The following is a 144179-nucleotide window of genomic DNA, read 5'->3' on the forward strand; positions in this document are numbered from 1 at the left end:
TTTAAAGGGAAAAGAATTATTGTTTAACTTTGGAGGACCACAGACAAAAAACAAAACCAAACCAAAAAAAACCAAAAACTAACCTAATTTAAGGAATAACTCTATGAACTCAGGGTGCTCCCTATAGAACAGGGCATATAAAGAACTCCATAAAGACAGTCAAACAAAAGACAAGAGGAGCTGAATCTGATCTGAAGTCAGTGAAATGACAGCATCACTCATGAAATTTGGACATCCATGATATAATTCTGCTGCTGGTGGTTGGAAGTGGTTTAAATATAGGATAAAGATAGGCAAAAAAAGTAAGATTTTGCTTCTAGCCTATTCCTTTATTGGTTTTTATGTTATTATAATTATTGAACTAAGTGCAATGATTAATGTACAAACCAGAAAAAACAAGTTCATTCATTCAAATATAACTTTGTGGAGGTTATAATCTTCACATTTTAATGTCATTGATAACAACCCAGATGGTATCTTATTGTTTAGACAGAACTAAACTGTCATTTGTGAGTTAAACAGTGTCCCTCCAGTTTATTACTTTAAAACATTTGTTTTAATTCAATAGCACCACCTGCTGGTGAAAAATAACACTTCAACTGTGAATGACTTGAAGTACATACAAGGAAGAAATGAAATAGAAAGTAGTGTTGACATTCTTGAACGGAGCCGAGGCGCCATTACAGGGTGTTGGATGTAAAACACAGACCAGGAGGATTGAACTGTAAAACCAAAGACACAGAGGTTTGGTGAGTCTGTGTGTTAAAGGATAATTCACATATCAGAGAAAATGGCTGAGAAGAAGATTGAACTATTTGAAAGTTTCCTGAGTTGTCATGTGTGTTCAGAGACGTTCAGAGACCCTGTGTCTCTGAGCTGTAACCACAGCTTCTGTTCAAACTGCCTGAAGGAATTCTGGGAGAAAACTAAGAACAAAAACTGTCCCATTTGTAAAAGAAAATCTTCAAAGGATGAACCACTTGTGAACTTCAGTCTGAAAGAACTGGCTGATTCATTTGTTGGGAGACTGAACGTTGGATCATCTGAGACAGAAAAAGGAGAAAAGAAGGTGGAGGTGGTCTGCAGCAAACATCAAGAAGAACCTAAACTGTTCTGTAAAGATGAAAACAGAGCTGTGTGTTTGATCTGTGATTTTCCTCATCATCGTGAACACACTGTGGTTCCTGTAGAAGAAGCAGTTACTGAAATGAAGGATCAGCTGAAATCTGACTTAAAGTCTCTACAGAAAAGAAGAAGAAATATGAGAAACACAGAAATCTACGATGCAATAATCCAACACTTAAAGAAACAGGTTTTGTTCACAGAGAATCAGATCAGAGCAGAGTTCACAAACTGCACCAGTTCCTGAGAGAGGAAGAGGAGTCCAGACTGGCAGCTCTGAGGGAGGAAGAGGAGCAGAAGAGGAGGAGTGTGATCAGAGAGATGAAGAGGATTGAGGAGCAGATGTCCTCTGTGTCAGACAGTATCTGTGCTGTTGAAGAAGAGCTGCAGAAAGCCAGAGCTCCATTCCTCATCAGTTGTAAAGACACTCAGAGCAGAGCCAGAGCCCAGTGCTCAGTGTCAGAGCCACAGCTGATCTCAGGAGCACTGATCCATGTGGACAAACACCTGGGCAACCTGTCCTTCAGAGTCTGGGACAAGATGAGGGGACAGGTCCACTTCAGCCCCGTCATCCTGGACCCAAACACTGCAAACGGATGGCTTCATCTGTCTGATGATCTGACCAGTGTGAGAAATGGAGACACAGATCAGCATCTTCCTGATAATCCAGAGAGATTAATTTACTTTGCTGATGTTCATGGCTCTGAGGGCTTCAACTCAGGGAAACACAGCTGGGACGTGGAGGTGGGAGACCATCCTGACTGGATTTTAGGTTTGGTTAAAGAGTCAGGTTGACAGGAAGGGAAAGGTGTTGCTTCACCAAAATATGGAATCTGGTGTTTAAGCCATCGCAGTGGAAAATACACTAATGGTGCTGGTCAGACTGTAACAGTGCAGACGAGTCCACAGAGGATCAGAGTTGAACTGGACTATGACAGGGGGGAGGTGTCCTTCTACAACGCTGAAGACAAGACTCACATCTACACCTACACAGACACTTTCACTGAGAAACTCTACCCTTATTTCAGTATTGGAAAGGCTGGTGATGCTGAAACCACTGATGTTAAAATCTGTCAGAGGAAGATTTCTCTGTTGTTTACGTAGAAATGAAAATGTGAACAATAGATTGTGTTTCATTTTCCAAAACCAGTCATATTAATACATGTAGATGTGAAATGTATAAAACCTGTTTAACTGAGTAGAATGGAACAAACAGTGAAACACTGAGGTGATTTATAATATGTTAATTATATGAAAAATATTATGTTGTATTGATCAGATGAAATGAAAGTCACTTTGTCTTATTACCTCCGCCAAGGAACAGGAGGTCATGTTTTCATCAGGGTTTGTTTGTTTGTCTGTTAACAAGATAAGTCCAAAAGTTATGGAAGGATTTTGATGAAATTTTTAGGAAATGTTGATTCTGGCACAAGGAACAATGATTATATTTTGGTGGTGATGGGGGGGGCAAACTGATCTGCTTTGGCAGAGGTCTGCTTTTCTAGTTTTATTCATGTTATTCATATTTTCACCTGCAGGTTTTTTCAGTCATATTCAACTATAGAATGATTATTAATGTGAAAATGATGGTTTAGTTTGAATCAATATTAAATAATTGAACCTCCATATTGTCCTGATTCTTAACCCACTGACTAGAACACATATCCTGGGACAGATATTTTCCTTTTTGTTCATATGTGAGTGTTTCATCTACAGCCGTTGTTTCTGTCGCCACGTTTTTATCATAAAATGATGTGATGATGTGAACAGACGTTAAAGGACAGGTGGATTGAAGTAAATGTAGGTGAATTCATGGTTCTGGTTGTAATATGGGTTCAGATACTGATTCTTCTGCTCTTTGGACCCCACTTATCACTCTGTTCTTCTTCCTTTTAATAGAAATCATGTTCTGCTGGATTTATCTGCACTCATTTTCTATCAGGTGCTGAGATTTACATGAACAGAAACAGAGGAAACTGAGGAGTTTTTACACCTTTTACTTTCAGATTCACAGCTTTTAAAAACAGTTCAATCAGACGTTTGACTCACTGGGATTCATTTTTGGAGACAAAATCCACGTCCTGGTTCTCTGTAAAGGTTAAAGGTTGAAACTTCATGTGTTTGAATTCAAACAATCCCATGTTATTTTCCACAGTTTCATCTGTTTCCTGCTTCAGAAAATCTGCACCGGATTAGTTTCATTCACAAGTCTGAGAAGAACATCACAGAAGCATTTGATATATTTCAGTAACTGCAGACTTTGTCCCATGTACAGTTTATTTACATTTATAAGTTTAAGGTGAACGGTGATTTATTGTCATGTGTGTGTCATTGATGTAATAAAGGGATAAAAGTGGAATGTTTGTGTTGTGTTTTATCTGTTTGTCTCATTTGACACAATTTTATTTCAGGTCACGAGTTGAGTTAAAGACTAAGTCATTAAATCCTGAGTTAACAGAAAAGAATCTGCAGATGAAGGATTTGTAGAAGGTCTGAAACATGTCAGGATGGAACAGATGTTTAAAGATCAGCATCTGGGAGATTATTGGCAAAACTGGAGACAAGATTTAAAACTCAATGTTCCTATTTACAAAGTACAAACAAATAGAACATATTTAAGTTTTAGGTGAACGTTGATTTATTGTCATGTGCGTCTCATTTATGTAATAAAAGGATCAAACTGGGATTTGAATTTCCAGAACCTTCCAGTGTGTTTAGACACTCAGTGAACCTGGCGTCCATTTTTTTTTTTTTGTTCAAAATGTTTTTTTCTAAAGATTATCAACATAAAAATTATTGTATATCTTACGAACAAAGATGGAATAAAATAGTTTTTTGAGTTTAAAGTTGAAGTTCTGTTCTTTCTTTTGATATATTCAGTGTTCACACACTCCTAACACATTTTCAATTTAGTGGATTTGATCATAAAGGCTGGTGTTGGCTGGAAACAACTGTAAAACACTCTGCAGTAAAGAGTTAAGAGACATGTGAACCACAGAGAGGTCTAAGATTTAAAGGGAAAAGAATTATTGTTTAACTTCGGAGGACCACAGACAAAAAAACAAAACAAAACAAAAAAAAACAAAAACTAACCTAATTTAAGGAATAACTCTATGAACTCAGGGTGCTCCCTATAGAACAGGGCATATAAAGAACTCCATAAAGACAGTCAAACAAAAGACAAGAGGAGCTGAATCTGATCTGAAGTCAGTGAAATGACAGCATCACTCATGTCATTTGGACATCCATGATATATTCTGCTGCTGGTGGTTGGAAGTGGTTTAAATATAGGATAAAGATAGGCAAAAAAAGTAAGATTTTGCCTTCTAGCCTATTCCTTTATTGGTTTTTATGTTTATTACAATTATTGTACTAAGTGCAATGATTAATGTACAAACCAGAATAAACAATTCCTTCATTCAAATATAACTTTGTGGAGGTTATAATCTTCACATTTTAATGTCATTGATAACTAGAAGCACTCGGAGAGCGCAGACCTCTGCCAAGGCTGATCAGTGGCCCCCCCGTGGGCCCCCCCCACCCCCGATCACCACCAAAATTTAATCATTTCTTCCTTATCCCATTTCCAACAAACCCTGAAAATTTCATCCAAATCTGTCCATAACTTTTTGAGTTATGTTGCACACTAACGGACAAACAAACAACAAACAAACAAACAAACAAACAAACAAACAAACAAACAAACCCTGGCAAAAACATACCTCCTTGGCGGAGGTAACAAATCCAGATGGTATCTTATTGTTTAGACAGAACTAAACTGTCCACTTGTGAGTTAAACAATGTCCCTCCAGTTTATTACTTTCAAACATTTTGTTTAATTCAATAGCACCACCTGCTGGTAAAAAATAACACTTCAACTGTGAATGACTTGAAGTACCTACAAGGAAGGAGTGAAATCGAAAGTAGTTTTGACATTCTTGAACGGAGCCGAGGCGCCATTACAGGGTGTTGGATGTAAAAACACAGACCAGGAGGATTGAACTGTAAAACCAAAGACACAGAGGTTTGGTGAGTCTGTGTGTTAAAGGATAATTCACATATCAGAGAAAATGGCTGAGAAGAAGATTGAACTGTTTGAAAGTTCCTGAGTTGTCATGTGTGTTCAGAGACGTTCAAAGACCCTGTGTCTCTGAGCTGTAACCACAGCTTCTGTTCAAACTGCCTGAAGGAATTCTGGGAGAAAACTAAGAACAAAACTGTCCCATTTGTAAAAGAAAATCTTCGACAAGAAAATCTAGGTGTGAACTCACTCTGAAAGAACTGGCTGATTCATTTGCTGGGAGACTGAACGTTGGATCATCTGAGACAGAAAAAGGAGAAAAGAAGGTGGAGGTGGTCTGCAGCAAACATCAAGAAGAACCTAAACTGTTCTGTAAAGATGAAACAGAGCTGTGTGTTCTATCTGTGATTTTCCTCATCATCGTGAACACACTGTGGTTCCTGTAGGGAAAAGCAGTTACTGAAATGAAGGATGAGCTGAAATCTGACTTAAAATCACTATGGGACAAGAAGAAGAAATATGAGGAAACACAGAAAACATACAATGAAATAATCCAACACTTAAAGAAACAGGTTTTGTTCACAGAGAATCAGATCAGAGCAGAGTTCAACAAACTCCAGCAGTTCCTGAAAGAGGAAGAGGAGTCCAGACTGGCAGCTCTGAGGGAGGAAGAGGAGCAGAAGAGGAGGAGTGTGATCAGAGAGATGAAGAGGATTGAGGAGCAGATGTCCTCTGTGTCAGACAGTATCTGTGCTGTTGAAGAAGAGCTGCAGAAAGCCAGCGCGCCATTCTCATCAGTTGTAAGACACTCAGAGCAGAGCCAGAGCCCAGTGCTCAGTGTCAGAGCCACAGCTGATCTCAGGAGCACTGATCCATGTGGACAAACACCTGGGCAACCTGTCCTTCAGAGTCTGGGACAAGATGAGGGACAAGGTCCACTTCAGCCCCGTCATCCTGGACCCAAACACTGCAGGCGGATGGCTTCATCTGTCTGATGATCTGACCAGTGTGAGAAATGGAGACACAAAGCAGCATCTTCCTGATAATCCAGAAAGAAACACTTACAATGCCAATGTTCTTGGCTCTGAGGGCTTCAACTCAGGGAAACACAGCTGGGACGTGGAGGTGGGAGACTATCCTGCATGGAACATCGGTTTGGTTAAAGAGTCAGCTGACAGGAAGGGAAAGAGATTTGTTTCACCAGAATATGGAATCTGGTGTTTAAAGAATCGCAGTGGAGAATACACTAATGGTGCTGGTCAGACTGTGACAGTGCAGACGAGTCCACAGAGGATCAGAGTTGAACTGGACTATGACAGGGGGGAGGTGTCCTTCTACAACGCTGAAGACAAGACTCACATCTACACTCACACAGACACTTTCACTGAGAAACTCTACCCTTATTTCAGTATTGGAAAGGCTGGTGATGCTAAAACCACTGATATTAAAATCTGTCAGAGGAAGATTTCTCTGTTGTTTACGTAGAAATGAAAATGTGAACAATAGATTGTGTTTTCATTTTTCCAAAACCAGTCATATTAATACATGTAGATGTGAAATGTATAAAACCTGTTTAACTGAGTAGAATGGAACAAACAGTGAACACTGAGGTGATTTATAATATGTGAATTATATGAAAAACATTGTTTTTATTGATCAGATGAAATTAGAGTGCCTTTGTCTTATTACCTCCTAATGTTTTCATCAGGGTTTGTTTGTTTGTCTGTTAACAAGATAAGTCAAAAAGTTATGAAAGGATTTTGATGAAATTTTCAGGCAATGTTGATACTGGCACAAGGAACAAATGATTACATTTTGGTGGTGATTGGGGTGAAATGATCTGCCTTGTTGGAGGTCTGTGCTCTCCGAGTGCTTTTCTAGTTTTATTCATGTTATTCATATTTTAACCTGCAGGTTTTTTCAGTCAGATTCAACTATAGAATGATTATTAATGTGAAACTGATGGTTTAGTTTAAATCAATAGTAAATAATTGAACCTCCATATTGTCCTGATTCTTAACCCACTGACTAGAACACATATCCTGGGACAGATATTTTCCTTTTTGTTCATATGTGAGTGTTTTCATCTACAGCCGTTTGTTTCTGTCGCCACGTTTTTCTCATAAAATGATGTGATGATGTGAACAGACGTTAAAGGACAGGTGGATTGAAGTAAATGTAGGTGAATTCATGGTTCTGGTTGTAATATGGGTTCAGATACTGATTCTTCTGCTCTTTGGACCCGACTTATCACTCTGTTCTTCTTCCTTTTAATAGAAGTAATGTTCTGCTGGATTTATCTGCACTCATTTTCTATCAGGTGCTGAGATTTACATGAACAGAAACAGAGGAAACTGAGGAGTTTTTACACCTTTTACTTTCAGATTCACAGCTTTTAAAAACAGTTCAATCAGACGTTTGATTCACTGGGATTCATTTTTGGAGACAAAATCCACGTCCTGGTTCTCTGTAAAGGTTAAAGGTTGAAACTTCATGTGTTTGAATTCAAACAATCCCATGTTATTTTCCACAGTTTCGTCTGTTTCCTGCTTCAGAAAATCTGCACCGGATTAGTTTCATTCACAAGTCTGAGAAGAACATCACAGAAACATTGATATATTTCAGTAACTGCAGACTTTGTCCCATGTACAGTTTATTTACATTTATAAGTTTAAGGTGAACGGTGATTTATTGTCGTGTGTGTCAGTGATGTAATAAAGGGATAAAAGTGGAATGTTTGTGTTGTGTTTTATCTGTTTGTCTCATTTGACACAGTTTTAAGTTCAAAGTCATTAAATCCTGAGTTAACAGAAAAGAATCTGCAGATGAAGGATTTGTAGAAGGTCTGAAACATGTCAGGATGGAACAGATGTTTAAAGATCAGCATCTGGGAGATTATTGGCAAAACTGGAGACAAGATTTAAAACTCAATGTTCCTATTTACAAAGTACAAACAAATAGAACATATTTAAGTTTTAGGTGAATGCTGATTTATTGTCATGTGCGTCTCATTTATGTAATAAAAGGATCAAACTGGGATTTGAATTTCCAGAACCTTCCAGTGTGTTTAGACACTCAGTGAACCTGGCGTCTGTAAACATTTGAGCCTCTGAGAATGTGATCAAGTGAAAATAAAAACTGGAAATAAAGCATCTGTTTACACTGACTCTAAAATTCAACATAATGATAAGATTTAGATTCATATATTTGACATGGACATAACAGTAACAGTGGAACTGATATATACAATATGAATAAGAACCAGATGAACTGTTTTAAGTGTTTGCAGAGAAAAAATAATTTACTAAACCTGTCCACTGGAGGCTTTTTATTAAAGAAGTAAAAACAACACAATACAGATAATAAAACACTACAATCTACGACAAATAATCATGTGAGAACAGCATTAGTTCAGTTTGTCTCAATTCAACACCTCTATGAAAAACATGAAAATATTCTGTGTTTTTAACCAATAAAATGGCAGTTACCACTGAGTGAGTCCCATGAACTGACTCTGTTCAACTATGATAATGTGAAATAAATTCATTCAGTGAAGAACATGTAGATGTTAAAACCAAGAATTAAGTCTGAATTATTTATGACGCTTTACAAGGTGAATGTATTGTGTTTAAGCAGTGGTTTTTGTACATATGTTTTATTGTCAGATTTTTTAATGATTTAACAGGTTTTATAGTTTATTGTGAGGCTTTTGATCAGGACATGATACAGTGACAGGAATGGAAATAAAACTGTTGTAAAGACAGATGCTTTGTCATAAATATAGAGAACTTACATCTGATTTTTTGCAGATATTTTCAATTATTTATCAAACTGCAGATGTGAATCTAAGGTTATTCCTATATATTTATCACTGTCAACCTCATTGATGATATATTTTTTATTTCTACCATCAGTTTTTCATTTCTTGCAGTGTTTCCTTACAGACAAACAGACTGAAACTGTTTTTTCTTTCAGTCAGTGCCCAGTGGGAGGACTTGGTCCACTCTGATTCAGAAGCTGCTCCACCACCTCGATGGTTGTTCTATCAGATGCATAAATAATCCTATCATCAGCCTTCATTTGGCAGCTGACCCCAGGACGTGACTCAGACAGATCACTGACATAAACCTTAAATATCATAATGCAGTATTTGTTCTCTCTGAACCAAAAGAATGAACATATATTGAAATGAAAAGTTCAGATTTATAAAAAGCTGAGTTGAGGTGTGTGTAAATGTCAGACGTCAGCTGTAGAGTTGACTAAACAGAACACAACGACACTGTTTGACATCTGCACATACATATCATTCAGCTATCTAGACTCAAGACTTTACAGATACAAAAATAATTTTAAAATATGGTAAAAAATAATGCATAATTATAGTTAATTCATTAATGAGAACGTGAACACTTTCTAGATCAACACACAGTCATGTTTAAAATTGTACATGGTCCCGAATAAATAAAGTAAGTAAATGTATGGACTGTGTCAATATTTGTTATTATGTTGGAGGTTGTGAATGATTTAAATGTTGATTTTTGTGGCTTTGTCAGTGTTCACATGCTAATATTACAGATGATAAACCTGTTTTATATGTAACTGGTGCTTTAACAGGACTGAATTGTCAGTTTCACTGCAGTGATGCTTCATGTTGTTCAATTCTAAATCAAATAGCACCATCTAGTGGTAAAAAGTAAAAATCAGGATGCTGTTAAAGATTGATCTACAAAGAAGAAGTGAAATAAAAAATAGTGTTGACATGCCTAAACGGAGCCGAGGCGCCATTACAGGGTGTTGGATGTAAAAACACAGACCAGGAGGATTGAACTGTAAAACCAAAGAGACAGAGGTTTGGTGAGTCTGTGTGTTAAAGGATAATTCACATATCAGAGAAAATGGCTGAGAAGAAGATTGAAGAATTAGAAAGTTTCCTGAGTTGTCATGTGTGTTCAGAGACGTTCAGAGACCCTGTGTCTCTGAGCTGTAACCACAGATTTTGTTCAAACTGCCTGAAGGAATTCTGGGAACAAACTAAGAACGAAAACTGTCCCATTTGTAAAAGAAAATCTTCAAAGGATTTTCTTATAGTGGACTTTGCTTTGAAAGAACTGGCTGATTCATTTGCTGGGAGGCTGAATGTTGGACCATCTGAGACAGAAAAAGGAGAAAAGAAGGTGGAGGTGGTCTGCAGCAAACATCAAGAAGAACCTAAACTGTTCTGTAAAGATGAAAACAGAGCTGTGTGTTCTATCTGTGATTTTCCTCATCATCGTCAACACACTGTGGTTCCTGTAGAAGAAGCAGTTACTGAAATGAAGGATCATCTGAAATCTGACTTAAAGTCTCTACAGGAAAAGAAGAAGAAATATGAGGAAACACAGAAAACATACAATGAAATAATCCAACACTTAAAGAAACAGGTTTTGTTCACAGAGAATCAGATCAGAGCAGAGTTCAACAAACTCCAGCAGTTCCTGAAAGAGGAAGAGGAGTCCAGACTGGCAGCTCTGAGGGAGGAAGAGGAGCAGAAGAGGAGGAGTGTGATCAGAGAGATGAAGAGGATTGAGGAGCAGATGTCCTCTGTGTCAGACAGTATCTGTGCTGTTGAAGAAGAGCTGCAGAAAGCCAGCGCTCCATTCCTCATCAGTTGTAAAGACACTCAGAGCAGAGCCAGAGCCCAGTGCTCAGTGTCAGAGCCACAGCTGATCTCAGGAGCACTGATCCATGTGGACAAACACCTGGGCAACCTGTCCTTCAGAGTCTGGGACAAGATGAGGGACAAGGTCCACTTCAGCCCGTCATCCTGGACCCAAACACTGCACATGGACGCCTCCATCTGTCTGATGATCTGACCAGTGTGAGATATGGAGACACTTATCAGCATCTTCCTGATAATCCAGAGAGAAACACTGAATATACCAATGTTCATGGATCTGAGGGCTTCAACTCAGGGAAACACAGCTGGGACGTGGAGGTGGGGAGACCATCCTGTATGGAACATCGGTTTGGCTAAAGAGTCAGCTGACAGAAAGGGAGAGACATTTGCTTCACCAGAATATGGAATCTGGTGTTTATGTCAGTACAGTGGAAAATACACTAATGGTGCTGATCAGACTGTGACAGTGCAGACGAGTCCACAGAGGATCAGAGTTGAACTGGACTATGACAGGGGGGAGGTGTCCTTCTACAACGCTGAAGACAAGACTCACATCTACACCTACACACACACTTTCACTGAGAAACTCTACCCTTACTTTGGTATTGGAAAGGCTGGTGATGCTGAAACCACTGATATTAAAATCTGTCAGAGGAAGATTTCTCTGTTGTTTACGTAGAAATGAAAATGTGAACGATAGATTGTGTTTTAATTTTTCCAAAACCAGTCATATTAATACATGTAGATGTGAAATGTATAAAACCTGTTTAACTGAGTAGAATGGAACAAACAGTGAACACTGAGGTGATTTATAATATGTTAATTACATGAAAAATATTATGTTTCTATTGATCAGATGAAATGAAAGTCACTTTGTCTTATTACCTCCGCCAAGGAACAGGAGGTCATGTTTTCATCAGGGTTTGTTTGTCTGTCTGTTAACAAGATAACTCAAAAAGTTATAGAAGGATTTTGATGAAATTTTCAGGAAATGTTGATTCTGGCACAAGGAACAAATGATTACATTTTGGTGGTGATGGTGGTGAAATGATCTTCCTTGGCAGAGGTCTGCGCTCTCTGAGTGCTTTTCTAGTTTTTATTAATGTGACACCGTTAGTCAAACCTGTATGTAGAACAATGTCTTACCTGAGTGTCATTATGGAAGTCTAGGCTCCTGCAAAATAAAAGCACCTCCTGGAGAATTTAAAACTGATAGAGCAAAGTTTCTATCTTGTGAGAATAACAACAAAATACATAACTTATCATTGCTACCTAAAGAACCACTTCAAGAAAATTCTACACGTCATCTCATTACCCCACTGAGGGAACTCCTCTAATTCTATATTATTTTAATATTAATTAGTTAATATTAATAATTAAATTTGGAGTAAAAATAGCTCTATAAATTGTAATCACATTACTCTCAACAGTGTGAAAAATATCTTTACACATTTCATTGTTAATTTTGACAGTGAATTGAGTAGAATTAACTTTGAAAATTTGACACTGGCCATAGAGTAAATTTTACTCTAATTCTGAGTGGGACCAAATGTTATCTGAAAAAGAGTTAAATTCAACTCTCTAAAAATAAACTGAGCAACTGGAGAATCTATGCTTTCTGACAAGGTACTCAACATCCATAACCAGCTTTATTAACTTACTAATCACCGACATCACTCATCATTTCAGTTTTCTGATGATTATGAGTGGAATCATCTGTAACACACACTAAAACTCTGTTCATTCATTCCACTCTTCTTTAAAAAGTTAGTGAAGGCAACATTATGTGGTTGATTGATCACATTTCATTTAATTACATGTTTATGTATCCTTGTGTGTTGACTTTGTACCTGAGTTTCCTCTGGTGAGTGTGCAGGTGTTTGTGTTGGATCTGTTAATACACATTTATCAGGTATATTATTGATCATCATGTATCAGAAGCTGAAAAAGTCCAGTTTTTAGATGGTTAAAAGAGTCTTGTCTCATACCTCTTGCCTCATCTTTATCTCTGAGTCAAATCAGAGAAGTTAACACACATTCAGGATGTGATGGAGTTAACAGGTAGAGGTGATAATGTTGAGAACAGCACCCTCTACTGGACACTTACTGAATCCATTTTCCTGCTTTATCCATGAATACGTTCATTCATTTACTTATTTTTTTGGCTCCAGGTGTAGATTATGTTTTTTTTATTATTAATTTTTCCAACATTTTTTGTTGTCAAATCAAGGCTCAAGTTATTTATGAAGCAGAAGTCACAGGAATGTGCTCCCATTCAGATATTTACCGATCTTCTCTGGTTTATACTGGTGAAAAGTTAACCTTCTGGTATCCAGGTGAACACATTATGGACTTCGTGTTATTAAAGGTTATATTTTTTCTCACAATTTGTATTAGGTCAGAATTCAAAAGTTGTTCATTTTTGTCAGATTTTTAAAATTCTGACCCTGCCACTAAAATCAGCACATTATAAACTATGTTAAATTATTACATTAACACCCTTTTACCAAGTGAGTAAAAAGTGCTCATTTTAGCATTTAACATTTGACCTAGCATGTTAATGCTATTAATCACTGACATATGCCAGGATGAAAAAATAAAACAAATAATAAGTAATCCAATTTATGCAGTATATTGAAAAAAAAAAGCTTTTTGTGTTTTTTTGCATGAAAAAATATGGTTTACATACAAACATGGCATTTAAAGGGTTAAAACTATGACAATTAGTGAGTATTTTTGTTTATGGCTGAAGTTGATGAAAGACAAAAAAAAAAATGTAAAAAGAAAAAGTTTAAAAATAGGACCAAGGGTCGTGTAGTTCAACAGCATATTGAAAGAGTAATTTTGTTTGAGCTTTCAAGGTCTCTCAAGGTTCAAAGGTCATGGCACCAAATGAAGGCCATATGTGACTCCCCATCTATTGTCAATAGTGATTATTTCAATATCTTCAACTGTTTTCAAGTTATAGCACTCTGAAATGTGTCCCATTATAAACCAATGGGATTTTTTAAATTAAAAAAAAAAAAAATCATTAAAAAAAAATAATAATAAAATGAATAAAATAATAAATTAAAATAAAAAATAAATTAAACAAATAAATGAATAAAAAATCAATATTTCTCAGTTTCTTTGAGCACACTTGGTAGGCCTTACCCCAAAGAACCCCTGCTATGACTTTCAATTGATTCTGGCTGATGGTTTTGGAGAAGTTTCAGAAATTTGGACATAGATGACCTTGAGTTTGACCTTTCATGGCACCAAATGAAAGCCCATATGTGACTTCCATCTATTGCCAAAAGTAATTATATCAATTTCTTCAACTGTTTCAAGTTACAGCACTTTGATATTTTCTCTCATTATAAACCGATGGCTATTTTTAAAATTTCAAAAATTCATGAAATGTCCTACTTCTTTGAACAAACTTTGGTAGACCTTACCCCATAGATGTTCCACAACAAATATCGGTCGTTCTGACAGACGGTTTTGAAGAAGATTCTTGAAAGTCCCCTCGGCCGTCAGACTGCACAGATTATGTGCTTTTGGTGATTAGGAAGGACCTCTGTGGGGGGTTAATATATCTGCTGCAAATAGCCCTTCATTCACATGTCTTCTGCTGGAGATAGTGTTCAAATCCTTAAATCCCTGACACTACAAAAGGAAAAGTTGTGCTTTACTTACATTACTTTTCATGTATGTAAGTATTATCAGCTAAATGCAGTTAACCATTAAAGACGTGGGCGAGGAGGGAGTTGACTTAGATTAAGGAGGAGGATCTCAAACGTTCCATCTTTCATCTGGAGATTCATCACTGGAAAGAGATGGAAAAACTTAAAGGATCTAAAACTGTGACATGTAGTGGAGTAAAAGTACAATATTTACCTCTGAGATGGGGTGGAGGAGAAGGATAAAGCTGCAAAAAAATACTCAGGGACAGACAAAAACAGACACAAAAACACCTTAGATTAGTTTTGTTTTTATTGTTTAGACATCGTTTCTGCAGAAATGCAAAAGTAGTTCTACTTAGTGATTGGACATGGAACACATCCAACACATCTCTATAAATTTAGGTTATACTAGCTTTGTTACAATACAATAATTTGTTAGAATCACTAATAGAAAAAGCAGAAGGAGGCTAGATGTGTGCATAGCTTATAACCAACCTCCAGACCAAAAAAAAAAAAACAATAAAGTGAGGGACAAAAGTGTCATAAATAAATGCTTTAAAGGACTCCTGGTGACCATACGATCAGTGGTTCATCCCCAATGTGACAAAAACCAACCCAACGACGTGGCCTTTAGGAACAAACGGCTGCAAACAGAGCTGTAACTGACGGATACAGAACGCAGATTTGTAAAAGAGGTGAAAAGCTGCCAGATGGAACTTCAACTGATAAAAATCTGCTTCTCTGATGTGAAAATTTAGTTTTTTAATGCATCGCAACGTAAATATCCTGAATAATCGAATAGATAATAAATTTAGTGGCCACATTAGTCCCATGGATCAGTTTAACCACTTTGCGATATTTTATTTGCATGATTGACAGCCAATTATAAGAGCGTGACATTTTCACACCGAAAAAGCAGCAGTGTTAAGCAATAATCGACCAAAATTTTCAAGTGATAAAATGACAAATTGAGAAAACTGAAGAGTAACGTCAGATTCGTTAAATCTTCTGCATTATTTATCTGACTTGATGATATTTTCACGTTTCTTACAAAGTGAAATAAAGATTTTTAAGACTGTAATACAGCCTTACGCCCGCTACAGGTTCCACTGGCCCGTGGGATGAATTTGTGAATGTAAAATCACACTGAACTTATTTATGGTCGAGGGTGTCAATTCACGTTAGCCCAGTTTGATCTGAAGTGGGTTGGACCAGAAAAATAACAACAGAATAACCTAGAAACAAGTGGTGCCAGGCACAACAAACCCCGCCCCATCGCATGTATTGTAGCTTATTTTGGATTGATCCACTTTTTCATCCATATTCAATATTTGTTAAAAATAAAAATTATATATGTGCTAAGTTTGAAGTAAGCTGAAGCAAGATTGATTTGGTTTTTATAGACATTTGAAATTTTGCCCATTATAAGTAAAGAAAGAAAAATTTCAAAAGCAAGCCATCACTTAGATTTCTGCAGAGTGATGTCTAAAATTAACCTCTATATCTCTACAATGTTTTAAGTAAATTGAGTTAAAATTTAAGTTTTTTATAGTGATTTGAATGTTGCCCATTACAACTGGTCAACAACAAATTTATTGTTTAAGTTTTTGGAGCTGATTTAGGATAATTTTGGTGTGCTGAATCCAAAAATCACATTCATTTTGCTCAATCAGGTCAACTTTCTGAACAATGCTACATATTGGCTTTTAACATTTACATTACATTTATGGGCATTTTCACATCACGATACAAAATTCTTTCATATTTCTTGCAATAAACAGTTCTGAAGATTTTACTTTTGCCAATTTATGATTGGATTTTTTAATATTACAGGTGAATGACATGGCTTCGACTAGAAGATCTTGCAAAATTAAGCCTGACGTATTCTGCTACATCTGCGCTGAATACACCCATTGTACCTAACAGGAATCAAGTCACACGTTTCATAAAGTGTGCTTACCAATCTTATTTTAGCATTAATTATTATATTTTGTGAGAAGATCAAATTTTTCAAAATCAAATTAGCAAAAAAACCTGACCTGATTGAGAAAAACAGATGTCATTTTTGGATTTAGCGGTGCAAAATGGTCCTAATACAGTTGAAAAAAACCTAGACAACTTGCAAAAAAACGTTTTTTTTGTAACCCAGTGTTATAAGTGAATGGGAGAAAAAAAAGATTTTAACAATTTAAAAAAAAAAAAAGAACTTTGATGTACTTTTCCCAAAATGTAATCACATCTATTCTGGATAACTGGCATCTATAAACCCAATGTGGTATGAATGCAACCAATAGTTTTGCTGCTCAAGTGTTAACAAACAAATAAAGAAACAAACCAAATCAAAAAACAATACCTCTTGCCTCCCTTTCAGGTAATAATGACAACTCCAACCTCAAAACTGAAATTTTAACAAACACTATGTCCGCTACTAACTTTTTTGTGCTTTTGTAGATGCACTGTGATCCGTGATGCACATGTGTAAATGATAAATCGAGGCATAATATTGTTAAAATTTTGTTGAAATGCCAGGTTCAGGCAACTCACATTTTTTGGTGAAGGATAGTTTATAAACGTGAACATTTTTCTAATTTAATTTTACGTGTTTTGCATTTAACACAAATAGAAATAGGCAATTTTTCTATTATTTTACTGGTCCGGCCCACTTGAGCTCAAACTGGGCTGAACGTGACCCCTGAACTAAAATGAGTGACACCCCTGCAGTACAGATCAACTCCTTCTCCAAACAGAGGAAGTGCATGTAACGCTCCTGAACCAGCCAGCTGGTTTCAATGTCCTCGTCCTTTTTCGATGCCTCTTTGGTGTTTGTTCGTCTGAAAATGGCTGTAACAAACCCAAAGTAAACGCATTTGCGTGAGTAAACACCGGGGCGCAGTACACTGCTGCTCCACCAGGGGGCAGCAGACACCTTCACTGTTGGAGACGGACTGGTTTTGGACCACACAAGTCTGGAACACGTCCTACATCTGAGTGTCTGAGAGCTAAGAAGTGAGGGAATCTGACTTTAATCCTTCAATACGGTGCAGCATTAGTTCAGTAACGGATCACGCAGTAGTGGGATTCCAAAAAAAAACAAAACACTTCAAAAACACAAACATACACAAACCAGTTATTTCCCTCCTCGCCGTCACCAGCACAGTTAATGCTTTAGGGTCATTCGAGAGAAAACCGACGACACAGGCACAAAGTGGCTCTGCTGACATTCCCCGATCAACAGGGAACAAGGACAAACTAAAAGCCGTAGTTTTTAAACGGATTTCCAGTGGTTTCTATGCCTCTCCAACACATGGAGGTTAAGGCTGGAAATGAACATGTGACCGGTTACTGGTGGAACCAAACCCACCGTGACATAATAAACGGAAACCGCAAGGATTCACTTAAGGCTCCACCTCTGGTCAAATGTAGTGTTTGATCAGCTCAAATACTGATTTCTTCAACAGTTTAGAAGATTTGTGTAGAAGCTGCGGACGCGTTTACATGCACATTAAACTCTCTCCCCTATCCCAAATGTGACGATATTCCAATCATGTAAACTGTGTATTCCATTTGGATATTTTACCAATGGTGGATAAAGGATTTTCTGATGAAGATGTGAAAAACAGCAAAATTTCTGAGTTTCAGAGCACACTAATTGTTTTAACCCATAAAAACCTACTTATGTGTCAGTTTCCGAATGATTTAAAGCGATTTATCACCACTTACTATAATGTTATCCTCTGTACTTTGCATTTTTTTAGTGAAAGTCTGGTATTCTCCTATATTTATTTCACTGATCATATAGATGCTCATGAAAACTCAGATTAAAGTTGAGGATTACTGTATCAAAACAGAGAAGACTAAAGAAAAAGTGATTTTTAAAGCAAAATCTATTATTAACTGAACCTAAACCCAGTGTGTCCATCCACTGTCATTGATCCAACTCCATGAGTTTTACTGGTGAACCAGTGTTGTAGAAGATGACGGTGTTTCCACGTTCACCATGGAGCCTCTGAACGTCTAAATGGGTCATATCTGATGACCATGAAAAGACAAATAACTGTATTTTACAATAATTATTTACATGTATTGATAAGATTAGTGGATCAACAGGTATTAAACAGTTTAGATCAGTGGATGGTTTTGTTTTTGAGGGTTAACAGACCAAATACAGGGTTCTGGATGTCTTGAATTACGCAAAAAAAAAATCTTGAATTAAGCAAAAAATCTTGAATTAAGCAAAAAAAAAAATCTGCCAATGGAACAAGTGAAAATTATCTTGGTAAGACTTCCTGAAATCAGATTTTCAAGATCTATTGTCTAAAAATAAGTTCTTATAACTCACTGAAAGTTACTCTTGAGGTGATTATGTCAAATTTTAAGTGTGATGAGATATTTTGACTAGAAATGAGAAAAATACACTTGATAAGATTTTGATTTTTTTCCAGTGCAAAGCCCACATTTCTAGTCAAAAGGACAAAACACTACTTTCACCTTTATGTTTTAGGGTTGGATGTCAGTGTTCTTTTGGATAACTCACACTCTGATGTTTCCAGAAGGTAGTGGATGATGTAAACAGCTCACTCAGAGTACTGTCTTTATCAGAATAAGAGTGTTTCGTGCATGTAAACGCAGCCCGAATGAACCACAGGAACCAACCTTCAAACTAAACTCCCTCCAACATTTACTTACTGCAACACAGAAGCGGGTAAACACATATTGTGCTCGGCGCGTTCACTCTGAGCCGAGCGCACCGGCGCCGCTACACATTTCACATAAAGTGCAAACTGACGAGGTTTTCCCGTCACGGCGTCAGACCAGCTGACACTCATGGAAAACCAGCAGCGAGACAGAAGGCGGAGACTACAGACGAGCCACACCCCCTCCTTAATGGCTCTCAATCACCACGGGCTCGTATCCGCCTGCAGACACCCTGAAAAAAAAAAAAAAAAAACAGATGGAGGACACATGATGTTATAGAATGGAAAATCATAAGAACATCTGTAGAGGCAGGTGTTTGAGAAGAACTTTAAGTGTTTCTATGTAGTATTAATATTCCACACTGTCACCAGTAGGAGTCAGTCTGGTACCAGAACACACTTAAGACCACCATTGAATCAACCCTTTGTAACCACAGGCTGTATCAGCCACTGCATAAAGTTTAATGCACATTGTTTACACACATCTGTATTATGGTATCATCAAGTTTTCTTCTTCAAACTGAAACTCATAGATGCTCATTTTAACAGTTTGTCAAAATAACACTGTCTTATAATCTTCACGTGCTGCATCAGCTGATAGTTTACATTATAGCTCTGTTAGCTTAGCTCTGTTTTTAGACTGAAAACAGCCACAGTAAAATCACCTCTGTTTTCTGTTTGGTTTGTGTCATCAGTAGCTGAACTAAAGATCCGTTTGAATCCAACAAACAAGGTCAGAACTGTCAGTTTGGTCTGAACCATGGATCAACAAACGGCAACTTAGCAAATATACTGGCAAATTGCTGACACTAAAGGGGTTTGTGTAATATACTGTAAATACAGACTTTACCGAGCATACAGACTGAGCATTAAATGTGCATTAAATGCGCTTAATGAATGTGCTTAATGAATTACTTTCTACAGCTAATATGTATCCTTTGTATATCTAGTCATAAATATCTATAAAAATGTATAAATTTGTTACCAAGAGCTTGAGTGAACTATTGAAACTGTATACCTGTCTTTTCTTTCCCTACATAACCAAATCCCTAATTCCCTACATAACCATTCCATTCTTCAAAACTCTTGCCATAAGTCATAGTTATATTTAAAAAAAAAAATGCATCCATGGTTTATCAAAATAGACACTTTAAAGAACATCTCAGCAAATTTTCAGTTAGGAAACACTTGCAACCGCACTTTTAAAACGTTTAGGAAAAAAGGAAAATTTAGATGTTAATTTTTGTTCCCTATATAACCATGCAGTTTTTCAAATTTTTATGGCAAAAGATGGCACTATATCTTTTGTTTCTTTTTATGAGCTTCAAGTACTAGTTAATACCTTTAAAATGATGTATTATTCATTTCTCTATCTTAAATACTTTTTGAATTACAGTAGAAAAGTAGTCGGGCACTCCCTACATAACCGTGTGACTTGATCCATATATAATTCCAAACTCTCATCAGCAGGGGTCAGCCTGGTACCAGAACACAACAATCAATAAACGGCAACTTAGCAAAGATATTCACATCCCATAATTACTTCATACTTTCATAAACCTCATAATCACACTCACCTATGTAGAAGAAACGCTGACATTTCAGCATCAAATTCCATTCTTTACATTTACAGCTGAGTCCAGAGTGGTAGAAACACTTTTTATTAAAACTAGTAACCACCACAAATATGCACCAACTCAACTCAGTGTACTATTCATAGTATTAAATTAACAAAATTTCACCTGTTTTAAACAAATTTCTGCTTTGTGTAGAGTTCATAGACATATATTTTTTAGGTCTTTAACAGGTGAAGACAACATGGAAACAGCTAATTTTTTTTTAGTTAATATCTAAAGGAGGATCTTTCCCCCAATGTGGGGCTCAAACCCACAACCCTGAGATTAAGACTCTCATACTCTACTGACTGAGCTAACCAGGCTGACATACATGCCAAAGGAGTGGTGAAAACATTTTCTGTTTTTATTAACGATTAATAACTTGTCTTTCTTACCATCATAAATATCCACCAATTCAAGCGAATCTATCATTCACAGTATTAATGAAAAAACGGAATCTTTACATATTTTTGACAAATTTCAGCTTTGTGTAGAGTTGAAGACATGATGCTTGTATGATCTTTGATGTAGTTGTTTTTCTAATTGATACAATCGGGTTCTGCTTTAAGGTGCTTTAAAGGAACATTGTTGTATAGTTTTAATACATTTTAAATTGTTGATGGTGTTTTACATGTAGGTTTTTAGTGTTTATGTATGATTTTAGAGTTTTAACATGTGTTTTATGTGCATTTCTTAGTCTGGATGAAGAGGAGTTTAGTCTTCTGGTTAAATAAAGATTTACTGGTGAAGACAACAACACAGTTCATTACTGACTTCCATTGTTTATAGGCAGATCACTCGCCCAATGTGGGGCTCGAACCTATGACCCCAAAATTAAGAGACTCATGCTCTACCACCTGAGCTACGCAGGCTGATTTTAAGACAAAAATAATTTAAATTTTCATCTTCAAAATCAGCTCCTTGAGCTAGATCAGACTGATTTTCAGACTTTATATTCAACATTTTTACATCAGTATCAGTGCTTTTTAATCTGAAGAGACAAAAAAAGTTACAGCGAAGAGTCTGACCTGTTTCCGAGCCTGATGCCGCTGAGTGCTGTGGTTCCATCTCTGCTGACGAACAGACGTAGGTTACTGTCTGCAAAACAAAAATAAACAGAGAGTGATGAAGTAACTGAAACACAAAAAACTGAACATGCACTGAGTGTGGCCAAACATAGAGTACGAGCACAAGTATGGGTTAAATTAGTCAGAGTAACTCATAAATGTGAGCGATGTAAGTATTATTACATGAGTTTTTATTTTCCTGATACCTTTTTTACTTTTACTCCCTACAACAGAAGTATCTGTAAAACATCACTCAAATCAACTCATTTTCAAGGGGAATTATTCATTATCTTATTTTGCATCATTGTACAGCTTTCCAACATTCAGATGATTTCACCTAAAATAGATGGATAATACTAACATGTAGAAAAGACCATCTTTGTTAATTTAGTGGTGAATATCACACAACAAACACTACACAAAACAGACAATAAGTGGAGATTGTAATGCAGTAAAACTGTTGTAATGTTCTGAGATCTGCTGCTGTTTTTGAAAACTGATGAAATGAGATGATATCCAATATTTTCAGTCTGTTTCTAATTTGTTTAATGCTAATGATAACACTTTTAGACCCATTTCAGAGCCTGGACTTTGTCACCTTAAATGTATTAAAGTTCAGTATTTCTACTTTCACCACATATTTTTCTCACACAAGTATCTGTATGTTTATTACTTGTTATAATTATGTGAAGTCTTTTACCCCTTCTGCCTGCAACTACACATTTTATTTTGCTTTAGCGATGTTTGCACATTAACTAAACTGTGTAGAGCATGGACCAACAACACAACCTGAATATCACAAATGACATTCAGTGTTTGTGAACCGTGGTTGCAAACATTTACAAATACATGAAGAGACCTCCGAGCATTTCTATCTGTTCTGATTTTACGTTTACCTGCAGAAACGATACATACTCTTAATGCTAACACATTCAAGCAAACAGACCTTCAGTGTTATTGATATCCTCAAAGTTCTGGCTTTGGACAATTTTCTCCACAATGTCGTCAGCGTCGATCCGAGTGTCGTTCACCATGAGGGGTGACTCTCCACAGAGTCCTGCTTCCTCCTGAAAAACAATGAAACCATAATGAAGAGGTGAGTTCTTTATTTAACCCTTTAAGGACTACTAGCATAACAGGCCGCCTAGATTTCTTTATGTTGTTTTTGAAATAAAAGCGTCAGAAAAGCAGCCTCTAAAAGGCTATTACCAAAAATGACACAGATTAGAACCACCTACAACAAACGACTGGATACAAATTGTGAATGGAATATTTGAGATAGAAATTCTAACCCATAGATTCAGGACTCAAGAAGAGTAGTGTCATGATAAATGGGAGAAATGGACAATTTTCATTTTAATGTCACATTACTAAAACCAGTTGTTAGTCACAAAGGTTTTTCATGGTCCATGTATCTATCCCAAATGTCCCTTATGTTTGTTTTGTATTGTACAGAAATCAAACAATAAAATAAGTAACAAAAAAAAAGTGTCAGAAAATGTCTTTTTTGCCAATTCTTCACCTTTTTTCAGGAAGTACTTAACTTTCAATCTGGCCATTTATCATTATTATTTTATGTAGAAACAAAACAACAAACAAAAAAAACATAAAACAGTGTGTTATAGAAAGAAAAAAATGGACTTGAATGTTATCATTTTATGAAAAACTGTAAATGTTCATAACAAAACTTTGTGATTATAGAAATAAACTTTCAACTATTTTACACGTGCTCAAACATTTTGTTTGTCTAGATCATTCTCTGTCCATGTTCCAGCTTCTTATGTTATCCTGTGTGATAGTCTCTGTACTCTTCTAGTTATAGACACAGCCCTCATTTCACTGACAAAACATCCATCATCTGCTTCTTTTACAGACACTGTATCTCTTTCTGCCCTTGCTAGTTCTCTGCATATAGATTTGCACACACATTATACACACATATATAATACGAGAAAAACGGTGAAAAAAGGTTGAAAATCACAGCAACACACTCCAAAACCTCTCTAAAATGCTGCTAAAAGTAATAAAAACCTTCCATCCTCTCTCACCGACTGCACTCTGCTGCTCTCTGCTGCACCCATTTCCACCCCTCCCACTCAGCAATAGAAAGAACCCAATCTCTGCTTTCAGAAGCCTTTTGAATTTTGTCAATAGCGTAAATGGTTCAGGAATTACAGTAATTTGAATGACAGCGTATGACACACACACACACACACACAGTAGATGTCTGAGGTTTGTGTGTACCTGGGAGGCCTGTTGGGTAAGACAGGCCGTGGGGTCGAGGGGGTCTTTCCGGACGTCCCGCGTCCTTGTCGCCCTCTGTGGGTGTGTCAGCGATGAAGCCGACGCCTCCCGAGGTGCTGCTTCCTGTCGACGTGTTCCTGCGATGCGTGAGGTCAGACAGACTGGAGGAGCAGGAGTGCTCAGTGCTGTAGCCTGAAGGACGACGGAAACACAGGAAGACGGACGTGAGCACAGCACTGAGGATGCTTTCCTATAGCGAGGTGAAGCCCCGCCCCTTCCGCTTGTGTCCCATGAGACTTTATGTCACAAAGAAACTGTATTAGTCAGTGGTGAGCGACAAGTAATTTATTGGTCTTGTTTGAAATGATGCAGTCATTTACACACATGATGTTTATCAGTTTTACAGATAAATGTGCAAGTGTCTGCAGGTTTGATGAAGCTGAATTTCAGACCATTTAAGACATATTTTTGGTCAAATTTCATTCCTTCCATTCATAAATATCAGTCCAACAGGCCTCATAGTTATTGTGTTGAACCAGTCTGACCCTTGTTTACATCCACTAACGTTCCATTTGCATTTGTCCATGAATAATGTTTGCTCTACTGACGCTGAAGCTGTTGAAACTCATATCTGAATAATTAAAAATTTAAGTCCATAAAGTACATTAAGATAAGTGACATCTGTAGAGATCTGTCCTTTAAAACCATCAGTCATTATTAGCTAATTTCATTTATTCTATTTCTAAATCAGTGGTCATGTTTTTTTTTTCCTTGTGTTTTGTTTTATTTTCTTTTTTCTCTTAATAGTGGGTAAGAAGGGATCATGGTTAATTATGGTTCATCCATAGAAGCCGTTCTGGTTTAGATTAAAACTGTTGTTATTCTCAATATACACTGTGTAAGACAACTTCCTATTACCTTTCAACTAGAATACCGGGAAACATTATACATGTCAGATATTGCTCTGTTGTATGAAAAATGCAATAAAAAGATTTATAAAAAAACGATTTGTATTAGGTCAGAAATCAAAAGTTGTTCATTTTTGTCAGGTCCGGCATCGAAATGTGGTTCAATGAAACTCAAAATAAAGACAGCAGAATTTTAAGGGGAGCCTCATATACATTATGAAGTTTCCCTTGGTGAAGCAAATTTGTTCAGCACAAAAACAGCCAGACTACCATTCTGCTGTCATGATGCTGAACAAGACAAATAAAAAAAAAAAAAGTTGTTCATTTTAAGATTTTGAAATTCCGACCCAGCCACTAAATCACCACATAGTAAACAATGGAATATTACTACACTAACACCCTTCTCCGAAGTGAGTAAAAAAATGCACATTGACACATTTTAGCATTTAACATTTGACCTAGCATAAAAAAAAAGAATATTAACCAACGTTGCTGTTGATCATTGACATGCCAGGATGAAAAAGGTTTTTTGCGTCAAAATATGGTTTGTTTACATTACAAATATGGTATTTAAAGGGTTAAATATATGACAGTTGTCAAATATTTGGTATTTTTGTTGGTGGCTCAAGTTGATGAAATACAAAAAAAAATGATTTTAAAAGTTAAAAACATATTGTACGAGTATATTTAAACTTTGTACTTAAATTTTATACTTTTAAGAACATTTATTACCTGCCTTTCTTTTGCACTGGTGTGTTGCATATTGCTGCTGTGAACTGTTAAATTTCCCCATGGTGGTATCAATAAAGTCTTATCTTTTCTCATCTTATCAAAAACATTTTGGATCTGAACCTGAGTAACTTCCTCTTCATCTACTTTTTGATGCTGTTGGTAAAATCCTTAGTGTAAAAACATGAAGTTTGGTTGGGTATATTACACTGAGCAGTCATATTAACCTTGTGGCGTCACCACAATGTGCAAACAGAACGTCAGTGCTGCAGGTTTAGTGTCAGGGTGCTGGTTTTGAGACATTGTGCAATAAAACGTCTTTATTAGGACATGAAATGAAATAGCTGATGAGTCTGTTGTGTGCAGATCTATTAAAAGATATGAAGACATGACTAAAATGGGTGTAACTTCATGTCTGTTGCATCACACACAATAACAGCAGTGTTGACAGTGTTTCTTTTCACTCTCGTCTTAGTGCTGGGGTTTTCCAGCTCTTACTGGTGCTGCTGATGGGAACACACAGTAGAGACTTCATGTATTTCCCAGTGCTCCCAGATGCCTCTCATCCATTGAGCTGAATATTGTTTGTTTGGCCTCAGCTGTAGAACTATTACTGATTCCATTTGGATGTGTTTACTTTTTAAAAAGCCTCAGGGTAAAACGTGCACTCTTGATGAGGTTTTCTTTTATGCTAAAGTGCTCTCAGATTCTCAGAACTTGGTACTGTTTCTGTTTTGGATCTGCTGGCTCTTTTCTCTCAATGCTGGGTTTAATTTTGTAAAGAAAACACTCAGATGTAGTTGATATGACGTGCATCAGGATACCAGACCTCCAAAACCTCCCTGGTCAGTATCTGTTGTTTCTAGCCCACTTTTGTTGTTTTAAATTTCATTTTTTCTTTATAGATCTTTTGTACTCTTTACATCTAACATCAAATTTTCTTTCTTGATTTTCTGATGAAGCTGAGAAAATAAAGACTTTTATTTATTTACTTTCTAATTAGAGCTCGTCAGTCTCTTTTGCATTTTTGGCATACGTCCTTTTTTAAACCTTCATTTGATTGACACCATTATTGCATGTACCTTCTTGTACAGCTCTCACTATAAACCTTCATCTTGTTTTAATTCTTGTTTGTACAGTTGAACCCACGTCCCACCTGAGATTTTACTGTGCTGACTGGCGTAGCTGGAGTTTCGGGAGTGACCAGACTGGAAAACCTCTGCTGGACCAGACTGGTTCTGGTTTGTTTCTGATTCATCCAGGAGACCTGCAGAAAACCAGGGAGAAGAAAAAAATATCACTGTTTATCCTCTTTGAGTAAGAGCAGACATGAGGGATCTGTTGCGTTTCACAGCTTTTTCTACATCACAGAGGTGGGTCATTTAGGATATGCACTGAATATGACAGTTGGCAGGTTTTCAGGATTTTCTAGCTGCTCTTACTTTAATTAAAGCATCCAGAGTCTGGGAGCTGTTACATTTCATTGACATCTCCTTCACATGGATAATGTGTTTTGGACAGATTCCTAACTCTGTGCTGTGATGAAGAACCTCAGCTCTTCAGTTGTTTTCCAAGTTGGAGCAAAAAATGCTCTGTTTTTATCTTAATTCAATCTCTTCAAGTCTAAAACACTTCAGATAGTTTTCCATGAAAGGATGCATCTTTCCTAAAATAAGAGATGTTTGAGAGCTTCTTCCATAGAGTTCTGGTTCAGGTTATGAATCACATAGGCTTAGGAACACTGAAAAAAACACTACTTCTGACTATTTGGAGATTTTTAAACCCTTTAAGACAGTTACATACCATTATCATAACAGGCCACCCTGCAATAGAAGTGTCAGAAAAATGTCTTTTTTTGCCAATACTTGTGCATAGTTTTTTCAGAAAGAACTTAACTTTCAATATCTGGCCATTAATTATATCACTATTAAATGTAATAAATACTTAAACAGTATGTTATAGTAAAAAAGTGGGAAAAAAAAAAGGGACTTGAATGTTTATCATATTTTTAATGCAAAAACAATGTAAATGTCATACAAAACTGTATGAGATTATAGAAATAAACTTTCAACTATTTTACATGTGCTCAAATATTTTTGTTTGTCTAGATCATTCTACATCCATGTTCTTATTTTTAGTTCTTTCTAGTCATTTGATCCTGTGTGATAGTCTCTGTTCACTGTCCTGTCTAGTTGTCGACAGGAGCCCCTCATTTCACTGACAAAAACATCCATCATCTGCTTCTTTTACAGACACTGGATCTCCTCTTGCCCTGGCTAGCTCACTGCATATAGATTTACCTATAGACATATATAAATTAACACACATTTCTATAATATTTACAGCTGAAATACAACTATCACTAAACTATAGAAAACCTAAAAAGTACAGATAAAAACAGTGGAAAAAACTGCACAAAAAAAAAAAAAAAAAACCTAAACAAAACAGCAAAACGAGCCAAAAATACAGCAAGACACACTAGTAGAACCCTCCAAAACAGCACTAATCACTATTATATACAATTATTTACAAGAAATTCATCGCAAGAACACCACTAAACTTCACTAAAATGCTAAAGTAATAAAAAAATCTTCCATCTCTCTCCCACCGACCTCCGCCCACTTCCACCCCTCCCCCTCAGCCAATGCAGACCTCTACCCTAATGTGTTACACAACAATGGAAATCTCTGAATTTTGTCAGTAGTGCAAACAGTTCAGGAGTTTCAGTAATTTGAATGACGGTGGATGTAAAATTGTGGCGCCGGAGACACGATCGTCTTAAAAGGGCAAAACAGGAGGAGCTTTTGTAACGTGGCGCTGTAGCAGAAACCCCTCCTCTGAACATTCATGAGTACCTGAGCTGATGATGGAGGGCCGAGGTTTGGCGGATCGGGCCCAGAGAAACCCCCCCGGCTGGTCCAGGCCCCGGTTCGGCCGTGCCCTCCCCCTTACAGTCCAGCTGCAGGGTGTGCTCTTGTCCAGGGATGGAGATGGACTTTGCAGTGCTGGGAGGCCTGTAGGAAAATAACCACTTATCAGTATGGAACAGATTAAATGAGCAGTTGTGCTTAGTTTGGCACGCTCAGATAAGATTAACCGTATCGACTGAAGGGAAACTGAGTCACTGGATCAACGGCGAAGCAGGGACACAAAGGGACCGTGTTTGAGGGTCAGGTTAAAGGTTAAAGGCTGAGATATGAGGCCAAAAAAATGCAGGACAAAATGTTTTATCACTACAGGCCTGCAGAACATCTCAAACAAGTTGGCTTGTTTTGACGTAACCCTTGGAGCAAACAACACCCTTACACCGTTTCCCCTAAATGAACTATTACCATTCACCCACTATTTCAGCTTTTTATTATCAATTCCCTATTGATTTCAATATTTAGAATAGAAGAGAAAGGTGGAAATACTCACGTTTTGAAACACGGATCTCCAGACAGAAGGGTCATCCCGATGATCACCTCAAGGACACAGAAACACACAAAAATGTCATTTATATATTTATTTAAGCAGGAAAAAAATCCAAAATAGGCAGCAGCAAATACAACACAGTTGCACATAGATTACAGAGTTAAATCACAAATAACAGACACATGTAACACTAAATAATGAGTAATAATAAGATTTACAAACAGATTAGAAAAACATCCAAAGAAACAAAAAGCATTTACTGATCTAAACTGTTTAATACCTGTTGATCCACTAAATCCGATCAATACATGTAAATAATTGGTGTAAACATACAGTTATTCATCTTTTCATGGTCATCAGATATGACCCGTTTGGACGTTCAGAGGCTCCGTAGTTACCGTGGAACACATTGATTCACCAGTAAAACCCATAAAGTTGGCTCAATAACAGCAGATGGACAACACTTGTTTTTACGTTCATCTATTGATATCTATGCTGAAAAAGTCACTTTTTCTTCAGTTTTCTCTGTTCTGATCCAATAACTTTTGAATTTACTCTGAGCTTTAATGAACATCTACATGATCAGTGAATTGAATATATGAAAATACATGATTTACACTGAAAAAATGCAAAATACTGTGGATCATATTGTAATAAATGGTGCTTAAGAAAGGTTAGAGAGGTTAATTCATTTGAGAGCTGCTACAAAAGTAGCACTGGGTCTTTATGTGTTAAGGACTAACTGGATTTATCTATACTATTGATTTCTATAAGTTTATTTAGATTTTATATTAATGCCATTAGTTTTTTTTCTGTCTCTTTTCTCCTTTGATTTTGTCTGGTTTCTTTTCTTTTTTCCATCTATGCCAAAACATCAATTACCTTCTGAAAATACTTAAAACATGTTCCACTCTGACTTTTTTTTTGCTTGTATGTGCAGCACAATCCTCATGGAATCTGATCTTTTCCTTCTGATTTGGTGCCTCTTCCATATATGGTCTTAAAACATACAGATCAGATTTTTTTTTCTCTCCAACTTCAGCAGAACAGAGCAGAAACAAATCATTACTCTATTCTCATAATGGTAATCAGTTTTTTAGAGTGATGTGTTCTTTTGGGACATGTTCATTTCACACTGGAATCACTGGAAAAACAATATGAAGGGCAGAACCTTAAAGGAGTGATATTTTGCTTTTTTAAATGGAATTATGCATTTTCCAACATTTCCCTGTGGTCTACATAAACTGTATATGCTCTGCTTGGGTCTGAATTTAGATTTAGTTCAGATAAATATGACCCCTTTAAATCCGATCTAATTCAGACCTGAGTACTCGCTTATGATCTCCTCATTCTACTCCAAGGATTGTCAAACTCATTTTAGGTCAGGTTCCACATTCAGCCCAATTGGATCTCCAGTGGGACAGACCAGTAAAATAATACAGAATAGCATACAAATAGTGACAACTCCAAACTTTTCTCATTGTATTAATGCAAAAAATTAACATTAAATTATGAAAATACTTACAGGTTGTTTATATCCGTGCAGGTTATTCACATTTTATTTGTAAAGGATAGTTTGTTAATGTAAATATTTTCATAATTTAATGTTATTTTTTGCACTAAAACAGAGAGACATTTGGAGTTGTGATTATTTATAGCTTATTATGCCATTATTTTACTTGGGATCACACTGGTTTGTTTTGTGGAACCTGAACTAAAACCAGTTCAACCACAGTTCAGACAGGGAATCCTCTGGACATCACCCAAAAACCACTGTCAATACTGCTCAGTACATTTCACGGCTCGTTTCAAAACACGGCATTTCTTGTAATTTTATTTAACTTTCCTCTAAGCTGACAAAATGAGTGTGTCTTTTTCCACAGTTATGAAAGGATGGCATGTTCCTTCCTTTTCCTGTTTCCTTTCCTGTTCACCTGACTCCACATACTGTGAATCCAAGACCCTCATCTGACCCCCCTACGACATAATCTCCACTCTGTCCAATTAAACTTCAGTTCAGCTTCAGCTTAACAGTTTGAGCAACAACATAAGTAGTAATTCCCAGCAGACTTAATAATGTGGGTGCTTCAATGAAACTGGGTTCATTTTGGTATCTGGTAGTTTGCCAGCTTTTTAGACCCAATAATAAAAGGTAAATGTAGACATATTTCCCTCCAGGATGTACCTAATGATGACCTCAGATAAATGCAAAAAAATTACACTCTTGCTCTGAGCCATCCAAAAAATTTATGAATTTTTAATCAAATATTGGGGCCAAAAATAGGACCAAAATTGGGACATGAAAAGCTACCTAGGTGTCAGTGCATTAGATCTGAAAAACACTGCTGTAAATGGTCTTATATAGACTATAATAAAGACAGTGTTAAATTTGATGATCCTAGTGGTTTTTCTAATTCAGTCATGTGGGTTTTTCATGAATCTCAGTCTCATTCGAGGTTTCGTGTGTAACCCATTGAGTCCACTTGTGTTACATACAGAACCTGCCCTAAACCATGAATGGTTTTGAAACAGCGGTCATTTTTGTGAAACACTCGGCCTTGCATAATTAGTTCAATTCCCAAAATGTACCTGTGAGAGAATAAAGAGATGTTCAAAAATACTGTAGCATATAATTTTCGTGTCCTTTTGACAGTGTTGCATACAGATTTTTGTATTGAATACAATGTAAAATAATATAAAATGTGTTTTATCTAAAAAATAGTTTCTCTTTTATCTCAGTAGTATTCATTTTTTTAAAATAGAGCCAAAGTGTTTCCAAACTTGCTTCATAACATTAGTCTACATCTGGTTTGAATTTTTAGCCCCCTTTGTCCTGTTTTTAGTACCAGTTTCATAGAAGCACCCGTGTACAAGTTACACACAACTACGCAACACAGAGTCTTACACAGGGATGAGGTGACAAAACTACCCAGGTCTTTGGTTTTAAAAGCCCCAGAGAAACAATTTTCACTAAATAAACCAAGAACCCTCAAGACACATGGAGATCTAGCCACCTTCAGAGATAGTCTAAGGTACATATGCCCACCTTTTCAACGTTTGTTTTTTATTTTCAGTCCTGTGCCATAATAGATGCATTGGTGCATCTTGTACATTTCAAGTAAAATGTTTATGGAGATGGAAAAACAACTTTTATGCTCACTTGAGACCAAATTATTCATCAGTCTCATAATCATCCCCATCAAAAAGCAAAACAACATACTCATTAGAGCCATGTCGAATCACTGTCTGATTATGTAACGCAGCTTATTTTTTTCCATCCAAAAGTCAATTCGTCTGGCATTCTTCCTTTTTTTAAAACTTTGCTTCAACTGTGCTCTATATGTCTGAAAATGTCCCGCAAAGCCCTCACAGGTAAATGCATTTGGCGTGTTTCATGTGGAGTTCAGTAATAAGACACTCTGCCACTTTTTTCGACAAAAACTAAAAAAAAAACAAAAAAACAAGCATTTAAAGGAGCTAAAGCTTGAGTTTTTACTTTGATGAATTGATATTTGTATCATTTTTGTTCACTGAAGACTTAAGAGCACAATAGAAGTTAACATTTTGCAATACAAGACATGTAATTTAGCATCTTTTTAAAAACATTTTTAATTTTATGTACACAACGTGACAACAACAAAAGTCCTGTGCTATACTATTTAGCCTCAGCCTTTAGCTTTGATTACAGCCTGAATTCACTGTCATTATTTTGATAAACACATACAACGTCACAACATTTATTTCAGTCATTTCATGGACAAATAAAAAGAACCACATGACAGTGGAACACAGTCCAATCTTTATTCTCTCTACAAACTGATGGTTGTTTCAGAAATGAGAAGCTCCTCGTTGAATCAGTCAAAGGGTTCAAAAACTGAAACATATTAACCCTTTAGGCACCAGAGATTTTTTTTTTAATCAATTTTGATATCAGTATTTCAAAAAGCTGTAGCTTGGCAGTGTTTAGAGATAAAGTCACACTGTAAATGAGAAAAATATTGTGTATGAGCCAAAGTTTATGATGGGAGTAAATGTACTCATCTAATTTGCATATTGTGACATCACAGGGTGGCAGCCACATTGGATTGGAAAACTGAACTTTGAACATGTTTACATGGAAGTTTTCTTTATGTTGTTTTTTTTCATAATATCCTTAAAACATTAGAAAGAAGTAAAATGCAGTAAGTTTTCGAAGCTCTTTAGCCAAGCAGCAGAGTAGTCAAATCTGTCCTTATCTATCAAAACTAAAACTAAATAAACTTTACTTACTTACTAAACCAGCTCGGGACCACGCATTTATCCCATAAGGACCAAGTGTTACTTTATTGGCAGTTCCCTAATTATTTTTTCACTTTAACCTTCCTTAAGTGATTTATCACCATTTATTGAGTTATTATCTTCTGTATTTTGTGTTCTTTCAGTGAAAATCAGGTATTTTCCTATATTTAATTTACTAATCATAAGGATGTCCATAAAAGTTCAGAGTAAAGTTGCAGGTTTTTATATCAGAAACAAAGAAAACTGAAGAAAAAGTGACTTTTTCAGCAAATCTATCATAAACTGAACATAAACCAAGTGTCTACATCCACTGTCATTTATTAAACTCCATGGGTTTTACTGGTGAATCAATGTTGTAGAAGATGTCGGTGTTTCCACGGTAACTGCAAAACCTCTGAACGTCCAAATGGATCATATCTGATGACCATGAAAAGATGACAAAATGCATTTTACGCCAATTATTTACATGCTTTGATAGGATAAGGGGATCAACAGGTATCAAACAGTTTACATCAGTAGTGGTTTTGGTAGACGGTGGATGTTTGGGTCTTTATGGGTTAAACTGGATTTTCTTCTTCACTTTGAATAGAAACGTGCCCTGAAATGGTGTTAGGACTGAAAAGGCCCATGTCCACCATCTATTGGTAACTATTGGTAACTATCTACTGTATTGGTATTGGTCTAGCGGTAACAAGATTTGGCAACTATCAGGGGCTATGGTCTGTTTCAGTCAGTTATGTTGCTTGTCGCAATATTGCAGCTTTGGCGCTTATAGGGTTACTCACTGCAGTAATTATCCAATGGAATGATCTGAACTATTTGCAGAGTGAAATCCAGGTGGAGGCTTTTTTTGGAAAGAAGAAATATCCTCCTGAGACTCAGGAAAGTACAACTTTGGGCTTTTTTACATTAAATATTTGCTTTTATTGGAATCAGCACAATGCAACAGTTTTTTCAGATGCATTTTTATGGAATGTCTTTTGCAGTGGACAGCACTTTTTTTTGTAAGTAAAGCTGTGAAACTCTTGTCCGCCACAGAGGACAAAAATACATTGCTAGGTCTCAGGAGGATACTGTAAAAGGTTAATATAAAGCTTTCTGAAGTTCATTTGAGACTATTTAAGTTTTGACCTCCACGCAGGTGTTGGGTGCTTCCTTCACGTACATTTAGGTCGAACCTCGACACCATTTGACATTCTACCTTCATAAACAGCTAATAATCCCAGCCCTCTAAACCCACATCCTTGCCTTCAGTATGGAGTTGTCCTGCCGTGTGTTCTTGGTGTCGTAACCCTCCAGCAGACAGCAGCGCACCGTGGAGCCAGAACCGGCGAACTCGGCCATGTTGAGGTCTGTGAAGCCCAGCTGAGGGTGAAGAAGACGAGACAGAATAACTAGAGACTCACCAACACACGGCTTCATTGCTCTTTATTTTCAGCATATGTTTAGCGACGAACACCCGTCATTTAGAGGGCCGAACTCATTTACATCACCCACGTCACCAGCCTTTGAAATGTGCTGTATGACAGGGTGCAGAAACCACATGTCAGTCGCTCAAACCTGTACTTTTAAAGTGGCTCTGATGCAGAAAAAACAGGAGATGACTGCAGGTGTGTGCTGCAGTCGAGACGCCTGTTAGCTCTAAAGTTATAACATGTGAAGGCTGTCTGTCACAAAATAAACTGAATGTAAATCTACTGATTATACAAGCATCTGTATTCATTTTTGAAGGAATTAATATTGTGCAGGAACTATTAAACTGAACAAAGAGCAGGGAAAAATTAAGAAACAATTAGATAAGAATAGATTGGCTACCAGTGAGCAATAAAAAGAGACTTAGACAGTAGGTTTCACCATGCCAAAGCCACTAAATACAATAAAACAATGCAACAGGCAATGTCAGGTACCAGCGAGAAATAAATTCAGGAAGTCCTGTTTAAGAAACATTTGTCAATTTTAAGACCTCTTAGACCAAAGCGAGGCACAGAGGATTAGACTATTTTTCACCGAGGCCCATGTGAGACTCTATTTTTAATACATTTTACCGTCTATGTAAAGACAGATATCCATTAACCTGCATGTATCTGTTAGCCATTTTTGACCACCAGGACCCAGCAGGTCCAAGCAGACCAGACACTATCTGATCACCATCTCATTCCAAATTTGGGAAAACATTTGTTACAGACATCACTTTTGATCCAGGGCATATGTGGGATGTCATCCTCCACAGCTGGGTCAGTACAGTGCAGGTTTCTCTTTAACCTCCGTCCATCGGGCAGGAGGTAGAGAAGCATAAAAAGCTGGACAAATAAGCTAAAACACTGTTTTATCCTTGGGCAATCAGTCTGCTAAATGCCAAAGGGAGGCCCATGGGTCAGTCTATACCAGTGGTTTCCACCATTTTTTGGCTCGTGACCCCATGCTAACGTCACAAATTTCTGGCGACCCCAGACATTCAAAACGGAGACATTTTTTTGGGCTAAAATTAATTTGTTTTTGATCATGTAATAGTTTGCTATACCATGTTGCAAATCAAAACTAATTTTAGAGGACATTTAGGCTATATAATGGATATTATTGTAGACGGAGGCAGTAAATCCAGGTGTAGATTACTGCACAAAATGAGAATTTTATTTTCCTTAGTCAGGATATGTACAGTCAGTCCAGCTTGGATTTACAAGGCTGACAATTAATACTGAACAAACAAGAACTCAAACTATGAATTATGAAGGAGCCGCAGCATCTGAAACCAACCACAATGGACATTTGACAGATAAACAGAACCACAGTGCTTCATTTTCAGAGTCACAGTTTGTCATGCCTTTTATTGGATTGTGACTGTGGATTTTAATGAATGTTTTAGCGACTCCCTGATTTTATTGGATGTTCGTTTTTACTGGATGTTTGGTTTTACTGGGTGTTCGTTTTTATTGGATGTTTGATTTTATTGGATGCTTTGATTTCATTGGATGTTTGATCTTAATGGATGTTTTGATTTTACTGGATGTCTTATTTATTGCTATTTGTCCTTTTATTTTGGGGCACTGAAGATGGAAAGCTCTTCCCAGTTTCGTTGTATAGCCATTGTACAATGACTATTCTATTCTATTCTATTCTATTCTATTCTATTATCATGTAATTCAATGCATTTTAAGTTCTCTGTTGGAAGAAAAGTAAATATTTCAGATGCACAGTGGTCAGAGCTGCAGGCTTCGACATAGACACATCTTTTTATGCAGCATTTTTTTTGTAGATACTGCAAGATGCTTCATCATGGGCACATATTCCACTACTTCTGTACAGATACTTTCATTGTAAACCCATGCCAAAGAACTAGCCCAACAACCCAGAGAACTTCAATCTCCATTTCCAGATCAGTAGCGGGCGGTGCCAGACCTGTCTACAACACTGGCGGAATGCAAACAATGTGTGGACATAGGTCTAAATATTTGACACTTGAGTATGATCATCAGCCTGATTTAGTATGCCTGCACTGTCTCTGACCTAAACTTATGGAACAATAGACGTATAAATCCACCTTTAAAGTTGCTGTACATTTCAATTTGTTGGGCAGATTTCTTCAAACACCAGATCACTCTCGTAAGGACACAGTTCACACATTCATCTCCAAATAAACCACAGCATCTGGAAACCGCCTTTGTCTACGCTGCTGCCGAGATGTTATTTTAAATTAACTCGGCAGCTTTGTCAAGCGAAAGGAGCCCATTCTTCATTCTCCTGATTTCCCTTTCTTCAGGAGCTTCTGTTTTCATAGGTGTGTATTTAAGGAAGCCAACCTCTAAGGAGGGAAGCAGGTTAAATTTAGACAAAGGAAACCTAAACGGAGTACGGGCAAAAACAGAGGAAACGGTTCCTGTCAGGCAACGGCCACAACGGATCAACAAAATTTTATCTTCACGAGGGCTTCGACCTTGTAGTCTCTTCACAAGAGGTGACTCATGTTGGTGTTAGCATCGGAGAGGTGTTGGCAGGATGTTTTGCAGATTCTGGGTAAATGTCAACCTAAGGGTGGACAGTTTTTTGATTTATATTCACGCCTGCCTGGTCGAATGCTCGTCAAAAGTGAGTTGAGAAATGCTAATATTTACATGAGATGGCGTTAAGGTTTACAGGTCCAGCTTAGACTCATCTGTAACTGCTTCTGTGTTTATGAGACGACCGAGAGGGAGACGGACAGCAGCTCTTACCTTCGTATAAGCTTTTCCTCCTTTAAGTTCCTGTGGGAAAAACAGGAAGAGAGTTATGAACCCAGGGATCCAACTTTATACTACAGAGGCTTTCAATTACAGGCTGAACTGAAATTACAGGCCGGGACCACACTCACAGTTCCCAAACGTGGAATATTTAGCATCAGGTCTGCACTGAAATATCTTGGATAAGTGAGACTGTCTCCAAACCTCTGCAGACATCTTAGGTTAATGCAGCCTAGACACAGTTGTGGGAATGTACGTAAGCATTTGTTTGGCTCTATTAAAAGGCCCATTCATGCTCGCTTTACATATGGAAATAGGTTCGTCCATTTCAAAAGTCATCAAGTGTCACTGCCTTTACACTTCTGTGCATCCATTGCATTGTAATGAGCTTTTGTCAATCAATCCACCAGAGGGCGTCGCTCTGAATTAACATACTGGCCGAATACCACGAAGAAGAGTAGAAGTTTTTTGAGAAGATGACGACGAATAAGAAGAAAGTCACCAGGATGCTTGCTCTTAATCCAAGTAAAAAATTCCAGACTTTTTCAAAACTGTTATTTTTTTCCCAAAGACCTTGACTTTATGTACTTTTATACTTACGTGCCTACTTTTTTGGTTGAGACTGTACCTGTTGCGTGTAGTAGAAACATTAATTTCTTGACAGGAACGTTTTCAAAACATATGAAAATCACAGAAGTACATGGATGTCACACAGATAAGTTTCACTAGAATCATTCTGGTTTTTTTATGTGCTTTACTCATGCACTTCTTATCTTACAACATTATGAGGCTTTGAACATACTCTCAAATTCGACTATGAGAGAAACTGTTTTCCATACTTTATGAAGACTTTCACATAAAATTTCAGACTTTTTAAGACTTTCACGACCTGTGCAAGCACCCTGTCACCAATAACAAACATAGCGACAGTGGAGGTATTACAAATGTTGATACTAATCTTGAAATTGAGAACAGTAGTTGTCGTAAATATGTCGGTAGTATGTCACTAACTCAGTCTCTTTGAAAAGTTCCACAATTTCTGGAAATTATTCTCTTCAAATCTCAACACTGCCCCCCCATGGTTCCTTGTGGTACTCCCCCATGTTCTTTGGATTCACATCCACAAGCTCCCAGATGATGGACAGAAATACAGACGTAATGAACACAGAGGACCAACAGAACGCTCTGTGTACGTATGCATCTTTAACACAGAGCATGAATAAAGAATAAATTAAAAGTACCAACTTCTGATTTTCTGTTTGATCTGATTTTAACTTTTCTATCCCAGTCGTACCTTCCTGACAGAAACGCGGCAGAATGAAGGGTCCAGGACTCCAGTGTGAGGGTTAGCGCTCATTTTAGAGATGAAGGTAAACCTCTTCCTCCAGCGGACACAGTTCTCTTGAACTTCCTCTCTGCAAGAACAACAAAGAGGGAAAGAAATATATAAAGCTCAGGAATGAACAGGCTGATATTAACTGTTAAAGCAGAAACATGTAAAAAACAATTCAACAAAAAAACACTGGGTTTGCCCAACACCACAATTCTGCATACATTGTCATTCAAATTACCGTAAAAGTGTTTTTTCAGTGAATTCTTGTCAATATTTGTATATAATAATGATAATGCTGTTTTGCAGTGTTCTACGAGTGAGTTTTACTGTGTTTTTGTTGTTTTTCTTTTGCCTTTTTTCCACTGTTTTAATCTGTATTTTTCCAGTTTATGTAGTTAATTGATAGTGGTACTTTAGCTGTAAACATTATAGACATATATGTATATTTATATATATGTAGATATATAGGACACACGGGCTAAAACTGCCTAGAAAAACTAAAAATAAGAAGCTGTAACATGGACACAGAATGATCAAGACAAACAAAAATGTTTGAGCACATGGAAAATATTTAAAAAGGTTATTTCTTTAATCTCATAAAGTTTTTTTTATGCACATTTACAGTTATAAAATACTGTTTTACGCATTTATTACATACAATAATGATAATTAATGGCCAGGTCTCAAATGTTAAGTTCTTCCTGAAAAAAGGTGCAAATGCGTGGTCAGAAAGGACATTTTCTGACACTTTTATTGCAAAAACAACATAAAGAAATCTAGGATGTTCTGTTACAATGGGAGTCCATATAGGGATAACTTCTTTCCTGATGTATGAGGTCAAATAAAAGGGTTTGAAAGACTGTTTTTGTTCATTACATATTCCATCTTCAGAACAAGACATTTTTTCCAGTTGTGTCACCACTGTCTCAAAGCCTCGTGGTCAGTCTGTCCACTGAGGATCGAATCTATCATACAACATGGGAAGAATGTTGTGCTCTACAAAAATGTCGTGAGCAACTTTTTCCAAAACTGACTATTACAGGGGTGATTCCCATGACTTCTGATCCTGATTCCAGCTCTTTATGTACATTAGACATATTCTGGATTGGAAACAGTCCCATGTTTACAATCTGCAAGAGGCCATCTTTCATGAGCCTCTTGAATCCAGATGCATTTAAGACCTGGGATGACATTTGAGCCTTTAACACCAGACACATTAAATTAGACATTGTCATTTTCTCAACTCTTCACGATTAAATAAAATGTGATTTGCTGAAATACACATAATGAAGTGAGATCCATATCTGTATCTAAGCGAACAACAATGTACTTCATTGGTCGAAAAGTGACAACACAATATACACTTGCTTAAAAAATTCTAAGACCACCCCTTGTTTTCTTCAATTTCTTGTTAATTTTAATGTCTGGTCCAACTAAAGGTACATTTGTTTGGACAAATATAATGATAATAGCAAAAATACTATAGCTCATAGTAGTTTAGTTTCAGAGCTGATATCTATCCATTTTCCATGTTTTCTTGATAATAACCAAAATCACTTCAGTTCTACCATCAATATCTATGGCACTGTACTGACAAACAAGTGCTTTTAGGCATTCCATGTTTTCTTTTCTGTCTATTTTAATCACATGATACACACAGGAGTTAGTACTTGATTGCATAATCATTGTTTCTGATGACTTTTGATGGTCTAATAATTTTTTCTGTGACTGTAAACCACCTTCCCAATGCATCAGCTCTAAAGGGAGAAATTTGCAAATGGTTGCATGTGTCACATCTGATCTCAATGTGATATTTCACATTTTCATGTTTTTTACACAATCTGTTTTTGTATTTGTGTGGTATGTATTGAGAAAGAGTTCATTAATTAAGTGAGTGAGTGAGTTAATTCCAAACTAATCCCAAACTAACTGGTTTAATTCAACAGCCTGTTGCCAATGTAAGATTATTATTCTTTTTTTTCTGGCACTTTGTAGAAGACATTAGTTAGTGATGAAAACAACCATTTTCACAATACGACAACAACTAAAACTGGAATTAATGGGATATTTCACTTCTTTTTCACATTTTTAGTCATATACATGTACATATTCTATAAATGGGAATTACTTAAAGCAACTAAAAATACATTTTCATATCACAAAGTTGGGCATTTGAGAGGTCAAAACCACTGAGTTTCACTGAATCTACAACATTTCGATATTTAAATATCAATAGATTTAATGTTCGTGTAATTTTTTTGCCAACCGATTAACATAGATTTTATATTTATGGTATTGTGCTCATTATACATCATCAGTTTCCCAGAAATTACAAAGGTTTCTCTGGGAATATTCACTACCACACCCTGTCTGTTAAGGACGAATGCTTACATCTTTACACATCTAGCACTTAGAGGTCACAATTTACTTAATGATTTTTTTTTTAATCTGTTTTTGGTCTGCATCAACTCTTGAGAAAACATTTTCTAGATGAGGGGTGTCTAACTCATTTTAGTTCAGGGGCCACATTCAGCCCAATATGACCTGAAATGGGCCGAACCAGTAAAATAATAACAGTGGAAAATGTAAAATTACATTATAATAATGTCAACATCTACAAAGTTTCATTGAAAATGTAAATAACATGAACAGCCTGAAATGTCTTAAGAAATATGAGTGTAATTTTAACAATATTATGCTTCTGTTTATCATCTAGACATGTGAATTACAACTTACAGTGGATCTACAAATACACACAACATTTAGTAAAAGGCAGAATACTGGTCAAATTGCACTGACTTCTCTTAAGACATTTCACTTTCAGTTCAGATTATTCACATTTTTTGTGAAAGGATTGTTTCTAAATCTACACATTTTCATGTAATTTTACTTTTTTATACTAAAACAACTACAAAAAATTGGAACTGTCATTATTTATAGGTTATTATGATAGTATTTTACTGGTCTGATCCACTTTAGATCACATTGGTGTGTATGTGGAACCTGAACTAAAATGATTTTGACATCACTGATTGTTAATATATTCAGTATAATTTTTTGCATTTCACAAATTCATCCCATGGGCCGGATTGGATCCTGTGGTGAGCCGTATGTTTGACACCTGTGTTCTAGATGTTTAACATTGTTGATGATTTGGTATCAAACTGTTTTTTGCTGCTGGAGAGGTTGTGCACAGTGGCTTTCTACAGTGTTTCCTTAATTTCAGAAGTCACTACGTATTGTTTTCCCTATACACCCTTACATATCTCTATACACTGACGATTGTAATGCATATTGTACTCTTCCTAAGAAATACAGTAACTCCATATGGCACAAATGCCGCATTACCTCAACCATACAGAATGTTGGCATTTTGGTCAAAGGTCTTAAAAAATTAAAGGAAAAGCGACACTTAAACTAGTTTGTCATTCAGTCTTTTCCGCTGCCGCGTTAGTGACATTAAAACCTGAGAAGGAAACTGCCAATGGTCTTCAGGCATCTGAGAAAACAGTTTGTGTGGTTAGAAATGCAGTGGAAAACGCCTAAGTGTCCATACATCCTGATCCTGACAAAGTGGTGGGAGAACAGCAGTTGGTGTAGCAACATGCAGCGTCACTGATCTGTTTGTTCCTGAAAACAAACGCTCGTGTCACATGTAGTCGGACGCTTTTCTAAGAAATGTCACTGAAACTCTGCACGAAGATGAATCTGTTTTTGTATTTGTGTGGTATGTATTGAGAAAGAGCACATACCACGCGCTAATTCCAAGCTAATGGTTTAATTCAACAGCCTGTTGCCAATGTAAGATCAAATTTTTTTAAATTATCTGGCATTTTGTAGATAACAGATTAGTCAGTGATCAAAATTACAATTTTCACTTACTGACAACAACTAAAACTGGAATAAAGAGTAGAAATATAGTCATATCTGTAAACTGAGGGTATTGTAAAACAGACTATAACAAATGTTTACTTTTACTGCCATCAAGTAAATAATTACTGTTTGTAATGTATGTATCCTTATATGCTGGATATAATTCTTATCTGTATCACAGAGTTAATGTTTTGTACATTGTAGTAGAATTTAGTATTTTATCTCTGTAGTTTTTGTACATTGACAATATTTCTCAGTATTTGTGTCATATTTATATTATTATTATTATTTATATAGATTTTACAGTCTTTTTCACACTTTAAGTGAGATAGAGCTGCTAAACAGATTTCCATTGTGCCTGTAACAATGACAGTAAAGATCTATTCTATTCTATTCTATTCTTAACCTCTTGAGACCCATCAAAGTAATTTTGTCCTTTGTAAAGGACAAGAGTTTCACAGCTTAAAATAAAAAAAAAACATTAAAATAAAATAAAATGCTGTCTACTGCAAAGGACCTTCTGTAGAAAAAAAATTTTAAAAATGTATCTTAAAAAACTGTTGCATTATACTGTTTCCAATCCCTATTATTTAATGTAAAAAAAACCCTAAAACTTCTACTCTCCTGGGTCTCAGGAGGTTAAGAGACATATTTTTTCACATAAAAATCTATATTTTGTGGTACATAATCCTATTATATGGCATAATAAAAAAGGGAAATGTCCCAGAAATCAAAGTCTAAATGTTTCTTAAAATGCTATGTACCAATTACAGGTCAACTACTCCCAAGTCTTTAACAGTATTTCAGTGAGAGCCTAGTTAGAGTACAACCATCATCTTGTCAGAGTTAAATACCGTCCTGCTTAGAAGAACCATATTTGTTGAAATGTGCCGTCAGTCTTTCTGCAAACAGCTCATTTACTGGACTCGGTCTGGGTAGTTGGGGAAGCGGTGGACCTTTTCAACAGCGTTAAACTGCATGACGCCTTTGTAATTACACATCAGATATAACATTACCTGAGAGTGCAGGAGTCGAACTAATGAGCAGTGATGGACACTTTCACTGCAGCTGCCTCAAAAAAAAAAAAAAAAAAAAAAAAATCAACTCTTTTATCAGCCATGAACAGGTCATTACCACACCTAATCCATTAAAGGGGTCATATTTATGTAAACCCACTTTAATTTTGTTCATTTATTTGTGTATTTGGACCCAAAAAGTTAAAAAAGTTTGAATTTGAACCCTCCAGTGCTGCAAACCTATCTTTATATTATTTGGGCACAAATCGAGTGGATTTCTACAACCCGTTTTAATTCCTGCTTAATCTGTTACATCTATAACTAGTTACGTCACGACATTTGCACATATAAGGTCCAGACTTCCGACAAATATTTCTGAGTACGACATAATTGTTTGTCAGCAGCAGCGGTTGTAGTCCATACTGAAAGTATGTCCAAATTTCGAGCCAATTACCTAAAATGTTCAGTTGTGGTTGAACTGGACAGAGCAGCACAGCCAACAACCTGGAGGGGGGCGGGGCCTGAAGTGGCTCATGTGCATTTAAAGGGCCAGCGCTCCAAACCACCTTTCTGGTGTCATTACTCAGAAATAGGGTTGAAGATGGACCTGTGGAGTTGATTAATGAAGAATTCAGACCCAAGCAGAGCCTTCACAGTTTATGTAGACCACAGGGAAATGTTGGAAAATGCATAATTCCATTTGAAAAAGCAAAATATCACTCCTTTAAAAACAGTCCTGAGCACAAACACTTCAATTCTTACACCTTCAGAAGTTACACAGCCAATAATTTGCTCAATTTTTATCTCTGTTTTTGGTCCCCGCCAACTTGTTAGAAGATACACAATACTTATGTGTGAGATGTTCCATAGTGAGATGTTCATAATGTTGTTGTTGCTTCTGGACAGGTAGAGTACCACGGCTTTTTACAGGTTTTATTTTAACAGTGGCCGGCTACAACAGAAAACCACATGATGAGAGCCAAGAGAGTCAACTAAAACAGAAAATTATAACAACTACTCATCAAAATCATCAGGTCGGTAACAATCTGTGGTTTGCAAACTATCCTTTCATAAATGTGTGCAAATTTGGTAAATTATCAGGTAAAACACTGATTTGAAGTCACATTTGAAACAGTCAGAAGTGAAAAAGTTACACTGCAGTTACACCTAAGATTAAAGTCCTGATGATATTTAGTCTGTTGTTGGCAATGAATGGTCAAATGATACAGTTTATCAGACAAAATGTTTTAGAATCATTATTTAGTCAATAAAATACCATTACAGTCACCTTCAGGTGTTTTCTGTCTTTAAAAAACTGAAAATATGCAGTTTTCAACAACAAAATCAGCTACAATGTTATTTTCATTTTGGTGGAGCTCAGGTTCATGTGAATGTCATTATTTTTTGTATATACATTACACACTAAAATCAGTGTTGAAATTAATGCACCTTATTAGAGATGGTGAGAATGTTGAAAATTTAAGACTCCAGAAGTTCATACACAACACAAGGCGTTTGCTCTTTATCAAATAAAAATTCCAGACTTATTCCAAAACTGCAATTGTTTCCCCAAGACCTTGACCTTATCTACTTTTATACTTGTGTTCCTACTTTTTGGTTGAGATTTTGTGGAGTAGAAAAGTTAATTTCAATAAATGTATAAATGAATGAAAGCATAATTCGGAGTAAGTTGCCTTCTACTGACAGAAACATTTTCAAAACATATGAAAATCACAAAAGTGCATGAATATCACTCAAACAAGTTTGACTACAATCATGCCAGTACTGACTGTTTAGTGCAATTATATCTACTTTTTTTTTTTGTTTTTTAATATACATTTTCCTTGTGCATTTATCTTACAAGTTATGTGCCTTTGAGCATACTCTAAAATTTGACCATGAGTGAAACTTTTTTCCATACTTTACTAAGACTTTCACACACAAGTACCAGACTTTTCAAGGTCTGTACAACAGCGTTCCATATTATTTAAGACTTTCAAGACTTGCACAAGCACCCAACAACAGTATAACTAGTACAAAAGCAAATAACTATGAAATACAGCGTTTAAGCCCTGAACTTTAATGCTGGTACCAAACAGAGACTCTTCATCCTTGTATCCCTGGAAGCCTTGGTGTTTCTCAGAAGTGCAGAAACACAAGAGCACACACAGCTCTTATCAGAACCCCCACACTCCTGGTCCTGCAGTGATCCCAGACACATTCCTCAGCCCAGATGGCTTTGTTCAGGCTCCATGGAACCTCACACTCCTCAATCACCCAGAGGAGACACGCTCACACCAACACTCTCCCTTTCAGCCGATGCCGTTTTATAAGGCCTCCGCCGGTGTGTTTTTATCTCACCTACAACATGTGCACGCCGTGTTTATTCTGTCTTTTTTTTTTTTCTTCATCTTACTGACAAGTGTTGTGCTTTTGGTCCATAATGTGGACTTAACATTTAAGCAGATTTCTGCAGCCCCGGCTTTTGTCTAGTACTTGTAACTCAGATCTGACATTTTGTAGTCGATATCGACAATACAAACACTCTAAAACAATCAATAACATTACGGTCTATTGTGTTAACTCTATGCCACTACTTTTTATTGTTTTATTGTCATACAATTTCATATGCATTTCTCCTTGTGTTAATAAACATTGCCGACATGACATAAAGCCCATTACTGACTTAATCATCAAAGGTACACAATCTAAATTAACTGAAAAAGAAAAGACAGTTTAATTAAAAAGACACCACAATCAGTGGTTTCCTGCTATTAAACAGAGGAGACAATAAATACAGGCCTGTCCCTAATACAAATTAAATTTTAAATAAAGGCCTTAATGTGGTATTAATCAAATAAACTATCTGGTCAGCAAAACCAGAACCTGACCCAACTGAGATACTTGTTTTAACACAGCCTTGATGGAAGTATAGATCTTTACATTTACTTTGATTCATGTAGATGTTTTTGTCATGCTTTCCTTGAACTTCCCAAACCAGGGGTGTCAAACTCATTTCAGTTCAGGGGCCACATTCAGCCCAATATGAACTCAGGTGGGCCGGACCAGTAAAGTAATAACAGTGAAAAAAGTAAAATTACATGGTGAAAGTGTTTACATCTACAAAGTATCCTTTAAAATGTGAATAACATGAAGAACCACGAATAACCTGAAATTTCTTGAGAAAAATAAGAGTAATTTTAACAATATTTTTATCTCAGTTTATCATTTACACATGTGTATCACAATTTACAGATCATAGTGAATCTACAAAACACAAAACATTTAATAACAGACATAATGTTGTTAAAATTGTACTTATGTTTCAGGTGGTCCACATTAGTTATGAAAGAACAGTTTGTAAATGTAAATATTTTGCGTAATTTTAGTTCTTTTTATACAATAACAAAAAGAAAAAGTTGAAGTTGTTATTATTTATAGGATTTTATGATAGCATTTTACTGGTCAAACCAATTTGAGATCGTATTGGTCTGTATGTGGAATAGGGCTGTATGATTAATCGTTAAAAGATCACGATCTTGATTCACACGTGTATGCGATCTCATTTCTAAACACGGACAATTCTTAAGCATTTTATTTCACAGGCTGCATTACAAACAAATGCCCACAAATGCAGAACTGCCGCCGCCTCTTTCCTCAACCAAGGTAAACGTTTTTACAACGGGTGAGCCTGCTGCTGTACTAAACATTTGTGAAAAAAATCGTGCCGTGATTCGTTCTAAGCAAAAAAATCTTGATTCACATTTTTGCCAGAATCATGCAGCCCTAATGTGAAACCTGAACTAAAATGTATTTAGACATCCTTGACTGTTCATATCTTCAGTGTAATTTTTGCATACAACCCTGTCCTAAACCATATGAATATAACAGATCAAACAGAGGCTGCACTTGATTCTCTTCATAGACTGTTAAAGTAGGTATAGCGGACAGTAGAGAGATAATGGAGTTAGAGCAGCTCCAGTGAGGACAGCTTACATAAAACAGAGCCCTGAAACGCCTGCTAAGAAAAAACACATACAAAGGCCGCCATTGTGCGTGTCCTCTTCCATGCGTTTGTGCTGCAGGCGATCCTTTCATGTCGTACAGTTGAACCGAATTAGTGTGTTTTTAACAGAAAACTGCTGTGTCCCTCAACCACACATAATTTCCCACAGCTGGGCACAAAACCTGATGTTTCCCACACGTCGGATGCAGAAGACAGAAGGGTGCGTCCTCAATCTGCATCTTCTATCTAACAACCAGACTGAAATTCACTGTGAGAACTGAATATTTGACATCCTCAACCTCAAACCAAAACGATCCGAAACCGAGCAAAAGTCTGCACGCTAACGGACTTGCATGCATTTACTGACCCTCAAAAGCAGAGCAGCCTCAATTCCATCATTATCAACAATTACACGCCAATTTAAGCAACGGGGCCGACAGTACAGTAGACGCTAGATTAGAGCAATGAGAAGTGGATCCAAATACCCCCGTGACCTGACACTAATCAGCACAGAGTAGGAAGTGGTAGAAGAGGAAACGAAGATGAAGAAGAGGTTTATTACCACAGAAAACCTCAAAGAAAAAATAAAACAACCAGGAGAGGAAGGAGAAACGGACATGGAAAGTTTCAAATCATTTGCCTCATAGCATAACTGGCTAAGTTATACTTTTTCAGGTCACAGCCAATGATGAAAAATTAATCAGTATCAGTACTATTATTATTATTACTTATTTACATACTTGTATTACTTACATATACAGCTCTGGAAAAAAATTTAAGAGATCACTGCAATTTCCGGTGAAATCAGCATTTCTGCATGTGTGACAACCATTTTATTCTTGTGTCTGTTGAATTCCAACACAACACACCTTATTCTACTGAATAAACACCTGATCCATGTCTTATTTAAGAAGGAGAAGTCTTAACACCACTACTGCGGACATCACTATCTTCTTGCAATAGGCAAAAACAGTGCTATTTGTACCACCAAAGTAACTGGAATCCAAAAATAACTATTGAAAACTACTGGACTTCTGCTCTGACAATGTTTCCAAACTCTGAGAACTGGTTCCTCTACCAGGACAATGCTCCTGACCTCAACTAGGTCCATAAAAGGTGTGGATGACAGACCACCAGATGAAGACCCTGTCATGGCCAGCCCAATCTCCAGACCTGAACCCACTTTGAAAACTTCTGGAGGATGATGGATGGTCACAAACCATGGAACATGTCAGAACTTCTTGAATTTCTCTGCCAGGAGCTGCATAAAGTCATCCAATAGTAATGGAGGAGAGCCAAGACACATGAAAGCTGTCATTGAAAATCAGGATTATTCTACCAAATATTGATGTGTGAACTTTTACCAAGTTACAACATTAGTATTGTGTTGTTTAGAAATGAATATGAACTGTTCTTATTTGCATTATTTGAGGTCGGAAAACACTGCAGCCATGTGTCGTGTTCTGCAAATATATGCTCTAAATAACAACACTTTGATTTGGAATTAGGGAGAAATGTTGACAGTAGTTTAGAGAATAAAACAAAATTGCTAATTTTACTCAAACACATACCTATAAATGGTAAAATCAGAGAAAGTGATCATTTTGCAGTGGTCTCTTATCTTTTTCCCAGAGCTGTATATCGTTGACTATTACTGTTATCACTTTATTTACTTTTGTTATTTATTATTATTACTATATTATCTGTTGTTACTACTAGTACTTTCTAATGTGCAATTGCCTGTTTTTTTCACTACTGTTTTTATAGTTATTATATGACCAGTTTCTTATAATATTTCTTATATTTGTACATTTGGTGTTGTGTTGCTATTGGATCCTCAATTTCCTGAAGGCTCTGCCCAAGGGATCAACACAGTTCTATTCAATCTAATCTAATCTAATCTAATCTAATCTAATCTAATCTAAGTACACTGCAAAAAGGGGCATCTAAAAACATGATGAAAACACTAAATATGAGGAAAAAGGTCCTCAAAACAAGTGAAATATCTGTCCATGCAGCAAAATCATTTCACTTGACAAGATTTCTTAAATTAAGATTGTTAAATCTAGAAATAAGCATGTCTACAGATGTATGAACACTTAAAATAAGACATTAACTCTTAAAACAAGATAAATTATCTAACACTTCTAAATCTTAAGTTTTTTTTTTCTTGGTAAAAGCCAAATAATTTGCAGGGAAGTGTTAGGAGAGGAAAGTTACACACATATACAATTTGGCAAAAAATATGACTTACAGAAGACAGAAGGGATTCAACTACCTACATCCATCTGTTCACCAGTTTCTGTGAAACTGTTTTGTTTTTTTTTTGCTTTGCATTTTCTAGGTGAACTTGTCTAACTATCCCTTTTGGACAGTTCCCCTTCAATTGGGAAAACAAAGCGAGTACATCAGGTTCCTAATACTTGTTCGTAAGAGGATAAACATCTGCAGTTTAGTGAACAATGAGCAAATTATAGCCAAAAACTTGGAATTAAACGCAAAATCAGAAATTTGGTCATCCCCAAGGGCTAATCATGGAGGCTGAATAGTAACAGAGACAGAGAGTTGGACGTCACATCAGTAGAATGAAACGTTTGAGCAGCTATGAGTGGACAGTAATATGATTAATAAATGAATGACAAAAGACGTGGATGGAGAAGCAGAAGTAAAAGGAAAAATACTATAGTGCTGAAATACTCCACTACAAGTTTAACCTCCTGCAAAACATACAGTAAAACCAGTTATTAAGCAACTGGGTCTTCATCATATACGTTTTTCATGTATAAAAGTCACAAGAAACTCAGTAACCAAGTGTCAAATAAATGTAGCGGAGTGAAAAAAAGTACAATATAATAGAGTTAAAGTACAAACTAGCACAAAAAGGAAAGTACAAGCGTCTCAAAATTGTAATTGTAAGTACAGTACTTGAGTAAATGTACTGTTTAGATTGAACCACTATGAAGAAGAGCCATTGATGGTGATGTTCCAGGAAAAAATTAGATTTACTGGAGTTTTTCTTGAACTTGCCTTGTAACGTCTTGAGTCCGATGGGTTTTTCATTTTGATTTATAAGACAAAGCAGGGCTGAAACAAAGAGTTCTGAGGGTTGCACTGGTTCTGGATACTGATCTGATGTTGGAAAACCTTACATACAGAAATTAAATCCACCACGCCGAGCTTAAGTTACAGGAACTGGAATCAGATTTGTTTTGACCTTCTTCCTGCTGCCAAAAATGTGTAAACTGGCAGCGCGACGTGTTATTAAAACACTATCCAGGGATACGTCTGTTTGTGCATCCACGTGACTGTTGCTTAAACAAAACAAAGCGACAACAGTGATTTACTCTGGTCCGCTCAGACTGAGGAGGACGAAATTAAGTTGTAGCAGCATCTGAAAACTCAGCAAAAAGCCTTAAAAGTAAACACAGAGGTCTGAGAACCGGAGCCCCCCCCCACCTTCCAGGACCCCAGCATGTGATGAGTCATCACGTCAGCATTGCAGCAGTATGGGATCCTTATCTCCCATCCTGACTGCATGGCTCCTGGGGCCCAGAACACAAACAGCAGCCAGGCTGGGCTGGGCCGGGCCGGTCGGCAATCCAGGAACCAGATAACAGTCCGACTGCAAAGTGCTGAGGAAGCAGCCGGATCCTGCAGGCAGAGGATGACGTCAGGGACGGGCATCAGGAGGGGAAGGACTCGGACCATGTTCACCCTCAACTACATACACAGCATGTTGTATGTTGAAAGACAGTTTACCGCATGTGCCACAATACACTAAAACACACTAAAATGTACAAAAAAAATGCTACAATACACTACAATGCACTGAAAATGCCAAAAAATATGCTAAAATACACAAAAATACACTAAAAATTGCCAAAAATGTTACAATACACAAAAACATGCAATAAATGCAATACACTAAAAATACACTAAAAATGCCCCCAAAAAATATATTAAATACACAAAAAAAACATGCTAAAAAAGCAAAAAAAATGCTACAATACAGTAAAACGGCCAAAAAATATGCTGAAATACACAAATATATACTAAAAAATGGCAAAAAATGTGTTATGATACACAAACACATGCAAAAAATATGCTAAAATGCACACTAAAATGCAAAGAAAAATGCTACAATACACTAAAGTAGAATAAAATGCAACAAATATGCTAACATACACAAAAAAACACTAAAAATGAAAAAAAAAATAAAAATGCTAAAGTACACAAAAACACACTAAAAATCCAAAGAATTCTACAGTACACTAAAATGCAAAAATACATGCTACAATACAAAAAAACATGCAAAAAATATGCTACAATACACAAAAATACACTAATAAAAGAAAATGGACTTTGTTGAGGCCCGTCTTTGGCTCAGCAACAAACTTTCTCGCAACTCAAGTCTCGTCTGGAGGAGGTAAAAACAAGCAGGTAAGTAAAAAGGTATTACTGTATTATATTATTACTATTATTGTATGTAGACATTGTTAATATTCTTCAATTTATCCTCAACCCACTTAGGAGACAGGAAGTGAACCATTTCATATCACTAGTGACTTCTGATGTTACTAAATAAACGGACGAATGAGGGGTGAATCAATCAACAGATCTTAAATATTGATATGAAAACAGTCCATTTCATTTATTATATTGGTTCTCATGCACTGCATTATTTGTTGAGTATTTGTTTTGTTTTTTTCATCTAGGCTAAGTTGATGAAATACAAAAAAAAAAAAAAAAGTCACCCATAAAGACCAGTGCTACTTTTGTGGCAGATTTTTTTCTCTCTATTTAACCTTTCTTAAGTGATTTATCATCATTTATTATAACATTAACCTCTGTATTCATTTATTATATATAGAATTTATTTATTATTGAATTCAATTATTTTAACAAAACCGAGAAAAATGAAGAAAAAGTGACTTTTCCAGCAAAGATATCTGTAACTGAATATAAAAATAAGTGTGTCCATCCACTGTCATTGATCCAACTCATGGGTTTTACTGGTGAATCAATGATGTAGAAGATGACAGTGTTTCCACGGCACTACAGAGCCTCTGAACGTCCAAATGGGTCATATCTGAAGACCATAAAAAGATGACAAACTGTATTTTCTTCCAATTATTTACATGTATTGATTGAATTGGTGGATCAACAGGTATTAAACAGTTTAGATCGGTAGGTGATTTTGGCCGCCAGTGGATTCTGGGTCTTTATGGGTTAAAAACAACTGTATGAAAAACATTTTGACATTACTGCACCACTGCACAGATTACACACTTTTAATGGTTATGAAGAGCCCCTCTGGGTTACTTAATAGCTAAATAAATATCATGAAAGAAGCTCTACTAATCCATTTCAGAGGAATTCCTCTTCTACAGTGGAAGTTCAGTTTGATTACCTGGTCTGATACTAGCAGAGGAACAACGGCCAACCCCCCAAAACAGCTCCCTCACATCCCACCAAAACGCTAACGGCTGGAAAAGTGAGATGAAAACAGGAAACAGCTGTCGAGAAGCGCTTCGATCTGTCAGTGCGCTCGCGTACTCTGTCGTCTCTGAACACCTTCCTTCCCTCCCTCCACACGTGTCTTCAGCTCATTTACACACCAAATGTCCATCAGACCAGAACCGATCACCACAAAAAACTGACAACCCACTCACACAGAAACAAACAACCACTGCAACGTTTTGTCAGTAAATAACCTGACAAATGTTGAAAAAGAAGCAGGGTTTAGAGCAGGGCTGTCAAACTCTGAAGTGGACCAGACCAGTAAAATGATAACAGTGGTGAAAAAAAAAAGTGAAATTACATTCTGAAATGTTTACATCTACAAAGTATCCTTAAAAAATGTGAATAACATGAACCACAAACTGAAATTTTTTGAGGAAATCAGCCCAATATTGGACAATATTCTGCCTCAGTTTATCATTTATACGTGTGCATTACAACGTACAGATCACAGTGGGTCTACAAATACACAAAATATTAAAGTAAAGCTGGTCAAGTTGCACTTACGACATTTAAGATTGTTCATATTTGTTCAGGTTATCACATTTTTGTGACAGATAAGTTGCAAACGTAAACACTTTCAGGTAAGTTTACTCGTTTTTTTTGTTTGTTTTTTTTTACATTAAATCAAAGACAATCTTTTTTTCATCCCTTCTTAAACCCATTTTTTTCTCCTTGGCTTTTGAAACCATATGAGATATATATTGAATGCATTATTTTTATTCTATTGTTTTATTTGGCATTGGTTTATTGTTCTTATTTTTGTTCTTTTAAATACACAGCAATAACAATGTACAGCCTTTATGTTTTTTTCATCTATGCTTGTATTTTATTCTTTTATTTAACTTTTATTTATTCTTCTGTACAGCACTGGGTTTTTGTTGCAGTTGTTCTATATCTTTTAATCTATTCTTGTATTTTATTATTTTATTTTGGTTTTTATTTATTTTCTGTACAGCACTTTGATCCACTGCGGTTGTTTTAAAGTGCTTTACAAATAAAGCTGGGTTGGAAAATTTGGAGTTATCATTATTTACTGGTCTGACCCACTTGAGATCATATTGATCTGTACGTGGCCCCTGAACTAAAATGATTTTAACAGGCTCGTTTGATTTTATCTTCAGTGTAATGTTTGTAATTCATCCCACAGAACCCGACTGGACCCTTTGGTGGTCTGGTTTTGGCCCATGGACCGTATGTTTGCCATCTCTGATTTAGAATTAATGCTATTTACTCAGTAAGTTTGGAAAGAAAGTTATAGAGTAAAGCCAAAAGAAAAAAAACTTGTGATTTAATGTATATAAATAGAAATTAGTTCACTGGACATGAAAAATCAATACCCATATAGTAGATATTCAAGACTTTGAGTGTAAAGAGATATAAATGGTTTTGAATGGGAGCCAACTGGAGGCAGGATATTGCTTCACATACATTGCGTCGCTTCCAGTTGTAGTAACTACCAATTGGTTTTGTCATTGCTGAATATGAACGGGAAATCAGCACACACTGTTCACATTTCCACATCAGAAACAGTCAAACTCAAAGCCTGATGTTTCACTCCGTCTTCATATGAAAAGCCTCACCACTCTGGAATCTCATCACATCGTTTTAGCCCTGACAGTTCCAACCTTTCACAGACTTAAACATGAAAAAAATCCCCTCTGTCTTCTCCTGTCAACTCTTATTTTCATCTTCTCTCACTCCTCTGTCAGGGAAAATCACCTAGAATAATTACTTATTAAAAAGGGTCATGTCTCACTCACTGATTCATGATCCAAAAATGTAAAAAAAAAAAAAAAAAAACAACCTAACATTCCAGCTAAAAATCAAGACGTAGCTGCTGATGAACCCTGAACTCATGCAGCTGTGAAGAAAAAACCCAGTCCTCTGTGCCAAGTCAGGATGGAGACCATATGGTTTACAAAGCTACAGCAAGTGAAAACACATTATTCATCAGCAAATGTGACTCAGTGGATACTGTAGAGGGAGCTGGATTTAGAGGAAACCTTCCAATACTAATATCTCCTTTGATAATTAAAACCCAGACAGCAGAATAGCAAAATCTTACTTGAAAAACCACACCAATCTAGCAAAGAAATCATCCATTTGTTTTGACAATTGTACATTTTTAGGCACAGAATACCAAAACTGTGTATGTTACTAATTCTTACATGCATTTGTGTGTCACCTCTGTTAAAAAAAAAAAAGCTTTTAAAACAAAACATTTTGGTCATATTTTCTTGGTCTGAGAGGCCTTTTCTGCTTTTTTCCTATACTCTGGAGATGAAACAATACTCATTCCAATAAAAAAATAACTAACTGTTGCAGCTTGACATTGCAGGATTTTCATTAAACGGTATTTGAACCATTTTAACTGAATGGTATTGATTGTAGATTAATGTCCAATATGTTTTAATTGCAGTTTCTTAGTGAAGTTTATTTGTGTATTACAATATCTCTGATTAGTTCATAGATATTTTTGTGTCTCTTACGATTATGGAGTAAATATTAGTTGAAAAAAAAAAAAAAACACCATATAAACTGGTAAGCATAAAATAATCTACATTTTCTGCAATGTTGTTGTTGAAATGTGCAGTTTTCCTCGCATTCCTTAAAATTTATGAAGGTTTTACGTAACTGTTCCGGTGCTAGTGGATGTTTTTTTGCTTGTTTTCCGCTTGTTTTCCATGCCGGCACTGTTATATCACTACATGCAATGAAACGACCCCATGTTGAACCAAAGGGAATCTCACAGAAAGTCCTCTGTCTGCTGGAACATCCGTCATAAAACAAGTTACATCATCATAACCAAGACAAAAGCAGAATTATCAGGGTCGTATTTTTTTACTCCTGGTAATTTTGTGTCTTTACTTGTTAAACTGCAGTGTTTTATTTTCATCCGTTTGTCTGTAGCTATAGTTTTATCGCAATCTATAAAATATCAGTAAACTGTGAAAACCTGAAATGGAGACAAACACTGTAGATTATTAAAATTACCAAAGTGTATGGTGAAGAAAAGCAGACTCTCACAATTAAAGCACTAAATGTGTTGCAACTTTGTTTGAAAATGGCAGATGATTAACTCTTGAATGTAGTGAATACTGAATGAAAGCTGAATGTACAAAAGTTTTATTTCTTACCTGATTTTTTATATGTAAAACCTAAGTTACCTGATTGTTTGATTTTTTTTTTTTTTTACATTTAAAATTTTATGTTCAAAGTTCAAAAAATTTTTACGAGAGGCATAATATACACAAATACTGGATTGGACTGGACTTTATACGACCAAACTTAGTGTTAGTTTGTTAAAAAAAAAAAAAAAAATGTTGGTTACGTTATGAAACATAATAAAAACCTTTGGGCAATACTTTAATTTTACATTTAATTTTAATGCTAGGAAGACCTATTTTGATACTAACTATACACCAGAAATTCATGTTTGTTATAAAATCTAAATTTAATAATAAGAAGTATCGGTATCGGATCAGTATTGGCAAAACTAATCATTCAGAAAATCAGATCGGAAGCAAAAAAATCCAGATTGGGACATCACTAGTTTTACTGTGGCTGTTTTCTGTCTATCAATAGAGCTAAGCTAACAAAGCTAAGCTAACAGAGCTGATGTAGCACGTGAAGACTGTAAGACACAGTGTTATTTTGAGCAACTATTAAAATAAGCGTCTCTGAGTTTTAGTTTGAAGAAGAAAACTTGACAATACCATAATACAGATGTGTGGAAACAAAGAGCTTCATATTTTATTCAGTGACTGATACTAGTCTGCGGATACATAGGGTTGATTCGTTGGTGCTTTTGGTTCTAAGCGTGTTCTCGTATGAGTCTTCCCCCTGCTGGTGAGTTTGGAACATTAACACTACATAGAAACATTAGCAAACCAACATGAATACAAAAACATAAAAAAAATACAAGAAATGCCTTATTGAAACTTTTCACTTCCTGTCAATGTTGACTGAAATGAAACGGCTCCGTGTCATGTATTTCAGCCCTAGGTTTAAAAACATTCAAAGTTTCATAATCCATGAAAAATCTCTGCAGCCCCTTCAGATCATAACAGAAGATTTAAAGATGATCACACGAACAAAACACTGACATTAGATGCCAAAACTGATAACTGACCCCAACATGAAACGTGTTCTCAAGCCATTTTCATCCCTTGCGGACCACACCGACTGGCCATTATCACAAACACAAATCGTTTCCAGCATGTGATCCCCGTGCTCCCACCCAGACTCGGGATAAGCTGGACCTTAATTCCCCCGGGCGACCCACAACAAGGCGAGGCCCCGGGCGGACTCGCACAAAGAGCCAGTCTGTCAGATGTGTGACATAATCTGAGTGCCGCCATCGCCTCCTCCTCTGACAGAGCCTTGTTTTCAGATGATAACTGAGATGAGGGGGGGCCGGGCTGTTATGTAACCTCCGCTGAGGACAGTGACCCCTGCATGGACGGAGGCCTCGCACATGGCTGCCTGTCCAACTGCAGGGGACCATTTCTGCAGCAGGTTGAGTTTTAGCTTCACAAATAGGCTTTACTATATGAACTGAACTGCATTTTAACCCTTAGGGGTCTGAGCCTGTTTTGGCCGCTTTTTAGTACTTTTGATTTTGCCTTTATATACTATATAAAGAAATGTTTATTATACCCATGTTTGGTATCTTATTTTTTCAGCGCAACTTCATCTATATCATCTGCCTATTATTCTTTTCACTTTGACCTACTATATCAATATAAAAGGCCAAAAAACACACAAAAAATTAAAATCCGATTTGACAAATTGATATAATTTATCACATAAATAACACAAAGATGCTTAATGAACCTTTTCAAAGACTTTAAAAGTGAATATTGGTTCAAATAGTAGGATTAGAATCCACAGATTGGACAGTTTTTCCATTTTGAAAAACGACAAAAAAATGACAAAGATATGGTAAGAAATATAACGCCCCGCCCCACTTCATTTTCATACTTTTATTCATGTTTGTTTCCTCTGGTTTCAAATCATCATATCTCCGGTTGTATTTGCTCTATCAGCATCAAATCAAAAGTGGGAGAGTGTTTCAAGTCCGCAATTTCGAATGCAACTGTCCCCAGTGGTCTACGTGACCAACTACGGTCATGTTGAAAATGTCATGTAATTCAGTCACAGGGCCGTGACGGTGGGCCCCAAAGAGTTAAGACCAAATGTTAAAAATGATTTTCTAAAGCAGGATCAAATTTCACATTTCTAAAAAAGAAGAAACCAGTTGGAAAGAATCTTCATGCCCAAATAAACAGATCAGTCACCAATTACAACATGGACACACACACATCATGACTATATTTAGCAACTTCTTCCTTATAAACACATCGTCTTTGATTCTGCGATAGTTTTGTGTTTTAACATTATGAGGTTAGATACAGCGCATCTAAACTAACCAAATGACTATTCCCATGTATGTTTTAAGCTTTTTGGGTGTTTTAGATGCTATACTGTGCAAAAGTCTTATCCCAACATTTCTCATTCTCTGCATTACGTTAAAACCAATTTCATAGTATTTAGCTTGACCTCCCTTTTTACTTAACATTTAATTCTTTTGTTAAGACAATTTGAGATTTATTGCCCTCATCTTCTGGTACCTTACTCCGAATTTCATTCAACACCTCTCCACCATTTCTTAAAGTTTAGATGCCTTCGTGGCATGAGAACATCAGCCTATAGAAGCCATTAAATTCTCGTTTTTTGTGTGTTTTTAAGGCTGTGCACATATTTCCTGTATTTTCTTGCTGTATCTGAAAAATGAGACTGAGAAATAAATATGTATGATCATTTCAACACTGAAAACCAAAGCTAAGAGGTGGTAAAATACTGCACCAACAATAATAAAAAATTATGAAATTATCCTAAATTATCGCACAACTTTCTACAGCAACACAACTTAAGACTTAGGGGCAAACTTACTTCTCATCACCATTAAAATGTTCTGCAGTCTACATAAACTCAGAAAAAGTGTTTTCTTAAAGCTATACACCATACACAGTACGTGTGATATGGACTAAACAACACTGTCAAAGTGCATTATTAGTCAGAACTAAAAGGCTTAATGCTGTTTGCTTCCGTACAGGGTTTGCATGGTTCTCTGTTCCACATCACTAAAGTAACATGACGATCTTTCTTTGGTATTTCATCATCTTCAGCAGCTGCTACTGCCATTACCTCAGCTTATTGTTGACCAGCAAAGTGCACACGTGCAGAGGTCTCCATGGAAACAGACACGGCCTCTACTTACTACTGCTGCTGCTGGAAGGAATCAGTCATTTCAATTTTTGGCTTTCCCAACCACTCAACAACAAAACTTAAATGAATCGAGTTAATATGACGTATCACTCAGACCCATTTCAGCTTATCATATTCTTCAGATTTACGTTGAAAGAACAGATTCAGAGTAAAGTGGTGAAATCTTTGACTAAGGCTACATTCAGACTACAGGGAGATGTGGTCCAAATCCGATTTTTTTGTCCATATGTGTGTGTATCCAATCTGTTAAAGACAGTTTGAACAGCACAAATCTAATTTTTTTAAAAATCTGACCTCGGACACTTTCATATGTGGTCCTAAATCCAATTCGCATCTGATATTTTGCAATGCGACTTCAGTCTGAACTGCCAGGTCGCATTTATCTGACCTTTACGTCATTGAAATGCACCAAACATCACAATTCTCCGTCCCAGGAGGAGGAGAGGCGGGAAAAACATATTTATTTCTGTAAACACAGTGTGTACCTGTGTGGTTACGTATTACGTCACGTTTCATATTACGTCTTTGCGTTTCCATTACGTAAAAGAACCTGGAATCTGGTACACAGTCCTACTTTTTTAGTACTTGCTCAGCCGAGGTTCCATAATGGGTGAAGAGATTCTAAAATGTGACATGTAAACACTGCAGACCACTGACTGGTCTGAGAGTCTCTGCGTCATTAATGTGCAACACGCCATTTAAAAAAAAAAAAAAAGATTCAGAAGATTACAGTAAATGTAGCAGTAGGCTAATCCATGATGACAGACCGCAAAACAACACTGTGGTCGGTCGAGGAGGTTCAGACATTTCGGCCGATGGAAAGATTCAGCACGAGCTTGACGGGGCAACATGCAACGAACGAGTTTATCAGCAACTCTGAGCAGACGTCATGGAAGTTATGTGCTGCATCGCTATGACAACCAGGTACTCTAAAGTCAGTAGTATCCTGTAATGGAAACGGTCTTCAGGAATAGTACCTGGTACCAAAGTCGAGTCGGTACCGCGTAGTGGAAACGCGGCATAAGTGTCTATGAGTTGAAACTGAAGAAGAAACTGTCGTGCTGTGACGTAACTGCCATAAGATTGCAGTTTAGCAGCAAATTTAGAAATCACAATATGCATATTTGTCCGTGGTTATTCAGGCCTGGAAATTATTTATAGCTACACTCCATGCTCTTCTGTACAACACAGGAGACTTCAACTGACCACAACTGACCTGTATGATTATATTTTATATGCACTTCGCTGCCATGCTATATTTCTGAATCACCCACCGTCTAAACATTCACTGCATCAGATCTTTGGCCCCGCCCACTGAAGCTTCACTCAGCCAATGGCATCACTGTGTTTGTGTAACTTAGACTATCAATCAGCTCTTTTCTCTGTGATGAAAGGCAAAAAAAACATAAACACAAGAGCTGATGAAGATTATCAGGATCTGTCAGACACACCAGGATGATGGTACGTGTGAGCACAGACGTCGACGAGGAATAAAAGGAAAGGAAGGAAGGGAAACGTTAAGCATCTGGAGTTCTAGAGGCCCGTCTGAAAAACACAAACCTCCACACTCCCTCCGACTGCACCATCTTTTCATTCCTTCAAACTCCCAGCAGCCCTTTCATCTGAGAAACGTGTTAGATGCAGACTCTCTGCCAGTAAAACTCTTGGCTGTTGAACCACACAGCGCCTCATGTTGTTTTTTTTACAGGTTGAGGTTAGTTCAGTAGGTCAGAGTGAAGAAAGACAGCCAGGATTTTATTTTTTGTTTTTTTGTAAATGTTAAAGTTAGTAAAACAGTACCTTACTTTACATGCTAAAATATTCAGCTTGTTGCTTTTGGGTGGTTTTTTTTTTAATCTCTATACATAAATCAGGTCACACAAACAAAGATAAAACTGCCGGTGTTAGTCTGCACATACATTTTGTTTGCATCTTTTACATTTTTTTTATCTCAATATGTCACATTTGTCTTGCTGCATCTTTTACGCTTATCATTTCTCTTGGTACATCTTTATACAACTTTTATTTATTTATTTGTTTATTTATCTTGAACATGCAAAGAAAAAAAATAAAACAAAACAAAGCAAAAAACAAAACACAAAAACAAAATAACATTTAAACATACAGAATCTATCTTCAAGTACGTGTCTGAATGTGCACGGTCGAAAAGCTAACTTAATAAATGAATCAAACAATATGTTTTTCCTAATTTAGCATTCAGCCCACAACTAATACATAATGCATTAACTGAATTATGCACAATATGATCATGATAAATTTTCTTCAATAATTACAGCTTATTTATCAATTCGACATTATCCATAAACAAACAGCCCTCAAAGAATAGAACAGTCTTTATTGTCATCGTCCAATACAGACAACGAAACAGCCCTCAATTAAATACTGTACCTCACGAGAATCAATTCTTTATATCTTTTTTTCAGCTGAATTATGTTTGACGTTTGTTGCATTATTTACATCACTTCCATCTCCTGCAGGTTTTATGTTACTTTCATCTTGCATCATTAACTGAATTTTTGATTTTTGTGTGTTTTTCATTACTTTTTAAGTCTCTTTTTGTGTCTTATCATTGTCATTACATACATCATTTTAATCTTGTTGCAGGATTTACGTTACTTTCCTCTCCATGTGTCTTTCACGTCATTTTCATCTCATTGCATCTTTTACCAGAACTTTTCTTGGTGCATCTTTTGAAAATACAAACCTCCACATTCTCTCTGATCCTCCGCCAGTGAAACTCCTAGCTGTTGAACCACAGAACGCCTCATGTTGTTTTACAGGTGGAGGTCAGTTCAGTAGGTCAGAGTGAAGGAAGACAGCCAGGCTTTTGTCGCAATTGTTAGCTAGGTCAAGTAAAACAGTGACGAACTTTACATGCGCAAATATTCATCTTATTGTCTATGGGTGTGTTTTAATTGTAGTTGGCCTGTGTTTCTCTATGAATAAATCAAGTCACACAAAGAAAGCTAAAACTCTTGGTGTTAGTCTGCACAGTTTTTGTTCACATCATTTACTTTTTTTAATCTCGGTGTGTCGCTTTCATCTTTTTTACATCTTTTATGTTACATCCATCTTGTTGCATGTTTTAAGTTATATTCATCTTGATGCGTCTTACATCATTTTCATCAATTTACATCTTTTGTGACAAATTTATCATGTGCACCTTTTGTTTAATTTTCATTTTGTTGCATTTTTTCCGTGACTTCCATCTTGTTGCAAGTTTTACCTTATTATCATCTTGCGTTGTTAACATTTATTTGTCTTTTTGCATCATTTTTACCATTATCATTACATCATTATCATTACTACATCATTTTTACCTTGACACTGTGAGTAAATTCAAGAAAGGGTTAATAACACAACCAAAATAACAGAGGACGAAGTGTTCCATATTTATAATTTTCAGGTCATGTGCATTGTTTCCTGTGTTTTCCCTCTCAACAAGTGGGGCAGACGTGTAATGTGTCGTTCAAGGCTGAATAATCTGACTTAATGAATCCAGGACGAGGAAGTGAGAAGAGATGAAAGCTGCCGATGTTATCGAGGTCCACTGAGGGAATCTGGTATTACATGACATTAGTGAGGACATGACCAGCCCAGGAATCTGACGAAATTGCGCTCTGGTTTTCTGTCAAACTGTTTATCACATCTTTAACCAGACACAGTGTTACCAGCAGAAGACACAAGTCAGATTTGAGTTTAGCAGACAGGGAGGAGGTTGAGCGGTCATTTTAGAGGAGTTTATTTCAGTTCAAGTCTTTAACATGTTGACACCCTGCCTTTAAATGTGACTCAGAGGAAAAACTCAAGAGTCTGACATTACCCAGCTGGAGCAAACCTGAAATATGAGCTGCAAAAAATAGTAAAAAAAAAAAAAAAAAAAGACTTAATCCTGTATGAAATATTTATTATGCAAGAGAAAAACTTTAACTCCTAAAGACCCGAACAACCACCAGTGACCACAAGCATCTACTGATCTGTTTAACACCTGTTGATGCACTAATTATATCAATGCATGTAAATAATTGGTGTAAAATCCTTTCATGGTCATCAGATATGATCCATTTGGACATTCAGAGGCTCTGTAATGAACGTGTAAACACTGTCATCTTCTACAACATTGATTCACCAGTAAAACCCATGTAGTTTGATAAATGACAGTGGAAGGAAACACTTGTTTTATGTTCAATTAATGATGTATTTTACTGTAAAACTAAATTTTTCTTCAGTTTTGTCTGTTTTGACATAATAACCTTTAAATTTACTCTGAACTTGAATGAATATCTACATGATCAGTGAATTAAAAATAGAAAAATACCTGATTTACACTGACAAATGCAAAATGTAAAGGATAATATTCGAAAGAATGGTGATAAATAAGTTAAAGGTTCGATTAGGAGGAAAAAAAAACTTTGGGACGTTGACACAAAAGCAGTTCTAGGTCTTTAAAAGGTTAAGCCAGAGACAGACTGTTGTAATAAAACTAATAACACTAATACAATCATATTTTTTCCTTTAACAATGAAATCCACAACTATTCAATTGGTAGTAGCAGCCTTTTTAGAGCACCCTTTGCTCACACCAGTCAGACTCAGTTCAGTGTTCTATACAGATGACCCAAAAATAGGGAATAATCAGCCAACTCTTCTTATGGAGCTGCCTCAAATTCTGATTAAAAGAGCTGTGAAAACTCTGCTCCTGAGTGATTGTAATTTTCCACATGGGATACATTTCTAAGCTTGGTATATTGTGGAATTTTATTTGTTGAAAATGTACTTTTGTGCAGCTTGCAAGTATTTTCAATATTTTTAACTGCAGGTGTAAATAATGTTTGAAATCTGGGGGTTGTCACTTATTAAGAGGTTTTTGGTAGCCATCCATCACAATTTTTAACCACCATGTATTTATGTGTGTTTTTTACTATGTGAAAATCAAATAAATAATAATAGCTGTAATATCTTTTACCTGTCAGTGTATTTATCACCAAATAAACGAACAGAAAAGCTTAAAAGTCCCAAAATAATAATGTAATCCCTGCCAAAACAACAGAAGCATCACACAAAAGCTTATATTTACTTGTTTATGCTCGTTAAAGTAACTTTGTTTGCATGAAAATACATTTTGAACGGTTGTAATTGTTTGCAATGCAAAATAGAGGAGAAATGCGATATGTGAAGAGATGTTTTGTGGTGTTTAAAGTTTTTTTTTGTTTACCTGGAAGAAGTAGCGACAAAATCTCCTTCCAGAAGCCGCAGTTTGCAGAACAAAACTCCGTTGACAAAAGGCACAGCAGTCAGCTCCTCCAGGGTCAGATGGGTCTGGAACTTAAACTTCTTCTTTTTCACGAAAAAAGCCATGGTTTTTTAAGGGCCTTATCTTACATAAACACGTCAGAAAACTACAAGAAAATCCCTCCAAAAAATACTATGAAAAACTTCAGTTCCCCCTGGTTTCAGTTGGTGTTTACATGCGGAGTCCGAGATGATTCAGCACAGAAATCTGAAAATAAATCACGAGAACTCGATGATTAAAAGGCCCCAAAGTGGACAAAGTGTTGGGGGTTGGTGGTTCAAATGTAAGAGAGGACCTACCTGGACGCATTTCGGGAGCTGTGGGTCTCGACAGCGGCGGGTTGACAACATTAAATGACAGAAAACACAGTCGAGTTCTGTTTTTTTTTCTTCGCTAACTTTGCGCGAGAGTGGCTAAGCTAACGGTTAGCAGGCAACATGACTTCCGGTTAGGACTTTTCAAAATAAAAGCAACTGCATACATGTCATACAATTTTTACACACCAGGTTTCTAAAAAAAATGGAAAGAAAATTCACCAGGGACATGCACAGGATTATAGAGGGGCAGGGGCTCAAAGTCAGAAAAGGGCAGTATGTGTACACCAAATTTTTTTCAGGCCTTAATAATACAATTTGTGGCTTAATGTGAAATTAATAAAGTAGCCATAGATAACAACAACAACAACAACAACAACAACATTTCAACAACAACAACCCTTTTCCCACTGGGTTTTGAGTTTTTCCTTGCCGAGAAGGAGGGTCTAAGGACGGGGGATGCCCTGGACACTACTCATTTTCTTGCTGTTCATTTGACTGTTGTTTACTCTAACTGACTCTGTAAAGCCCTTTGAGATAACCTTGTTGTGATATTGGGCTATACAAATAAAGTTGAATTGAAAATTGAATTGAACATAGCTGTGTATATTGTGTAGCTGTGAGTGATGCAATTGCTGTTTCTCTTGTGTCATCAGATTATTGTCAAAATGTATCATAATACTGAGGTTTGGAGGACATGCAATTCAGCTGCAATTCTACAGGGTGGGGAAGCAAAATTTACAATGAACAATTAGTTGTTTTTTCTCAGCAGGCACTACGTCAATTGTTTTGAAACCAAACATATATTGATGTCATAATCATACCTAACACTATTATCCATACCTTTTCAGAAACTTTTGCCCATATGAGTAATCAGGAAAGCAAACGTCAAAGAGTGTGTGATTTGCTGAATACACTCATCACACCAAAGGAGATTTCAAAAATAGTTGGAGTGTCCATAAAGACTGTTTATAATGGAAAGAAGAGAATGACTATGAGCAAAACTATTACGAGAAAGTCTGGAAGATACTATTAAAGAAGAATGGGAGACGTTGTCACCCGAATATTTGAGGAACACTTGCGCAAGTTTCAGGAAGCGTGTGAAGGCAGTTATTGAGAAAGAAGGAGGACACATAGAACTAGAAGCACTCGGAGAGCGCAGACCTCCGCCAAGGCTGATCAGTGCCCCCCCCCGATCACCATCAAAATTTAATCATTTCTTCCTTATCCCATTTCCAACAAACCCTGAAAATTTCATCCAAATCTGTCCTTAACTTTTTGAGTTATGTTGCACACTAACGGACAGACAAACAAACAAACAAACAAACAGACAAACAAACAAACAAACAAACCCTGGCAAAAACATAACCTCCTTGGCGGAGGTAATAAAAACATTTTCTATTATGTCAGTTTTCTTGTGGCAAATAAATTCTCATGACTTTCAATAAACTAATTGGTCATACACTGTCTTTCAATCCCTGCCTCAAAATATTGTAAATTTTGCTTCCCCACCCTGTAAAAAGCAATAAAACATTGGATTATTATCAGGCTATATGTTGTTGAAGATAAAGACTGTAACACATGAACATTCAACTGTGAAACATTGAACACTGACAAAAATATAGAAATACATTCTAGAAAAACAGTCCTGTTTAGTCTGTAGTTCAGCCTGCATGCCTATAGGACTGCAGTCAACATGTACGGTAGATAACCATGACGTTTTTATACAGCAGTTTTGTTTTTTTTTACATTCCTACGCAGAACAGGAATTTATTTATTTTTTAAAAGTAAAAAGGGCACTTTTTCTACGAGGCAAAAAGGGCAGGGACTCAAGCCCCCTTTGGGCCCTATGTGTGCACGTGCCTGAAATTCACCTCAGTTAACTGTGACAATGAAATCTATCTCAATATTTCATCCCAACAAGTTGTCGTTTTCCAGGACAAATTTACGTTATTGCTTTTGTCAGTGTCATGCAGTTTGTCATGCAGGGTAACAATAAAACAAAAGCTACTTGTTTAGTTTATTGAAGCAAAATAATGTTGGATAGACATTAGGGTTACTTACACAACTAAAACAGTTTAGCTCTATCAGCCCGCCCGCGGGCCGAAAAAATTATGTTAAAATTCATTGACTATAGAAATATAATAAATCAGGACAATGTATGTTTTTTTTCAACTTTTGCTCAAAGTTTAGACCTTGATGTTAATAAAAGTACATCAAAAGTGTATTTTAGTGCAAACTTTAATGTTCAAACATGATTTTTAATCTTTGTGGGGTGAAATATACACTATTAAAAATCTCCGACACAAACAATTAATTTATGCATATCATCGTCAATCCAGCCAGAAAAAAAACAGGTGAGGATAAAAAATTCTAATTTCTCTTTTAGTTTGTTACCGTTTACTCAGGCATAGTAATAGATACAATATTTTAGACAATGGGAATAGATTCTGTGAGGTCTGTAAATGTCCACAGACACCAAGAACATCCATGTGAACCTTATTATTATAAGTATTAGAAGTAATTCTTCATTTACTTTGGGTATGTCTTTTTAGGCATTTTTCCCCTGAAAATATGGTCAGGGTTAAACAGGTTAAAGTAAGGAAGTCTTCAATCTTTAAAGCAGGGGTGTTAACTCATTTTCTTCCAGAGGCCACATTCAGCCCAATTTGATCTGCAGTGGGCCGGATCAATAAAATAATAGCATGAGAGCCAATAAATAATGACAACTACAAATTGTTTTAGTGCAAAAAAATGACACTCAATTATTTCAATATTTACGTTTACAAACTATCCAAACAAAAAGGATGTGAATAACCTGAAAAAAAAGAAATTTGCTAAGAAATATAAGTACAATTTTATCAATATTGTGCCTCAACTTATCATTTATACATATGCATTACAGATCAGATCTACAAAGGCACACAACTTTTAGTAACAGGCAGAAAATTGTTAAAATTGCACTTAATTTTCTTTAGACATGTCAGGTTGCTCATATCTGTTCAGGATATTCACATTTTATTGTTAAAGGATAACATTTTCATAATTTAATGGTTTTTTGTACTGAATCCAAGAGAAAAAAAATGGTGTTGTCATTATTTATTGGTTATTATAATATTATTTTTGAGTTTAATGTTCTAATTTGCACTTTGCAAATTCATCCGCATGTTTGACACCTGTGCTTTAAAGCATAATCAGATTGTTAAAAATGCTTCCTGTTCTTCCAAATACAATTGAAACTTTCAGATGCTGTTAGAAAATATTATATCCTGTTTGTGATTTAACTTTTGTACAATTGACAACTTTTTTTTTTTTTTTTTTTTTCCCCTCAGTCTGCAGCTTGTGTGGTGAAACGGCGCCCTCGTCTGGATATAGTGTTCATGAAAATGACAATGATGACGAAGATGCCTTCAGGATACTATTGTAGTGCCTGTAAATTGTTATTTTAACTTCAGTCTTTTTTTCTGAAAGAGGTGCTGATTCAAAAGTTTCTGCCTCTACTACACTATGTCTTCAGAGGTTATGTTGTGCTTTTATCCTGTGGTTTATTCTGAGATAGAATCAAAGTGTCCAGTGTCCACACCAGCAAGAAGGAAGACTCACATTTGAGTTTTTACACCAGTAACTGATTTATTATATGGACAGAAAACAAACTGATAAGACAGAAAACAGTCAGTAACTCCAAACAAGAAAAATGCAAAATGGAAGCAGAATATTTTATCACTGAAGAGTAAAAATTAAAATAATCATTTCTATAACACTGGGGAACACAATTTTTGTTGAGTTAGGTCTGACAGCTGTTTTTAACTAATTTTTGGGTGCGGAATCCAAAACTGATCTCATTTTTTCTCTATCACGTCAAGTTTTTGAACTGTAGGATCCCCGTTTTCCTAAAAAATATGAAAAATTCCTAGATGTCAATATTTTCCTGTCTCTTTGGGACACATGTTTTGGTCATGTCCATCTTTGTATAGTTTCTGGTATTCAATCTTCCAATCACTTTCCTGGCAAAACACTGCAGCCTGACCCTTTGATAGGCATTTTCGGTGTAGTTAGGGATGATCCAAACTTGTCCCATCTCCACAAAAATGCAATTGCCTTTGCATCGTTACATGTGTTACATGAGGTGATGTTGGGATTGGACCTGGAAAAAATTAGGTATACAGTCTGCGGGTTGGAAGATAAATATGATAGAACCTGGTCACAGTTTATAAATCATGTCAAGAACTTGCCTTTTTCCTGATTTCTTGGTTTTACTTAATGCATTTTTCTTTCTCCTTTACTCTTTTACTGCCATTTTAGTCTTCTCAGTGCCCACAATCTGACTGCTGGGACTTTTTTTTCCTTTTTTTTTCCTTATGCAAGAGGTCCAGAATGTTGGTGATATGACCAACATGATCAGCATAAATTGGTTTGAGTCTTTTTTTTTTCTTTTTTTTTTTTTTTTGTGTGTGTGTTTTGTTTGTCTCTGTATTTATATGGATGTATTTGTGGGGATGCCACCTGAATGGGGGGGGGGGGGGGCAAGTTTAAGAATTGCATAAGATATGCTTAAAGATGTAATTGTAATGGAAAAATGATAAATAAAGTTGTTAAAAGAAAAAAAAATATGGAAAATACTGTACTTAACAGATATGTGCTTGTTTTATAAAAATTTTCAAATATTGATGTACAATGAAATATCAAATCCCTACGAACTGAATCCTCATGAATTTCAAAATCTGCATCATTGCTGTCACTGCGTTCTTCAACATCACTCAGATCTTCTAGAGGAGGTAGTTGTTGGAAAACTGGCACTGGAATTTCAGCTGAATGAGGCATTGGTCTTATAGCTGACGGTAGATTAGGATATTCTATTTTACTTTTATTTTTCTTGTTAAATCCTGATGTTTTCACTAAATAAAAGTAACAGTCTGTGCAATCTTTTTGCTCTCGCCAAACCATGGGGATACCAAACGCCAACTTTTCACGTTTTCCTTTCCATAAACTCTCGACACACTGCTTGTACACTTTGTGAGGGGCCCGTGGCTTGTCTTGATCACCGAGTTTTACTTTAAAATATGCAAAATATGCTAGTTTGACAAATGCACTGATGTTTGCCGTCTGACTTGGAATGGTGAAACTACCACAAATATAGCAAAAGGAGTCAGGGTTGTTTAGGCGTTTACGACCAGAAGTAGCAGGAGCAGACATGATCTGGAACAAAGGAAATACAGGGTGTCCCATAAGTCTCCATACATAGGAAAAATAAACGTTTCTTGACATAAACCATTTTTATTTACATAATATGCTCTATATGACTGCCATTTTGTCAGGAACACATTTCAATGCGTGTCCTCCACTGCTGAAGAACTATAAAGAAGAAATATAAAGAAATACATGTTAGAACCATATGTATTATGTCTCCTATGTATGGAGACTTATGGGACACCCTGTATATACCTATGTAAATAAAACACTAAGATGGAATAGTTACAAGCTTTGAAAACTAAAAAAACAGCATAAAACGAAATAGAACTTACAACGGTATGCCCATGGTTACAAGGTTAAGAGAAAAGCCAGCACAAATCCTTTTAATTCCTACTATGCTAGCTTTGTGTTTGCAGATTTTGATAGTACTGACCTATTGTTAGCTGCACACACCTCTCACCGCACTGTCTCAATTGTGACTGCACAAACAAGTTGCCATGTAGCTGTACACTCAAAAAAATAATTAGGCCAAAAATGTTGACTTTATGTATTTTAATTACATGTAAATTTTCCATGTAATTTTATTACATAAGTTTAATGTAAAGAGTTGCATTTAATACAATGTTTTTTCTGTCATATTGAGTCAATATGAATAAATTAAATACCGTCAGTCAGATTTGCTTTAGTTAATGCAAACTTTTACATAAACTGTGTTTGACTGTGACGCGCAGCCTTTTTATGTGATCTAGTAAATAAAGTTTACTTTATTTGTTTAGATTCACTTTATACTAAGCATATTCACATTATGTTTGACTTTTTCGGATAAATAAACTTTAAATTTCATATATTTCAGTTACATTTTACTTTAAAATATTACTTCATGTTTATTAGAGCCAAGAATCATTTTTTTGAGTGTAGATGAGTCCAATCGTAATCAGCTGGCAAGTCTTACTACAGCTAATCAGTGGAATTTTGCTTATCCGGAGGGTAAGCTGTGGAGAAAAAACTTGACTTGCTAGTAAAAAACTGACTGCAATTTTGGAATCAGCATGCCAATTTTACTTTTAATCAGCATAAAAATCTAACTCAACAGAAATTTTGTTTTTTTCAAATTGTTCCCCAGTGTAATCAAACCCAATTCCCATATTCAACTGCCCTTTCAATGCCTATTAAGTTATATTTCACTCAGTAAATATTACAGTTGACATAATAAAACATAAGACAGTCTTCATGAAATTAAAATAGGGTATTACACATATTCTTATAGACACTATTATAGACACTTGTTATTACTGCAGATATTTGAGCTTTTCCTACTGACTGATGACAAGAAAACAGCTCATTCAAATGATCCTCCATCATTTATAAATCAGTAGAATCAGGTCTAATTCATAAAGTTTCTGCTTAATTTAACACAAACATCAGAAATAAGAAAGGAAGTTGACATCACAGTATAAACAAAAATATCTGTTAAAATATGAAGTAATGAAAGTTATTTGAAATATTAGAAATCCTAAGTAAAAGGTTTGCTTCATTCTCTACTAGGGATGTAATGATTACAGCTGTAACGATAAACTGCGGTAAAATTGCAGACGGTTAGTATTACTGTTTAAATTCTAATTCTCATGATAACCGTGTTTGATTACCGCACTTTTCCAGAGAAAACACCTATGTAAAGATCTGCTTTTATGTCAAATATTTGAGAATAGTTTCAATTTGTTACAATTTTAATTTTATATACCTAATATTTGGAACCAATATTCACTTTTAAAGTCTTTGAAAAGGTTTCGTTAAGCTTGTGTGTTATTTATGCACTAAATTATTTACATTTTTCAAATCGGATTTTATATATTTTTTGTGTTTTTTGTTCTTTTATGTTGATATAGTAGGTTAAAGTGAAAAAATGATAGACAGATGAGATGGAAAAACAGATCCCAAACATGGGTATAGTAAACATTTGTTTATATAGTATATAAAGGAAAAATCAAAAGGACTGAAAAACAGCCAAAATAGGCTCAGACCACTAAGGGTTAATATTTGAATGTTTCTGCAACAGAAAGTGCATTGTGCCAATTGTTTTATTTTATTTCTTATTTTTTATTTTTTTTAATACATCTTGGTTAAATTATTTCAGTGTGTATAAGTACTTTTTGAACATTTTGAGCACAGTTTCAACAATATCGTGATAATAATGATAACCGTGATAGTTTTGGTCACAATAATTGTGATATGAAATTTTCATATCGTTACATCCCTATTCTCTACAGGTAAACACAATTAATTACTTAATTCAAATTTTGCATCATGTGTCCTCATGAGAAATGTCACTCTCTCTAGTTATGAAGGGACATAGAAGTCACCTGGCTGGAGACTGATTTTTGAAAAATTAAAACACAATCTATCGTTCACATATTAATTTCTACGTAAACAACAGAGAAATCTTCCTCTGACAGATTTTAATATCAGTGGTTTTAGCATCACCAGCCTTTCCAATACTGAAATAAGGGTAGAGTTTCTCAGTGAAAGTGTGTGTGTGAGTGTAGATGTGAGTCTTGTCTTCAGCGTTGTAGAAGGACACCTCCCCCCTGTCATAGTCCAGTTCAACTCTGATCCTCTGTGGACTCGTCTGCACTGTCACAGTCTGATCAAGACCATTAGTGTATTTTCCACTGAGATGCCATAAACACCAGATTCCATACTCTGGTGAAACAAACACCTTTCCCTTCCTGTCAACTGACTCTTTAACCAAACCTAAAACCCAGTCAGGATGGTCTCCCACCTCCACGTCCCAGCTGTGTTTCCCTGAGTTGAAGCCCTCAGATCCATGAACATTGAAATATTTAGTGTTTCTCTCTGAATTATCAGGAATCTGCTGATCTGTGTCTCCATATCTCCCACTGGTCAGATCATCAGACAGATGGAGGCGTCCATGTGCAGTGTTTGGGTCCAGGATGACGGGGCTGAAGTGGACCTTGTCCCTCATCTTGTCCCAGACTCTGAAGGACAGGTTGCCCAGGTGTTTGTCCACATGGATCAGTGCTCCTGAGATCAGCTGTGGCTCTGACACTGAGCACTGGGCTCTGGCTCTGCTCTGAGTGTCTTTACAACTGATGAGGAATGGAGCGCTGGCTTTCTGCAGCTCTTCTTCAACAGCACAGATACTGTCTGACACAGAGGACATCTGCTCCTCAATCCTCTTCATCTCTCTGATCACACTCCTCCTCTTCTGCTCCTCTTCCTCCCTCAGAGCTGCCAGTCTGGACTCCTCTTCCTCTTTCAGGAACTGCTGGAGTTTGTTGAACTCTGCTCTGATCTGATTCTCTGTGAACAAAACCTGTTTCTCTAAGTGTTTCATTATTTCATTGTATGTTTTCTGTGTTTCCTCATATTTCTTCTTCTTTTCCTGTAGAGACTCTAAGTCAGATTTCAGCTGATCCTTCATTTCAGTAAAGGCTTTTCCTACAGGAACCACAGTGTGTTTACGATGATGAGGAAAATCACAGATAGAACACACAGCTCTGTTTTCATCTTTACAGAACAGTTTAGGTTCTTCTTGATGTTTGCTGCAGACCACCACCACCTTCTTTTCTCCTTTTTCTGTCTCAGGTGATCCAACGTTCAGTCTCCCAGCAAATGAATCAGCCAGTTCTTTCAGAGTGAGGTTCACACCTGGATAATCTTTTGAGGATTTTCTTTTACAAATGGGACAGTTTTCGTTCTCAGTTTTCTCCCAGAATTCCTTCAGGCATTTTGAACAGAAGCTGTGGTTACAGCTCAGAGACACAGGGTCTCTGAACGTCTCTGAACACACATGACAACTCAGGAAACTTTCAAAAAGAGCTCTCTCAGCCATTTTCTCTGATATGTGAATTATCCTTTAGCAGTCAGACTCACCACACCTCTGTCCAGTTGAATTTACAGTCAAATCCTCCTGGTCTGTGTTTGTCGATCCAACACCCTGTAATGGCGTTTCAGCTCCGTTCAGGAATGTCAAAAATATTTTTAGTCACTTCTTCCTTGTAGGTACTTCAAGTCATTCACAGTTGAAATGTAATTTTTTTTACCAGCAGATGGTGGTATGGAGTTGAATAAAATGTTTTAAAGTAATAAACTGGAGGGACACTATTTTAACTCACAAGTGGACAGTTTAGTTCTGTCAAAACGATAAGATACCATCTGGATTTGTTATCAATGACATTAAAATGTGAAGACTGTAACCTCCAAAAAGTTCTATTTGAATGAATGAATGAATTGTTTATTCTGGTTTGTACATTAATCATTGCACTTTGTTCAATAATTATAATAAACATAAAACCCAAAAAAGGAATAGGCTAGAAGCAAAATCTTATTTTTTTTCCTATCCTTATCCTATATTTAAACCACTTCCAACCACCAGCAGCAGAATTATATCATGGATGTCCAAATGACATGAGTGATGCTGTCATTTCACTGACTTCAGATCAGATTCAGCTCCTCTTGTCTTTTGTTTGACTGTCTTTATGGAGTTCTTTATATGCCCTGTTCTGTAGGGAGCACCCTGAGTTCATAGAGTTATTCCTTAAATTCGTTTTGTTGTTTTTTTTTTTCTCAAATCTGTGGTCCTCCAAAGATAAACAGTAATTCTTTTCCCTTTAAATCTTAGACCTCTCTATGGTTCACATGTCTCTTAACTCTTTACTGCCAGAGTGTTTTACAGTTTGTTTCCAGCCAACACCAGCCTTTATGATCAAATCCACTAAATTGAAAATGTTGTTTTAGGAGTGTGTGAACACTGAATATATCTAAAGAAAGAACAGAACTTCAACTTCAAACCCAGAAAACTATTTGATTCCATCGTTGTTCCAAAGGTATACATTTTTTTTTTCTGATAATCATTGGGAAAAAACAACATTTTGAACAAAAAAAAAATGGACGGCAGGTTCACTGAGTGTCTAAACACACTGGAAGGTTCTGGAAATTCAAATCCCAGTTTGATCCTTTTATTACATAAATGAGACGCACATGACAATAAATCAACATTCACCTAAAACTTAAATATGTTCCATTTGTTTGTACTTTGTAAATAGGAACATTGAGTATTGAATCTTGTCTCCAGTTTTGCCAATAATCTCCCAGATGCTGATCTTTAAACATCTGTTCCATCCTGACATGTTTCAGACCTTCTACAAATCCTTCATCTGCAGATTCGTTTCTGTTAACTCAGGATTTAATGACTTAGTCTTTAACTCAACTCATGTGACTGAAATAAAATTGTGTTAAAACAGACAAACAGATAAAACACAACACAAACATTCCAATTTTATCCCTTTATTACATCAATGACACACACATGACAATAAATCACCGTTCACCTTAAACTTATAAATGTAAATAAACTGTACATGGGACAAAGTCTGCAGTTACTGAAATATATCAAATGTTTCTGTGATGTTCTTCTCAGACTTGTGAATGAAACTAATCCGGTGCAGATTTTCTGAAGCAGGAAACAGACGAAACTGTGGAAAATAACATGGGATTGTTTGAGTTCAAACACATGAAGTTTCAACCTTTAACTTTTAACTTAGTTTCCTCTGTTTCTGTTCATGTAAATCTCAGCACCTGATAGAAAATGAGTGCAGATAAATCCAGCAGAACATTATTTCTATCAAAAGGAAGAAGAACAGAGTGATAAGTCGGGTCCAAAGAGCAGAAGAATCAGTATCTGAACCCATATTACAACCAGAACCATGAATTCACCTGCATTTACTTCAATACACCTGTCCTTTAACGTCTGTTCACATCATCACATCATTTTATGAGAAAAACGTGGCGACAGAAACAAACGGCTGTAGATGAAAAGACTCACATATGAACAAAAAGGAAAATATCTGTCCCAGGATATGTGTTCTAGTCAGTGGGTTAAGAATCAGGACAATATGGAGGTTCAATTATTTAATATTGATTCAAACTAAACCATCAGTTTCACATTAATAATCATTCTATAGTTGAATCTGACTGAAAAAACCTGCAGGTTAAAATATGAATAACATGAATAAAACTAGAAAAGCACTCAGAGAGCGCAGACCTCCGCCAAAGCAGATCATTTCACCACCAAAATATAATCATTTGTTCCTTGTGCCAGAATCAACGTTTCCTAAAAATTTCATCAAAATCCTTCCATAACTTTTTGACTTATCTTGTTAACAGACAAACAAACAAACCCTGATGAAAACATGACCTCCTGTTCCTTGGCGGAGGTAATAAGACAAAGTGACTTTCATTTCATCTGATCAATAAAAACCTAATATTTTTCATATAATTAACATATTATAAATCACCTCAGTGTTCACTGTTTGTTCCATTCTACTCAGTTAAACAGGTTTTATACATTTCACATCTACATGTATTAATATGAGTGGTTTTGGAAAAATTAAAACACAATCTATCGTTCACATTTTCATTTCTACGTAAACAACAGAGAAATCTTCCTCTGACACATTTTAATATCAGTGGTTTTAGCATCACCAGCCTTTCCAATACTGAAATAAGGGTAGAGTTTCTCAGTGAAAGTGTGTGTGTAGGTGTAGATGTGAGTCTTGTCTTCAGCGTTGTAGAAGGACACCTCCCCCCTGTCATAGTCCAGTTCAACTCTGATCCTCTGTGGACTCGTCTGCACTGTCACAGTCTGACCAAGACCATTAGTGTATTTTCCACTGAGATGAAGTAAACACCAGATTCTATATTGTGGTGAAGGAAATGCCTCTCCCTTTCTGTCAACTGACTCTTTAACCAAACCGATGTTCCATACAGGATGGTCTCCCACCTCCACGTCCCAGCTGTGTTTCCCTGAGTTGAAGCCCTCAGAGCCATGAACATTGGAATATCTAGTGTTTCTCTCTGGATTATCAGGAAGATGCTGCTTTGTGTCTCCATATCTCACACTGGTCAGATCATCAGACAGATGGAGGCGTCCATGTGCAGTGTTTGGGTCCAGGATGACGGGGCTGAAGTGGACCTTGTCCCTCATCTTGTCCCAGACTCTGAAGGACAGGTTGCCCAGGTGTTTGTCCACATGGATCAGTGCTCCTGAGATCAGCTGTGGCTCTGACACTGAGCACTGGGCTCTGGCTCTGCTCTGAGTGTCTTTACAACTGATGAGGAATGGAGCGCTGGCTTTCTGCAGCTCTTCTTCAACAGCACAGATACTGTCTGACACAGAGGACATCTGCTCCTCAATCCTCTTCATCTCTCTGATCACACTCCTCCTCTTCTGCTCCTCTTCCTCCCTCAGAGCTGCCAGTCTGGACTCCTCTTCCTCTTTCAGGAACTGCTGGAGTTTGTTGAACTCTGCTCTGATCTGATTCTCTGTGAACAAAACCTGTTTCTCTAAGTGTTGGATTATTTCATTGTATGTTTTCTGTGTTTCCTCATATTTCTTCTTCTTTTCCTGTAGAGACTTTAAGTCAGATTTCAGCTGATCCTTCATTTCAGTAACTGCTTCTTCTACAGGAACCACAGTGTGTTGACGATGATGAGGAAAATCACAGATAGAACACACAGCTCTGTTTTCATCTTTACAGAACAGTTTAGGTTCTTCTTGATGTTTGCTGCAGACCACCTCCACCTTCTTTTCTCCTTTCTCTGTCTCAGATGATCCAACGTTCAGTCTCCCAGCAAATGAATCAGCCACTTGTTTCAGAGCAAAGTTCACACCTAGGTCTTCTTTTGAGGATTTTCTTTTACAAACAGGACAGTTTTTGTTCTTAGTTTGTTTCCAGAATTCCTTCAGGCAGTTTGAACAGAAGCTGTGGTTACAGCTCAGAGACACAGGGTCTCTGAACGTCTCCAAGCACACAGGACAACTCAGACAATGTTCAACAACTGCAATCTTCTTCTCAGCCATTTTCTCTGATATGTGAATTATCCTTTAGCAGTCAGACTCACCAAACCTCTGTCCAGTTGAATTTACAGTCAAATCCTCCTGGTCTGTGTTTATTGATCCAACACCCTGTAATGGCGTTTCAGCTCCGTTCAGGAATGTCAAAAATATTTTAAGTCACTTCTTCCTTGTAGGTACTTCAAGTCATTCACAGTTGAAGTGTTATTTTTTTCACCTGCAGATGATGCTACTGAGTTGAATAAAATGTTTTAAAGGAACGAACTGGAGGGACACTGTTTAACTCACAAGTGGACAGTTTAGTTCTGTCAAAACGATAAGATACCATCTGGGTTTGTTATCAATGACATTAAAATATGAGGATTATAACCTCCACAAAGTTATATTTGAATGAATGAATGAATTGTTTTTTCTGGTTTGTACATCAATCATTGCACTTCGTACAATAATTATAATAAACATAAAAACAAAAAAGGAATAGGCTAGAAGGAAAATCTTATTTTTTTGCCTATCCTTATCCTATATTTAAACCACGTCCAACCACCAGCAGCAGAATTATATCATGGATGTCCAAATGACATGAGTGATGCTGTCATTTCACTGACTTCAGATCAGATTCAGCTCCTCTTGTCTTTTGTTTGACTGTCTTTATGGAGTTCTTTATATGCCCTGTTCTATAGGGAGCACCCTGAGTTCACAGAGTTATTCCTTAAATTAGGTCATTATTATTTTTTTCCCAAACTGTGGTCCTCCAAAGTTAAACAATAATTCTTTTCCCTTTAAATCTTAGACCTCTCTTTGGTTCACATGTCTCTTAACTCTTTACTGCCAGAGTGTTTTACAGTTTGTTTCCAGCCAACACCAGCCTTTTTCAAATCCACTAAATTGAAAATGATGTGTTAGGAGTGTGTGAACACTGAATATATCAAAAGAAAGAAAAGAACTTCAACTTTTAAACTCAAAAAACTATTTTATTCCATCTCTGTTTGTGAGGAATACATTTTTGTTATATTGATAATCTTTAGGAAAAAAAATTTTGAAAAAAAAAAAACAAAAAACAAAATTGACGGCAGGTTCACTGAGTGTCTAAACACACTGGAAGGTTCTGGAAATTCAAATCCCAGTTTGATCCTTTTATTACATAAATGAGACGCACATGACAATAAATCAACATTCACCTAAAACTTAAATATGTTCTATTTGTTTGTACTTTGTAAATAGGAACATTGAGTTTTAAATCTTGTCTCCAGTTTTGCCAGTAATCTCCCAGATGCTGATCTTTAAACATCTGTTCCATCCTGACATGTTTCAGACCTTCTACAAATCCTTCATCTGCAGATTCTTTTCTGTTAACTCAGGATTTAATGACTTTAAACTTACAATTGTGTCAAATGAGACAAACAGATAAAACACAACACAAACATTCCACTTTTATCCCTTTATTACATCAATGACACACATGACAATAAATCACCGTTCACCTTAAACTTATAAATGTAAATAAACTGTACATGGGACAAAGTCTGCAGTTACTGAAATATATCAAATGTTTCTGTGATGTTCTTCTCAGACTTGTGAATGAAACTAATCCGGTGCAGATTTTCTGAAGCAGGAAACAGACGAAACTGTGGAAAATAACATGGGATTGTTTGAATTCAAACACATGAAGTTTCAACCTTTAACCTTTACAGAGAACCAGGACGTGGATTTTGTCTCCAAAAATGAATCCCAGTGAGTCAAACGTCTGATTGAACTGTTTTTAAAAGCTGTGAATCTGAAAGTAAAAGGTGTAAAAACTCCTCAGTTTCCTCTGTTTCTGTTCATGTAAATCTCAGCACCTGATAGAAAATGAGTGCAGATAAATCCAGCAGAACATTACTTCTATTAAAAGGAAGAAGAACAGAGTGATAAGTCGGGTCCAAAGAGCAGAAGAATCAGTATCTGAACCCATATTACAACCAGAACCATGAATTCACCTGCATTTACTTCAATACACCTGTCCTTTAACGTCTGTTCACATCATCACATCATTTTATGAGAAAAACGTGGCGACAGAAACAAACGGCTGTAGATGAAAACACTCACATATGAACAAAAAGGAAAATATCTGTCCCAGGATATGTGTTATAGTCAGTGGGTTAAGAATCAGGACAATATGGAGGCTCAATTATTTAATATTGATTCAAACTAAACCATCAGTTTCACATTAATAATCATTCTATAGTTGAATCTGACTGAAAAAACCTGCAGGTTAAAATATGAATAACATGAATAAAACTAGAAAAGCACTCGGAGAGCGCAGACCTCCACCAAGGAAGATCCCCTCCCTCAGTCACCACCAAAATGTAATAATTTGTTCCTTGTGCCAGTATCAACATTGCCTGAAAATTTCATCAAAATCCTTCCATAACTTTTTGACTTATCTTGTTAACAGACAAACAAACAAACCCAGATGAAAACTTTACCTCCACTGTTCCTTATCGGAGGTAATAAGACAAAATGAATTTCATTTCATCTAATTAATAAAGACATAATATTTTTCAAATAGTTAACATATTATAAATCACCTCAGGGTTCACTGCTTCGCTTACTGGCCGATAGGCCGTAAGCTATTGTCGTCATGCAGCGTCTGGCATCGTCGTCTGTCGTCGTCTGTCGTCTGTTATGAAAATTTCAGTCGTCTTCTTCTCTGAAACTACAATTCCAATTGACTTCAAACTTGGTATACAGCTTCTTTATAATGATGTCAACAAAAGTTAGTGAAATTATTTGGCTCTGGATCTGATTCTGGATTTGGTGCAACTTTGAAAAATGTCCCCATTATTAGAGATAGGAAGTGGATCGATGCAATATCTCAGTAAATATAAATGATATCCAGTGTAAATTTCTACAGTCCAGCCCTGATGGGGAGATGACCAAAACATAATGACCACATGCTGATCAGGATCTTCTTCTGGATCCGGGAACTTACAGAAAATTTAACATGGGCTCTTATGGGGAAAACATTTCAGTCGTCTTCTTTTCCCAAACTCCAGTTCTGATTGACTTCAAACTATGTATACAGCTTCTGTATGATGATGTCAACACAAGGTATTGAAATTATTTCCATCCAGATCTGATTCTGGATTCAGTGCGACTTTGAAAAATGTTCCCATTATAAGAGATAGGAAGTGGATTGATCCAATAAATCAGTATCAATGATATCAAGTTGGAATTTGAATTTTTTACAGATCTGATTGGAATATGACCAAAACATGGGCTATTTCTGTAATAGAATAAATACACAGAACTGGATGAGAATAAATGGCATCTGGATACATTTCCCGAAGCTTTTCATTTGGCCGGTAAGTTACAGGGCCATTGGTCCGATTTTTTCCATTCTACTCAGTTAAACAGGTTTTATACATTTCACATCTACAGGTATTATAATAAGACTGGTTTTGGAAAAATCACAATCTGTTGTTCACATTTTCATTTCTACGTAAACAACAGAGAAATCTTCCTCTGACAGATTTTGATATCAGTGGTTTTTGCATTACCAGCTTTTCCCATATGAAAGTAAGGGTAGAGTTTCTCAGTGAAAGTGTGTGTGTAGGTGTAGATGTGAGTCTTGTCTTCAGCGTTGTAGAAGGACACCTCCCCCCTGTCATAGTCCAGTTTAACTCTGATCCTCTGTGGACTCGTCTTCACTGTCACAGTCTTACCAGCACCATTAATGTATTTTCCACTGAGATGGCTTAAACACCAGAATCCATATTCTGGTGAAGGATATCTCTCTCCCTTCCTGTCAGCTGACTCTTTAACCAAACCGATATTCCATACAGGATGGTCTCCCACCTGTATGTCCCAGCTGTGTTTCCCTGAGTTGAAGCCCTCAGAGCCATAAACATTGGCATTGTAAGTGTTTCTTTCTGGATTATCAGGAAGATGCTGCTTTGTGTCTCCATATCTCACACTGGTCAGATCATCAGACAGATGGAGGCGTCCATCTGCAGTGTTTGGGTCCAGGACGACGGGGCTGAAGTGGACCTTGTCCCTCATCTTGTCCCAGACTCTGAAGGACAGGTTGCCCAGGTGTTTGTCCACATGGATCAGTGCTCCTGAGATCAGCTGTGGCTCTGACACTGAGCACTGGGCTCTGGCTCTGCTCTGAGTGTCTTTACAACTGATGAGGAATGGAGCGCTGGCTTTCTGCAGCTCTTCTTCAACAGCACAGATACTGTCTGACACAGAGGACATCTGCTCCTCAATCCTCTTCATCTCTCTGATCACACTCCTCCTCTTCTGCTCCTCTTCCTCCCTCAGAGCTGCCAGTCTGGACTCCTCTTCCTCTTTCAGGAACTGCTGGAGTTTGTTGAACTCTGCTCTGATCTGATTCTCTGTGAACAAAACCTGTTTCTTTGAGAGTTTCATTATTTCATTGTATGTTTTCTGTGTTTCCTCATATTTCTTCTTCTTTTCCTGTAGAGACTTTAAGTCAGATTTCAGCTGATCCTTCATTTCAGTAACTGCTTCTTCTACAGGAACCACAGTGTGTTGACGATGATGAGGAAAATCACAGATAGAACACACAGCTCTGTTTTCATCTTTACAGAACAGTTTAGGTTCTTCTTGATGTTTCCTGCAGACCACCTCCACCTTCTTTTCTCCTTTTTCTGTCTCAGATGATCCATCTTTCAGTCTCCCAGCAAATGAATCAGCCTTTTCCTTCAGACTGAAGTCCACATCTAGGTGGTCTTTTGAAGATTTTCTTTTACAAATGGGACAGTTTTTTTTCTTAGTTTGTTTCCAGAATTCCTTCAGGCAGTTTGAACAGAAGCTGTGGTTACAGCTCAGAGACACAGGGTCTCTGAACGTCTCTGAACACACATGACAACTCAGGAAACCTTCAAGAATAGCTCTCTCTGCCATTTTCTCTGATATGTGAATTATCCTTTAGCAGTCAGACTCACCAAACCTCTGTCCATCTGAATTTACAGTAAAATCCTCCTGGTCTGTGTTTGTCGATCCAACACCCTGTAATGGCGTTTCAGCTCCGTTCAGGAATGTCAAAAATATTTTAAGTCACTTCTTCCTTGTAGGTACTTCAAGTCATTCACAGTTGAAGTGTTATTTTTCACCAGCAGGTGGTGCTATTGAATTGAATAAAATGTTTTAAAGGAACGAACTGGAGGGACACTGTTTAACTCACAAGTGGACAGTTTAGTTCTGTCTAAACGATAAGATACCATCTGGGTTTGTTATCAATGACATTAAAATGTGAAGATTATAACCTCCAAAAAGTTATATTTGAATGAATGAATGAATGAATGAATGAATGAATTTTCTGGTTTGTACATTCATCATTGCACTTAGTTCAATAATTATAATAAACATAAAAACCAAAAAAGGAACAGGCTAGAAGCAAAATCTTATTATTATTTTTTTTTTTTTGCCTATCCTAATCCTGTATTTAAACCACTTCCAACCACCAGCAACAGAACTATTTTCTGGATGTCCAAATTACATGAGTGATGCTGTCATTTCACTGACTTCAGATCAGATGCCCTGCTCTATAGGGAGCACCCTGAGTTCATAGAGTTATTCGTTAAATTCTTCCCCCCCCCCCCAAATCTGTGGTCCTCCAAGGTTAAACAATAATTCTTTTCCCTTTAAATCTTAGACCTCTCTATGGTTCACATGTCTCTTAACTCTTTACTGCCAGAGTGTTTTACAGTTTGTTTCCAGCCAACACCAGCCTTTTTCAAATCCACTAAATTGAAAATGTTGTGTTAGGAGTGTGTGAACACTGAATATATCAAAAGAAAGAACAGAACTTCAACTTTTAAACTCAAAAAACTATTTTATTCCATCTCTGTTTGTGAGGAATACATTTTTGTTATATTGATCATCTTTAGGGAAAAAAAATTTGAAAAAAAACAAAAAAAACAAAATTGACGCCAGGTTCACTGAGTGTCTAAACACACTGGAAGGTTCTGGAAATTCAAATCCCAGTTTGATCCTTTTATTACATAAATGAGACGCACATGACAATAAATCAACGTTCACCTAAAACTTAAATATGTTCCATTTGTTTGTACTTTGTAAATAGGAACATTGAGTATTGAATCTTGTCTCCAGTTTTGCCAATAATCTCCCAGATGCTGATCTTTAAACATCTGTTCCATCCTGACATGTTTCAGACCTTCTACAAATCCTTCATCTGCAGATTCTTTTCTGTTAACTCAGGATTTAATGACTTAGTCTTTAACTCAACTCATCTGACTGAAATAAAATTGTGTCAAATGAGACAAACAGATAAAACACAACACAAACATTCCACTTTTATCCCTTTATTACATCAATGACACACACATGACAATAAATCACCGTTCACCTTAAACTTATAAATGTAAATAAACTGTACATGGGACAAAGTCTGCAGTTACTGAAATATATCAAATGTTTCTGTGATGTTCTTCTCAGACTTGTGAATGAAACTAATCCTGTGCAGATTTTCTGAAGCAGGAAACAGATGAAACTGTGGAAAATAACATGGGATTGTTTGAGTTCAAACACATGAAGTTTCAACCTTTAACCTTTACAGAGAACCAGGACGTGGATTTTGTCTCCAAAAATGAATCCCAGTGAGTCAAACGTCTGATTGAACTGTTTTTAAAAGCTGTGAATCTGAAAGTAAAAGGTGTAAAAACTCCTCAGTTTCCTCTGTTTCTGTTCATGTAAATCTCAGCACCTGATAGAAAATGAGTGCAGATAAATCCAGCAGAACATTACTTCTATTAAAAGGAAGAAGAACAGAGTGATAAGTCGGGTCCAAAGAGCAGAAGAATCAGTATCTGAACCCATATTACAACCAGAACCATGAATTCACCTGCATTTACTTCAATACACCTGTCCTTTAACGTCTGTTCACATCATCACATCATTTTATGAGAAAAACGTGGCGACAGAAACAAACGGCTGTAGATTAAAACACTCACATATGAACAAAAAGGAAAATATCTGTCCCAGGATATGTGTTATAGTCAGTGGGTTAAGAATCAGGACAATATGGAGGCTCAATTATTTAATATTGATTCAAACTAAACCATCAGTTTCACATTAATAATCATTCTATAGTTGAATCTGACTGAAAAAACCTGCAGGTTAAAATATGAATAACATGAATAAAACTAGAAAAGCACTCGGAGAGCGCAGACCTCCACCAAGGAAGATCCCCTCCCTCAGTCACCACCAAAATGTAATAATTTGTTCCTTGTGCCAGTATCAACATTGCCTGAAAATTTCATCAAAATCCTTCCATAACTTTTTGACTTATCTTGTTAACAGACAAACAAACAAACCCAGATGAAAACTTTACCTCCACTGTTCCTTATCGGAGGTAATAAGACAAAATTAATTTCATTTCATCTAATTAATAAAGACATAATATTTTTCAAATAGTTAACATATTATAAATCACCTCAGGGTTCACTGCTTCGCTTCCTGGCCGATAGGCCGTAAGCTATTGTCGTCATGCAGCGTCCGGCATCGTCGTCTGTCGTCGTCTGTCGTCTGTTATGAAAATTTCAGTCGTCTTCTTCTCTGAAACTACAATTCCAATTGACTTCAAACTTGGTATACAGCTTCTTTATAATGATGTCAACAAAAGTTAGTGAAATTATTTGGCTCTGGATCTGATTCTGGATTTGGTGCAACTTTGAAAAATGTCCCCATTATTAGAGATAGGAAGTGGATCGATGCAATATCTCAGTAAATATAAATGATATCCAGTGTAAATTTCTACAGTTCAGCCCTGATGGGGAGATGACCAAAACATAATGACCACATGCTGATCAGGATCTTCTTCTGGATCCGGGAACTTACAGAAAATTTAACATGGGCTCTTATGGGGAAAACATTTCAGTCGTCTTCTTTTCCCAAACTCCAGTTCTGATTGACTTCAAACTATGTATACAGCTTCTGTATGATGATGTCAACACAAGGTATTGAAATTATTTCCATCCAGATCTGATTCTGGATTCAGTGCGACTTTGAAAAATGTTCCCATTATAAGAGATAGGAAGTGGATTGATCCAATAAATCAGTATCAATGATATCAAGTTGGAATTTGAATTTTTTACAGATCTGATTGGAATATGACCAAAACATGGGCTATTTCTGTAATAGAATAAATACACAGAACTGGATGAGAATAAATGGCATCTGGATACATTTCCCGAAGCTTTTCATTTGGCCGGTAAGTTACAGGGCCATTGGTCCGATTTTTTCCATTCTACTCAGTTAAACAGGTTTTATACATTTCACATCTACAGGTATTATAATAAGACTGGTTTTGGACAAATCACAATCTGTTGTTCACATTTTCATTTCTACGTAAACAACAGAGAAATCTTCCTCTGACAGATTTTGATATCAGTGGTTTTTGCATTACCAGCTTTTCCCATATGAAAGTAAGGGTAGAGTTTCTCAGTGAAAGTGTGTGTGTAGGTGTAGATGTGAGTCTTGTCTTCAGCGTTGTAGAAGGACACCTTCCCCCTGTCATAGTCCAGTTCAACTCTGATCCTCTGTGGACTCGTCTTCACTGTCACAGTCTTACCAGCACCATTAATGTATTTTCCACTGAGATGGCTTAAACACCAGAATCCATATTCTGGTGAAGGATATCTCTCTCCCTTCCTGTCAGCTGACTCTTTAACCAAACCGATATTCCATACAGGATGGTCTCCCACCTGTATGTCCCAGCTGTGTTTCCCTGAGTTGAAGCCCTCAGAGCCATAAACATTGGCATTGTAAGTGTTTCTTTCTGGATTATCAGGAAGATGCTGCTTTGTGTCTCCATATCTCACACTGGTCAGATCATCAGACAGATGGAGGCGTCCATGTGCAGTGTTTGGGTCCAGGACGACGGGGCTGAAGTGGACCTTGTCCCTCATCTTGTCCCAGACTCTGAAGGACAGGTTGCCCAGGTGTTTGTCCACATGGATCAGTGCTCCTGAGATCAGCTGTGGCTCTGACACTGAGCACTGGGCTCTGGCTCTGCTCTGAGTGTCTTTACAACTGATGAGGAATGGAGCGCTGGCTTTCTGCAGCTCTTCTTCAACAGCACAGATACTGTCTGACACAGAGGACATCTGCTCCTCAATCCTCTTCATCTCTCTGATCACACTCCTCCTCTTCTGCTCCTCTTCCTCCCTCAGAGCTGCCAGTCTGGACTCCTCTTCCTCTTTCAGGAACTGCTGGAGTTTGTTGAACTCTGCTCTGATCTGATTCTCTGTGAACAAAACCTGTTTCTTTGAGAGTTTCATTATTTCATTGTATGTTTTCTGTGTTTCCTCATATTTCTTCTTCTTTTCCTGTAGAGACTTTAAGTCAGATTTCAGCTGATCCTTCATTTCAGTAACTGCTTCTTCTACAGGAACCACAGTGTGTTGACGATGATGAGGAAAATCACAGATAGAACACACAGCTCTGTTTTCATCTTTACAGAACAGTTTAGGTTCTTCTTGATGTTTCCTGCAGACCACCTCCACCTTCTTTTCTCCTTTTTCTGTCTCAGATGATCCATCTTTCAGTCTCCCAGCAAATGAATCAGCCTTTTCCTTCAGACTGAAGTCCACATCTAGGTGGTCTTTTGAAGATTTTCTTTTACAAATGGGACAGTTTTTTTTCTTAGTTTGTTTCCAGAATTCCTTCAGGCAGTTTGAACAGAAGCTGTGGTTACAGCTCAGAGACACAGGGTCTCTGAACGTCTCTGAACACACATGACAACTCAGGAAACCTTCAAGAATAGCTCTCTCTGCCATTTTCTCTGATATGTGAATTATCCTTTAGCAGTCAGACTCACCAAACCTCTGTCCATCTGAATTTACAGTAAAATCCTCCTGGTCTGTGTTTGTCGATCCAACACCCTGTAATGGCGTTTCAGCTCCGTTCAGGAATGTCAAAAATATTTTAAGTCACTTCTTCCTTGTAGGTACTTCAAGTCATTCACAGTTGAAGTGTTATTTTTCACCAGCAGGTGGTGCTATTGAATTGAATAAAATGTTTTAAAGGAACGAACTGGAGGGACACTGTTTAACTCACAAGTGGACAGTTTAGTTCTGTCTAAACGATAAGATACCATCTAGGTTTGTTATCAATGACATTAAAATGTGAAGATTATAACCTCCAAAAAGTTATATTTGAATGAATGAATGAATGAATGAATGAATGAATTTTCTGGTTTGTACATTCATCATTGCACTTAGTTCAATAATTATAATAAACATAAAAACCAAAAAAGGAACAGGCTAGAAGCAAAATCTTATTATTATTTTTTTTTTTTTTGCCTATCCTAATCCTGTATTTAAACCACTTCCAACCACCAGCAACAGAACTATTTTCTGGATGTCCAAATTACATGAGTGATGCTGTCATTTCACTGACTTCAGATCAGATGCCCTGCTCTATAGGGAGCACCCTGAGTTCATAGAGTTATTCGTTAAATTCTCCCCCCCCCCCCCCCCAAATCTGTGGTCCTCCAAGGTTAAACAATAATTCTTTTCCCTTTAAATCTTAGACCTCTCTATGGTTCACATGTCTCTTAACTCTTTACTGCCAGAGTGTTTTACAGTTTGTTTCCAGCCAACACCAGCCTTTTTCAAATCCACTAAATTGAAAATGTTGTGTTAGGAGTGTGTGAACACTGAATATATCAAAAGAAAGAACAGAACTTCAACTTTTAAACTCAAAAAACTATTTTATTCCATCTCTGTTTGTGAGGAATACATTTTTGTTATATTGATCATCTTTAGGGAAAAAAAATTTGAAAAAAAACAAAAAAAACAAAATTGACGCCAGGTTCACTGAGTGTCTAAACACACTGGAAGGTTCTGGAAATTCAAATCCCAGTTTGATCCTTTTATTACATAAATGAGACGCACATGACAATAAATCAACGTTCACCTAAAACTTAAATATGTTCCATTTGTTTGTACTTTGTAAATAGGAACATTGAGTATTGAATCTTGTCTCCAGTTTTGCCAATAATCTCCCAGATGCTGATCTTTAAACATCTGTTCCATCCTGACATGTTTCAGACCTTCTACAAATCCTTCATCTGCAGATTCTTTTCTGTTAACTCAGGATTTAATGACTTAGTCTTTAACTCAACTCATCTGACTGAAATAAAATTGTGTCAAATGAGACAAACAGATAAAACACAACATAGACATTCCACTTTTATCCCTTTATTACATCAATGACACACATGACAATAAATCACCGTTCACCTTAAACTTATAAATGTAAATAAACTGTACATGGGACAAAGTCTGCAGTTACTGAAATATATCAAATGTTTCTGTGATGTTCTTCTCAGACTTGTGAATGAAACTAATCCTGTGCAGATTTTCTGAAGCAGGAAACAGATGAAACTGTGGAAAATAACATGGGATTGTTTGAGTTCAAACACATGAAGTTTCAACCTTTAACCTTTACAGAGAACCAGGACGTGGATTTTGTCTCCAAAAATGAATCCCAGTGAGTCAAACGTCTGATTGAACTGTTTTTAAAAGCTGTGAATCTGAAAGTAAAAGGTGTAAAAACTCCTCAGTTTCCTCTGTTTCTGTTCATGTCAATCTCAGCACCTGATAGAAAATGAGTGTAGATAAATCCAGCAGAACATTATTTCTATTAAAATAAGTCAGGTTTAAAGAGCAGAAGAATCAGTATCTGAACCCATATTACAACCAGAACCATGAATTCACCTGCATTTACTTCAATACACCTGTCCTTTAACGTCTGTTCACATCATCACATCATTTGATGATAAAAAGGTGGCGACAAACAAACGGCTGTAGATGAAAACACTCACATATGAACAAAAAGGAAAATATCTGTCCCAGGATATGTGTTCTAGTCAGTGGGTTAAGAATCAGGACAATATGGAGGTTCAATTATTTAATATTGATTCAAACTAAACCATCAGTTTCCCATTAATAATCATTCTGTAGTTGAATCTGACTGAAAAAACCTGCAGGTTAAAATATGAATAACATGAATAAAACTAGAAAAGCAGACCTTTGCCAAGGCAGATCTTCCCCACCCCCACCCCCTTGATCACCACCAAAATAAAATAAATTTGTACTGTATACTCAAATGTTGTTAATAAAGTTGTTAAAAAAAAAACAAAAAAAAAAACGCTCATCTCCAGACGTGTCGTGTTGCCCACACACACCGCCTCCCCTGCCCCAACAGCCAGGTAAACACACAGAAATGAGTCGAGTCCAGTGTTTCTTTGCTCCTTAAACCTCAGTTACCAAACAATAACTTGTATTTAAACTCTTTGTTGTGAACTAGCCTGTCTCATACAGCACCACACAGCTGATCATCAGTTAGCCCACTGCCCACAACAAGCTAGCTTAACAAGCTAGCCGCTAGCCCAAACCAATATGAGGTGATGTGATGAGTACCACTAATGTGTAGGTTTACCTTAGGCTATATAATTAACACTTGCAGTAATTTTATTTAACCCTTTCATGCATGAATTATGAGAACCTTAATGTGTCACAACACAGTAATGTCCAGTCAGAGAGTGAACTTTGATTAATTGCCATTCCAACATTTATTTCAATATAAAGTAGCTCCTTGTTTTGAATAATCCCTTATGGTCCAACTAAAGCAAAAACAAATTGAAAAGTAAAAATGTGGGTTAAATTGTCTCTAAAATGTCCCGTCAGAGAGATTTTGAATACCGTGTTTTGACCCTAATCAAGATATTGAGTGTTTTTATTCTTCTTTAGGCCTGAAAAAAAAACAATGTGATTAAAAATATTTTTTCATGAACCTATTTTTAATGGAGTTGCAAAAATATTCACTCAGCTTGACATCATGCATTTAATTTTTGAAGCAAAGAAACATGTATTTACTGATATACTTAGTGAAAACTATGAAATACATTTTTTAAAATGCTGCTAATCTGCTGTTTTGTCACATTTTAACATACGCCAATATTAGTTATTACTCACTTTATGGAGATGATGTGCAAAAAAAAACCTCTTTTTGTTTAAGAAAAATGGTTAATTACAGTCTATTATCAATAACAAGTAATTGATTTACTCTCAAACATGTTAGTGCAGATCAGGTTTATCAAGAACAGCAGAGTTACAGTAATGGTATGGATTGCAATGTATGGGATGATGCACAGGCGTCCACTGTGTTGGCTGATATTGAACTAAAACAATAAAATCCATGAATATACAAGAGAGCAGCTGTAGAATAGCTGTTCACTGTAGTGACCCCTATGCATGAAAGGGTTAAATGACAAACGGGCCATTCCTAATTGCCTGTAAAAAAAAAAAAAGGAAAAGAAGAAAAGAAAAGTTGAAATGTTGTAATGTTGTAATGTAACCAAGGAGTCTCATTCACACTGTTGGTCTCTTTTTATTTTATTTACCAATTACAGCATAATGCCCAGAAAGGAGAGGATTAGGAGAGAAAAAGAAATGGAGCTCCAGCAGGCAGCCCAGGGAACAGCTCTGTGCTCTAATGGATCAATTATCCACCAGCAGCAAGGAGGGAGAGGAAGAAGAAGATGAAGATGAAAGGTCAGAGTTAAGACCAGAGTCATGTTCACTGTTTAGGGCAGGAGTCTCAAACATGCGTCCCTGGGGCCAAATGCAGCCCACCAAAGGTTCCAGTCGGCCCCTGGGATGAATTTACAAAGTGCAAAAATTCCACAGTCAAGGCTGTGGAGCTCATTTTAGTTCAGGTTCCACATACAGACCAATATGATCTACAGTCAAATACTAGCATAAAAACCTACAAAATAGAATGACTCCATATTTTCTTCTCGGTTTAATGTGAAAAAAATAATATTACACTATGCCTATAAATAATGATGACTTCAAATATTTGTTTTAGTGCAAAAAATAACATTAAATAAGAAAAGCATTCGGAGAGCGCAGACCTCTGCCAACACAGATCTGTTCCCCCCCGATCACCACCGAAATTTAATTATTTTTTCCTTGTGCCGGTATCAACATTTCCTGTAAACTTCATGAAAATCCGTCCATAACTTTTTGAGTTATCTTGCTAACAAACAAACAAACAAACATGCAAACACACAAAGTGATCACAATACCTCCTGGCGGAGGTAATTATGAAAATATTTACATTTACAAACTATCCTGAAACAGTCAAATGTGAATAACCTGAACAAATATGAACAACTGGAAATGTCTAAAGAAAATTCAGCACAGTTTGAACTATTTTTTGCCTGTTCCTCAGTGTTTAGTGTCTTTGTAGATCTGATCCATAATGCACATGTAGAAATGAGAAGTGGAGGCAGAATATTGTTAAAATTGCACTGATTTTTCTGAAGAAATTTCAGTTTTTTCAAGTTATTCACATCTTTTTTGTTTGAATAGTTTATGAAAGAAAGTATTTTAATAGTTTCGTGGGGTTTTTTTTTACACTAAAACAAAGACAAAAGTTTGTAGTTGTCATTGTTTATAGGTTATTCTGTTATTATTTTACTGGTCTGGCCCACTGGAGATCAAATCGGGCTGAATGTGGCCCCTGAAAGAAAATGAGTTTGAGAGCCCTGGTTTAGGGCCTTTTAACTCAGATTTTAAAGTTGAACTGTCCCATCTTAAAAGCTGTCCACATTTTATTTTTATAACAAAAAGGGGTTTTACAATATTAAATCAGGCATGAAGCTATACAGTAGGATACAGTCAGCTAATGAGGATTTTCATTCATCACAAGCACAGATATTGACTCATAATACTCCTCAAAAGTGCATTATCTGTACCAGATACTTGTTTCAGCTGAGTGTCTGGCTCATCCCTATTTATAAGCTAATTATATTATTTTGTACCAACCATAAGTTAGGGTTAGGGTTAGGGTTAGTTATTTCTATGTTTGTACAAAATGGTAATGCTGCACTCTTCACTCCTCAATTCAAAATGAGACGTTGTACCCTTCTTTTGTCCTGATGGGGGAAAAAAAACACAATTTTCTTATTTTGCAACCAATACACTGATCTATCGTTGTAGCTCCCTAACTTGCTAAAAACCTTCAATGTGTGTTTCTTACAGAGAAATAAAACAACAGTGATTGACTGATCACAAAGTGCCCTTATTTTTCAATGAGCATCTGCCCCCCAAAATGTCTGTGCACGCCACTGATTAATATGACTGATTTTGTAAAAATTAAAACACAATATATCATTCACATTTTCCTTTCTACGTAAACAACAGAGAAATCTTCCTCTGACAGATTTTAATATCAGTGGTTTTAGCATCACCGGCCTTTCCAATATTGAAATAAGGGTAGAGTTTTTCAGTGAAAGTGTCTGTGTGAGTGTAGATGTGAGTCTTGTCTTCAGCGTTGTAGAAGGACACCTCCCCCCTGTCATAGTCCAGTTCAACTCTGATCCTCTGTGGACTCGTCTGCACTGTCACAGTCCGACCAGCACCATTAGTGTATTTTCCACTGAGATGAAGTAAACACCAGATTCCATATTCTGGTGAAACAAATCTCTTTCCCTTCCTGTCAACTGACTCTTTAACCAAACCGATGTTCCATACAGGATAGTCTCCCACCTCCACGTCCCAGCTGTGTTTCCCTGAGTTGAAGCCCTCAGAGCCATGAACATCAGCAAAGTAAGTTAATCTGTCTTTATTATTAGGAAGATGCTGCTTTGTGTCTCCACGTCTCACACTGGTCAGATCATCAGACAGATGGAGGCATCCATGTGCAGTGTTTGGGTCCAGGACGACGGGGCTGAAGTGGACCTTGTCCCTCATCTTGTCCCAGACTCTGAAGGACAGGTTGCCCAGGTGTTTGTCCACATGGATCAGTGCTCCTGAGATCAGCTGTGGCTCTGACACTGAGCACTGGGCTCTGGCTCTGCTCTGAGTGTCTTTACAACTGATGAGGAATGGAGCGCTGGCTTTCTGCAGCTCTTCTTCAACAGCACAGATACTGTCTGACACAGAGGACATCTGCTCCTCAATCCTCTTCATCTCTCTGATCACACTCCTCCTCTTCTGCTCCTCTTCCTCCCTCAGAGCTGCCAGTCTGGACTCCTCTTCCTCTTTCAGGAACTGCTGGAGTTTGTTGAACTCTGCTCTGATCTGATTCTCTGTGAACAAAACCTGTTTCTTTAAGTGTTGGATTATTTCATTGTATGTTTTCTGTGTTTCCTCATATTTCTTCTTCTTTTCCTGTAGAGACTTTAAGTCAGATTTCAGCTGATCTTTCATTTCAGTAACTGCTTCTTCTACAGGAACCACAGTGTGTTGACGATGATGAGGAAAATCACAGACCAGACACACAGCTCTGTTTTCATCTTTACAGAACAGTTTAGGTTCTTCTTGATGTTTGCTGCAGACCACCTCCACCTTCTTCTCTCCTTTTTCTGTCTCAGATGATCCAACGTTCAGTCTCCCAGCAAATGAATCAGCCAATTCTTTCAAAGCAAAGTCCACTATGAGAAAATCCTTTGAAGATTTTCTTTTACAAATGGGACAGTTTTTGTTCTTAGTTTGTTCCCAGAATTCCTTCAGGCAGCTTGAACAAAATCTATGGTTACAGCTCAGAGACACAGGGTCTTTGAACGTCTCTGAACACACATGACAACTCAGGAAACTTTCTAACAGTTCAATCTTCTTCTCAGCCATTTTCTCTGATATGTGAATTATCCTTTAACACACAGACTCACCAAACCTCTGTCTCTTTGGTTTTACAGTTCAGTCCTCCTGGTCTGTGTTTTTGCATCCAACACCCTGTATTGGCGCCTCGGCTCCGTTTAGGCATGTCAACACTATTTTCTATTTCACTTCTTCCTTGTAGTTCAATCATTAACAGCATCCTGATTTTTACTTTCACCACTAGATGGTGCTATTTGATTTAGAATTGAACAACATGAAGCGTCACTGCAGTGAAATGGACAATGCAGTCCTGTTAAAGCACCAGTAACATATAAATCAGGTTATCATCTGTAATATTAGCATGTGAACACTGTCAAAGCCACAAAAATCAACATTTAAATCATTCACAACCTCCAACATAATAACAAATATTGACACAGTCCATACATTTACTTACTTTATTTATTCGGGACCATGTACAATTTTAAACATGACTCTGTGTTGATCTAGAAAGTGTTCATATTCTCATTAATGAATTAACTATAATTATGCATCATTTTTCCCATATTTAAAAGTTTTTTTTGTATCTGTAAAGTCTTTAGTCTAGATAGCTGAATGATCTATATGTGCAGATGTCAAACAGTGTCGTTGTGTTCTGTTTAGTCAACTCTACAGCTGACGTCTGACGTTTACACACACCTCGACTCAACTTTTTATAAATCTGAGCTTTTCATTTCAATATATGTTCATTCTGTTGGTTCAGTGAGAACAAATACTGCATTATGATATTTAAGGTTTCTATCAGTGATCTGTCTGAGTCATGTCCTGGGGTCAGCTGCCAAATGAAGGCTGATGATAGGATTATTTATGCGTCTGATAGAACAACCATCGAGGTGGTGGAGCAGCTTCTGAATCAGAGTGGACCAAGTCCTCCCACTGGGCACTGACTGAAAGAAAAAAAAAAAAGACATTTCGGTGTGTTTGTCTGTAAGGAAACGCTGCAACAAATGACAAAACTGATTTTAGAAATTAAAAAATACATCATCAGTGAGGTTGACAATGATGAATATATAGGAGTAACCTTAGACTCACATCTGCATTTTAATAAATAATTGAAAATATCTGCAAAAAATCTCATGTAAATTCTTTGGATTTATGGCAAAGCATCAGTCTTTATAACACAGTTTTATTTCCATTCCTGTCACTGTATCATGTCCTGGTCAAAAGCCTCACAATAAACTATAAAACCTGTTAAATCATTAAAAATCTGACAATAAAACATATGTACAAAAACCACTGCAACAGCATCCTTGTCACATCTTAAACACAATACATTTACCTTGTAAAGTGTCATAAATAATTCAGACTTAATTCTTGGTTTTAACATCTACATGTTCGTCACTGAATGAATTTATTTCACATTTCATAGTTGAACAGAGTCAGTTCATGGGACTCATTCAGTGGTAACTGCCATATTATTGGTTAAAAACAGCATATTTTAATGTTTTTCATAGAGATTTTAAACTGAGGCTGAAACTGAACTAACGCTGTTCTCACATGTGATTATTTGTTATAGATTGTAGTGTTTTATTATCTGTATTGTGTTGTTTTTACTTCTATAATCAAAAGCCTCCAGTGGACAGGTTTGGTAAATTATTTTTTCTGTGCAAACACTTAAAACAGTTCATCTGGTTCTTATTCATATTGTATATATCAGTTCCACTGTTACTGTTATGTCCATGTCAAATATATGAATCTAAATCTTATCATTATGTTGAATTTCAGAGTCAGTGTAAACAGATGCTTTATTTCCAGTTTTTATTTTCACTTGATCACATTCTCAGAGGCTCAAATGTTTACAGACGCCAGGTTCACTGAGTGTCTAAACACACTGGAAGGTTCTGGAAATTCAAATCCCAGTTTGATCCTTTTATTACATAAATGAGACGCACATGACAATAAATCAACGTTCACCTAAAACTTAAATATGTTCTATTTGTTTGTACTTTGTAAATAGGAACATTGAGTTTTAAATCTTGTCTCCAGTTTTGCCAATAATCTCCCAGATGCTGATCTTTAAACATCTGTTCCATCCTGACATGTTTCAGACCTTCTACAAATCCTTCATCTGCAGATTCTTTTCTGTTAACTCAGGATTTAATGACTTAGTCTTTAACTCAACTCATGTGACTGAAATAAAATTGTGTCAAATGAGACAAACAGATAAAACACAACACAAACACTCCACTTTTATCCATTTATTAGGGCCAGGTATCATGGCCAATTTCCTTAATCGATTCGATTTCGATTCATACGGTTCTGAATTGATTAATTGCAATTCGATTCAGTATTAATTGATTGACTCAGATTCATTTAGTAAACCAAAGTACAATTTTGAGTTGTAACTTGATTATTTGACTACTGCAGCCATGCAACACAGAATCAGTATTGATCTTAGAAAGGAAATAAATGACATTTCAGCTGTAAATAGCTGAATCTGCTCTGAAATAATGAACAGGACAGAAATATTGCCATGTTTCTACAGTGGCTAACAACAGACTTCTTTCTCATCTTTATTCTGTTTTATAGTGCTTCCAGCCTTAAGGCACATTACTATCACCCTGGGGCACTGCAACCAATTTGCCCCCCCTGAAACAGAATCATGTTGGGCCCTTGGTACAAGAAACTCACCGGAGGGGGAGGGTGGGCGGAGCTTCGTGATTTCCACTTTACTATAGAGGGTATGCACGTGATGTCACCGCTAGTGGAAGTCACTGCGGTTACACCCACTGAGTGGCAGAAAGAAGGAGATGAGTGGCAGCGTTGGCTTTAATACCGTCTAAACTTAAGACCAATATTTAATAAAAAAAATGGGGAAGAGTTGTTGTGAGATTGATTGTATGAACAGGTTTGAAAAGCAGTCGGAGCTATCGTTTTACAGACACCGAAAGACAAAGAAAAGAGAAGTAGATGGATCCACAAATCCAGGAAACCAAACCTAGATTTGTGGATCCCGTTTCATGTCAGCTAACATTGATTTATGCTGTATTTTTGGGTAAAATCATACCTTAAATTATGTATAGTTTTGGCTAACGTTGGTGGGAAAAATATCATAATTTACCAGAATCCAGTGGTCCCCTGCTGGTCCACAGCAGTAGTATCTGTATTGTATAAAGTACTTGATATGAACTAGACGTAAATATCCTCAGTACCAGTAGATCATGCATATATTCACTGGGGTCCGTCCATGGTCTAATAATAATAATGATAATAATAATAATAATAATAATAATAATAATAATAATAGCTTTATTTGTATAGCACCTTTAAAAACAACGTTTGCAAAGTGCTTTGACAGAGGGCACAACAACAGGATACAAGAAGCAAGTAAAAACACTAAAACAGAAGCAACACAATACAAGAAATGTGTACAACAAATGCAAAAAATATGGCACTTTGAATAAATTAAATGAATCAGAGTAAAGAGGGCAGGGATAACGTAACATGATGCTGTCAAATCAATGCAAGAAATGAAGAAATGAGATAAAACAACATCATGTTTGAGAATGTAAATGAATAATCAAACAGGATAAAAATCAAATTTAAAAAATTAAAATTAAAAATTAAAAGGGACAGACATCACATAAAAGCAAGTCTATAAAAGTGTGTTTTGAAAAGTGATTTAAAAGATATCACTGATTCTGCAAGCCTTATCTCCTCAGGCAGGCTGTTCCAAAGTTGAGGGCCCGGATGGAAAAGGCCCGGTCACCTTTCGATTTAAGCCTTGACTTTGGAACAGCCAGGAGCCCTCTGCCCAAGGATCTAAGGCTGCGTACTGGCTCGTAGTCAACTAGCATAGTCATCTATATAACTTGGGGCCATACCCATTCGGGCTTTAAAAGTAATCAGTAAAATCTTAAAATCAATTCTAAAACACACAGGGAGCCAATGGAGGGATGCCAGGATAGGGGTGATGTGACGTCGTCTGTTAAAACCAGTGAGAAGCCTAGCTGCTGTGTTCTGGGCCAGTTGGAGGTGGGACAATGATTTTTGGCTGATGCCAGACAGAAGTGAGTTACAGTAATCGAGTCTGTTGAAAATGAATGAATGGATAACTGTTTTCAGGTCGGAGTGTGGGACTATTGGTTTGATTTTTGAAATGGTTCGTAGCTGGAAAAAACAGGACTGGATAACTTTATTGATGTGTGCTTGGAAGGAGAGGTCTGAATCAAATATTACCGCAAGATTTCTTGCAGTGGGTGTGATGTTTGAGGAGAGAGGACCGAGGCTACTTTTTATGGCAATGGTGGAATTTGGTGGACTGAACAGGATAACTTCTGATTTGGAGTTGTTTAATTGAAGGAAGTTCTGGGCCATCCAACAGTTTACGTCATTAAACTGTCGGTCTAATGTAAATGCACTTTGGATCAGCTGGTTCTGGGCCCTAGTTTTGGACCCTGGTTGTCAGTGAGGATGAAACCATGTATATTTGTTTCAAGTAAAAATAGCGATGATCCCCTACACCCTGGATGTCAGGATACGCGATTTCTGTCCACATGTCAATATTCATGGCCCACTTGTTCTTTGGTAGCTTGTACGGATCCATGTCCAGTCCAGTTGTCCTTCATTTAATTTCATATTTCACCTTTTCCCAGTCTCGCTGTGTTTACTGCGATACTCCATCATGTTGGGCAGGTTGGTTTTTGCCACTCAGTCTGACTTAGAGGGGCGTGGCATGGGGGGGAAGTGACGTATGTGCATACTTTCTATTCTTCTAACTCCGCACTCAAGCACAGGTGATCGAAGTTAACAGTTCTAGAACAACTGGTTTCCATGACCCACCTCCGTCGGCCAGTTCCTCCACACCACAGGTTCGAGTTTGAGGCCGGGAGGACCTCCCACAGAGGGATTTTCCCCACCATTCCTCTGCGTTCCTCCTGCGACACAACCATCGCAAGCACGACAAAGGCCGCGAAGAGCTCGCGAGATGGAGCCGGCTGTGCTTCTGCGTTGGCGGTTTCCAGGTCATTTACTCGCACTCCTGCTCTGAAAAATCGATCTCATCCACCATTAATCGATTATGCAAAATTAAAAAGAAATCGATCCAAAATGGATTAAATTGATTTTTTTACCCAGCCCTAGTAATTAACGTATTATAAATCACCGCAGTGGTCACTGTTTCATCCTACTCAGTTAAACAGATTTTATACATTTCACATCTACATGTATTAATATGACTGGTTTCGGAAAAATTAAAACACTATCGTTCACATTTTCATTTCTACATAAACAACAGAGAAATCTTCCTCTGACAGATTTTAATATCAGTGGTTTCAGCATCACCAGCCTTTCCAATACTGAAATAAGGGTAGAGTTTCTCAGTGAAAGTGTCTGTGTAGGTGTAGATGTGAGTCTTGTCTTCAGCGTTGTAGAAGGACACCTCCCCCCTGTCATAGTCCAGTTCAACTCTGATCCTCTGTGGACTCGTCTGCACTGTCACAGTCTGCTGAAGACCATTAGTGTATTCTCCACTGCGATGAAGTAAACACCAGATTCCATATTTTGGTGAAGGAAATCTCTCTCCCTTCCTGTCAGCTGACTCTTTAACCAAACCAATGTTCCATTTAGGATGGTCTCCCACCTCCACGTCCCAGCTGTGTTTCCCTGAGTTGAAGCCCTCAGATCCATGAACATTGGAATATTCAGTGTTTCTCTCTGGATTATCAGGAAGATGCTGCTTTGTGTCTCCACGTCTCACACTGGTCAGATCATCAGACAGATGAAGCCATCCATCTGCAGTGTTTGGGTCCAGGATGACGGGGCTGAAGTGGACCTTGTCCCTCATCTTGTCCCAGACTCTGAAGGACAGGTTGCCCAGGTGTTTGTCCACATGGATCAGTGCTCCTGAGATCAGCTGTGGCTCTGACACTGAGCACTGGGCTCTGGCTCTGCTCTGAGTGTCTTTACAACTGATGAGGAATGGAGCGCTGGCTTTCTGCAGCTCTTCTTCAACAGCACAGATACTGTCTGACACAGAGGACATCTGCTCCTCAATCCTCTTCATCTCTCTGATCACACTCCTCCTCTTCTGCTCCTCTTCCTCCCTCAGAGCTGCCAGTCTGGACTCCTCTTCCTCTCTCAGGAACTGCTGGAGTTTGTTGAACTCTGCTCTGATCTGATTCTCTGTGAACAAAACCTGTTTCTTTGAGAGTTTCATTATTTCATTGTATGTTTTCTGTGTTTCCTCATATTTCTTCTTCTTTTCCTGTAGAGACTTTAAGTCAGATTTCAGCTGATCCTTCATTTCAGTAACTGCTTCTTCTACAGGAACCACAGTGTGAGTGTCATGCACAGAAACATCACAGATAGAACACACAGCTCTGTTTTCATCTTTACAGAACAGTTTAGGTTCTTCTTGATGTTTGCTGCAGACCACCTCCACCTTCTTTTCTCCTTTCTCTGTCTCAGATGATCCAACGTTCAGTCTCCCAGCAAATGAATCAGCCAGTTCTTTCAGACTGAAGTTCACAAGTGGATGATCTTTTGAAGATTTTCTTTTACAAATGGGACAGTTTTTTTTCTTAGTTTTCTCCCAGAATTCCTTCAGGCAGTTTGAACAGAAGCTGTGGTTACAGCTCAGAGACACAGGGTCTCTGAACGTCTCTGAACACACATGACAACTCAGGAAATCAAGTAGTTCAGTCTTCTCAGCCATTTTCTCTGATATGTGAATTATCCTTTAACACACAGACTCACCAAACCTCTGTCTCTTTGGTTTTACAGTTCCATCCTCCTGGTCTGTGTTTTTACATCCAACATCCTGTAATGACTCCGGCTCCGTTCGAGAATGTCAACACTATTTTCTATTTCACTTCCTCGTTGTAGTTAAAAACTTCACAGCTACTTTATTTTTACTTTTCACCACTAGATGGTGCTATTTGATTTAGAATTGAACAACATGAAGCATCACTGCAGTGAAATGGACAATTCAGTCCTGTTAAAGCACCTGTAACATATAAAACAGGTTTATCATCTGTAATATTAGAATGTGAATACTGTCGAAGCCACAGAAATCAACATTTAAATCATTCACAATCTCCACCATAATAACAAATATTGACATAGTCCATACATTTACTTACTTTATTTATTCGGGACCATGTACAATTTTAAACATGACTGTGTTGATCTAGAAAGTGTTCACATTCTCATTAATAAATTAACTATAATTATATATCATTTTTATCTTATTTAAAACTTATTTTTGTATCTGTAAAGTCTTCAGTCTAGATAGCTGAATGATCTATATGTACAGATGTCAAACAGTGTCGTTGTGTTCTGTTTAGTCAACTCTACAGCTGACGTCTGACGTTTACACACACCTCGACTCAGCTTTTTATAAATCTGAACTTTTCATTTCAATATATGTTCATTCTGTTGGTTCAGTGAGAACAAATACTGCATTATGATATTTAGTTTTATGTCAATGATCTGTCTGAGTCACGTCCTGGGGTCAGCTGCCAAATGAAGGCTGATGATAGGATTATTTATGCGTCTGATAGAACAACCATCGAGGTGGTGAAGCAGCTTCTGAATCAGAGTGGACCAAGTCCTCCCACAGGGCACTGACTGAAAAAATAAACCGTTTCAGTCTGTTTGTAAGGAAACGCTGCAAAAAATGACAAAACTGATGGTAGAAATAAAAAAATATATCATCAGTGAGGTTGACAATGATAAATGTATGGGAATAACCTCAGACTCACATCTGCATTTTAATAAATAATTGAAAATATCTGCAAAAAATCTCATGTAAATTCTTTAGATTTATGAGAATGAATCTGTCTTTATAACACAGTTTTATTTCCATTCTTGTCACTGTATCATGTCCTGGTCAAAAGCCTCACAATAAACTATAAAACCTGTTAAATCATTAAAAAATCTGACAGTAAAACATATGTACAAAAACCACATCTTAAACACAATACATTCACCTTGTAAAGCGTCATAAATAATTCAGACTTAATTCTTGGTTTTAACATCTACATGTTCTTTACTGGATGAATTTATTTCACATTATCATAGTTGAACAGAGTCAGTTCATGGGACTCATTCAGTGGTAACTGCCATATTATTGGTTAAAAACAGCATATTTTAATGTTTTTCATCGAGGTGTTAAATTGAGTCTGAAACTGAACTACCGCTGTTCTCACATGTGATTATTTGTCATAGATTGTAGTGTTTTATTATCTGTATTGTGTTGTTTTTACTTCTTTAATAAAAAGCCTCCAGTGGACAGGTTTAGTAAATTATTTTTTCTCTGCAAACACTGAAAACAGTTCATTTGATTCTTATTCATATTGTATATATCAGTTCCACTGTTACTGTTATGTCCATGTCAAATATATGAATCTAAATCTTATCATTATGTTGAATTTCAGAGTCAGTGTAAACAGATGCTTTATTTCCAGTTTTTATTTTCACTTGATCACATTCTCAGAGGCTCAAATGTTTACAGACGCCAGGTTCACTGAGTGTCTAAACACACTGGAAGGTTCTGGAAATTCAAATCCCAGTTTGATCCTTTTATTACATAAATGAGACGCACATGACAATAAATCAACGTTCACCTAAAACTTAAATATGTTCTATTTGTTTGTACTTTGTAAATAGGAACATTGAGTTTTAAATCTTGTCTCCAGTTTTGCCAATAATCTCCCAGATGCTGATCTTTAAACATCTGTTCCATCCTGACATGTTTCAGACCTTCTACAAATCCTTCATCTGCAGATTCTTTTCTGTTAACTCAGGATTTAATGACTTTAAACTTAAAATTGTGTCAAATGAGACAAACAGATAAAACACAACACAAACATTCCACTTTTATCCCTTTATTACATCAATGACACACACATGACAATAAATCACCGTTCACCTTAAACTTATAAATGTAAATAAACTGTACATGGGACAAAGTCTGCAGTTACTGAAATATATCAAATGTTTCTGTGATGTTCTTCTCAGACTTGTGAATGAAACTAATCCGGTGCAGATTTTCTGAAGCAGGAAACAGATGAAACTGTGGAAAATAACATGGGATTGTTTAATTCAAACACATGAAGTTTCAACCTTTAACCTTTACAGAGAACCAGGACGTGGATTTTGTCTCCAAAAATGAATCCCAGTGAGTCAAACGTCTGATTGAACCGTTTTTAAAAGCTGTGAATCTGAAAGTAAAAGGTGTAAAAACTCCTCAGTTTCCTCTGTTTCTGTTCATGTAAATCTCAGCACCTGATAGAAAATGAGTGCAGATAAATCCAGCAGAACATGATTTCTATTAAAAGGAAGAAGAACAGAGTGATAAGTCGGGTCCAAAGAGCAGAAGAATCAGTATCTGAACCCATATTACAACCAGAACCATGAATTCACCTGCATTTACTTCAATACACCTGTCCTTTAACGTCTGATCACATCATCACATCATTTTATGATAAAAACGTGGCGACAGAAACAAACGGCTGTAGATGAAAACACTCACATATGAACAAAAGGAAAATATCTGTCCCAGGATATGTGTTCTAGTCAGTGGGTTAAGAATCAGGACAATATGGAGGTTCAATTATTTAATATTGATTCAGACTAAACCATCAGTTTCACATTAATAATCATTCTATAGTTGAATCTGACTGAAAAAACCTGCAGGTTAAAATATGAATAACATGAATAGAACTAGAAAAGCAGACCTCTGCCAAAGCAGATCACCCCCGATCACCACCAAAATGTAATCATTTGTTCCTTGTGCCAGTATCAACATTTCCTAAAAAATTTCATCAAAATCCTTCCATAACTTTTTGACTTATCTTGTTAACAGACAAACAAACAAACCCTGATGAAAACATGACCTGTTCCTTGGCAGAGGTAATAAGACAAAGTGACTTTCATTTCATCTGATCAATAAAAACATTATATTTTTCATATAATTAACATATTATAAATCACCTCAGTGTTCACTGTTTGTTCCATTCTACTCAGTTAAACAGGTTTTATACATTTCACATCTACATGTATTAATATGACTGGTTTTGGAAAAATTAAAACACAATCTATCGTTCACATTTTCATTTCTACGTAAACAGAGAAATCTTCCTCTGACAGATTTTAATATCAGTGGTTTTAGCATCACCAGCTTCTCCAATACTGAAATAAGGGTAGAGTTTCTCAGTGAAAGTGTGTGTGTGAGTGTAGATGTGAGTCTTGTCTTCAGCGTTGTAGAAGGACACCTCCCCCCTGTCATAGTCCAGTTCAACTCTGATCCTCTGTGGACTCGTCTGCACTGTTACAGTCTGACCAGCACCATTACTGTATTTTCCACTGCGATGGCTTAAACACCAGATTCCATATTTTGGTGAAGCAAACACCTTTCCCTTCCTGTCAGCTGACTCTAATCAAACCAATGTTCCATTCAGAATGGTCTCCCACCTCCATGTCCCAGCTGTGTTTCCCTGAGTTGAAGCCCTCAGATCCATGAACATCAGCAAAGTAAGTTAATCTCTCTGGATTATCAGGAAGATGCTGCTTTGTGTCTCCATATCTCACACTGGTCAGATCATCAGACAGATGAAGGCATCCATGTGCAGTGCAAACCATCAGTTTCACATTAATAATCATTCTATAGTTGAATCTGACTGAAAAAACCTGCAGGTTAAAATATGAATAACATCAGTAAAACTAGAAAAGCAGACCTCTGCCAAGGCAGATCAGTGCCTGCCCCCCCCCCCCCCCCCCCATCACCACCAAAATGTAACCATTTGTTCCTTGGGCCAGAATCAACATTGCCTGAAAATTTCAACAAAATCCTTCCATAACTTTTTGACTTATCTTGTTAACAGACAGACAAACAAACCCTGATGAACACCTGGCGGAGGTAATAAGACAGTGACTTTCATTTCATCTGATCAATAAAAACATAATACTTTTCATATAATTATATTATAAATCACCTCAGTGTTCACTGTTTGTTCCATTCTACTCAGTTAAACAAATTTTATACATTTCACATCTACATGTATTATGACTGGTTTTGGAAAAATTAAAACAATCGATCGTTCACATTTTCATTTCTACGTAAATGTTGCCCCCCCTGGCCTGGCCGGTGTCCAGAGGGGGTGTGTATTCTGTATGTAGAAACAAAGAGGCAGCAACGTTAAGCTTGCGTTCGGCTCGACTGCAGCATTTATTCTGCTTTCACCACAAAAGAAAATAAACAATTGACTTTCTGAGGTGATTAACAAATGTATAGAGTAACATCAGGTAAGCTATAGTATCTTAAAGCACCTGAGATATCACATAATCTTCTGAAAACACAACAATAACCACTGTATGTAAATATACAGAAAAATATATCATTGAGTAATAACAATATGAATGTCCATAACTGTCCCTATTTTCCAGCTGCATTGGATTCCCATATATCAACCAGTAAAAACACTAAAGAAATCCAATTTGCTCCCATTTTGTCACTGCAGCATTGTGCACAGTTAAACACTTTTGGTCACTTTACAAAATACATATAAACGGCAGTGAGGAACTTCCCTATTACCTCATAAATTACTGCTAAACATTTACATACATTCACAAATTACCTTGTTTATGTCTCTACTAAAGGCACTTATCACTGAAAGACAAGTGAAAACAGTTTAACACAGGGGTGTCAAACTCATTTTAGTTCAGGGGCCACATTCAGCTAAATTAGATCTGAAGTGGGCTGAACCAGTAAAATAATAAAATAATATATTAATAATGTCAACTCCAAACTTTTCTCTATGTTTAAGAGCGAAAAAAGTAAATTTACATTACGAAAAGGTTTAGATCTACAAACTATCCTTTCAAAAGATGTGAATAACTTGAACAAACTGAAAAAATAAGTGTAATTTTAACAATATTCTGCCTCAGTTTATCATTTCCACATGTACATTATAACTTACAGATCACAGTGGATCTACAAATACACAAAACATTTAATAACAGGCAGAATCTTGTTAAAATTGTTCTTACTTCTCTTCATATTTGCTCGGGTTATTCACAATTTTTTTGCGAAATTATACTTTGTTTTAGTGTAAATACATGAAAATATTTACATTTACAAAGAGAAAAATTTGGAGTTGTCATTATTTATATATTATTATGACAGGATTTTACTAATTTGACCCAACTGAGATTGAATTGGTCTGAATGTGGAACCTGAACTAAAAGGATTGTTCATATCTTAGTGTAGTTTTTGCATTTCACAGATTCATCCCAAGGGCCGGACTGGACCCTTTGGCGGACCGGATTTGTCCCCCGGGCCGCATGTTTGACACCTCTGGTTTAACAGATCTTTCAATACAGGCATTAGCCATTTAAACACCTTCTGACTCGTTAACGAAATGAAACAAAACCCGTTTACGTGTCTCATTTGCATTTCTATTGTACACGTGTTAATTAGCCATTAGCAACAGGTCCGGTAGCCTAGCATGACAGTGTACAGCTAAACATATCTATTTCCACATGTTACTACAACACAACTCAGCTTTACACATTTCTGATTTTCAACAAGGACCCATTATCCCTTATTTTGGGGTACATGCTTGTGATTTTGAGGAATATTAACCCACCCGTATGTAGAAACAAAGAGGCAGCAACGTTAAGCTTGTGTTCGGCTCGACTGCAGCATTTATTCTGCAGTAGTGATGTGACATTCACGAACGAATCGAATCTTTTGAACGGATCTTTGAAATGAACGATGGGAACTGAGTCTTCGTAAAGAGCCGTTCATTTTTTTTTTTTTTTTTAAGGAGCGAGTGTCCGATTGCCTGTCAATTTAGCGTCACTGAGGAGGCATTGGGCAGGAGGAGAATTTTCCAGCAGAAAAAAAAGAGTACTTGTGCACTGCGCATGTCTCATGGCAAGAAGTTAGCAAAAAAAACAACAGTTTGAAGCGTGAGGCGGAGCTGGAAGACTGGTCGAAACCGGAGAAAAGTTTGAGAATGAGTGAGTGACCACCTGTGAGTAATGAGCCAAAGAAAAAGGAGGAGTATTTGGATGCACTTTTCAGAAAGAAAAGATGGCCAATTTTTTTCCATATGTTTACACACATTTATTGTTCTTGTTTTGAGGAGAATAAAATATTATTTCATGAGAAAATGTCTTATTTTGTTCTTCATTTTTAGGCTACAGACTAGTCCACATAATGTACCGTGATGTTTTTGGTCAAATTCCAGCATTTGCCTAATGTCACCTCTCATGTCATGTATTTAACCCACACATTTGAACTAACTGTTCTTTTTTATGGTAAGATAATATTTACTGCAGCGCCAATTAAACACCTTTAAAATGTAATGTCAATCATCACATGTAGTCTATTTAGTCATTAAAACACTGGTGTTTCAAAATAATGCAAAAAAACATTAAAGAGCCAATCTTTTGAACGGTTCTTTTCAGTAAACGACTCCTGATTGAACGACTCCCTTCAAAGAACCAGAAGTCCCATCACTGTGCCTGCCTCTGAGGGGTCATACATTCCTTGCAAGCAATATGCGCCCCCTAGTGACCTGTTTGAGTATAGCAGCAACAAGTAAAGTACAATGAAATCAGTTCCTACTCACTATTTTAGACACCGAAAAATATTTTTTTTAAAATGTGGGGTGTCTTTTTTCTATTTTTAACTACCATGCACCATGCATTTTTAACCCTTTACATAAACAACAGAGAAATCTTCCTCTGACAGATTTTAATATCAGTGGTTTTAGCATCACCAGATTTTCCCATATAAAAATAAGGGTAGAGTTTTTCAGTGAAAGTGTGTGTGTAGGTGTAGATGTGAGTCTTGTCTTCAGCGTTGTAGAAGGACACCTCCCCCCTGTCATAGTCCAGTTCAACTCTGATCCTCTGTGGACTCGTCTGCACTGTCACAGTCTGACTAAGACCGATCGTGTATTCTCCACTGCGATGCTTTAAACACCAGATTCCATGTTCTGGCATTGCAAATCTTTCTCCCTTTCTGTCAACTGACTCTTTAACCAAACCGATGTTCCATTTAGGATGGTCTCCCACCTCCACGTCCCAGCTGTGTTTCCCTGAGTTGAAGCCCTCAGACCCCAGAACAACAGCATATTTAGTGTTTCTCTCTGGATTATCAGGAAGATGCTGATAAATAGTGTCTCCACGTCTCCCACTGGTCAGATCATCAGACAGATGGAGGCGTCCATGTGCAGTGTTTGGGTCCAGGATGACGGGGCTGAAGTGGACCTTGTCCCTCATCTTGTCCCAGACTCTGAAGGACAGGTTGCCCAGGTGTTTGTCCACATGGATCAGTGCTCCTGAGATCAGCTGTGGCTCTGACACTGAGCACTGGGCTCTGGCTCTGCTCTGAGTGTCTTTACAACTGATGAGGAATGGAGCGCTGGCTTTCTGCAGCTCTTCTTCAACAGCACAGATACTGTCTGACACAGAGGACATCTGCTCCTCAATCCTCTTCATCTCTCTGATCACACTCCTCCTCTTCTGCTCCTCTTCCTCCCTCAGAGCTGCCAGTCTGGACTCCTCTTCCTCTTTCAGGAACTGCTGGAGTTTGTTGAACTCTGCTCTGATCTGATTCTCTGTGAACAAAACCTGTTTCTTTAAGTGTTGGATTATTTCATTGTATGTTTTCTGTGTTTCCTCATATTTGTTCTTCTTTTCCTGTAGAGACTTTAAGTCAGATTTCAGCTCATCCTTCATTTCAGTAACTGCTTCTTCTACAGGAACCACAGTGTGAGTGTCATGGAAAGAAACATCACAGATAGAACACACAGCTCTGTTTTCATCTTTACAGAACAGTTTAGGTTCTTCTTGATGTTTGCTGCAGACCACCTCCACCTTCTTTTCTCCTTTTTCTGTCTCAGATGATCCAATGTTCAGTCTCCCAGCAAATGAATCAGCCAGTTCTTTCAGAGTGAAGTTCACAAATATGTGTTTAGAGTTTTTTCTTCTACAGATAGGACAGGTTCTGTTTTCATTTTCTTTCCAGAATTCCTTCAGGCAGTTTGAACAGAAGCTGTGGTTACAGCTCAGAGACACCGGGTCTCTGAACGTCTCCAAACATACAGGACAAGTCAGATAATGTTCAACAAGTTCAATCTTCTTCTCAGCCATTTTCTCTGATATGTGAATTATCCTTTAACACACACACTCACCAAACCTCTGTGTCGTTGGTTTTACAGTTCAATCCTCCTGGTCTGTGTTTTTACATCCAACACCCTGTATTATCGCCTCAGCTCCGTTCAAGAATGTCAAAAACTATTTTCTATTTCACTTCTTCCTTGTTGTTCAATCATTCAGAGCTTCCGGATTTTTACTTTTTACCACTAGATGGTGCTATTTGATTTAGAATTGAACAACATGAAGCATCACTGCAGTGAAATGGACAATTCAGTCCTGTTAAAGCACCAGTTACATATAAAATAGGTTTATCATCTGTAATATTAGAATGTGAACACTGTCAAAGCCACAGAAATCAACATTTAAATCATTCACAACCTCCAACATAATAACAAATATTGACACAGTCCATACATTTACTTAGTTGATTTATTTGGGGCCATGTACAATTTTAAACATGACTGTGTTGATCTAGAAAGTGTTCATATTTTCATTAATGGATTAACAAGAAGTATCCATAATTTTTATCGTATTTTAAAAGTATTTTTGTATCTGTAATGTCTTGAGTCTAGATAGCTGAATGATCTATATGTACAGATGTCAAACAGTGTCGTTGTGTTCTGTTTAGTCAACTCTACAGCTGACGTCTGACGTTTACACACACCTCGACTCAGCTTTCCATAAATCTGAACTTTTCATTTCAATATATGTTCATTCTTTTGGTTCAGTGAGAACAAACACTGCATTATGATATTTAAGGTTTATGTCAGTGATCTGTCTGAGTCATGTCCTGGGGTCAGCTGCCAAATGAAGGCTGATGATAGGATTATTTATGTGTCTGATAGAACAACCATCAAGGTGGTGGAGCAGCTTCTGAATCAGAGTGGACCAAGTCCTCCCACTGGGCACTGACTGAAAAAAAAAGAACAGTTTCAGTCTGTTTGTCTGTAAGGAAACACTGCAAAAAATGAAAAAACTGATGGTAAAAATAAAAAATTATATCATCAATGAGGTTGACAATGATAAATATATAGGAATAACCTTAGACTCACATCTGCAGTTTGATAAATAATTGAAAATATCTGCAAAAAATCTGATGTAAATTCTTTGGATTTATGGCAAAGCATCTGTCTTTTCAATTTTTATTTCCATTCCTGTCACTGTATCATGTCCTGGTCAAAAGCCTCACAATAAACTATAAAACCTGTTAAATCATTAAAAAATCTGACAGTAAAACATATGAACAAAAACCACTGTAACAGCATCATTGTCACATCTTAAACACAATACATTCACCTTGTAAAGCGTCATAAATAATTCAGACTTAATTCTTGGTTTTAACATCTACATGTTCTTCACTGAATGAATTTATTTCACATTATCATAGTTGAACAGAGTCAGTTCATGGGACTCACTCAGTGGTAACTGCCATTTTATTGGTTAAAAACACAGAATATTTTAATGTTTTTCATAGAGGTGTTAAACTGAGTCTGAAACTGAACTAACGCTGTTCTCACATGTGATTATTTATTATAGATTGTAGTGTTTTATTATCTGTATTATGTTGTTTTTACTTCTTTAATAAAAAGCCTCCAGTGGACAGGTTTAGTAAATTATTTTTTCTCTGCAAACACTTAAAACAGTTCATCTGGTTCTTATTCATATTGTATATATCAGTTTCACTGTTACTGTTATGTCCATGTCAAATATATGAATCTAAATCTTATCATTATGTTGAATTTCAGAGTCAGTGTAAACAGATGCTTTATTTCCAGTTTTTATTTTCACTTGATCACATTCTCAGAGGCTCAAATGTTTACAGACGCCAGGTTCACTGAGTGTCTAAACACACTGGAAGGTTCTGGAAATTCAAATCCCAGTTTGATCCTTTTATTACATAAATGAGACGCACATGACAATAAATCAACGTTCACCTAAAACTTAAATATGTTCTATTTGTTTGTACTTTGTAAATAGGAACATTGAGTTTTAAATCTTGTCTCCAGTTTTGCCAATAATCTCCCAGATGCTGATCTTTAAACATCTGTTCCATCCTGACATGTTTCAGACCTTCTACAAATCTTTCATCTGCAGATTCTTTTCTGTTAACTCAGGATTTAATGACTTAGTCTTTAACTCAACTCATGTGACTGAAATAAAATTGTGTCAGATGAGACAAACAGATAAAACACAACACAAACATTCCACTTTTATTCCTTTGTTACATCAATGACACACACATGACAATAAATCACCGTTCACCTTAAACTTATAAATGTAAATAAACTGTACATGGGACAAAGTCTGCAGTTACTGAAATATATCAAATGTTTCTGTGATGTTCTTCTCAGACTTGTGAATGAAACTAATCCGGTGCAGATTTTCTGAAGCAGGAAACAGACGAAACTGTGGAAAATAACATGGGATTGTTTGAATTCAGACACATGAAGTTTCAACCTTTAACCTTTACAGAGAACCAGGACGTGGATTTTGTCTCCAAAAATGAATCCCAGTGAGTCAAACGTGTCATTGAACTGTTTTTAAAAGCTGTGAATCTGAAAGTAAAAGGTGTAAAAACTCCTCAGTTTCCTCTGTTTCTGTTCATGTAAATCTCAGCACCTGATAGAAAATGAGTGCAGATAAATCCAGCAGAACATTATTTCTATTAAAAGGAAGAAGAACAGAGTGATAAGTCGGGTCCAAAGAGCAGAAGAATCAGTATCTGAACCCATATTACAACCAGAACCATGAATTCACCTACATTTACTTCAATACACCTGTCCTTTAACGTCTGTTCACATCATCACATCATTTTATGATAAAAACGTAGCGACAGAAACAAACGGCTGTAGATGAAAACACTCACATATGAACAAAAAGGAAAATATCTGTCCCAGGATATGTGTTCTAGTCAGTGGGTTAAGAATCAGGACAATATGGAGGCTCAATTATTTAATATTGATTCAAACTAAACCATCAGTTTCACATTAATAATCATTCTATAGTTGAATCTGACTGAAAAAACCTGCAGGTTAAAATATGAATAACATGAATAAAACTAGAAAAGCAGACCTCTGCCAAAGCAGATCAGTTTGCCCCCCCCATCACCACCAAAATGTAATAATTTATTCCTTATGCCAGTATCAACATTTCCTAAAAATTTCATCAAAATCCTTCCATAACTTTTTGACTTCTCTTGTTCACAGACAGACAAACAAACCCTGATGAAAACATGACCTCCTGTTCCTTGGCGGAGGTAATAAGACAAAGTGACTTTCATTTCATCTGATCAATACAACATAATATTTTTCATATAATTAACATATTATAAATCACCTCAGTGTTCACTGTTTGTTCCATTCTACTCAGTTAAACAGGTTTTATACATTTCACATCTACATGTATTAATATGACTGGTTTTGGAAAAATGAAAACACAATCTATTGTTCACATTTTCATTTCTACGTAAACAACAGAGAAATCTTCCTCTGACACATTTTAATATCAGTGGTTTTAGCATCACCAGCCGGTCCAATACTGAAATAAGGGTAGAGTTTCTCAGTGAAAGTGTGTGTGTGAGTGTAGATGTGAGTCTTGTCTTCAGCGTTGTAGAAGGACACCTCCCCCCTGTCATAGTCCAGTTCAACTCTGATCCTCTGTGGACTCGTCTGCACTGTCACAGTCTGACCAGCACCATTAGTGTATTCTCCACTGCCATGCCATAAACACCAGATTCCATATTCTGGTGAAGCCAACACCTTTCCCTTCCTGTCAACTGACTCTTTAACCAAACCGATGTACCACGTAGGATGGTCTCCCACCTCCACGTCCCAGCTGTGTTTCCCTGAGTTGAAGCCCTCAGAGCCATGAACATTGGAATATTTAGTGTTTCTTTCTGGATTATCAGGAAGATGTTGATAAGTGTCTCCATATCTCACACTGGTCAGATCATCAGACAGATGGAGGCGTCCATCTGCAGTGTTTGGGTCCAGGATGACGGGGCTGAAGTGGACCTTGTCCCTCATCTTGTCCCAGACTCTGAAGGACAGGTTGCCCAGGTGTTTGTCCACATGGATCAGTGCTCCTGAGATCAGCTGTGGCTCTGACACTGAGCACTGGGCTCTGGCTCTGCTCTGAGTGTCTTTACAACTGATGAGGAATGGAGCGCTGGCTTTCTGCAGCTCTTCTTCAACAGCACAGATACTGTCTGACACAGAGGACATCTGCTCCTCAATCCTCTTCATCTCTCTGATCACACTCCTCCTCTTCTGCTCCTCTTCCTCCCTCAGAGCTGCCAGTCTGGACTCCTCTTCCTCTTTCAGGAACTGCTGGAGTTTGTTGAACTCTGCTCTGATCTGATTCTCTGTGAACAAAACCTGTTTCTTTAAGTGTTGGATTATTTCATTGTATGTTTTCTGTGTTTCCTCATATTTCTTCTTCTTTTCCTGTAGAGACTTTAAGTCAGATTTCAGCTGATCCTTCATTTCAGTAACTGCTTTTCCTACAGGAACCACAGTGTGTTGACGATGATGAGGAAAATCACAGATAGAACACACAGCTCTGTTTTCATCTTTACAGAACAGTTTAGGTTCTTCTTGATGTTTGCTGCAGACCACCTCCACCTTCTTTTCTCCTTTTTCTGTCTCAGATGATCCAATGTTCAGTCTCCCTGCAAATGAATCAGCCAGTTCTTTCAAAGCAAAGTCCACCCCAGGAAAATCTTTTGAAGATTTTCTTTTACAAACAGGACAGTTTTTGTTCTTAGTTTGTTCCCAGAATTCCTTCAGGCAGTTTGAGCAAAATCTGTGGTTACAGCTCAGAGACACAGGGTCTCTGAACGTCTCTGAACACACATGACAACTCAGGAAACTTTCAACAAGTTCAATCTTCTTCTCAGCCATTTTCTCTAATATGTGAATTATCCTTTAACACACAGACTCACCAAACCTCTGTGTCTTTGGTTTTACAGTTCCATCCTCCTGGTCTGTGTTTTTACATCCAACACCCTGTAATGGCGCCTCGGCTCCGTTCAAGAATGTCAAAACTACTTTCTATTTCACTTCTTCCTCCTTGGAGTTCAATCATTCACAGCTTTACTGATTTTTACTTTTCACCACTAGATGGTGCTAATTGATTTAGAATTGAACAACATGAATCATCACTGCAGTAAAATGAACAATTCAGTCCTGTTAAAGCACCAGTAACAAATAAAACAGGTTATCATCTGTAATATTAGAATGTGAACACTGTCAAAGCCACAGAAATCAACATTTAAATCATTCACAACCTCCAACATAAAAACAAATATTGACACAGTCCATACATGGCTCTGTGTTGATGTATAAATTGTTTACATTCTCATTAATGACTTAATTAAAATTATGAATCCTTTTCCAGTGTTTTAGAAAAATTTATTTTGAGTATAGACAGGTGAATGATCTATATCACAGGTTTCAAACATGTGGCCCATGGGCCAAAACTGGCCTGCCTATTGTTCCAATCTGGCCCGTAGGATGAATTTGCAAGTAAAATAATAGCATACATTTTCTTTTTGGTTTAATGTAAAAAATAATAATTATTATTATTATTATTACCATATGCTTATAAATAATGAACACATTAATTTTTTCTTTGTTTTGGTCCAAAATATAACGTTAAATTATGAAAATATTTACATTTCCAAACTATCCTTTAACAATAAAATGTAAATAACTGGAACAAATAAGCACAACGTGAAATGTCTAAAGAAAATTTCGTACAATTTTAACAATATTCTTCCTGTTACTAAATGTTTTGTGCTTTTTGTATATGTAATCCATAACGTACATGTATAAATGAAGTTGAAGGCATAATAATGGTAAAATTGCACTTGTTCTTTTATAGGAAATTTCATTTTTTTCTGGTTATTTATGCCCTTTTTGTTTTGATCATTGCAAATGTAAATATTTTCATAATTTAATGGGGGGTTTTTTTGCACTAAAAGAGAAAAGATTGGAGTTGTCATTATTCAAGGCTATTATGATATATGATATAATTGAGTTTGACATCCTTGATCTATATGTATGTACAGCAGTGTTTTTCAACCTTGGGGTCGGGACCTCATGTGGGGTCGCCTGAAATTTCTAGTAATGGATTGAAAAAAACAACCTTACTGATAAATAGAGAGTTGACAGAGACAATCACAATTCATAAAAGACATGACAAACTGTGAAACTGAAGCGCTGTGGTTCTGTTTATCTGTCAAATGTTCATTGTGGTCAGTTTCAGATGCTGCAGCTCTTTCATAATTCATAGTTTGAGTTCTTGTTTGTTCAGTATTAATTGTCAGCCTTGTAAATCCAAGTTGGACTGACTGTACATATCCTGACCAAGGAAAATAAGATTCTACCTTTGTGCAGTAATCTACACCTAGCTTTTCTGTCTCCGTCCATAATAATATACATTATATAGACTAAATGTCCTCTAAAATTAATGTTTAATTGCAACTAGGGATGTAACAATATGAAAATTTCATATCACGGTTATTGTGACCAAAATTATCAAGCTTATCATTATTATCGTGATATTGTTGAAATTGTGCTCAAGATGTTCAAAAAGTACTTATATACAACCTGAAATAATTTAACCAAGTTGTATTTTGAAAAATAAATAAATAAAATTAAATAATAGCCACAATGTACTTTCTGTTGGCAGAAACATTAAAATATTAACGTGTAAACAATCAAATTTACCAATGCACATTAAAGATGTCACCTTATGGCCAGTGTTTGACCATTTTCCATATCAAGTTTGAGTTGTTTGAGTTTCTTTTTCATAGATAGATAGATAGCAGCACTCCAGGTGCTAGCTAGCTAGCACCTGGAGTGCTGCTGCTTCTCCAGGAAATGAGCAGTACCATTAGTTTTCAAAGTGCGGTAATCAAACACGGTTATGATAATAATTACAATTTAAACGGTAATACTAACCATCTGGAACTTTATCGAGGTTTATCGTTATACCGGTAATCGTTACATCCCTAATTGCAACATAGTATAGCAAACTATTGCATGATCAACAACAAATTAATTTTAGATAAAAAAAAAAGGCTAAGTTCTGAATGTCTGGGGTCACCAGAAATTTGCAAAGTTAAAATGGGGTCATGAGCCAAAAAAGGTTGGAAACCACTGATGTACAGTATGTATCATCCATCCATCCATTCGTCTATTATATAGACTAAATGTCATCTATAATTCACGTTTATTTGCAACATAGTATAGCAAACTATTACATGATCAAAAACAAATAAATTTTAGCAAAAAAAAAGTCCATTTTGAATGTCTGGGGTCGCCAGAAATTTGTGATGTTAAAATGGGGTCATGAGATAAATAAGGTTGGGAACCACTGATGTACAGAATGTATGTATCATCCACCCACCCACCCCTTTCTTATTGTTTTGGTGTGTGTCATTCATTAAGAACATTGTGTAATATGTCATATTTTCTTTGACAGAGGCTGCTTGTGTTCTTATTCAATAACGTGATAAGCAACATCCGAGTAAACAACCAATAAAACACTAATCCAACAGAAAAACCTGTCTTGAAGAAAACACCGCTCAGATGTCTGTGTCTTCGATAAGACGCCCCCCTCACCTCTCACCTGTACCAGTGTAAAAGCTGTGGATTGTTTGTGCCACTGCTGTTTGTGACGAACAGACGAGCCTGTGTCGTAATAACCTGACGCTGATGGTTCACCAGCCAGCATGTTTTTCTACTCACTGGACTTTTAACTGCCGTGTTAATGAATGACTTAGATTGCCTGAATGCAGGAAATCTTAAAAAACAAAAGACAAAACATGTTGATTTACTGATGTCACGCAAAGTATTTTATGCAAATACCCATAAATCTGTTTCACTGTAGATATTTAATTGTTTGCGGATGAAAACTTCTGTTAGGAAAGTTAGAAAATTTGCATATGAAATGTAAAATTGTAAACACTGGTCTCTGCACATGATGTGGACGAAGACTTATATCCAGACCCACAAGGAAGGTTTCGTCACATTTTCATGCCTTGTTTTGCTCTTTTGTCATGAGAACATTTTGAGAGAAAAAAAAACAACAACTTTCTTCACCTTGCTTGGACTGATATATTTAACGTTTGGAAAAGACACCCATGCTTTACATATTTATGAAGCGTAGGTCCTCCTATATCCTGAACACCGAAAAACAAAAGTACCCAAGTGGTTTACATTTTTTAGTTATTCAAATGATGGTTTGTTAAAAAAATGTTTTGATGACTAAATGTATTTTACAGCATCATCATCATTCTATGTTATAAAAGGGAAGCGTGTGCGTGTTTGTGTTTGTGTGTGTATGTGTCTCTGGCATCACACAAAATCCAGAAAGAGCTGACTGCTGCTGTTTGGCATATTTGTGTATTTTTGGTCAAGGAACAGACCAGCGAAAACGGCAAGTTGATAGGACCAATATTTAGGGAGATATTAGAAATTTTGGAATACAATAGCCTTACGATCACATTGCTATGGCCAGAATCACATGAACACTTTGGTGGTCATTGCTGAACCGGAATACTGCCCCTCAGGGTTGGGATGTGGATTTTAACACCCCCCACCCCGTTTTCACATTCCACCCTCGGTATTGACAATGATGAAGTCCATGATGAGACCCATGATTCCCCACGGGTCAACGCAGTAGTTTAAAATAAATCGACATTAGCAGTATTTCTCTGTCACTTTTCTTATTATTTTTCAAATTATACAAGAATGGTTTACGCTTTTATGTTTTACTGGTTAAATCATGTGTAGACTTTTACAGAAATGTAATTTCATAGATACTGCCTCAGAAATCTAAAAAAAAAAAAATGGTAGAAACAGGTCTATCTGAAACCCCATACCCTTTACTATATTGGAATACTGGGTTCTGTTTGGTTTCTGTTATTGTCTGTTGTCTCCATGAATGCATTGAATTGTGGGACATTTGCATTGAATTGTGGGTCCACAGGTTAAACCAGTGGTTTCCAACCTTTTTTGGCTCGTGACCCCATTCTAACATCACAAATTTCTGGCGAGCCTAGACATTCAAAACATAGACTTTTTTTGCTAAAATTTATTTGTTTTTGATCATGCAATAGTTTGCTATACTATGTTGCAAATAAAGATTAATTATAGACAATATTTAGTCTATATAATGTATGTTATTATGGACAGAGGCAGTAAATCCAGGTGTAGATTACTGCACAAAAGGAGAATTGGATTTTCCTTGGTCAGGATATGTACAGTCAGTCCATCTTGGATTTACAAGGCTGACAATTAATACTGAACAAACAAGAACTCAAACTATGAATTATGAAAGAGCTGCAGCATCTGAAACCGACCACAATGAATATGTGACAGATAAACAGAACCACAGTGCTGCAGTTTCAGCTTCACAGTTTGTCATGTCTGTTATGGATTGGGATTGTCTCTGTAAGATCACCATATATTTTTTATTAGTACGTTTTTATTTTTATCAATTACTACAAATTTAAGGCGACCCTATTTGAATTCCAGGCAACCCCATGTGGGGTCCCGACCCCAAGGTTGAAAAACAGTGGGTTAAAAACTGAAATTCCATTCAATAGTATGAAATTTACATCCTACTGTGTTAATATTATGATATTGGACTTATTTTTTAAAACTGCAAACTGTTATACCATGCTGATTAGCATATTAGTATGGATTTTAGGACACTGTCTGAGGGTCCATAACCCTTTGGCCCAATGGTGTTGTAACCTCAGTTAATAAATATTGAATTTTCTGTGTTAACTTCCCACTTAAAAAAACTTCTTTGATGTTTATTTTTACAGTTCAGTTCAATTCAGTTCAATCAAATTTAATTCAGTTCAGTTCACTTCAATCCAATTCAGTTTAGTTCAGCTCAGTTCAGTTCAGTTCAATAAACTTTATTTTATCCCCAAGGGGCAATTTAAAGGCACAAGTGAGCAGAATGATGACAACTCACTTTTATTATTCTAGTAAATGTAAGAAATTGAAGCCAAATAAATGAACAAAGAAATAATAATAGAATATATGATAAAAAAATGGAAATAATAACAACTATGTATTATAAATAACATGCAAACGTATGAATAAGGAGTGGATAAAAGTTGTGCATTAAGGGAAATTTTATATTTACAGTTGTTATTGCAGAGGTAATCAGGATTAAAATAAATATAAATTACCATAATATATAGCATGTGTAATAAGACAAGCGACAGAACTTTGGTGTGTTTTAGAGCTACACCATGTGTGTGAGTGTTGTGTGTAAACTCAGACAAGATCAGATGACAGTCATTAAGGTCCAGGTCTTGGCGTACCTTCAGCTCTTTTTTTGTCTTTTGGCTCTCCTCCTTGTCCTAGTTTAGCTCTACAGTCTTCATCCCTCAGTCTGTCTTTATCAAGGTGATTTTTGGAGAGACAGACACATCTACACAAACCAAAAGCCAAAGAACATGACGCAATACTGTCTGCAGCAAAGTAAAAACCAAAGGAGGCAAATTAAAACATCTTAGAAACTCACAAGAAAATAAAAACTTGTTTAATTTGGGGACGGAGACCATACTAAGCCATTATTCATCCGGTCAAAAATACTAAAACTCAGTCATCAGATCAATTTTCAAACAGCACAACCCGAAAAATAATCAACAAACCAGAGAATATTCAAAGAACATTTATTAATAGGGAAGGAAATCACAATTTAGAGTTCAGGGTTATATAATTTGAAAAATATGAGGGTGTTTACAACTAGGAAGAGATGTTCTGTTTGTGGGAGGAAATCATGCAACAACATAAAAGTGGAGTTAAAACAGTGTCCAAATATGTTTCAGTTTAAACAGAGGTATAAATGTATGATTTTGTTGAAATATTGGACCAAAATGTTGGAATATGGGTAGGTTGGTCCTATTTATTTATTTGGGTGCAAAGGGAAAAAGGCAATAATAAAAATAATATTGTTGTGGTTATTTAATTTAAATTATTTAGTTATTGTTACTTTCTTTTTCTTCTTTTTTTCTCTTTCTCTGTGGGATGATCATTGTTTTGGTGACCTGATTTAGGTCAAATGGGGTTGGATTAGATGTTTACTTCTTCTCAGTCATTTTCAGATATGTAAGGAACACTAAAATTGTATAAGGATTTATTTTGTATTACAGGATCTATTTCTTTTTTTGTTTTTGTCTTTTCTTTTTTTTTTGCAGAAACTTGCAGAAACAGTTAAAGTGAGAAGGCAGTGATAGGGGATCTGGGTGACAACTACTCATCAGGTAATCAGCTGATCAGCACCGCTAATACCTCTGTTATCTATCTTGCAGACATCCCAAATAAATGCTGTTGTCTCCAAAACAAGTCAAACAAGTGGCTGAAAACAAACTGGAAATCAATATTCTGGATCACATGAGGTGATTAAACCAATGCTGCCTCAATTCAAATACTGCTGTCTTTAACTTTTATTGTGTAGGTGTCTGTTCCACATTATTCATTCATTCAAGATATTTTCGAAGCATAACTTTTAAGGTTTGCTTCTCATAAGTCACATTAAAGTGATACGACTGTCTGCATGCATTCTATTCCCATTTTCTGCACAGCAACAACAACAACAACAAACTCAACAACAACATAATAATAATAATAATAATAATAATTGTTTGGTCTCTACATTTATTTCTTATTTTATCTCTAAATATTTGATTTTATTTCTATGCTATTTGTATTTTGTTTTCTAATTCTTCTTTAACTTCTGTATTATTATTACTATTATTATTATTATTATTATTATTATTATTAATGATAATGATAGTAGTTCTCTACATTTATTTCTTATTTTATCTCTAAATATTTGATTTTATTTCTATGCTATTTGTATTTTTTTCTAATTCTTTAACTTCATTATTATTATTGTTATTATTGTTATTATTATTATTATTATTATTATTATTATTATTATTATTATTATTATTATTATTATTATTTTCTATAGTTGTTGTCATGACATTTAAGTTTCAGTTTGTACATTGGCCCTTAATGTGTTTATTTAATTGGGGTTTATATTTTTTATTTATTTTTATTTTATTTATTCATTTATTTTTTGCATGTTTTTATTTGTCAATTCATTATTAAGTTTAATAAATTTGATTTTTTTTATCATCTATCTATCTATCTATCTATCTATCTATCTATCTATCTATCTATCTATCTATCTATCTATCTATCTATCTATTTTTTTTTATTTTATTTTTTTACTTTTTATTGTTTTTTTGATGTACTAATGTAATGATATTCATCTTTCATCTGTTCATATGTTTTATTATTTTATTTTTCCTGAGGCACGTGTACCTCTAAACACCCACCATGTGAGTTCAGCGCCTCGGCTACAATTTGAATGAAAGACCGCATGTGATTGGACAGATCAGACAAAGATAACGATTGGCTAACCGTTCGCCGGCAATAAGTAGGCGTGTCCCAGTCGAGCCCATCAATGGGCAGCCTTTTCTATTGGTCAGTAGTAAAATGACGTAGCCGCTGCCGGCAGAGTGGCCTACGACGTAGTGCTTTTACGGGAATGGGCGTGGCTTTGTAACATTCTTTAGAAGCCGGCGTTTCGATACCGGCATTTCAGTATTATCCCGCGAGGGGAAGACACCGCGCCTAGGTGTTCTATTTATTTATTTATTGTAGTATTTTTTTAAGGAGCTAAACATGCTCGGTCTGTGCCTTTACGTCCCCGTGTCCAACTCAGATCCAGTCGAAGTGGAGTATTTTGAGTCTAACGGACTGCCGTCGGAGCTGAAGTCTCTCTTTACCCAGCTGAGTGTCTTCCTTCCGTCCCAGGAGTTCTCTTCTTATCAACGATGGCGAGAGGTAAACAAAAAAAAGTCACCTGAATTCAATGTCAAGCTACTTTGTGTGTCAAATCCCACTCTGCCGTGTAGTTACAGTTACCTACTTTTTAAAATCCAATTACTTTAACCGACACTAAAGCTTTTCTTTCCGGCGCCGGAAGGATTTACACCGGCTCGTGAAAAGCCTTACGACTAGGCCGCACGGCTGACCGCCTGCCGCAAAAGTTAGCACGCGATTATAACTTTGTCTATTTACGTAGTTTAGAAGTCGTTATCAGACACAAGTTGTTGCTAAGTATACGTTACTTACAGCTAGAGAATAAAAATTCTTACTCCTCTTCTATAAAGTGAGTTTTATAATGTACCGGTTTAAAGGCAGTCTCATTCATTCAACGGAGAAAATCCACCCTAAAAAGGAATTTAAGGCGCCAGTGAATCTGAGCAGTGGTGAAGCCCATATTAACCCTTTCATCCATGAATTATGATTAAATCAAGATTTTTTTTTTCCCTGAATCTTTATATTCCTCTTTAGGCATGAAAAAAACAATGTGATTGAAATTTTTTTATGAACCAATTTTTCATGGACTATACATTTCATTTTTGAAGCAAAGAAACATTTACTGACATACTGTGTGAAAACTATGCAATAAAATCATTTTTTATGCTGTGAATCTGATGTTTCCTCACATTTTAACATACTAAAATACTAGTTATTACTCACTCGGATAATATGCAACCAAAAAAAACAACTTTTTGTTTTAAAAGAAATTTAAATTACTGTCTAATAACAATTAGCAATTGATTTACACTCAAATGTTTTACTGCAGATCAGGTTTAGCAAGAACAGGAAGAGTAATGGTATGAATTGTAATGCATGCGCATAAGTGTCCACTGTGTTGGTTGATATGGAACTAAAACAACAAAACCCATGAATATACCAGAGAACAGCTGTAGAATAACTGTCCACTGTAGTGACCACTGTGCATGAAAGGGTTAAGTCACCATTGTCTTTAATTTTGCAAGATAGTGTGTCTAGGCATTGTAGTGCTTGTACTATGCACATATAAGTCATGTTTTCTTTTCTTTAAACTGTTCATTTAAATGCTTTTATTTTGGATTTTCCATATCTGGTGACTTTTGATATTTGGACATTTCCTGTTATGTCTCATAAACCTTTTGCCTTAAATAAAAGGAATAAATGGGAATATTGCCATAATTTATTTTAATTTAGCTGTAAAATGCAAGATTGTTTCTGCTTAGGTCTCTGCACATGTAAATGCACATTACCTCAACAATGTTTAACATTTTTGCACATCTTTTTAATACCACAATCTCTGCAAATGACTTTTGTAGCCACTTTATTTAACTAGTGCCGCTTGGAAAATGGAAAATTGTGCCTTTTTTGGTCATGTCCACTGGGTTGGCTCCTGGGTCCTCTGTCACCTTTGTGTCCTGGAGCTCACAACAATGCAGATGTGATCTGTAAGCATAATTTACTTGTGTGGCTCTAACAGTCCCTGCACCATTTGTCTTCACAGCAGTTGTTACAGTCAATCAACACAGTTTGATGACTTTTTGGGGAAAGGCAGCACATGCACACCATGATCCAAGCTGTCTCTAGGGGATAAAAAGACTCTAATGTACAGTATTTGACACAGTTTTCCCCATTAAGTATCCTGCAGGGTATCTTTTTCAGTCGTGTACAGAGCAGGAATGTCCTGAGGATGTATTACTCCGACAGTCATATGCCTGAGCTATGGGCAGTGGATCAGGTATCTGTCCAGGACTGCCAATGTCCTCGTCTCGTTTTAGCTCAGGAGGTTGGGGCTTAGACTGGATTAAAACAGTCGGCACATTGGCCTGTAGTCGCGGTCAGAGATATAGGATATGTTGGCGTCATCGCGGTCATTCAAGAACACCAAGAGGACCACGGCTTGGCAAATGGGTCATCATACTGTCCTGCTGGGTCACAGGGCACGTAAATCTGAAATGTCAAAGAGGGCTGTAGCTTGTGTTTCTGATACTCATTTAACTTGGCTTATACACATGTTTTTAACATTTAATACATCTAAATAAACCTTTTTTATAACGTAACTAAACCCAACCGACCTCTCTGATCCGACCTGCAATTAACCTTTAAGTTTATTTCTTTTCTTGCAGAAAGGTTCAAAAAGGGAAGAAAGCAAGTCAGATGGGCAGCTGGACTTTGAGGAGTTTGTTCATTATTTGCAAGATTATGAGAAAGACCTGAAGCTGGTGGTGAAGAGTCTGGACAGGAAGAATGCAGGTAAGAATAAGCTACAGTAGCTGAGCTGAGGTTTTAGTAGGGTGGGTTTCATTTTCTGTCAGTGGTTTTACTCTGAATTTCTTGGTTTCTTTAAGGTCAAGTTGATCCCAAGGAATTCATGCAGTCTCTTCGGGACCTCGGCGTGCATATTTCCCTTCAGCAGGCAAAGGAAGTCCTTAAAAGGTACCCAGTTCTCCTGTTTTCTCTCTCAGGAGTGACTGATGTAGGACTGCAACATCTTAATTTTGCTTTCTTTGTCTTTTGCAGCATGGATAAGAACGGTATGATTACAATCAGCAGCAAAGACTGGAGCAAGTACGCCATGGTGGAGAAGACTGACAACATCCCTGAGATCATCCTCTACTGGAAACACTCCACGGTTAGTTCACACTTTGTTTCCTGACAAGGAAGTAAATCTTACAGGCGGTTTCACAAAGATAGGCTATAAAAGTTTTTTATCATAACAGTAGTCAGACATCAGGAAGGTGTCTAAATATATTTTTGCACAAAACCGACAAGTTCCCTGCTATTTTAAATAGTACTAATTAGCTTTTAATTCTTGGACTTTTTCAAACCAGAGAACTTGACTAGTGAATTTCTCAAATCACGCAACGGAACAAAAGGAAGTGTTAACAGATTTATAACCTTTCAAAGATTGTTTAATGGATAACTTTAGATAAAGTATTAAAAATAAATATAATCTGGAACACGTTGAGATCCTCATGTTCATGTTTGTCCTCTTCTAAATCATTAAAGTGATACTTTGAGAAACGCTATCGACCAAATAATCAATTGGCTGATAAACTGACAGTGAAAATAATCATTGGTTGCACCTCAAGATAAACTGTCGGACTATACTAGTCTAAAGAGTTGTGATGTGTGGTTTAACTCTTCTTGGGGAAAAAAAAATTAGGCTGTAATTGTCCACTGTTCCAGAAAATTCCTCTGTTCTAATGAGAACTGTGCCCTGTTGTCCTAAGTCTTTAATCCAATAACACTGTCTGTGTTTCAGTAACTGTATCACTCCAAGTGGAAAAAGCAGGTCAATTAAAAAGAACATTCCCTAAAAAGGTTCCCCAGCATAAGTCGTGCGTCATCAATTAAGCGCTATTAGATTCATTTATCCCCTTCCAGAGGGGATTATGTCTGAAGGATTGGGAATTTTGTCTCGCTGTTACGTAAAAGGGCCCATTGAGAGCAGCTCCCACAGGTCGGTGAGCTCAGGTGTTCAAGCACAGGTTATTTAAAAAAGCCATGCCATCTAATGGGTTGTGCAGTCTTGGCTTGGCATGAGGGGCCCACGGGGTGTTCCAGGTCCTGAAATAGAGTCGGCGCTCCCCTCCAGGAGGCCCAAGACCAGCTGGAAATGAGCGGTGGAATCTTTACATCTCCCAATGAGGACAAAGTGATAAATTGGTTAAATATCAGTGCAGTAAAGTTACGTAAAGATGATCACACAAAATGGAAGGTGAACTTAAATGACTTATAAGATACAAGAAATGTACTGTGTTTTTTTTTTTTCTCAGAGTATTTATGTCATAATCCACCGCTGCAGGTTCAGGTCCACTTGTCAGTTTGCCTCTCCTGACCCAGATCATTTCCAAATGAGACTCCTGTGTTCTCCGACCTTTGCTCAGAGCCTCATTTGATAAGTTCACGGCTCAGTTTACAAAGTAGTACAGCGGCTTTATGATAAATCTCAACCCCCCACGGCACTGCCATTGCTCAATGATGACTTGGTTTAACTTTTACTGCCCCACAGGCTCCTGTTGAGACAAGTTTTCACACCAACTAGATGTTTGAGCCTATGAAACACAGCAACTGACACTCACATGTTTGACACCCCTGTGGAAGAACTTTTTTTTTTTTCCCAAAGTTTTATCCTTTTTACCTCTAGATGATTAGCTCTAAATCCAGAATCTGCCCTCTTTATGTTGGAATAATTGACAAACCTTTGTGATTGAACTGCTCTAGCATTTGGTCTCTTTATGGTTACAGTTTATTTCCTGTTTTATATTTGCTGGGTGCTCGCAGATGCCTCGTGTGGTTAGAATACACTTCCTCTTCATCTTTAAGAAGTCTTGCTGGGAAATCCAACCTTATTTTCGACTTCTGCAAATAAAAACCTAAATCAACCCTGAAACTAGTCAGTAGTTCAAATAAATGCACTTGTAAAATTCACCAATTTCAAAATACAAGAAGAAATAAAAATAAAACCAACCCACTAAACTATCTTCTGTCCTCCAGTAAGGGTTTTCTTCTTTATATCTAATGGCTCTACTCTCTACTTGTTTAGATCTTCGATGTGGGTGAGAACCTTATGGTGCCCGATGAGTTCACCACAGAGGAGAAGCTGACAGGAATGTGGTGGAGGCATCTGGTCGCCGGTGGAGGAGCTGGAGCCGTTTCCAGAACCTGCACGGCACCTCTGGACCGACTCAAAGTCATGATGCAGGTAAGAGGAGAGAAAAAAAACTGGGATCTAATGGGGATATGTGGAAAAATGTGCCGTGGGAACTGAGCAGTGTGTGTGAAGGAAGAGGTGGAAATTCTTATCTCGGTCAGAACAGAGTAGGACAAAGTGTAACGGGGACTTAGTCAAGCGGAGAGCAGAAAGTATGAAAATAAATGCTCTGTTCAGTTGCAAAGACAAATATGTGGATGTGCATTTCAAGCTCAAACTGAACGTCCCATTACCTTGAAAATGGAAAGTATTTGGGGTTTACAATGATAGAAGACTGAAAGGTGAAAACTCTTACAGACAAAACCACATTGTTAGGCAATTATAAGGAGGTTAACTCATATTTTTTGGCCAAATTGTGATATCTGCATAACTTTACTCTCCCAACACTGCTCAATCATTTTCACAATTTTGACAAAAATATGACGTAGGCAATTGTTCTGAGGCCAACAACCTGCAGGTTTTCGATGCCATAAATGTACAACATGAGGATGATCAGGAATCACCCGACATCTAAAAGAAAGACCAAAGCTTTAATGACAAAACCCCATGACAGCATGGTTAACATTTTATTATCACATCATTTTTCACATACTTGTAACTGGACACGAAGACCACAGGACTTGTAAGGTTTCCTCATATGTTGACCTCTTCACCTTCCACGTGACTGTAGGATGTACAGTACGTTTCCATTGAGTCAAACTGGGCTGAAGCGTTTTAATCAAGCAGCGATTAATATATGACTAAATGATCAACGATAAGCGCATAACTTTGTACTTTGAGAGGGAGCTCCTTTCATAACAGCAGCCGACAGTGGCTCAACAATGAAATTTCTCAACAGGGTCATAAACGAGTTAATGTTTAGGTGTGGTGTGTGTCAGAACGCAGTCCAGGGGTCGATTATTTAAGCCAAGCCACGTCTTCAACCAATGGCAGCTCATGAACGCTCGTCACACCCGCGGCTGCGTAATCTCGAGCTTAATCTACCGTCAGCGCCCATTCACAATCTGTGTCAATGACCCCGTAGCTGCGTCAACTGCCAACTTTTGACATGATCTATTTAACTTTGCCCCTATTGGATTTTGATTAGCTCTTTTGTTATTTTCCAAACAGTTCATCAAACAGACCTTGATACGACCTAGTTCTGGGGTTCAAGAGTCTTAGTCTACGTGCAAGAATTCACTTTGCAACAGTTGGGGGAGTGGGCACACAAGTTCACTGAAGAAAAAAAACTGTGGGACTTCATGAATTATTTCCTGTCTGTTTCAGAGTTTAATATCTATGTCCTGTTTGTTCTCAGGTTTATGGATCCAGAACCAACAACATGTGCATCATGAGTGGGCTGACGCAGATGATTAAAGAAGGCGGAATGAGGTCGTTGTGGAGAGGCAACGGAGTCAACGTCATCAAAATCGCCCCCGAGTCGGCCCTTAAATTCATGGCATACGAGCAGGTGAGATGAGTGAAAAGCGAGCACTGAGGCGCAAACGTGTTACACCGTCCTTTTATTTACCAACGTTGTGTCTCTTACACTGTAGATTAAACGCTTAATCGGCAGTGATAAGGAGACCCTGAGCATCTTGGAGCGGTTTGTCGCCGGGTCTCTGGCTGGAGTCATCGCCCAGAGCTCCATCTACCCCATGGAGGTGAGCATCGCTAAAGTCTGGCCCACGTTTCAGTTCCAGTCCGTCCTTTTACAATCGTTTTAATTCTACTCGATGTGTCGTCAGGTGCTGAAAACTCGTCTGGCTCTGAGGAAAACGGGCCAGTACTCTGGAATTGCGGACTGTGCGAAGCAGATTTTCAGGAGAGAAGGACTCGGAGCGTTTTACAAAGGCTACGTCCCCAACATGCTGGGCATCATCCCCTACGCAGGCATCGACCTGGCTGTGTATGAGGTGAGTCCGCCTCATGTTTTACCTGGAAACTGTAGTTGAGATTCTTAAAAAAAAAAAAAAACATGAAGTGCTTGAAGACTCTTTAGTAGATGCAATAACTTTATTTGCTGCAAAAAAGTAATAAGTTAGAACTGTTTTTGTGTGAAAGTTTTTAGCAGTTTTGTAAAATGGCATGTAGCTGAATAGGTTCTTTTACAGGATGTCTTACATTTCACTTCTTTTCTACTCAGACTTTAAAGAACAGCTACCTGCAGCAGTACGGTACCAACAGCAGCGACCCTGGCGTCTTCGTCCTTCTGGCCTGCGGCGCCGTCTCCAGCACTTGCGGTCAACTCGCCAGCTACCCCCTGGCTCTGGTCCGAACCCGCATGCAAGCGCAAGGTGAGGCCTCGAGTCCCAACACAATTGTACAAGGGTTCAGTCATACTAGAGGAAATGGGGGTTATTATTTTGATAGGAAATATCAGTGACTGAGAAATGATGGCACAAACCACACCTCATCACTTCAGTGAAACTTTATCCTTCAGTTTATCACAAACCTTCAGCATTAGAATAGATCTTTATTGTCACTGTTACAGGAACAATGAAAATCTGTTTAGCAGCAAAAAGACCGTATAAAAATATCACACACAATACTGAAAAGAATTGGGAATATACAAAAACTACAAAGATAAAATATTAAATATACAAAGAGCTAACTCTATACTACAGATAGTAAATATGTACAACATAAAGATGTATTGAAGGTAAAATTAAAAACAAGGACAACTAGAGAAGAATCTAAGACGTAGAAGAATGAAGCTGCAGGAAATAGAAAAACTAATACAAATGTGACTCATTAAGACTTAAGTTCAGTTACAAAGTCTATCACATACCACTGATTAGATAAGTAGATAGTTAGACTTTATTGATTCCAAACTGGGAAATTGCAGTACAGTAGCAGCAGTAGTATGGCACACAGAAAAAATAGAACATCTGAAACACACTATACAGAATAATTATGTGTTTAAAAAATAAAAACAATCTGGACTATGTTTATGATTGAGGTTTTAATATCGGACGGAGGCATTATTATCCTCTAAGACCCAGGAAATGTCAGCAAAGTACAAGCTTTTTTTGTTTTTTATTAAATAAGTGCCTGTATTGGAAACATCATGATGCAACAGTTTTTTTCAGGTGCAGTTTTTAAAATTTTTATGGAATGTCCTTTGTGGTGGACAGTTTTCTTCTTTTTTTTTTTATAAAGTTGTGAAACTCTTGTCCACAAATATGGACAGAAAACCCATAGCTGGGTCTTAGGAGGTTATTATTATTATTATTATTGTTATTAAAAAGCAAGTTATTTTCTGTGTTTTGGTTTATTTGATCTGAGCTGCTGTGTATTTGGAACAGCCCGTTGTAGTCCAATGACTGACTGCATCTTGTGTTCATCCTTGCAGCCGTGTCGGAGGGCAGCCAGCAGGTGTCGATGACCGGTCTGTTCAGGCAGATCCTGCAGACAGAGGGGCCCACGGGGCTCTACAGAGGCCTGGCCCCCAACTTCCTCAAAGTCATCCCCGCCGTCAGCATCAGCTACGTCGTGTACGAGCACCTGAAGACACAGCTGGGGGTGACGTCGCGCTGAAGTACAGCACGTGGCGCCCCCCCCCTCCCCGTCCTCCTCGTCCTCCCACTCAAACATCCCAACACCTCCACCCCGCCCCCCCTTCCTCCTCCTCCTCCTCCCAGGGCTCGTGCTAGGGAATCCCAGGGACCTTGTGGCCCCTGAGGGTTCGTGGAGCCATCTCATTCTGTGAATGTCAGCTGACGAAAGAAGAGAGCTTTGGCAAAGGCCAAGGTGGAGGTTAGGTTATGGACTCTGTGAGCTCAGGTTGTCAGAAAAACTGCTGCTATTTTTGTTGTAAAGCTAACAGAAACACGTGGAATGTCAGCCAATGTAAATCAAGGACCAAATGTATACTGTTTTTGTCTTTTTGTGTTAAGGTGCCTGAGCAAATGTCTTGTTTTTTTTTTTTTTTTTCACATCGAGACATTGTAAGCTCTGATCACTCAGTTTATGATGCACCAACGCCCCTGTAATGCAAAAAAAAAAGAGAGACTGCATCATATCAGGGTATATTTGCACAGATACAGCATTAATAATATATACGGCTTCTGGCTGTAGGACTAGATGTGTTCCTAATGGGGAGGATTTTTGCACACGAGTGAGTCTGAAGTCTCCACCCCTGTCCTGAATGAATGCAATGATGGATGATGAGGATTTTCTCTACGACTATTTATTCCCATCCATATATTTATTGTTTTTAGTGACTCGAAAAGGAGGCTGCACTGTCTGGGAGCGTTAAAGGGCTTTTTAACTTAAGTGCGATTGTATTCAACTGACAGTGAAACACTAAATGTAGGGCTTTGGAGTCGCTGTGGATGAAATACTTGTTGCTGTGTCTGTTTTGTTGGTGTCAGATCTTCTGTTATAAACTAATGTGAATAGGTGCCCTTTAACAGGAAGAATGGCTTAATGTTCACCTCAGGTTTAAAGGCAAGGTATTGTTTAATTCACACAGATAGGACTTTTTTTTTTTTTTTTGCATCTTCAGGCTTTACACGTTTATACTTGGAATAAGGGCAAAACATGAGCGACATAATGCACTTTAATCAGCACTGGAAGGGCGTCTGAATGTCATTAATCCAGGTATTAAGATTCAATTTTTTGTTAATGTTTTAGTATTTTAAAGGACCATTATTTTGATGCAAATAAATGCAAATTTTCCTGTAATACTGAGGTGTCTGTCTTCATTTTATAGTGAAATGGTAGAATTAATGGCTTGATTTATTGGTGAGACACTAAGCAAAACTAAACAACTAACAAACTTAATCCAGAGTTTCCAGTCAATTTATAAAAAAAAAAAAAGGAATTTTGAGAACTCATTTTCCAGATCAGGTACTCAGACTTTGAAGTACGATAAGGGTTTGGTGCTAAAAATGATGCATTTGTGCATAAATTTAAGCTTCATAGCATTAGAATCCTTAGGAAATGACTGATTAAATAGTTTTGAAAGTATTTGAAATTAATTATTCTGTGAAAATAAACGCCTTAATATTAAATTAAGTCCACATCTGAAACAGCTGCAGGAATTTTGTTGGTAAAAATCCTGATAGTCACATGATAATTTTTCACAAAAACAGTTAAATTAGGCTCAAGGGTGTGTTTTTTCCCCTTCATTCTGATGCAAAAAATAATCTGCAAATCCTTATTTTTAAGCTTCTTTAAAGGTTTTAGAACTTTTTTCACCTCTGACTCTGAAATTCACAAAACATTAGAATTAATGCCTTTGATTTATTGGTGAGAAACTAAGCAGAACTGAACGACTAACAAACTTTGTCCAGAGTTTCCACAGTCAATTAAAAAAAAAACAGGAATTTTGAGATCTCATTTTCCAGATCAGGTACTCAGACTTTGGAGTACGATAAGGGTTTGGTGCTAAAAATGATGCATTTGTGCATAAATTTAAGCTTCATAGCATTAGAATCCTTAGGAAATGACTGATTAAATAGTTTTGAAAGAATTTGAAATTAATTATTCTGTGAAAATAAACACCTTAATATTAAGTAAAGTCCACATCTGAAACAGTTGCAGGAATTTTGTTGGTAAAAATGTGTAGAAATCCTGATAGTCACATGATAATTATTCACAAAAACAGTCAAATTAGGCTCTAGGGTGTGTTTTTTCCCCTTGATTCTGATGCAGAAAAATCATTTGCAAATCCTTATTTTTAAGCTTCTTTAAAGGTTTTAGAACTGTTTTCACCTCTGACTCTGAAATTTGACAAAACAAAAGCAACACCATCAGAAATACAAAGAAAATAAATAAAAATAACCTACAATTCCACTATGAGTAAAGGTTGGTTTTGTTGGGGTTTTTTGTTGTGTGCAGGTCATGTGATTCTGTAAAAGAGAAGTGGAAGCAGATTTGGACTCTTTCAGGACTTTTCTAATCTAATTGGGCATCTTGCTCATTTACTTCCACCTTTAGAGGTCCATGCTGAATGTTATTCATCAGACTTATATTAAAAACACTGAGGTGATATTTCTATTTATCTGAAAGCGCTGTATTAGTTAATTCACTCGACACAAACATGGCAGAAATGTCCCTCTTATGATCCCTTTAATACATTTAATAAAGAGTAACTGGTTTAGGAGATAACTTCAGTTTCTAATGAACATTATCTCTTTTCTCACAGTTTAACTGCTCCAATATTTTGCTTTAAAACTGATCCTTTGTCTTTTCTTTTTCTGAATCTCTGTTTCCAAAAACTTCACATGCATGGATTTCAGCCTCACTGATGTAAAAGGTTTGATCGTTTGACATTAGGTTGTGACGTTGGCACACACACACACAAAAAAAGTCCAAGGTCTAAATTGAGGCTGAATTATGAACACTTCCAATTATTGGGTGTTAGAGTCATTCCATTCAAGTAAAATACAAAGTAGCAGGAAAGAAATTGTCAATACAAACAGAAAAAGAGAGAGAACGAAAATAACTAACTAAATAAATAAACATACATACACACCATATTATATAGAATAAGAGTAAGAAGTTTTTTTTTTTAGGAAATTGTACAAATAGTGTGGTTGTAATTGTAACTGCTGTAGCTGTTTTGACAATATTCACGCCTGAACACAGCTGATATTAAACCCACATCATACCTCGCTGCTGCTTTAACAGGGTGAACTGTTCTTTTCTCTGAGCTGAGCAGTGGTCAAACAGATCACTAGTTTATAAAAGTAAATAGCACCATCTATTGGACAAAAGTAAGACCTATTCAACTACCAGGAAGAAGGGAAATAGAAAGTAGTTTTGACTTTACTTAACGGAGCTGAGGTGCCATCACAGGGTGTTGGATGTAAAAACACAGACCAGGAGGATTGAACTGTAAAACCAAAGAGACAGAGGTTTGGTCTGTGTGTTAAAGGATAATTCACATATTAGAGAAAATGGCTGAGAAGAAGAAGACTAAACTGTTTGATTTCCTGAGTTGTCATGTGTGTTCAGAGATGTTCAGAGACCCTGTGTCTCTGAGCTGTAACCACAGCTTCTGTTCAAACTGCCTGAAGGAATTCTGGGAACAAACTAAGAACAAAAACTGTCCCATTTGTAAAAGAAAATCTTCAAATGATGACCCACGTGAGAACTTCAGTCTGAAGGAACTGGCTGATTCATTTGCTGGGAGACTGAACGTTGGATCATCTGAGACAGAAATAGGACAAAAGAAGGTGGAGGTGGTCTGCAGCAAACATCAAGAAGAACCTAAACTATTCTGTAAAGATGAAAACAGAGCTGTGTGTTCTATCTGTGATGTTTCTGTCCATGACAATCACACTGTGGTTCCTGTAGAAGAAGCAGTTACTGAAATGAAGGATGAGCTGAAATCTGACTTAAAGTCTCTACAGGAAAAGAAGAAGAAATATGAGGAAACACAGAAAACATACAATGAAATAATGAAACTCTCAAAGAAACAGGTTTTGTTCACAGAGAATCAGATCAGAGCAGAGTTCAACAAACTCCAGCAGTTCCTGAAAGAGGAAGAGGAGTCCAGACTGGCAGCTCTGAGGGAGGAAGAGGAGCAGAAGAGGAGGAGTGTGATCAGAGAGATGAAGAGGATTGAGGAGCAGATGTCCTCTGTGTCAGACAGTATCTGTGCTGTTGAAGAAGAGCTGCAGAAAGCCAGCGCTCCATTCCTCATCAGTTGTAAAGACACTCAGAGCAGAGCCAGAGCCCAGTGCTCAGTGTCAGAGCCACAGCTGATCTCAGGAGCACTGATCCATGTGGACAAACACCTGGGCAACCTGTCCTTCAGAGTCTGGGACAAGATGAGGGACAAGGTCCACTTCAGCCCCGTCATCCTGGACCCAAACACTGCACATGGACGCCTCCATCTGTCTGATGATCTGACCAGTGTGAGATATGGAGACACAAAGCAGCATCTTCCTGATAATCCAGAGAGATTCACTAACTATGCTGATGTTCATGGCTCTGAGGGCTTCAACTCAGGGAAACACAGCTGGGACGTGGAGGTGGGAGACCATCCTGAATGGACTTTAGGTGTGGTGAAAGAGTCCGTTCACAGGCAGGGAGAGAGATTTGTTTCACCAGAAGATGGAATCTGGTGTTTAAAGCATCACAGTGGAAAATACATTAATGGTCTTCAGCAGACTGTGACAGTGCAGACGAGTCCACAGAGGATCAGAGTTGAACTGGACTATGACAGGGGGGAGGTGTCCTTCTACAACGCTGAAGACAAGACTCACATCTACACTCAAATAGGCTGTTTCCTTGAGAAACTCTACCCTTATTTCAGCATTGGACAGGCGGTTGATGCAAAATTCAGATATTAAAATCTGTCAGAGAGATTTCTTTGTTGTTCAGGAAAAATGAAAATGTAATAGACTGTGTTTTCATTTTTCCAAAAACAGTCATATGAATGCATGTAGATCTGAAATGTATAAAACATGTTTAACTGAGAAGAATGGAACAAACAGTGAATACAGAGGATGTTTCTAATATGTTCATTATATGCACACGATTATTAAATGAAAGTAACTTTTTCTTATTCTATTCATCTTGTTCCAACATTAACCTGCAGGGTTTTTTTTTCAGTAAGACACAACTAGAGAATGATTATTAATGTGAAAGTGATGGCTTATGCTCCACTTTTTTTTTTTCCATGTGATTTTGATTTTTTTTTTTATTTGAACAATTAATATTGAACAGTAAATATACATAATAGTATACAACAACAAGGGTAGAAAGTTCCATAATTCACAAAATCTTTTACATTATATAGAGAAATACATGTAAGTAAAAACATGAGGAAAGATAAATAAATAAATAAATAAAATAAAATAAATAAAAATATGTAATAAAAATAAAAAAAATTGCTCGAGGAATAAATAGAGATTATACAAATTGAATAAGATTTAACATTTGACTTTTTTTTTTTTTGTTTTATTTGCTTTAGAATGTATACTGTTTCTCAAATTGTCTACGTAATTGGACAAAAGGGCTTTGAAAACAGTGATGTTTGGACGCTGATATGCAAATTTGGAGCAATGAATGTGAAATTTGGCAAAAATAATCAAAAGGTCAATAATATATCTTTTTTCTGGAGTTATTTTATCAATGTGTGATAGGCCAAATAAAATACGTTGAAAGTTCAATTTACACAAAGAGTCAATTTTTGTGTTTATAAAATTACTTAAATCAATCCAAAATATATGTGTGTAGGTGCAGTCCCAAAATAAATGACACATTGTTTCCTCTGCGTTGCTGCAAAAAGAACAAAGAGTATCAATATTTCTTTTATATTCAGTCATATAGGTCTTCACTGGATAACATCTATGAATCAATTTAAAAGTAACTTCTCGTCCCTTATTAGTAATAATAAATTTCTTTGACAGGATCCAAGTGTTTTTCCAGTCTATGTCATAGTAAATATTATTTCAGTAAAAAACAGCTTCAGGCTTGGAAACACTTAATATTAACATTAGTATATACTTTTTTTTTTATTGGCAAAATATACAAAAATAACAGTACAAGAGTGCCTTATAACAAACATGGCATTGTGAATGTGCATCGGCAACAAATGGGAACAATTAAATTTTAAGAAAGAGAGAGAGAGAGAAAAAAAGAAAAAAGAAACAAAATCAGTCTGCAAGGAGAGGTTAGTTCATTGTTCATTTGAGTCCAGGGGAATGTCACATAAATAAGAGTCAAGTTTTACAGATTTGGGTCTTTTCATACATTTTAAGGATTTCATGTTCAGTTTGAGTTGATTTTTGAAAACACAAAAGTTGGGTGGGCATTTTTGACATTTGCTTTTGTGAATACAGAATTTAGCAATACATAAAATCACATTAATACAGAGTTCTTCTTTTTTGTTATTTACCAGAACACCAAATGTTATGTCATCTCTTGTAAAATAATACGTAGATGATGGAAATATTTCCTTTAACCAATTTTGTAATTCTGTCCAAAACATTTGCACCATACGACAAGAGAAAAATACATGGTCTGTTGTTTCAATATCGGTATTGCAGAATGTACAACTGTTATCCTGTACATTGAAACGAAGTCTAAGTAACTCTTTTGATGGGTAGATATCATTCATTATTTTGAAGTGTGTTTCTTTGGCTTTTGGAGCTATAGGAAAGGATAAATACATAGTTCTTAGCTTTGAAATTGTACTTTTGTCGAATTTGAACAAAATGTCATTTTTATTTTGTAAACCAGGGAAAAATTCATCAGTAAAACATTTTCTAATAAAGGAATTCCAACATTTTTTTTTTTTTTATCTAAAATGGATATTCCATGAATCATCGGAATAGGAAGATGGGGTTGTACTTTTTGATGGGCTAAGAAGTTTTTGGATAGAAAATTAAATTCTTTGGGAAGAGCATTACGTAAACGCATAAAGTCTAAGAGAGAGGGATTAAAGTTATATTTTGTACAGAATTGTTCATAATCTAATAAATTTCCTTCATCATCCATAAGGTGTAGTATTGATCAAATATTATTTTCATACCAATCTTCATAAAATAGAGATTTGTTGCGATGTAGAATATATCGGTTGTTCCAGATCACTGTTAATTATTAGTTTATACATTAGTAAAACCGCCTCTGTCGCCGCCATGTTTGTTATTATTATTAAACTTTCTTCTTCTTCTCCTAAAAAAAAAACAAACTTTACTCTTCTTCGTGGTATTCGGCCAGTGTAGTAATAAAGAGCGGCGCCCTCTGGTGGATTGATTAAGAAACGCTCATTTCAATGTGCATGACAACATTAGAAACAGACGAAAAAAAAACAAAACTAGTACTTAAAACGAGCATAAATAAGCCTTAATATAGTCCAGAGCGGTAGAGAACACAGAGTGGTTTACATGTAATCTTTTTCCCTTACCACTGAAATGGAAAAATGTATTAAAAGATTTTCCTAAAGAAATTATAATCAAGATTAGAACCAAATACCTGACTCTACCCATACCCCCAAAAGCGAAAGAAACTCATTTTAAAACACTAAATGCAATGATTTTATGAGACAAAGACTTAATATAGAGAAAAATAATTGAGTTATTTGTAAATTTGAAATTGAATCATTAGAACATTTCTTTTTTGACTGCCCATACACCAGGACATTTTGGACAACATTTCAAGACTGGACATCTGAAAAGGACACGCAGTCACCCAGATTGGAATACAAAGACATTAAATTTGAAATTATAATGGAAAACAGAAAAAGAGAAACTATGTATAACACTTTGATTATTATGGCCAAACAATTTATACATAAATATAGATTTGTAAAGACCCCCCCACACACACACACACTGTTCTTAATTTACAAAAATGAAATGACAGATTTTAAAAAGACATTAAGATATGTAAAAACGAAACAAGCTTTGATTGTATATGAAAATTTAAATTTGTTGATTCCTGATTAGACCTCTGACTTTATTTTGATAATTATTTTATTTTATTTATTCAGTTGTATTTTATTTTATTTTATTTTATTTTATGATGTTCTTTATTAATATTGTTCTCTTAAGTTTGAAAATGTTGCTCAGTCTGGAGAAAATAAGAATTTTTGTATGAAAATAGTGGAAATGTTTAACCAGATTTTGATTAGTAAAGTTGGAAAAAAAAAAAAAAAAGAACACAGAGTGCTGACATCATAGACTTATATACGTAGACGCTGCATTTATTCTATTGACTGAAGGGAGAAGGGGGCGTAACAAGGAAGGTCAGTTATTTATTTATAGTGATTTTTTGTTAGAATATAAAATTCCGGTACTCCCAAGAGAATATGCAATTGTGTTTGATGCTATCCCTTCAGGTTTAAAACCTTTGACATCTTCTACTATTAGTCCTTCAACAATCATTCCCCATCAAATTGCGCAATCAGAATTATACACAGGAAATTTAGATCCATTCTTGAGTAAAAAAAAAACTAATAATAAATGCATCAGAGAAGTGATTCAAAGGGATACAATTTGTAAACCAGCTTCTGTCTTTTTTGGAGTAATTTATATTCTGATGTGGAATGGGAAAAGGTATGGTTATTACCAAGGAAGTTTTTTATTTCGAATAAAGTGAGAGCGGTATCTTTAAAACTGTTCCACAGGTGTTATCCAACTAATTCAGCTCTGATTAAGTAGAAGATCAATGTTTGACCCTTTTTGCTCATTTTGTCATAATTCGGGTGAAACATTAACTCATTTGTTTTGGGAATGTGCCTTTTGTCAAAATGTTTGGTGTGATATCAATCTTTTTTTTAAATAGAAAGCTGGATGTTTCTTTTAACTTCAAAATTGAAGATATTTTATTTGGTTTCTTTATTACTGATTTGCCTGTTCGGAAATTGTTTATTCTTAATCTCTTTTCCCTATTAGCTGAATTTCATATACATACAAGTAAATTTGCCAAACAGAAACCCAGCTTTGTGGTTTTTAAATCTTATTTGAAATCCTATCTAGACACAGTTAACTTTTGCACTGACCCTAAAGCTGTGAAGACTAAAGCCTTATGTGACGAACTTTCATGCACGAATTATGAGAACCTCAGTCAAGATTTTTTTCTTGAGTGTTTTTATTCCTCTATAGGCATGAAAAAAACAACAACAATGTGATTGAATTTTTTTTTTTAAAATTAACCTATTTTTCATGGAATTACAAAAATGTCCACTCAGCTGGACATCATGCATTTAATTTTAGAAGCAAAGAAACATGTATTTACTGATATACTATGAGGTAAAAACATTTTTAATGCTGCTAATTTGATGTTTTCTCACATTTTAACAATACCTGCATATAGATAACATGCAAAAAAACAAAACAAAACTGTGCATTACAGTTTAATAACAATTAACTTTTTTTTTTTTTTTTTTTTTTTTTACAAACATGTTACTGCAGATCAGATTTATCTAAAACAGCAAATTTACAGTAATGGTATGAATTACAGTGTATGGGACGATACAGAAGCATCCACTGTGTTGGCTGATATGGAACTAAAACAACAAAATCCATAAGTATGTAAGAGGACCCCTTAGAACAGCTGTCCACTGTAGTGACCACTATGCATGAAAGGGTTGTTATTTATTTATTTATTTATTTATTCTCTTCTTGTTTATTCCTTTACTTTATTTTATTTTATTTACTTACCTATTTATGTAATTGTATTTAATTTCTTCCTGCCTCACCTCGAGCATTATGTTTTTTTTCCTCCATGCCATGTTCTGGTCTACGACGGTGTATTAGAGCTACATAAGAAAAAAAAAAACCGCTTGTCACCACGAGAATAAAGTCGTTATTTGATGAGAATAAAGTCATTATTTAACGAGAATAAAGTCGTTATTTAATGAGAATAAAGTCGTTATTTAATGAGAATAAAGTCATTATTTAACGAAAATAAAGTTGTTAATTAATGAGAATAAAGTCGTTGATTAACAAGAATAAATTCGTACTTTTATGAGATTAAACTCGTAATATTTTGGAAAATTCGACAGTTTCCGGTTTTACAGTGAAGTCAATAAGCGAAGCAGCAGCTTTCCCTTCTGTTGGACTCAAACTCACAGTGGAATCCCCACAGTTTGTTCAGAAACACAAACCCTCTGTTTAGTTCTCTGCTGTTTCCACTGATAGTCCTGCAGATGAATACTTCATCAGTTTCTCCTCCACAAAAGAGGAAATTTACTACAAATCAGTTCAGTTCTTCCAACAAACCCAAATGTGTGCAAACTCTGTTCAAAGTCCTTAAACTAATGTGTTGATGGAGGACAGACTAATGAAAGCAGAACTTCACAAAATGTTCCAAGTTCTACATCAAAGATGAGGTACAACTTCTCATTATGTTATGACTTTATTCTCGAAATATAACGACTTCATTCTCGTTAAATAACGATCTTATTCTTGTTAAATAGTGACTTTATTCCCGTTAAATAACAACTTTATTCTCATTAAATAACGACTTTATTCACGTTAAATAATGAGTTTATTCTCGTTAATTAATGAGTTTCTTAAAACTACGACTTTATTCTTGTTAAATAATGACTTTATTCTCGTTAAATAACTACTTTATTCTCATTAAATAACGACTTTATTCTCGTTAAATAATGAGTTTATTCTCGTTAATTAATGAGTTTCTTAAAACTACGACTTTATTCTTGTTAAATAATGACTTTATTCTCGTTAAATAACTACTTTATTCTCATTAAATAACGACTTTATTCTCGTTAAATAATGAGTTTATTCTCGTTAATTAATGAGTTTCTTAAAACTACGACTTTATTCTTGTTAAATAATGACTTTATTCTCGTTAAATAACTACTTTATTCTCGTAGTGACCAGCGTTTTTTTTTTGTTTTTTTTTTTCTTATGTGGCCCTAATACGCCGTCGTACTGGTCTATGTGTTTACGGCATTTTGTAAATAAAGTATGAGAAAGAAAAAAAAAAGGGAGAGGGGGGCGTGTCCTAAAGCGCCGCCATCTTAGTACAGGGCTCACAGAGGCGGAAGTGCATGTGCATGTGTGGAGGCAAGAGGGACTCCACAACCTCAATTTAGAATTATTCACTGAATTTTCGCACGATTTCCAAACGGTGTGATTTGTTAAAGCGTCACACGTGTAGGTATGATACAGGATGCATGGATGTTTTTAAAAATGCCGGTTTTACTAGCCAAATGCAAATTGTCCATCATGTTTCCAACAGACAAAAGTGGAGAAGATGCCGGACTTCTGTGCTGCTTATGGCTGCTCCAACGAGCGGGGCATGTACACAAAATGTCGTGGAATCACTTTTCACAGGTAAGGTGTAAGTAAGGAATGAATGGAGTGAGCAGGTAGTTAGATAGTGATATAAATTACGACCGGACAGACGGATAGGAACCCTCTGTTCCATATCCAGGCTCTACCACAGTGTTTTTAACCATGGGGTCGCCTGAAATTTCATGTAATTGATTAAAGAAAAAAAACAAAAAAACTTACTAATAAAAAAAATATATGGTGAGTTGACAAAGACAATCCCAGTCCATAACAGACATGACAAACTGTGAGTCTGAAACTGCAGCACTGTGGTTCTGTTTATCTGACAAATGTTCATTGTGGTCAGTTTCAGATGCTGCAGCTCTTTCATAATTCCTAGTAGGGATGTAACAATATGAACATTTCATATCATGGTTATCATTATTATTGTTGAAATTGTGCTCAAGATGTTCAAAAAGTACTAATACACACACTGAAATAATTTAACCAAGTTGAATTTAAAAAATAAATAAATAAATAAAATAAAATAATTGGCACAATGTACCTTCTGTTGCAGAAACATTCAAATATTAACCCTTAGTGGTCTGAGCCTATTTTGTCCGTTTTTCAGTACTTTTGATTTTGCCTTTACATACTATATAAACAAATGTTTACTATACCTATGTTTGGTATCTTTTTTATTCAGCACAACTTCATCTATATCATCTGCCTATTATTTTTTTCACTTTAACCTACTGTATCAACACAAAAGGCCAGAAAACACAAAAAAATAAAACATAAAATCCGGTTTAAAAAATGTTTATACTTTATTGTATAAATAACACAAAGATGCTTAACGAATCTTTTCAAGGACTTTAAAAGTGAATATTGGTTCCAAATATTAGGTATAGAAAATCAAAACTGTAATAAATTAAAACTATACTCAAGTATTTGACATAAAAGCAGATCCTTACATAGGGTTTTTTCCCCGAAAAGTGCAGTAATCAAACACGGTTATCATGATAATTAGAATTTAAACGGTAATACTAACCATCTGCAATTTTACCACGGTTTATCATTATACTGGTAATCATTACATCCCTAATTCATAGTTTGAGTTCTTGTTTGTTAAGTATTACTTGTCAGCCTTGGAAATCCAAGCTGGACTGACTGTACATACCCTGACCAAGGAAAATAAAATTCTCACTTTGTGCAGTAATCTACGCCTGGCTTTTCTGCCCGTGTCCATAATAATATACATTATATAAACTAAATGTGTCTAAAATTAATGTTTATTTGCAACTAGGGATGTAACGATATGAAAATTTCTTATCGCGATTATTGTGACCAAAATTATCGCGGTTATTATTATTATCACGATATTGTTGAAATTGTGCTCAAAATGTTCAAAAAGTACTTATACACATTCTGAAATAATTTACCCAAGTTGTATTTTGATAAATAAATAAATAAAATTAAATAATAGCCACAATTTACTTTCTGTTGGCAGAAACATAAAAATATTAACATGTAAACCACAGGTGTCAAACATGCGGCCCGGGGACCAAATCCAGCCCGCCCAAGGGTCCAATCTAGCCCCTGGGATGAATTTGTGAAATGCAAAAATTACACTGAAGAAACTGATCATTTTAGTTCAGGTTCCACATACAGACCAATTTAATCTCAAGCGGGTCGG

General features: G+C 36.6%; 13 protein-coding genes across 14 annotated transcripts in view; 4 read left to right on the forward strand and 9 right to left on the reverse strand.

The window, feature by feature from the left end:
* The first annotated feature begins 706 nt into the window (after positions 1–706).
* LOC115425145 (nuclear factor 7, brain-like) lies at positions 707–2239 on the forward strand. The gene is given in 2 exon segments (XM_030142513.1): positions 707–1346; positions 1349–2239. Coding segments are annotated over 2 exon segments (1434 nt in total). The 5' UTR covers positions 707–790; the 3' UTR covers positions 2227–2239.
* A 16953-nt stretch (positions 2240–19192) lies between these two features.
* On the reverse strand, positions 19193–65382 carry LOC115426349 (protein FAM102A-like). Its single transcript, XM_030144407.1, is given in 15 exon segments — positions 19193–19391; positions 21803–21872; positions 22788–22871; positions 22874–22908; positions 24086–24119; positions 24122–24277; positions 26879–26989; positions 28578–28614; positions 28616–28736; positions 29140–29186; positions 34663–34779; positions 37623–37652; positions 38923–39043; positions 64906–65190; positions 65283–65382. Coding segments are annotated over 14 exon segments (1152 nt in total). The 5' UTR covers positions 65049–65190; positions 65283–65382; the 3' UTR covers positions 19193–19345.
* Positions 65383–72634: 7252 nt separating this feature from the next.
* LOC115426348 (nuclear factor 7, ovary-like) lies at positions 72635–74440 on the reverse strand. Its single transcript, XM_030144406.1, has one exon. The coding sequence runs from the start codon at positions 74338–74340 to the stop codon at positions 72907–72909; it is 1434 nt and encodes a 477-aa protein (XP_030000266.1). The 5' UTR covers positions 74341–74440; the 3' UTR covers positions 72635–72906.
* A 2178-nt stretch (positions 74441–76618) lies between these two features.
* LOC115426347 (nuclear factor 7, ovary-like) lies at positions 76619–78398 on the reverse strand. Its single transcript, XM_030144404.1, has one exon. It carries the CDS (start codon positions 78367–78369, stop codon positions 76930–76932), a length of 1440 nt encoding a protein of 479 aa, XP_030000264.1. The 5' UTR covers positions 78370–78398; the 3' UTR covers positions 76619–76929.
* Positions 78399–81616: 3218 nt separating this feature from the next.
* On the reverse strand, positions 81617–83427 carry LOC115426287 (zinc-binding protein A33-like). Its single transcript, XM_030144291.1, has one exon. The coding sequence runs from the start codon at positions 83272–83274 to the stop codon at positions 81841–81843; it is 1434 nt and encodes a 477-aa protein (XP_030000151.1). The 5' UTR covers positions 83275–83427; the 3' UTR covers positions 81617–81840.
* LOC115426285 (nuclear factor 7, brain-like) lies at positions 82938–110285 on the reverse strand. The gene is made up of 5 exons (XM_030144289.1): positions 108736–110285; positions 105806–105814; positions 103041–103051; positions 85730–85734; positions 82938–82949 (listed from the first exon to the last, which is right to left on the reverse strand). Coding segments are annotated over exons 1-3 (1446 nt in total). The 5' UTR covers positions 110172–110285; the 3' UTR covers positions 82938–82949; positions 85730–85734; positions 103041–103050.
* LOC115426289 (zinc-binding protein A33-like) lies at positions 86512–88320 on the reverse strand. Its single transcript, XM_030144292.1, has one exon. It carries the CDS (start codon positions 88167–88169, stop codon positions 86736–86738), a length of 1434 nt encoding a protein of 477 aa, XP_030000152.1. The 5' UTR covers positions 88170–88320; the 3' UTR covers positions 86512–86735.
* On the reverse strand, positions 93594–95077 carry LOC115425568 (nuclear factor 7, ovary-like). The gene has a single exon (XM_030143196.1). The coding sequence runs from the start codon at positions 95031–95033 to the stop codon at positions 93594–93596; it is 1440 nt and encodes a 479-aa protein (XP_029999056.1). The 5' UTR covers positions 95034–95077.
* Positions 99763–101796, reverse strand: LOC115426290 (zinc-binding protein A33-like). Its single transcript, XM_030144293.1, has one exon. It carries the CDS (start codon positions 101716–101718, stop codon positions 100285–100287), a length of 1434 nt encoding a protein of 477 aa, XP_030000153.1. The 5' UTR covers positions 101719–101796; the 3' UTR covers positions 99763–100284.
* Positions 110286–113350: 3065 nt separating the features above from the next.
* On the reverse strand, positions 113351–115205 carry LOC115426286 (nuclear factor 7, ovary-like). The gene has a single exon (XM_030144290.1). It carries the CDS (start codon positions 115076–115078, stop codon positions 113639–113641), a length of 1440 nt encoding a protein of 479 aa, XP_030000150.1. The 5' UTR covers positions 115079–115205; the 3' UTR covers positions 113351–113638.
* Positions 115206–122905: 7700 nt separating this feature from the next.
* Positions 122906–132467, forward strand: LOC115425847 (calcium-binding mitochondrial carrier protein SCaMC-2-A-like). The gene is made up of 10 exons (XM_030143652.1): positions 122906–123067; positions 125209–125335; positions 125431–125518; positions 125603–125714; positions 127632–127790; positions 129097–129249; positions 129335–129442; positions 129527–129694; positions 129925–130075; positions 131134–132467. Exons 1-10 carry the CDS (start codon positions 122906–122908, stop codon positions 131316–131318), a joined length of 1413 nt encoding a protein of 470 aa, XP_029999512.1. The 3' UTR covers positions 131319–132467.
* A 2208-nt stretch (positions 132468–134675) lies between these two features.
* LOC115426014 (zinc-binding protein A33-like) lies at positions 134676–136291 on the forward strand. Its single transcript, XM_030143936.1, has one exon. It carries the CDS (start codon positions 134687–134689, stop codon positions 136085–136087), a length of 1401 nt encoding a protein of 466 aa, XP_029999796.1. The 5' UTR covers positions 134676–134686; the 3' UTR covers positions 136088–136291.
* A 5970-nt stretch (positions 136292–142261) lies between these two features.
* The window catches only part of LOC115425922 (THAP domain-containing protein 2-like), a 7186-nt gene continuing 5268 nt past the window's right edge, over positions 142262–144179 (forward strand). The window contains exons 1-2 of one of the 2 annotated variants that reach the window (XM_030143794.1): positions 142262–142370; positions 142452–142546. In XM_030143794.1, coding sequence (XP_029999654.1) covers positions 142467–142546 — 80 coding nt within the window. In that variant the 5' untranslated portion in view covers positions 142262–142370; positions 142452–142466. The remainder of the gene's footprint in view (positions 142371–142451; positions 142547–144179) is intronic. The other variant, XM_030143795.1, reaches the window with a different exon arrangement.

The sequence above is a fragment of the Sphaeramia orbicularis genome, chromosome 9 (genome assembly GCF_902148855.1).
Source record: "Sphaeramia orbicularis chromosome 9, fSphaOr1.1, whole genome shotgun sequence".
NCBI classification, from domain to species: Eukaryota; Metazoa; Chordata; class Actinopteri; order Kurtiformes; family Apogonidae; genus Sphaeramia; species Sphaeramia orbicularis.

What these genes read in the sequence shown, in the direction of transcription:
- LOC115426348 (XM_030144406.1), bottom strand. Translation starts at nt 74,340, where the DNA reads ATGGCTGAGAGAGCTCTTTTTGAAAGTTTCCTGAGTTGTCATGTGTGT.
- LOC115426347 (XM_030144404.1), bottom strand. Translation starts at nt 78,369, where the DNA reads ATGGCTGAGAAGAAGATTGCAGTTGTTGAACATTGTCTGAGTTGTCCT.
- LOC115426287 (XM_030144291.1), bottom strand. Translation starts at nt 83,274, where the DNA reads ATGGCAGAGAGAGCTATTCTTGAAGGTTTCCTGAGTTGTCATGTGTGT.
- LOC115426289 (XM_030144292.1), bottom strand. Translation starts at nt 88,169, where the DNA reads ATGGCAGAGAGAGCTATTCTTGAAGGTTTCCTGAGTTGTCATGTGTGT.
- LOC115425568 (XM_030143196.1), bottom strand. Translation starts at nt 95,033, where the DNA reads ATGGCTGAGAAGAAGATTGAACTGTTAGAAAGTTTCCTGAGTTGTCAT.
- LOC115426290 (XM_030144293.1), bottom strand. Translation starts at nt 101,718, where the DNA reads ATGGCTGAGAAGACTGAACTACTTGATTTCCTGAGTTGTCATGTGTGT.
- LOC115426285 (XM_030144289.1), bottom strand. Translation starts at nt 110,171, where the DNA reads ATGGCTGAGAAGAAGATTGAACTTGTTGAACATTATCTGACTTGTCCT.
- LOC115426286 (XM_030144290.1), bottom strand. Translation starts at nt 115,078, where the DNA reads ATGGCTGAGAAGAAGATTGAACTTGTTGAAAGTTTCCTGAGTTGTCAT.
- LOC115425847 (XM_030143652.1), top strand. Translation starts at nt 122,906, where the DNA reads ATGCTCGGTCTGTGCCTTTACGTCCCCGTGTCCAACTCAGATCCAGTC. An exon ending in CTTATCAACGATGGCGAGAG is followed by an intron (nt 123,068 to 125,208) that starts GTAAACAAAAAA and finishes CTTTTCTTGCAG; the next exon opens with AAAGGTTCAAAAAGGGAAGA. An exon ending in TCTGGACAGGAAGAATGCAG is followed by an intron (nt 125,336 to 125,430) that starts GTAAGAATAAGC and finishes GGTTTCTTTAAG; the next exon opens with GTCAAGTTGATCCCAAGGAA.
- LOC115426014 (XM_030143936.1), top strand. Translation starts at nt 134,687, where the DNA reads ATGGCTGAGAAGAAGAAGACTAAACTGTTTGATTTCCTGAGTTGTCAT.